General features: G+C 39.0%; 7 protein-coding genes across 10 annotated transcripts; 2 read left to right on the forward strand and 5 right to left on the reverse strand.

Annotated features, from left to right (window-relative positions):
* Nucleotides 1-5509: 5509 nt before the first annotated feature.
* On the forward strand, nt 5510-16562 carry LOC115927447 (bifunctional arginine demethylase and lysyl-hydroxylase JMJD6-like). Its single transcript, XM_030993346.1, has 8 exons — nt 5510-5690; nt 7601-7815; nt 8753-8905; nt 9925-10121; nt 11132-11279; nt 12006-12194; nt 13589-13773; nt 15072-16562. The coding sequence occupies exons 1-8, from the start codon at nt 5636-5638 to the stop codon at nt 15157-15159; spliced, it is 1230 nt and encodes a 409-aa protein (XP_030849206.1). The 5' UTR covers nt 5510-5635; the 3' UTR covers nt 15160-16562.
* A 5481-nt stretch (nt 16563-22043) lies between these two features.
* Nucleotides 22044-27711, reverse strand: LOC756421 (integrator complex subunit 12). Of its 3 annotated transcripts, none has more exons than XM_030993348.1 (5): nt 27669-27711; nt 26668-26828; nt 24856-24948; nt 23954-24103; nt 22045-22782 (listed from the first exon to the last, which is right to left on the reverse strand). In XM_030993348.1, exons 1-5 carry the CDS (start codon nt 27691-27693, stop codon nt 22369-22371), a joined length of 843 nt encoding a protein of 280 aa, XP_030849208.1. In that variant the 5' UTR covers nt 27694-27711; the 3' UTR covers nt 22045-22368. The 3 variants fall into 3 exon arrangements, with proteins under 3 accessions (XP_030849209.1, XP_030849208.1, XP_030849207.1); XM_030993347.1 differs by lacking the exon at nt 27669-27711 and adding an exon at nt 27508-27553 and having other exon boundaries at nt 22046-22782; XM_030993349.1 differs by lacking the exons at nt 26668-26828; nt 27669-27711 and adding an exon at nt 26491-26593 and having other exon boundaries at nt 22044-22782.
* Nucleotides 27712-35304: 7593 nt separating this feature from the next.
* LOC582619 (splicing regulatory glutamine/lysine-rich protein 1) lies at nt 35305-42682 on the reverse strand. 2 transcript variants are annotated; one of them, XM_782563.5, is made up of 7 exons: nt 42554-42682; nt 40508-40565; nt 40175-40278; nt 38887-38975; nt 38069-38169; nt 37491-37633; nt 35305-37012 (listed from the first exon to the last, which is right to left on the reverse strand). In XM_782563.5, the coding sequence occupies exons 1-7, from the start codon at nt 42593-42595 to the stop codon at nt 36041-36043; spliced, it is 1509 nt and encodes a 502-aa protein (XP_787656.4). In that variant the 5' UTR covers nt 42596-42682; the 3' UTR covers nt 35305-36040. The 2 variants fall into 2 exon arrangements, with proteins under 2 accessions (XP_787656.4, XP_011666386.2); XM_011668084.2 differs by lacking the exons at nt 38887-38975; nt 40175-40278; nt 40508-40565; nt 42554-42682 and adding an exon at nt 38534-38831.
* Nucleotides 42683-50393: 7711 nt separating this feature from the next.
* Nucleotides 50394-70303, reverse strand: LOC582652 (protein phosphatase inhibitor 2). Its single transcript, XM_030993350.1, has 4 exons — nt 70122-70303; nt 54716-54910; nt 53819-53916; nt 50394-50822 (listed from the first exon to the last, which is right to left on the reverse strand). The coding sequence occupies exons 1-4, from the start codon at nt 70202-70204 to the stop codon at nt 50605-50607; spliced, it is 594 nt and encodes a 197-aa protein (XP_030849210.1). The 5' UTR covers nt 70205-70303; the 3' UTR covers nt 50394-50604.
* Nucleotides 70304-74451: 4148 nt separating this feature from the next.
* Nucleotides 74452-110053, forward strand: LOC752042 (deubiquitinating protein VCIP135). The gene is made up of 16 exons (XM_030993351.1): nt 74452-74589; nt 77502-78389; nt 78893-79021; nt 80662-80792; nt 88336-88447; nt 89957-90184; nt 91180-91267; nt 92503-92646; nt 93608-93797; nt 95414-95534; nt 95988-96124; nt 97034-97327; nt 105025-105235; nt 106063-106191; nt 107428-107615; nt 108361-110053. Exons 2-16 carry the CDS (start codon nt 77531-77533, stop codon nt 109486-109488), a joined length of 4089 nt encoding a protein of 1362 aa, XP_030849211.1. The 5' UTR covers nt 74452-74589; nt 77502-77530; the 3' UTR covers nt 109489-110053.
* A 7323-nt stretch (nt 110054-117376) lies between these two features.
* On the reverse strand, nt 117377-118767 carry LOC765098 (UDP-GalNAc:beta-1,3-N-acetylgalactosaminyltransferase 1-like). Its single transcript, XM_001202201.4, has one exon. It carries the CDS (start codon nt 118549-118551, stop codon nt 117640-117642), a length of 912 nt encoding a protein of 303 aa, XP_001202201.3. The 5' UTR covers nt 118552-118767; the 3' UTR covers nt 117377-117639.
* On the reverse strand, nt 118623-119792 carry LOC105445985 (beta-1,3-galactosyltransferase 5-like). The gene is made up of 2 exons (XM_011682227.2): nt 118684-119792; nt 118623-118646 (listed from the first exon to the last, which is right to left on the reverse strand). Exons 1-2 carry the CDS (start codon nt 119623-119625, stop codon nt 118623-118625), a joined length of 966 nt encoding a protein of 321 aa, XP_011680529.2. The 5' UTR covers nt 119626-119792.
* Between the last annotated feature and the right edge of the window lie 20482 nt (nt 119793-140274).

Genomic DNA, 140274 nt, shown 5'->3' on the forward strand with positions numbered 1-140274 from the left:
GCCCACAAAATATTACAATAAGAGATATGTGGTAAAATTAGTATTATATTCTGTCAGAAACAAAACATTTTATTCTAATACAGTACGCCAATATTTCTGGAGATTGGTGTAACAATGTGTTTTACAAGGTCGCTCCAGTCACGTTTTTCATTCATATAGACACCAAGGAACTTTGTGCATGTCTTTCTCTCTAAAGAAATATCATCTAGTTAATTTATCTACTTATATGATTAGATTGCAGGCACAAACCTAGTTATAGAATCATCTCCCAAGACGAAAATCCAATTGAATCCCCATTGAATGTCCCCATTGAATCCAATTTGGAGTAAATGGAAAGTGAAACAATGGGTACCCATTGAAACCAATGGGGACCAATTGCCAATTGTTTTCAATAGGTACCCATTGTTTCACTTTCCATTTACTCCAAATTGGGGACCAATTGCCAATTGGTTCCAATGGGGACCAATTGCCAATCGGTTTCAATGGGTACCCATTGTTTCACTTTCCATTTACTCCAAATTGCCAATTGGTATTGAATTGGGATTCAATGGGGAAATTCAATGGGTATCCAATTGGTAAATCGATCCAGTTAGAAGAACCAGTGATAAATTATTGATACTTCATATTCGAAATTGGCAACTGTCCACCAATTAGGTATATTCCAATCTCATTTGCATTAACTTCATCACAAAGATCATTTGAAGTGAATTCAAGAGTTTCATTTATGGTGACATTGGCTCATACAAATATATATACTAAATATGTATATTGTTTCTTGGTTAGTAATCATATAATCAATATATAAATCAATATATCTATTGCTAAAACGTGAATGTAATTGTTCCATGATCAGACAAAATAATCTATTGGTTAATAATTGCTGAAGGAAATAAAGAAATCACAAAATTGATGTGCATTGTCATAATTTGCTTAACAAATCATGATAAATTTATTTTTCTGTGGCACGTGTAAAGTGATAATGAATATTCATGAGATGCCTAGATTTGTTGGTTTCAATTGGTCAATTGGTTTCAATGGGACCAATTGAAGTCCAAATTAAGGCCAATTGGTCCAATTGAAACCAATTGGGGACCCATTAAAGTCTAATGGGGCCTAGGCCAATGGGGCCAATGGGTCCAATTTGTCCAATGGGGCCAATCCGGACCAATTGAAACCAATTGGGGACCCATTAAAGTCTAATGGGGCCTAAGCCAATGGGGCCAATGGGGCCAATTTGTCCAATGGGGCCAATCCGGACCAATTGAAACCAATTGGGGACCCATTAAAGTCTAATGGGGCCTAGGCCAATGGGGCCAATGGGGCCAATTTGTCCAATGGGGCCAATCTGGACCAATTGAAAACATCTGAGGTCCCATTGAAACCTGTTAAAATCTATTGAGACCAATTGAAACCAATTGAAACCAATTGAAATTTCAATTGGTGTTCAATTGGTTTCAATTGGATTTTCGTCTTGGGCTAGAATCATTATAGAATTAGATTGCAGGCACAAACCTTTTTTCAATCAAAGCACCCCCAAAAGTGTCTAAAATACGAGATGGTCTTTGCCAACCCGGCGGTCTAACTGCACAATAAATATAGTCTTAGCTGACACGGCTAGACCAGGGCATGTAAAGTCTCACCTCCCTGGCTAGACCTAAGATATAAGTTTTGTGCAGAGCCTATAGGCCTATAGGCTCTGCACAAAACTTATGGAATTGTTTGTTATTATTATGTCAACTACGTAAGTCTGTGTTTGCAAACTACACGACTTGGTAGAGATGCACGCTCAAAAATAAGACGGCTTTGATCATAAAAGAAACAGTGTAAACGCTAAATAAAGTCTCAAACAACCTACACCATTATATACACTTCACTTGAAGCTCACTCACACATGATATATTGCGAAACTTCCAAGGCTATATATAGTATTTCAAGTTCATGTATATATATATTATATACAAAGTAACGGCTACTTAAATCATTGGTCTGGAATCAATTATTTGCCCATTTTCACAAACGATGAATATACATTGTAATGCAATTGTCAAGTTTAATTATTAGGTTTATTTAGGAGAATAGAAATTTGATGTTGTCAAGTTGTTCGATAACATCAATCAGTTTGATTTGATTGATATAGCTCATCATAAATAAAAGAGTGTCTCAAACAAACCTACACCATTACCAGGGGCGGATCCAGGAATTTCTTGCCGGAAGGGGGGGGGTGCACACGGGGGGGGGGAGGAGGCACACGGTGGGAAAGAGAACATAATAAAAAAAAAAATCTAGTCCCAAACAAAATTCGCAACAACTTAAGAGGACACTTTTTTTTCTCTTTTTTTTTTGGTCACGAAATTTTTAAATTTGACATTTTGCTCCGTTGGGGGGGGGGGGGGGGGGTAAGGTCACCCTTTTCAAATTTCAAACATTTAAGTGATAAGATCAATTAAATAAAATCACCAAATATTAGGAGTGTCACAGAAATAATAAATATAATCCATTCATTTTTATATTTGTGAGCGAATTAATCGTCCATTTTGAATGTACACTGGACCAATAAATGATAAGCTGGGTGATGATTTTTGTATTTTGGCCTAGTTTAGGTCTACTCGTTGCAAAAAATAGATATTTAAAATGAAACTAATAATAATCAATTATTATAAATAAATCTAATAATGATCATACATAAATGGTATTCATCTATAAGCAAATATGGGTCGTAATATCATTTGTTTTTGGAAAATTAAACTATTAAAGTGAAACAGATAACTAGAAACATACTTCTACCTCAAAAATATTATTTTCCATGAGTGACGGTAGAAAATAACAATAATTGTATACGAACATAATTTTCACAAACAGACCGCTAGGGTACAGACCGGGGGGGGGGGGGTGTACTCACGTATATCGGGTATAGGGGATGTGCTGCTCGTAAGGGTGACTTTTATAGGAAAGATCCTTAGACATGGGTCGACGATATCCCCTTTTCATTAAGAAAAATCCTTAGACATGGGTCCCATTAAAAAAAAAAACTGGGTCCCCTTTTCCATTTATTCCTTTTCCCTCTTTTCTCCCTTATTTTCACCAGGATTTTGGGATTTGCTCCTGAAATACTCATGAACTTCGAACCTTGAACTTCGTGTTAAATCATAGAAGTTCAATGCAGGGGCGGCCGAGCCACTTCCAAAGTGGGGGGGGGGGGCACCAAGAAAAAGGGGCACTTTTTGGAAAAAAGGGCACCTACAAAGGGAAATCTAAAAGCGAAAATATACAATCTTTTAGACATAGGTATATATCCCTATATTGTGATTACATTATCAGGGATGATTTCAATATTTGTTTTACTTTATACACCATACAAGATTGCTCAAGCATCATGCTTTGCAGTCGGGTGTGATGGTCTGAAAAATGATTTGCGAACGAGCGAAGCGAGCAAGGAATTCTTTTTAATATTTTTGAGATCGCAGTTCGAAAAGTTACATCTTATAAAGAGGAAAACCCCAATCCTGATGGGGTTATAAGCACATTCTTATAACGGAAGACTGAATAGACCTTTTTTTTTTTGGGGGGGGGGGGTCCCAAAAAAAAAATCGAGGACACTTTTTTTTTTTTGGGGGGGGGGGGGGTATCGGAATTTGAAAATTTGACATTTTGCTCCGCTGGGGGGGGGGGGGTAAGGTCATCTTTTTGAGGTCAGCCATGGGATTATTATTATTATTATTTTTTTTTTTTAATAGAAAAAAAAAAAAATCCAAAAGGGGGGGGGTTTAGGGGAATTTAGGGGGGGGGGTTTACACACAAAAAATACCAAAGGAGGGGGGGGTTAAACCCCCCCCCCAACCCCCCCCCCCCCCCCCCCCCCCCCCCCCCCCCCCCCTGTGTACGCGCCTGGTGGTACTGGACAGGACCAATTGGTATATACGTCTATATCATCTTTAGATGCGTGCGAGCATAGCGAGCGAGCTTCGGGAGTAATTTCTCATAGTCGCTTGAAATTTGGGGCGTGTTAAATGATAAAAGGAAAAGGGGACACTTATCTGAAAAGAAAAGGAGCATTTTGTCAAATTACAAAGAGTAATTATCAGAGGTGAAAATGGGGCACTTCTTACACCTTCAAAAAGAGGCTCTCAACCAGGGATGAAACAAAGTCAGTCATGAAAATAGGAGATGGACATTAATTTTGTCGACGGAAAGGGGGCCCCCGTCGGATTTCGATAGGGGCATTTATAGGAGGTGAAGGGGGGGGGGGGGGACAGGTCCCTCATTAGAAAGGAAAAGGGGCACGTATCATTGTTAAATGGGAAATTATCAGAGGTGAAAGGAGGAAATTATCGCATTTGAAAAGGGACAATGACCTGATATGAAAAGGGGCACTTACAATAAAAGAAAATGTGCATTAGTTGAAAGAAAATTGGCACCGATCAGATTTTAAAGGGGCATTTATCGGAGGCTATCGGGGCATTTATCGGAAGTTATCGAGGCATTTATCGGAAGTTATCGGGGCAGTTATCTGAAGTGAAAATGAGTATTTTCTCTTACCTGAAAAGGGTCATTTACCACAGAAGGGGCACTTATGGGAGGGGGCTCTTTTTAATGGGGCACTTGTCATTAGGAAAAGGGGAACTTATTAGAAAGGAAAAGGGGCATTGGTTGAAAGAAAATAGACATAGATCAGATTTTAAAGGGGCATTTAATATGTGAAAATATAAGGTGCGCTTATCCGAGTTAAAATGGGGTAGTTATTAAAAGGGGTAGGGGCACTTATTACAAAGGAAAAGGGGCACCTTTCAGATTTGAATAGGGCAATTATCAGAGGTGAAGGGGGCACTTATCAAAATTGAAAAGAGGCACTTTCTCGTACCTGAAAAGGGGAACTTCTAGAGATTGAAAAGAGCACTTATGAGAATGGAAATTGGACACTTATTGCAAAGAAAGGAAAAAGGGAACTTGTCGAAGGAAAAGGGGCACGTGTCCAAATAAAAGGGGCACTTATCAGAGTTGAAAAGGGGAAGAGGCACTTTTAAAAATTAATATGGGAGCTTGTCAAAGTAAAAGGGGCACTTTTCCAATGTAAAAAAGGGAACTTTTCGGGTGCTTGAGAAAGTCCCCCCCCCCCCCCCCTTCCCCACCGGGAGGGCCGCCTCTGGTTCAATGGTTATAAACCAACCTGAGGTATGAACGATCAACGACTGTCACATCATTTTATTTTCAGTTTCTGAAAAAAACGCTTTTGAGAATTGAAGTGCGCCATCTGCGAAAGTACTTTGCCAAATTACAGGGATGCTGCTCCTATGTTTTTTTGATGTCCATAAATGATATTAAACATAATAGAAGTAGAAAGATTTGTTTTAAAATTAGTGATAAAAATACAAAACGTAGTTTTATTATTCTTTATCAATGTATTTCACTATGATTTTGTGTATGAACTGATTATTGAATGCTCTAATAGGTGGTACAAGGTCTATTGTAATTGCATGGATGATATTATAGAGAGAACACCCCTTAAATTAAAAAAAGAAATCGATGATTTGTTTTTCCCTTCTGCTGGAGAAATTTGAAGTATCTACGTCCAAATTGACAAAAATATTGCCTTTTGAGACCGAGCGTAGTGAAAACCCAACATTAACGTCTTCGGGAGATGGATAAGAGAACACGCAGGACTGTCTGGGAAGCTAAAAAGGCTGCTAGACCAGGTAAATTTTGTATTTTAGTTCAATTTCTTCCATCTTTTTTTCGGCGCTGTTTCCTAGTTTTCCGTTTGCATTGTTCTGCAGTGTGCATCATACCGTCACGCACTGTCCGCGCCCAGAAGCTTCAAGCGCAGCGGAAGCGGGGAAAGTGTCGTCCCCAGAAGTAGCGGCACGCCGAGCATACTAATTTGGGTGGCAGATCTCGGAACCGCGGCAGCGGCCGCGTCAAAATTGAACGACATGATAATTAAGAATATAATTATAAAGATCTAGATCTAGACTCTATATTCAACTTAGTCGTGTTAGTCGACATTTTGCTTTGAAAATTAGAAAGATTAGACAATGTGAGGTTCCACTTGGTGTCAAAACTAAAATAAATCTCGAGACAAGACAAGTCCTGACTTTGTTCTTTATTCTTTATTTTAGACATCTATGATATGAGTTAATTATGACATGATTGGTTGATCTTGATATTGATTGAATAATTAATAACCAGATTAACCGCACACCGCGCCGGAGCCACTACTCTAGGGGCGCTGGTCCAAGAATGAGGATCGTCCTCATAAACAAGGATATCCTCATAAACGAGGACAAAATGCGTCCTCAAAAATAAGGGTTGTCTGCATTTTTGAGGACGTTTTTTTTCATTGGCGCTCTGGGGATTTCATGTTACAGAACGGCCTGCTGGCGATGCCAAAAATGGATGGGAAAATAACCCTAGTTCACCGTCTACTTTTATGGGTTGTCCGTCTTCCCAAGGATTTATTGCTTATAATGTGAAAGCCTCTGTACAGTGTCAATGTAAAATGCATCAAGAAAATCATTGCAGAATCCGTTTTTTGCATCGCCAATGCACCGATCAAAAATATGAAACGTCTGCAAAAATGCAGACGGTCCTTATTTTTGAGGACGCATCGGTCTGTGTTTACGAAGACGATCCTCGTTTATGAAGATGATCCTTATTCTCGGACCAGCGCCCCTACTGATCTAGACCGAATTTTCCGTCTCTTTCGTTCGTTAGCCTCTTATTGGGGTAGGGTCGGCCGGCTCTCTCTTTAGAGACGGAAACCGTCTATACACATTCCCTTGATAACGCCACGGCCATTTCAGGTCGTAGCGTTTTGCCCCCAAAATCCCCCAAAATGTCATTTTACCTCGTGCATATCCACATGTAAATTAGGCCTAGAGTCTAGGCTATAATAAATCAGTTCCACTTACCAACTTGACTGAAATAATCAGTTTAATAGTCCCTTTTTAGGAAATTATGGGTCAAAATCGAAATCCATTTTGAAAATCTTTTTCAACATGGATTTCGATTTTGACCCATAAATTCCTAAAAAGAGACTATTAAACTGATTATTTCAGTCAAGTTGGTAAGTGGAACTGATTTATTATAGCCTAGGCCTAATTTACAATATAAAATGCACGAGGTAAAATGACATTTTGGGGGATTTTGGGGGCAAAACGCTACGACCTGAAATGGCCGTTGCGTTATCAAGGGAATGTGTATAGACGGTTTCCGTCTCTAAAGAGAGAGCCGACCCTACCCCAATAAGAGGCTAACGAACGAAAGAGACGGAAAATTCGGTCTACTACTGATCTAGATCTAGATCTTGACCATGATTTCCTCAGAATGAGGATGAGAATGAGGATCATCCGCATATTAACGAGGATGTCCAATGTAAACGCGGAACAAATGCATCCTAAAAAGTAAGGATGGTCTGCGACGATGTGCAAAAACAGATTCCAAAAAAATACCCCTGGTTCACTGTCTACTTTTATGGGTTGTCCGTGTCCCGAGGATTTATCACTCTTTACAACGTGAAGTAAATTTGTATCAAGAAAATCATCGCGGAATCCATTTTTCGCATTGCCAATTATCATTATCAATTATTTGTCTTCTTGACATCCAGAACTCCGAGATCTTGGAGATTGGGAGCGGTTTCAATTCTGTGCCAATTTCCAGCCTCACATCGAAGCCGTACGAGCCAAAGACAACTGCCACAGAGTCGACGTGAACGCAGTGACGACCGATGAGTTCATTGAACTATTTGAGAAACCCGGACGACCATGTGTCATCGTGAAGGATCAAGATACGTGGCTGGCGCAAAAGAAATGGACAGTGCGGGTGAGTACACCGGGAGTGCATCAGTGCAACCGTGCAACCTCAACCTGCATGCAAAGCTGGGGGGTGTTTCACAAAGATCCTAAGTTGAACTTATCTCTAAGTTGGACTTAACAATTATGGAAAGCTGTTAGCATCTTTGAAATATATTTTGTAAACATTATTTTATGAGGAATAAGATGTTGAATAATTTATATTTTCTATTATCAAGGATACTTGAAATGTTGCAATAAAATATATTTTATTTTATGGCTACAAGTGGCTCTCCATAATGTTTAAGTCCAACTTAGAGTTAAGTTCGACTTAGGAGTGAAACACGCCCTAAACAAATGTTTTGTGTTCCTTGGTAAAAACTATTCCATTACTTTAATCAATGGCATAAATATTCATAATTTAATGATACATGCCTAAAAACTAAAACAACAACCAATGGCATTTTGTTGGTCCGTACAGTGAAGGGACACTGGCATTGGGGGGGGGGGGGGGCCTGCTTTTGTTGAATGTTTAAAGGTATAGACCAGTTTTCGTCATGCGATTGCTTTGTGAAAGAAACGTTGTGGTATCGATCAGAAAAGGTTGATCATCCAGCATATAAGTATTGGTGTGTACTGCAAGATTCTGGAATCATCAAAATGATAAGAAATTTGGCCCAGTCTTGGTAAATTACAAGCACTGTACACAGAAAGATGTATAGGACTACCCTATATCTATCTATTCCGGATAGATACAATAATTTTCCAAATATATCATTTAGTAGGCGGTTTACCAGCAAAATTTGTATCATCACGTTTTAGTCAAAACATTCTTTCACATGATTGGTAATAAGAGCTTCCATTCCATTTTTTGAGAGAGGGGGAGTTTCCAAAACTGATCTTTACCTTTAACATGGACTTGCCCACTGGTAAAATTGTAATTTTGTTGTTGTTGATCTACTTTTCAGAGGCTGGCCAAGAAATACCGCAATCAGCGCTTCAAGTGCGGCGAAGATGACGAAGGCTACTCAGTGAAGATGAAGATGAAATATTACGTGCAATACATGCAGAACAACAGAGATGATAGCCCGCTCTATATCTTTGACAGCAGCTTTGCAGACGTAAGTTCAGGGGGGTGTTTCACAACGTTCCTAAGTAGAACTTAACTCTAAGTTGGACTTAAAAATTATGGACAGCCATTGGAGTCTTAAAATGAAATATATTCAAAAGCAGAAATTCAAGTATTTTAGACTTTTTATAAATTCAACATCCAGAACATGAAATCTCCCGTGATAATAGAAAATACGAATGATTTAAATCAACATTTTATGCCTTTTAAAATAATTTTTACAAAATATTTTCAAAGATGCTAATGGCTTTCCATAATTTTTAAGTCCAACTTAGTGTTAAGTTCTACTTAGGATCTTTGTGAAACACCCCCCAGGAATCACAGTTTTACTATCCAAAGTCAGGAAGACCTCAGTCTAGCAAACAGAAAAGTATTTTGTCACAGACAAAAGCTCTTGCTTGATTGATGACACCATTGCAGGGAGGCATTTCACAAAACTTGTCATCAGTGACAAATGGCAGTTTTTGTTATAAGCTACTGAAATCCTTGCTTCTGATTGGTTGTCAACAGATTTGTCACTGATTTTTGTCATTCGTCATTGAGAAAAGGCCTTGTGAAACGGGTCCCAGAAGTGAGTATAGGAATGTTAGATGTAAGAAACATTACAGATTGTAGCCCATCTTTTGAACCTTTGATAGGAGCCACACATTGTATGCAGACTACGTTGCAAGAAAGGCTATAGAAAGACTGAAGCTCATTTTTAAATCTTTGATGCTCTGCAGACATAAGTTGATAAAATGTATGAAAGAAAGAATAGACAATGAAGCTCTGTTTATATATACATGTATCATCAATTGCAGCTTTGCAGATGTTAGGTGAGGAAATGTTATAGCTGTGCAAGAAAAAGAGATTAATGCAGTCCTTTTTGTAGCTTTGCAGAGGAAAGTTGTCAAAAAACAATCTGCACATAAGCAAGGGTCTGGCTTAGACTTTGGCAGGTTTCAATAATTTGAGCCTAAAGGAAGAATAACCTTTCGGTTTTATCCTGGTACTTTTTTTTTTCCCCCTTAGCATCCGAAGCGCAAGAAGCTGCTTGAAGACTACGTCGTACCGCACTTCTTTCAAGATGATCTCTTTCAGTTTGCTGGGGATGAAAAGCGGCCCCCGTATCGCTGGTTTGTGATGGGCCCAGGGCGGTCAGGGACCGGGATTCATATCGACCCGTTAGGCACTAGCGCTTGGAACGCTCTAGTCAAAGGTCATAAAAGGTAAGTCGTTTTATGTTTGTTATAAGATGGCGAAGCGGATCCTAATCAAATGATTGGTTGAAAGCGTACACGTGACCAGGCACTTATTTTGCCTTATACGTAATTTTACTAATGACCGGTCATAAGTAAATGCTTATGACTAGTCATTAGTCATTAGTAAAACATCATTTTATGAAACAAATAAAATATAATCTTATGAAACAAATAATACACATCATTTCGTTCGGGCATTAGTAAAATTACCCACACTTGGTACCTCCGAAACAGTCCATACACCCTCGGCTATCGCCTCAGCGTGTTAGACTGTTCCAAAAGTCTGTGTGATATTTGTATACTATCTATCATCATTGGTAGCGATAAAGCTAGTCATATGGTCATTTGAAGGTATCAATGAGCTGATCAGTGTTTGGTCAGAGATATTGGAATTCACATTAAACATCATCACTTGGAACGTTCTAGTCCGACGTCCGAAAAGGTTGTTTTGATTTGCTTCCATCATGGGATTTTTAAAAGAGATAAATATGGTGTGAGGTTGTAAATATATTTTCTCGTTCTTGTTCTTGACTCTTGAGAGGCAAATGTATTGTAATTATAAATCTAAATTAGGACAAGTCTCTAGTTAAGATCGACATATCGCTGGTTCAATGATTGATTGATTGATTGATTCATTTATTCTTTTACACAAGATAAATCTTGGCTTGTAAATCTATTTTTTCATTCTCGTTCTTGAGAGGCAAATGTGTGTTGTCAGTCATTATGAATCTAAATTAGGAAAAGTCTCAAGTTAAGACCGACATAAACGCTGGTTGATTGATTATTATTATTATTTTATTTGGCAAATCAAGTCACATAATACAACAATATAACAAACATGAATTGAGATTAAAAAATCAATAGAAAGCATATATAAATATTGCAATAGCAGGTGCATCCAGGTATGGAAAAAGTTAACTGTGATCCCTAGACCTTCCTCCCCACGATTTAACCATTTATTCTTGTTTTACTTGTAGATGGTGCATGTTCCCAACTCAGACGCCCAAGGAGCTGGTGAAACCGTCCATTAACGATGGAGGCAAGCAGAGGGACGAGGCAATCATGTGGTTCTCACACGTCTACCCTCGCACTCAAGACCCATCATGGCCACAGGAATTCAAACCAGTAAGATGCTCGCTCCTAATCAAATCAAAATATGCCTCTTAAAGCCCACTGCACTATTTATAGCTACTTGCTCCCTCTATATAGCAAACAATGCGTAATCGGTGCCTGTTGATCCTCCATGATCCTCTTTTGCTTATATTAATTGAGAGCTGATTTGATGAGATAACCACTTGTCAGTGACCTTGCAGGGAGGTCTAATCCACCTGGCCAAACTAGTGCAGATGGGCTTTAATGTGTCTTTGTGTTTGTTGGCCAAAAGAGAGGTAGATGTATGTTGAAGGTACACAACTAGATAAGGCGATTAAAAACGGATGTGTTATTTACGTATATCCTCTTACCCAAGTCCCTCACTACCACATCGTTTTGAACCTTGATTCAATCATTGCAATCACTCTTGTTCTAACTTCTCTCATTCTTTTTCCTCTTTGGCCTCTGTCTGTCTGTTTAGATTGATATTCTTCAAGGCCCTGGTGAAACCGTGTACGTTCCGGGAGGCTGGTGGCACGTCGTTCTGAACCTTAGTACAACCATTGCCGTCACTCAGAACTTTTCTCATTCTTGTTCTTCCTTTTCCTCTTTCTCTCTGTTTAGATTGAGATTCTTCAAGGCCCTGGTGAAACCGTCTACATTCCGGGAGGCTGGTGGCTCGTCGTACTGAACCTTGACACAACCATTGCTGTCTCTCAGAACTTTTCTCATTCTTTTCCTCTTTCTCTCTCTGTTTAGATTGAGATTCTTCAAGGACCTGGAGAAACTGTGTACGTTCCGGGAGGCTGGTGGCACGTTGTTCTGAACCTTGACACTACCATAGCTGTCACCCAGAACTTCTGCAGCAGGACAAACTTTCCTGTAGTCTGGCATAAGACCGTTAGAGGGCGCCCTAAACTCTCCAAGAAATGGTTCAAGTCCCTTCAGGTAAAATTCTGTTTTCTTTGCTCAACTTTAGTTGTCTTTGTCTCTTTGTGCTAGCCTCTTACACACACTCTCTCTCTCTCTCTCTCTCTCTTCCTCTCTCTCTCTCTCTCTCACTCTCTCTCTCTCTCTCTCTCTCTCACTCTCTCACTCTCTCACTCTCTCTCTCTCTCTCTCTCTCTTTCACTTTCCCAAATTCCCTTAGGTTCTTTACACTATCTCTTTCTCAATGTTGTCCCCCATCTCTTTCACCTTGTTCCTCAAGCAATCTTCTCTATCACATCAGTGGAGTATTTCACAAAGACTAAGATCGACTTAAAGTTTGACTAACTATGGCAGGCTATTCATGCCACTAGTTCCTCTAACCATTCCTGGCATTGGTTTCTCAAGGGACGTACAAATCATGGTCGCAAATCTACATAATTTACCTGTTTTAGTAGTTCAATATTGAAGGGAAAAATATTATCTAAAGATCATAATTGAGAGACCAATGGTGAGAGCAACTAGTGGCATGAATGGCCTGTCACAGTTAAGTCCAACCTAAAGTCGATCTCAGTCTTTGTGAAACACCCCCCTATACAGGGGCCCTGTATTGATTTTTTTACTTTGTTTTTACAAATATTTGTTCGTTTTATCCTTTTTGTCCCTTTTTTTTTCTTCCCAAGTCTCTTTAAATCTTATTTATTTCGCTCTCTCTGGCCTGGCCAGCAAATGAAAAATGGCAGTCCAGGCTTTCAAGCCATAGCGAGTTCAGAGTCAATACTCAAGTTACTTACCGCACGATTGCTTGTATGCCTCAAGTGCAATTTTGCACAAAACAATGGGCACCAATTGCCCAAAAATATTACTTTGTGCAACAAAAATGATTTGCAAAATTACACATTTCAAACTGGATCACCAGAGTTTACATCTGTTATATAAAAGCCTTGTTTCTGTTATGACGTAAAGTGTACTATGCTTAAAGATAAAGTCCAGTTATGGTCATGCGATTGCATTGTGAAAGAAACGTTGTGGAATCGATCAGAAAAGGTTGATCATCTAACATATAAGTATCGGTGTGTACTGCAAAATTCTGGAATCATCAAAATGATAAGAAATTAAGCCCAGTCTTGGTAAAGTTACAAGCACTGTACACAGAAACATATATATGGGACTATGCGACACGTGCGTTATATCTATCAGGTCCAAATAGATATAATAATGTACCAAATACATCAATAGTAGGCGGTTTCTCGGCTAAATTTGTATCATCATGTATTTAATAGTCAAAACATATTCTTTCACATGATTGGTAATAAGAGCTTCCATTTCATTTTTTGAGAGGGGGGCATTTCCAAAACTGGTCTTTACCTTTAAGTTTTACCATTCTCCCTATGTCAATCATTTTGTTGTTGCAGAGAGAATGGCCAGAGATAGCAGCTATGGCTGACCACGTGGATCTCTCCAAGCCCAGCGGTCTGCAGTCTGATAGCTCCTCGGATAGCTCCAGCTCTAGCTCCAGCGATGACAGCGCTTGCTCCTCGTGCGAAAGCAGCGGGAACGAATCCGAGGCTGAGAAACGTCACGATAAAAGAACTAAAAGGTAAATAGGAACCTTGAAAGGATGAGGAGGGGGAGGGGGGGGGGGGGGGGGAGGTAGATCCCAATTTTTTCTCTACAGTTTCAGTGGTGGTAGCGCTTGTTCCTCGTGCGAAAGCAGCGGTAACGAATCTGAGACTGAGAAACGTCATGATAACAGAACTCAAAGGTAAATAGGTACCTTGAAAGGATGAGGGGGGGGGGGGGGGAGGAGGGGGCGTGGGGAAGTTAGATCCCATGTTTTCCTCTACAGTGTCAGTGGTGGTAGCTCTTGCTCCTCGTGCAAAAGCAGGGGGAACGAATCCAAGGCTGAAAAACGTCATGATAAAAGAACTAAAAGGTATAATAATAATAATAATAAAAAGGTTACTTATAAAGCGCTTACCACCGAAGTCTCTAAGCGCTATACACACAAAATATACTGATATACAATTACATCTTATACAAAACTAAAAATGAAAATAAACATGCAAATTACAATACATATGGAATACACATCATGGTATATAGGTACCTTGAAAGTAGAAGTGTCGTAGTCGGGTGGCTTAAGCACTTGACTTGCAATTCAAAGGTCGTGGTTTGATCCCCGATATGGCACTAATGTCCTTGGCAAGGCAGTAATCTTCATTTGCCACCCAATACCCAAGAGAGAAATGGGTACCTGGTGCGATGAAGAAAGCATTTGTGAAAGTAATTACCTATCCCCCCACGGTATGGACCATATGGAAGAAATACTCCCCAGGCAGTGGAAATGTTGCAGATTGTGCATGAATGAATCTGATGACCGGGGTAATAACACAGTCAAACCTGCTTTAGTGACCACCTGTCTACAAAGGCCACTTTTTGTGTTTCCCTTGGGCGGTCGCTATAGACAGGTTTGACTGTATTTTTAAAGTGCTTAGAAACGCTATATCGTATTTAGCGCTATATAAATCCCAATTATTATCATTATTGAAAGGATTGGGGGAGAGTGCGGTGAGGGGGGGGGGGATAGGAGTGGAAGGCAGATCTCCATTGTGAGGTGAGGTAGTCCAGTGGTTTAATCACTTGACTGAAATGCAAAGGTTGTGGGTTCAAATGTACATGAAGTAATGCACTGTTGGCTTCAACAGACAATATAGTCTACCCGCTCCCACACATACTGAGTTAATAAGTAAACCAGTCTCTTTATTTATTCTTATCCATAATGTATTATGTGATGGTATTTACAATTATAGTCCCTATTAACATATAACATGAATCCTACAGAACCCATTAATAATTATGTCTTGAATCAATTTTCTTTTCTATTTATCTCAAAAGGCGCAAGGTTGGGAGTGAAGGTGGCACGGATATACAGGAAAACGTGACACACTATGACCCCAGAACGCACATGACGTACACCAGATGACACGGCCAATCAGCTTCAAGCATTCATCCAGGGGCATCCTGGGATAGATTGTAATATTACTGAGTGCTAGCCAGGAGGGTTGCGGACGCAAGGTGTTGCCATATTTTGAAACTGCTTCGTTTTGGAAGCTGAAGTTGTAATACTACTATTCGCTATTCAGAGGATGTATTGTACAGGTATAATATAAACCAAGAAGCATTTGCATATTGCCATAATGACATCCATTTTAAAGCCCCACTGTACTACTTGTAGCTACTTGCTCCCTCTATATAGTAAACAATGCCTAAGCAGTGACCATTGGTGCCCCATGATCATCGTTTTCTAATGTTAATTGAGAGCTGAGTTGATGAGATGGCCACCTGTCAGCGACCATGCTGGGTGGTGTAATCCCTCCTGGCCAGGCTAGTACAGACAGGCTTTAAGGCAAGTAACTTCCGTGTATTGCAAATAAAAATTCAGTGGTGTGTCAATTGTGATTTAATTCTTCTGCAGCATAAAACTTTTGTACAAATCTGAACAATATTTGCAAACATTTCACGATCTTAAAAGTCTCCGGTTTTACTACAGTCTGAGAAGAAATGAAATCTTTAAGATGCAATTTTCTTGAATCAACATCCGTTGTCGGCACATCATTTTGTGCTTTTGTACCAGACATAAAAGTGATTTCCTGTAAGGGGAAGACCAACCTGATATTAAGTTAGTTTTAATAGTAACAGAAAAATTAGAGGAACATGGTGAAAGTTTGAGCAAAATCTGATTAAGAATAAGAAAGTTATTTCTAGTTGAAGTTGTGATCAATCATACACAAATTGGCAACTCTGTGACATAACTTGCGAGTTCCCCTCCCATTTGCTCTGTACTTAAAGTGACTTTTTAATCATGTCAGTGAAAATAGCTTAATTCTTCTCCTGTAACAACAAATCTTGCTAAAACTTGAAAACAAAAAAAATGTTCAAAGTGTCAGTCTCCCGAGAAACTCAATTGACAGATATTTCATTTTTAATATGATTGTAAATTTTGGTATTACAGATATTTTGATTTGTTGTCATTACCAAACAAAATATTCTTTTGAAAAGGAATATTGAGAGAGCATACCAGCTCAGAGTATTATTGATTACTCACCCATCCTTGTGCCATATCCTGTAGAGTGTATACTGATCTTTATTTTCTTCTTTCCTCCTATATTTTCCTTAAAATTTGAGTCCAAGATGTTCAGATAAGAATAAACAAAATTATTTCGCTGCATGAATTCATTAGATACAATTCACTCTGTTTAAAGATGTGCTATTGTGAGAGGAAATTGACAAGTCACTGTTGTACAATGCAAATGCATCTGCGTGCATCAAGGGATTCATTCTTGTAAATAAACTCATGTTATTAAAATAAAAACAAGTATTAGACAATATGACATAATTATGTTATGTTGAAATGTTAAAAGGTGCACTCTTAGTTTATTGTAAATATGAGGAAGGAGCGTTTGAAATAGTTCCAGGGGGGTGTTTCACAGAGACCCCAAGTCGAACTTAACTCTAAGTTGGACTAGATATTATGGAGAGCCATTTGTAGCCTTATAATAAAATATATTCAAAAGCAGAAATTCAAGTATTTTACACTTTTGATAAATTCCACATCAAGAACATGAAATCTCCTTGATAATAGACGATATGAATGATTTAATTGAATCAACATTTTATGCCTTTTAAAATAACGTTTAAAAAATATTTTCAATGATGCTAACGGCTTTCCATAATTATTGCAAAGTCCAACTTACAGATAAGTTCAACCTAGGATCTTTGTGAAACACCCCCGGTATCATGCAGCATTCATTCACATTGCGATCGACTGCACATGTTCTGTGTGTACTGCAGTATGCACGGTGCATTGTGTATTAACTATACTGGCAGGCATGGTGTTTTTTGTTTGTTTTATTTTATTTTGTTCCTGTTCACCACATGATTGACGTCCCTCTGTAATGTAGACAGGCATTAGAGGTTCAGTTAACTCTGCATAAACTCAGAGATGCACAAGTCAAATTTTGCCCAAGTCAAAGCATTGTTTTAGACCAAACTATGCCAAATTTGTGTTATTTATGGACAGTTAACTGTACTTCATGAAAAGCCTTTGTTTTACGATTTGTAAAGAAAAATACTGAAAAAGCAGTTATTTTCACAAATTTTGTTAATCACTCTTTGAGGAGGAGGAGGAGGAAGAAGAAAGGAAAAAAAAGAAGAAGAAAACAAAGGAGGAGGGAGGGGGAGGAGAAAGGGAAGAAGAAGAAGAGAGAAGAAGAAGGAGGAGAAGAAGAAGAAAAAGAAGAAGAAGAAGAAGAAGAAGAAGAAGAAGAAGAAGGGAGAAGAAGAAGGAGAAGAGGCTTTTGTAAGATAGCAACAGACTGAATTAAAAAATTCTTGAGCAGGACTTCACGCTGGCAGCATAGGAGGGATCAAAGCAGTGGCGAAACTAAATGCATATTTTTGTTACCATATTTTGTTACAAGTGACTGTGACGTGCTGAAATGTTGTTAATATACAACCTGTATCATGATTTGCATCTGCATTAAAATGGCAATGTTAAACTTGTGAGAGGATGAATAGACTTGTAAAGTCATTAGTTGATATTTATAAGTATGCCAGTGATGTGATCGCAACTACTCTTTAACAAAGATCCTAAGTTGGACTTCACAATTATGGAAAGCCATTAGCATCTATGAAACTAGTTTGTAAAAGTTATTTTAAAAGGCATAAAATGTTGATTCAAATCGTACATAGGAGATTATCAAGGAGATTTCATGTTCTTGATGTAGAATTTATTAAAATTCAATTTTTGCTTTTGAATATGCCTTGTTTGAAGGCTACAAATGGTTCTCCATAGCTTTTAAGTCCAACTTAAGAGTCAAGTTTGAATTGGGATCCCCCCCCCCCCCCCCCCCCCCCCCCCCCCCCCCCCCCCCCCGATATGATTATCTAGTGCTGCAGTATCCTTTTTTGTGTTTGATCATTTATTAGCTGACAATTTTATTTAAGGAATTAGGACTGCTATTCTACATGCAAATCACTCTGTAACGATGTATCACAATCATTAACGTATTATTCAGCTACTTGCGCTCAGATCGATTCCTATAATTAATTTATTATTAAACAATTAGGAATTGAACTGCTATCGTCACGTAAACCTGTTGAATAAGTCACTACTCATCCTCTTTCCAATAGCTGTCCATCAAGTTACTTGATAATGACATTTTTATTTTCGGTTATTGATTTTGATTGCATCATTATTAGTATTATTGGGTGGTATTCGGGTAGCGCGTACTAGTTAGTCCACACTTTTATGGAGTGCCTATTGCCAACTCATTTACCCTGTACAGATTATTTTAATCCTTGAATGAAAAGTGTCTTAAGAAATTAATTTTGCAATGAAATGGGAAGAAAAAGATAATATGAGTATGAAACAAATTTCAACAAAGTCTTTGGTAGATTATCTTTGTCATGAACATTGAAGGAGGAAGATGAAAGCTAGCATTCCATAGAAGTGTGAACTAAAATTCTTGTTTAGTCTGGACTTAGTCCCGGCTTAACTTATGAGAATACCACCCATTTATTATTATCTTTATTATTATCATTATTATTGTCTTTATTATCATTATTATCATTTTTATTGTCTTTATTATCAATATTATTATTTTTACCATTATCACAATTGTTATCTGACATTACCATTATTATTTATATTCTTATTATTCATTATTTAACATGGGTACTTGGTGTTGTTCATCTTGATTGGAGGGGGGGGGGGGGGTGGGGGGCATATGCTGTTTGCCCACAGAATTGCTTTCTGTCTAATCTATTCATTTATTCAAGCTGAACATGAATATTCATATTTGCATATATTATGTATGACCTCGTATAAGCCTTTTGCAGCCAAGTTAATGCATGTGCACCATTGTTCTGTTATCATTGTATTTTTGTTTATTTCAAATTTGCAATAGAATGCAACATGAATGAAATTTGCCTTTTTCTTCTCATCATTTGGAAAGATTCTCGAGTTAGAGATTGAGAGAAAGATGGGAATGGGGCTAGTGAGTTTGAAAATGAGAGTGTGAAGAGAAAAAAATGGTGGGATACTTTTCCTTTTTTATTGTTGAAAAGAAATGTATGAAACAAGGACATTCAGTTAAAGGGGCATGTTCCCCATATTCCAGAGGGCGCTCAAAATACATACGTGCTGGCGGACGGTGCTATAGCTGCATATTGACACCAACAGAATACGGCTCTTATGCATGTTCCGATAACTACACAAGCGGGAACGTGCCCCTTTAAAGTCACATAGAAGTCAGCTCTCATGGGGAATTCGACACCGTTCGGGTGTTTACCCAAATAACAGGTGTTGTCAATCACCAGGGTTAGCCTCGAGTTTTATGACCATTATACCTTATGTAATGCTTTGCTTTTCCTTCGCCCGAATAATCTCCGAGCATGCTCCGAGAGACTAGGGGGTAATTCTTGACGGGCCAACGGGTTTGCTGTGTGCAGATTTGTACTCCCATCAATGGTATTTCCACCAAGTCTGGTGTCAGCGAATTATAGCCTTCTGCACATGGAAACTGACTACCCACTCCCTTTAACTCTGCATACGGTAACTAAAAAAAGGCGGACAAGTCAAATTTTTGAGGTCAAGTAATTTGTCTGTACTGTACCAAACTATGCAAACCATATCATTTAATTTTCCGAGTTGAAGTTTTGCACATTTTTGCCGTCCCAACATGATTGCTTTATGCAGAGTTAACCGTTTGTCTAGATGACTGATAAAGATAGAGAGAAAGACGAGGGATAGAGAGGGATATACTTGAGGGGAGATGAAAAGATGAAATTGAGAGAGCACATAGATCAAGGCTGAAATAAACATGGTTATTGAGAGAACAGAGAGGGGGGGGGGGGATGTTTCACAAAACTTGTCATCAGTGACAAATGACAGTTTTTGTTATAAGCTAGTGAAATCCTTGCTTCTGATTGGTTATCAGCAGACTTGTCACTGATTTTGTCATTTGTCATTGAAAAAAAAAAGGCTTTGTGAAACACCAACCAGGGATTCAGGAAGAAATTGAAACACTAGTACAAGATTGGGAGGGAGAGAGAAAGAGAGGGGGGGGGGGGGGGAGAGAAAGGGATTGAGGCAAGGAGAGAGGGAAAGGAAGAATTGGAACAAAGGGCGAGGAAGAGAAAGAGATTAAGATTATAATATATGAAAACGATTGCCTTGAAACACAGAAATAAGATTGGGAGAGAGAGAGAGATGGAGGAAAAGAAAGGGATTGAGGGAAGGAGAGAGAGGAATGGAGAGGAGTGAAAGAAAGAGTTGGAAACAAGAGAGAGGAAGAGGAAGGGGAGGAGAAAGAGATTAAGATTATAATATATGAAAACGATCGCCCTTAAAACACAGAAATAAGATTAGGAGAGAGAGAGGTTGAGGAAAAGAAAGGGATTGAGGGAAGGAGAGAGAGGAATGGAGAGGAGTGAAAGAAAGAGTTTGAAACAAGGGAGAGGAAGGGGAAGAAAGAGATTAAGATTATAATATATGAAAACGATTGCCCTTGAAACACAGAAATAAGATTGGGAGAGAGAGAGGTTGAGGAAAAGAAAGGGATTGAGGGAAGGAGAGAGAGAAAGGAAGGGAGAGCAGTGAAAGAAAGAGTTGGAAAAAAGAGAGGAAGTGAAAGAGAAAAAAAATAAGATTATACCTGTATATATGAAAATGATCAACAGAGAGAGTGTATGGGAGGGAGAGAAGTGAGAGAAATAGGGGATAAAAAAAGGGGTAAAGAGACCAATAATATAAAATATATGAAAACGATCGAGAGAGGGAGAGTGGGAGGAAGAGACAAAGATTAAGTTATGTGGTAAGGGTTTACAGACAGAGAGAAATTCATTAATTAGTCTTGTGGGTGGCGGTAACATCGAATTTGAATTATCAATATCCCGACTCAACTATTATCTCTGTCCCCTTTCTCAATAAGCTGAATATCTGAGGATTCTGTCCACTGATCCCTATTGCCCAGATGCAACGTGGGTTGCAATTTTTATCGCTAACCCGTTGACTACTGAGTACTCTAATCCCCATAGGCTTAATGCTCCCCAGGGAGTGGAAAATGTGCACACATTGTGTGCGGGTAAGCCTGAATCCGATGACCGGGGTAATAATATATCTGTAAAGCGCTTAGGCACATCATTGGATCGGTGTATTGAGCGCTATATAAAAAACGGTTTATTATTATTATTATTATACTATTATACATAGAACATCCGGTTCCAGTAGGCAATGGGCTAAAGGAGTCGAGGTGGAAACATATTTCCATGAAACAGCAAGGAATATGCAGGAGTGATAGTCAGTACCAAAAAAAAAATAGGTTTTTATTTTTTCCCCCAACCACGCCCCCCTTGAGTAAAAAAAGAAAAAAGAAGAGGATTCGGGGGGAAAAATGGCATCTAACAACATTTCCACCCTTTTGAGTAAGAAAAATTGGGGAATAATAGGGAAAAATAAGGAAAAATAACGAAAATAAGGGAAAGATCAGGGAAATCGGGAGTGAATCGGGAAGAAAAAAAAGGAAGAAAACAAATCGGGTAAAAAAAGATATTTAAAAAACTTGAAAATCAGGAAAAAATATCGGGAAGGAAAACAAAACCGGGGAAAAAATGGGAAAAAATAAAAAAATTGGGAAACCGAATTTAAACTGGGCTTTTATCAGGCCTGAATATGTTGGTCTAAAAGCTTTATCACTCTCTTTGCACGCGTAGTGAATCTGGCGGAAAATGAAAGTGAGAAATAAGAGCAAAGAGCCACTATCTATAACATAAAAAATCACACCACAGAAATATCAGAACTAGAAATCCTGGTACATGGATTATATTTGTAGTATTTTATTTTATGATAACATAATTCTTGTAGCATTTTCACATTTTTTTTCACCCAGGTCAAAATTCCAGTTGATACCACTTGAAACCTGTAAGGATTTCCAACTGGTATCTACTGGTTTGAACTGGTCGCAACAACAGCCGACACGTTCATCGCTTTGAAGCTTTCTTTGCCATCACACAGTTGTCTATACTATAGTGACACATTATCGTCACCCAGGTCGAAAATCCAGTTAAAACCAGTAAGGATTTTCAACTGGTATCTACCGGTTTGAACTGGTCGCAACAACAGCCAACACGTTCATCGCTTTGAAGCTTTCTTTTTCATCATATGAAGTCTCTTCATGGCAGAGGCTGTACTTGTCTGCGGCAGTGCCTTCCCCGATGCCGAGCTGCTCGACATTGCCTTCGCCGGGGCCGATGAAGCGGAGGGCGCGTTCGGCCATTTGCCCGACTGCGACACGGACGTCGACCGCTGCACGCTCTGCGGCTTCAGGGCCTTCCCACTCATCGTCGTTGACGTGCCCGAGGTGCTGGAGCTGCGACTGGTGATGGAAGAGGGCGCTATTTTGGCTCCAGTGCTGGTTATGATACGACTGGTGCCAGAGGAGGAGGATTTGGAGGACGAGGAATGCTGTCGATTGGTCAGATTAGCGGCGTAGCTGGCTAGACCCCCAAATGGCTGCTGGGCACTGCTGGTGGATGTTGGTGAAGGCTGGACATCGGGAGAAATAAAATGATAACAAATGGTCTTATCAAGACAGGCTAGCTTTATTGATATTAATACTGCTCTTTCTGTGGGACCTGCAATATCTTTATTACGGGAAATCCAACCTGGGAAGATTTTCTTTTGCGACAGCCAAACAAATTGAAGAAAAAAATATCGATACAGCTTAGAATGATATATCTAATGATATGATGATATATAAAACATAATAATAATAATAATAATAATGGGTTCTTGTATAGCGCTAATGTCAGTCAGATTTGACCCTCCTGGCGCTCCTGATTATTACCCTGGATTTAGCACGGCTGCCATACAGTGCTCTAGCATTTCAAGGAATAAAAATTCCTACCAGGTACCCATGATAAAATAGGGGTAGGGTTATATTTAAGGTGGCTGTCGCAAAAGGAAATCTTTCCTCCAACCTCAACAGAGAACCATTTTGAGCAACAGCAGACAAATAGGGCAATTAGATCCAATCAATTGATTCTGACTGAAAATTTGGCCTGATTTTAGACAACAAATCAATAGAAATGGTCATGTTTGACCAAAAGGTGACCAAAATGACCATATTGTTATTGATGGGGCTCAATGTGACCACATTCTCTAGCATCAGAGAGTTTTTTTTACATAGAAAGGTAGCATCTAATATCCTTTGCTGATAATAACGATTGAATATATATAACCCTTGATCAAAAGTGACTGTAATGGTCAGCTTGTCGTGAGTAGGGTCAATAATTTCTTTAATCAGTGCAATTTTTTCTCGATTGAGCTATTCAAATCATCCCCCGAAAAAAGTATGATTAACATTCCCTTGTCTCCTGGGCCAAGGTATATAACAAGCCTAGCCACAGCTGATACGATGTTGACTTTTTCCCATGATGCATTACATGAATTCAACAGAACACTGGTGTCGCTAGATGCCACTGTGAATTCCACCTTACTGAATATTGAAGCCTATCTGCACTAGTTTGGCCAGGTGGAAATTAGACCTCCCTGCGTGGTCACTGACAGCTGGTTATCTCATCAAATCAGCTCTCATTTAACATAAGAAAAAGGGGACCACGGGGGATCAATGGTCACCGATTAGGCATTGTTTGCTACATGTATATAGAAGGTGCAAGTAGCTATAAGTAGTGCATTGGGCTTTCAGTAAAATCACCTTAGGATCAGCTCTCCTGAATAGGTTCATGGGAGACGTCTGATCCTGGTTTTTCTCCTGGTCTTTCGCCGACGATGATGACGATGAGGAGGAGGATGAGGAACCGGTCGTGATCACCGTCTCCGGAAGGTTGGCCGGTTTCTTTGCAACCTGAAAGAAGGAGATCAAGGATAATTGATTTGTAATGTTTTGTTGGAAACATAAATAAATTGAAATTGAATTGAATTGAGAGATATCTATTTATTGTATTTAAAGTGGTTTATCGATGAGAAATCATTCATGGCCAGATAGCCAAACTGCACATTCTTTTACAATCATAATATAGTTAAAATGGATATATAAGTTAACAATAATTAATTAATATCAGTGAAAATGCAAGACTTTTGAAGAAAAAAAAACATGACCCAGGGCATCAATAAAGGTTCACTATGATAAAGATGCATGTAGTAGGCTTTACTAAGGTTCTACTACATGCATCATTGCATCCTCATCATAACAAACATCAGGATATCAAACCCTAGATTCTGAGGAGAAGGAGAAAGAGGAGGAGAGAGAGAGCGAGAGAAGGAGAAAGAGAAAGAGGAGAAGGAGAGAGCAAGAGGAGAAGAAGAAAGAGCAAGAGGAGAAGGAGAAAGAGAAGGAGAAAAGGAGAAGGAGAGAGTAAGAGGAGGAGAAGAAGGAGAGAGCGAGAGGGGGAGAAGGAGAAAGAGGAGAAGGAGGAGGAGAGAGCAAGAGGAGAAGGAGAGAGCGAGAGGAGAAAAAGGAGAGAGTGAGAGGATGAGAAGAAGAGAGCGAGAGGAGAAGGAGAATAACTCATAAAGGAAAAGCTAAAAGGAGAGATGAAACATTGTCTATCAGATTGCAAGGAAATTTTGATGAAACGTAAGTGGGACTGTTCTTACCATTTTCTTCATGTTGCGTTTACATTGGGCACAGTACCAGACCAGTCTGGGATCATTGGGGTCTGTGTCGGTTACAGGAGGGGTGTGGCATTTCTGCAAAATTACACAAATATCAACAAATAAACAAATACACCAATAAATAAATAAATTAACAAGATAGTAACTGCAATAGATTCAATAAACAAAATAAAGAAATATATAAAATACATACATGTAAATACAAAAATATGTATTATACAAACATACGTAAAAAAACTAACATACAAAATTACATAAACGAATAATAAATCATTAAAAGGGTAATGAAAATGTTCATTATCATCATTTATCTGTATCAAATTTAGTCTCAAAGTTGCTAATATAGTCACTGTAGTAATTATTTACTTGATAATTATTTGTCAACATTGTCATCGTAATAAAGTTAATAAACATATGCTTTCTTATCACCATCGTCATCACCATCAACTTCAAGAAGAACATAATCACCACCATCAGCATGGTTATCATCAACATCATAAACATCTTCTTTGCCATCATCAACATCTACATGATGTTCATCAGGAACAGAGTTATCAGCATCATCACTATCATCATCTTTACCATCACCACAACCACTATCTCCACCACAATCACCACCATCATCATCAGTATCATCGTCATGACTACTTACTTGATGATATAGATTATGGCATTAATATTCCTGGCATTCAATCAGAGTGTTTCCAGCTGATATTTTGAAATCCTTACAGACGACACAAGCTAGGCCCAACCACATCTCATCATCATCATCATCATCACCATCATCACCATCTTCACCATCATCATCATCATCATCATCACCACCACCATCACCATCATCACCATCATCATTATCATCACCCCAACCATCATCATCATCATCATCATCATCATCATTATCATCACCACCACCACCACCACCACCATCATCAGCACCACCACCACCACCACCACCACCATCATCACCACCACCACCACCACCATCATCACCACCACCACCACAACCACCATCATCATCACCACCACCACCACCACCACCACCACCATCACCACCACCACCACCACCACCATCATCATCATCATCATCACCACCACCACCACCACCATCATCATCATCATCATTATCATCATCATCACCACCACCACCACCACCACCACCACCACCATCATCATCATCATCATCATCATCATCACCACCACCATCACCATCATCATCATCATCATCATCATCATCATCACCACCACCACCACCACCACCACCACCACCACCACCATCATCATCATCATCTCCACCACCACCACCACCACCACCATCATCATCATCATCATCATCATCATCATCATCTTCATCATCATCGTCGTCGTGATCATCATCACCATCGATCATCATCATCACCACCATCACCAGTATTGTTGTCATGACTACTAACCTGATGTTATAGATTACGGCATTCCTGGCCTTCAATCAGTGTGTTTCCAGCAGATATTTCCAAATCTTTACAGACGACACAAGCTAGACCTAACCACATCTCATCATCATATCATATCATCATCATCATCACCATCACCATCATCATCATCACCACCATCACCAGTATCGTCGTCATGACTACTAACCTGATGATATAGATTATGGCATTCCTGGCATTCAATCAGTGTGTTTCCAGCAGATATTTCCAAATCTTTACAGACGACACAAGCTAGACATAACCACATCTCATCATCATCATCATCATCATCATCATCATCATCATCACCACCACCATCACCGGTATCATCGTCATGACTACTAACCTGATGATATAGATTATGGCACTCCTGGCATTCAATCAGCGTGTTTCCAGCAGATATTTCCAAATCTTTACAGACGACACAAGCTAGACCTAACCACATCTCATCATCATCTGCCGCGGCTCCTGGCTTCTCTTCCTCCTTCCCAAACTCTGGCTCATCGTCTGAAAGGAGAAGGAAATCCAAGTTGAATTGTTCACCCGCAACTATGTCACTGATCAATAAACTTCCAACAACATGTACATGTGAAACCTGTCTATAAAGATCACCCAAGGGAGACAAGAAAAGTGGTCTTTATAGGCAGGTGGTCTTTAAATACAGGTTCATTTAGAATGTTTTAGAAACCATTTTCAAGGGAAACCATTTTTGACCAGGTGGTCACTAAAGCAGGTTCGACTGTAGTATTACAAATGATTTCACTTCATGCCTTCTCTTCTTCATTCCTTCTTTCTTGACTCTCTCATCACTGCTCTGACTTGTCTGCTCTTGCTCCTCTTCCTTCTCTTCTCTCCTTCTTTCCTACCTTCCTCCTACCTTCCTCTCAACTCCTTCAAGTATCTATTACCCAACCACTTATTTTTCTCTTTCCTCCTTATTTCTCTCCTTTAATTCCCTCCTCTGTACTGACTTGCATTCTATTTCTTCTCTTCCCTCTGTGTCTCTCTCCTTCTTTCATACCTTCGTCCCTGCTGCTCTGGCTCATCTTCTCTTCTTTCTCCTCTCTCTGTTCATCTTCTTTATCATCATCATCCCCCTCCACAACCTTTTTCTCCTTTCCCTCCACTGTACTAACTTGCATTCTATTTCTTCTCCTCTCTCTGTTTCTCTCTCCTTCTTTGTTACCTTCTTCCCCGCTGCTCTCACTCATCTTCTCTTCTTTCTCCTCTCGTCTTCTTTATCATCATCCCCCTCCACAACCTTTCTCTCCTTTCCCTCCACTGTAGGCCTACTAACTTGCATTCTATTTCTTCTCTTCTCTCTGTGTCTCTCTCCTTCTTTCTTACCTTCTTCCCCGCTGCTCTCGCTCATCTTCTCTTCTTTCTCCTCTGTCTGCTCTTCTTCTGTATCATCATCATCCTCCTCCTCACCCTGATCATCGTCGTCGTCATCATCATCATCATCGTCGTCATCGATGACAGGTTTTCGTGGTTGAATTCTCGACTGACGGACCTCTGGTTCTATCTTTGGTTTCTTGGCGGCAATGCCTGAATCCCCAGTGGACAGAGCCGCTCCAAAACTGGACTGTAATAATATACAGAAGTGATGATAATCATGGTAATTATTATTCTTTCATATATCAACAAGGCTCATCATACACAGGGGCAGAGGGCGATTTGCCCCTGTGAGCTTCATAATTGTAAAATCAAAAATCGGCCCATGGAATTATAAAATAAAGATTATCTTTTCTGTTATAACTTTCACACAATATTGAGCTTCAACTTTCAAACATTAAACCAATGAAATGGAACTATGGAAATTACGTTAGCGTGCAGTATTTCTCGCTCAAATTTTTCGGTGTCTAGAGGCTGCCATATTGTAAACAAATGAACGTTTTTTGGCCGCAAGATTGCGCTATATCTCCCAGTATAACAGATACAAACAACGGGAGTTCACAGACCGAGGCCGTCAGCACTGGCTATACTAGCTGCGCTGGTAGTATACTGGTGTGCATGCTGCTGCCCCATATCTGCTGGAGCTAGATAGAGGTGATCCTGGAGAAGTTTTTTTGTTGTGAAAGTTTAGTAAAAGGAAACCAGTCGGCAAGGAGGCGACTGTTAGCTGCATGTTATAACGTGTAAAGTTGTAAGTGGGAAATAATGCCGATAATGATGAAATAGCAAAGAATTTAGGAGTATCATAGGTACCACCAATTCAATGGAAATTTGTATTAAAAAAAGAGCACCTTTTTTTTGGAAGAGCCCCCATGGACAAAAAATAATTTGAGCCCTGTATATCAACCATACATGTAGCTATTTAAAGCCCTACTGCACTACTTATAGCTACTTGCTCCCTCTATACAGCTAACAATGCCTAAGCGATGCCTGTTGGTCCCCCAGGATCCCTCTTTTCTTATGTTAATTGAGAACTGATTTGATGAGATAACCACCTGCCACTGACCTTGCAGGGAGGTCTAATCCCTCCATGTCAAACTAGTGCGGATGGGCTTTAAAACTAATAATGGTTTGCATATGACATCAGTTGTGGGTTGTCAATATCAGTGACGGGATATTATCTTTATCACAATCATCATCATTCATCACCACCATCATCACCATCACCCTCACCATCACCATCATCACCACATTTATTAGTATCATCACCTTCATCATCATCATCACCACCACCATTATTAGTCTCATCGTCATCTTCTTTATCACCATCACCACCACCACCATCATCATCATCAGTACCACCACCACCACCACCACCACCATCACCACCACCACCACCACCACCACCACCACCACCACCATCATTACCACCACCACTACCACCACCATCATCACCATCATCATCATCTCCACCATCATTACCACCACCATCATCACCATCATCATCATCACCACCATCATTACCACCACCACCACGATTATCACCACCACCACCACCACCACCACCACCACCATTATTATTACCTTTTCAGCAGGTCTCTTGACAGTAGTCTTCTTGGCTGGTACCTCAGGCCTTGATGCAGGCACAGATGGAGACGCAGGCTTACTGCTCAGCTACATGAACATATATATACAAACAGAAAAAAATGAAATCTCTACAAATTATCTCAGGACAGATTCTCAAAATCCTTGCAAGCTTTTGTTTGTGAACGTCTCATTCAAATGCATGGATGTTAATTCTATAAACTTGTGTTTTTTGGGGACATCCAAGACCTTAAGACCTTAAGACTTACAACAGTTTCTAGAAATGGGCCCCAGAATTAAAATGCTCAAAAGTCTTCATCTTCAAGTTCATGTAAAAGTTCAATACCTATGTCGTATGTTAAGCCTCGGTCACAAATGCCATTACGAACTGCTACGAACGCCGTACGAACGATTTTCAGACAATGGAAATTCGGGAAGACAATGGAAAAACGGAGATTCGTACGAAATTATCGTTTGTACGAACCTTTTTGACCGTAGCATAAAATATGACAGCATTACAGCAAAGTTCTACAGGGTACGTACAGTACATAAAAATCAGCTGATTACAGATGAAATCTCAAGCCAATGGAGTAACCCAGGGGCCCCGTTTCATAAAACTTGTTATCTATATCAAACAAATGCTAAATTTCTATGACAAATTTGCTCTCAGCCAATCAGATGCCATGATTTCAGTAGCTTATACAGTAGCTTGTAACTTGTTATTGATTGCAAGTTTGATGAAACAGGGCCCAGATCTTGCAATAATTGCACCAATCAGTTACGTTCTGGGGGACAGGGTGGGAGGGGGGGGGGGGTTGACAATGAGCACAGTACATCATCAAAGCAAATCACTTTCTGAAAAGCAACCTCAACAAGGACCAAAGTCTAGGGTAGTTTTGATACCATCTACATAGGAACCATCTAACAGCTCCCTTTTTTGTGTGTGTACACGGATGATGCACAGACCTTGATGAGACACACGCCCCTTGGGGTCACTCCAGCAAAGCAAAGAGAGTCAATGCGTATTGACCTCTAGCACTGCATACTTGCTATGAGGCAGGTATTATTAGATCTATACAAAAATACACACACCACACAATATTGCATAGACTGCACACAATCATGCCGATGCGGCTGTAAGCAAAGTTTGACAGTAGACTTATAATTTAAAGTTTTAAATTATTCTTTTTAACTTCAGTAAGTTGAAAAAAATTATTTTACTGCTATTTAGGTGTCATCAATTGTCACTAAAGTACCGATTTTGAGTGAAATCAGTTGAGTTTTGTACAGTGGTGTTTGAAATGTTGAGAATCAAAAGCACAGCTTTTACTACACAGCCAGGATAGTGATGCTCCTATGTGTGCTCGGGGTCACATTACCTTTCCAGTGGTCTTGCCAAGGACATCATCCAGCATCTGTTTCAGCAGGTCCGTTGAGTCTTTACTCTTAGACCGCAGAAGGGCCAGGGCCTTCATGAACAGCGGGTCCAGTTCTATACTCGCCATTTCCTTCGGATCTAACCAGAGACTGGCAGAGAGTGAAAGAGAAATACACTAAATTATACATTCCAGTGAAAAAATACATGGGGGCTCGTGGCAAATTAGCCCCCAAAATGCCCAAAAGAGCCCCTGAAAGTCATAAAAGACATAAAAGAGTTTAATGCAAAACAAATTAAAGAGTGTTATTTTCATGCAAGCAAGCTTGAAAAGTAGCCCCCGAAATTTTTAAAGTATTTTTTACCTGATTTATTCCCTTACCATGTTTTGTAATTTTTTAAGTATGTGAACAATCAATTTGTCTCAATTTATGTTTCTTGAGAATGTGAAGTAGTAAAGCTTACATCTAAAAGTATTCAACGAAAGCCCTAATTCAACCAATCCATCTTCTTTCTTGAGTTATGAAAAAAACAAAAAGCATCAAATTTACAAGGGGTAGGCCTATTTAGTTTGTTTTAAAGTGTAAATGCTAAATTACAAGGAGAAGAGAGTAAAAGAGAAATAATTATCTCTAGTCAAACTAAGAAAAAGACAGAAAGAAATAAGATTAAAGAAGAGTGGGCTTCGGATCATAAATTACCCGATCTCATGTGATGCCATGTCAAGCCCAATCGGCAAGCAACGGCAAGTGTGTCATGTGTTGTGATATTTTGAGCATGACCAGAGTTGGTGAAAATGGTGGATGTGAAATAGTTTATCCACTTCCTGACATCTCCGTAGCTAGGAGGTGGCCGAAAAAGTGTGCAGTTGGTTCCATCAAATTCATGAAACGACACCCTGGCGCGGCGCACACCCCCAGGGCCCCGTTCCTAGAAACCGTCATAAGTCTAACTTCTTGACTATCCCATTGAAACGCATTTTAATTCTATAACACACGTTTCAATGGGATAGTCAAGAAGTTAGACTTACAACGGTTTCTAGGAACGGGCCCCTGCAGATCTAGATACTAGGGCCTATTCAGTTTTCTTTCATCTTTGGCCTTAGTTTCAGTTTTACTCTTTGGCTTTGCTTTGCTTTGCGCCTAATCCTCCGTTAGAACTCTAACGCATGGCATAGATCTAGGCATAACGCGCGCCAGTCCGAGATTGCCCGCCCGCCCGTGTTGGCATTGCATTGGCTAGCGAGCTAGCTAGCGATCGCCTAGACCGAAAGCTTCAGTCTCTATAAATCGTCGGTTGTTCCACTGAGACTACGTCTGGCTCCACTAGACCTCCGGTTATAGAGACTGAACGGTCGCCTATACCATCGTATGTTGAAGATATCACGGCTAGATTTTAGCGACATCGACATCCATGTTGAAAAAACTGTGCGCCATCTACACGTTCGTAATGGCGTTATCACAATTTTTCCTTCATAATCATTTTGCCTTCCGCGTAGACTAGAAGGGATGAGATTGACGGCAGCGAGAGTTTAACACGGCTTGCAAGATTTTCAACATGGATGTCGATTTTGACCCATAATTTCCTTAAATTAAAAGGGACCATTAAACGGATTAGGCCTAGACTCTATTTCAATCAAGTTAGTAAGTGGAACCAATGTATTATAGCCTAGACTAGGCCTAATTAAAATTGGATATAGATCTAGTCTACACGAGGTAAAATGACATTTTGGGGGATTTTGGGGGCATAACCATAACAATATGGCCGTGGCAAGTTTGTCATGTTTGTGGGAGGGGCCTAACACTACAGCTAAAATCTAGCCGTGATATCTTCAACATACGATGGTATAGGCGATCGTTCAGTCTCTATAACCGGAGGTCTAGTGGAGCCAGACGTAGTCTCAGTGGAACAACCGACGATTATAGAGACTGAAGCTTTCGGTCTAGCGATCGCCTTGCGCTTGCCGCGGTGCAGTAGCACTATCAATCGAACTATACGTAGCTTAGTACGTGTACGGTACACAATTTTAAACTAACGGGACTGTACATCAAATAAAGGATAAAAACAACCGGGTGTAGATCTAGAGGTCTACAGTGAATCCTCTCGTAGAAACTTGAGGATAAAATAATGGTTTATTCTGAAAATTAGCAAATATGTCATACGTACCAAGAAAAAGATGCTAAGCAATATATAACCAGCTTTTATTCCCAAGAAAAAGAGAAACTTAAACTTCATCTGCGGATGAATCTAGACAACACTTTGGTACTTAGCGTGCAAAAATAAAGGGGCTTCAAATAGGCAAATAATAAACGAAAGTATATCAAAGATCCTTGGTTTTCCATTTCAAAATCTGTTCTAGTCTTGGTACCTCTTTTAAGGAGGATTGAAGTGAAAGAGAAAGAAGAGAGGAATATTATATAGCAGGGGGTGGGGGAAACTAGATCGAGAGAAAGAGAGAGAGAGAGAGAGAGAGAGAGATTGAGAGAGAGGGAGAGAGAGAGAGAGAGAGAGAGAGATAGGGGTTATGGAGATAAACCTATAAAGCCTCATGTCTGTATAATTTGTAATCCCAAATGGGCGAACACACGTACATTCTCTCACTTCCTCTCTCTCTGTCTCTCTCTCTCACCACATTTTCCAACCTCCTCCCCTCACACACACATGCATATACGCACACAAACACAAACACATCAACAAGCAAGCCAACACGGCCTCTCATTTCCTTATTAATGGATGTACATGTTCAAACATGGAAACTCATTATAACCAAAGAAATTACCTTGTTATATCAGGAATCTTGTTATATCGGCGTAAAAAAAACATAAGAATATAAAGAGCTGGGACCAGCAAAATCACCTTGTTATATTGGAGCTCTTAATACTGAGGTTCCGTTGTTAAAACCCTTACCTCTTCTCTGCTCTGTTTACTATAATGGCAACAATAATATTTTTCATTCATTACTACATTGTTATGATGAAATAATAAATTGTAATGCATCTATATAAAGCATTATCTGAGTAGGATCTTTGTCAAAAAGTTTAAAATACATGTATTGCCAATTTTTTATAGAAAAGGATATTTTGTTGTTGTTGAACTGGTAAAGATTTAAATTCCTGGCATCAAACTCAATATGGTCATGCAAGAAATAGGGATGCAGGGGTGGAAAATGTCTTTTTTTACTCCTGGGGGGTGTTTCACAAAGATCCTAAGTTGAACTTATCTCTAAGTTGGACTTAAAAGTTATGGAAAGCCATTAATTAGCATCATTGAAAATATTTTGTAAAAGTTATTTTAAAAGGCATAACATGTTGATTCAAATCATTCATATTTTCTATTATCATGAAAGATTTCACGTTCTGGATGTGGAATTTATAAAAAGTAGAAAATACTTGAATTTCTGCTTTTGAATGTATTTCATTTTAAGGCTCCAATGGCTGTCCATAATTTTTAAGTCCAACTTAGTGTTAAGTTCTACTTAGGATCTTTGTGAAACACCCCCCTGTTTTGTTACTCATCTAATATATTTTAGGGCTCTGAATCAACAGGTATTTAGCGGAACCTCAAAATGTTGAATGATACTGATTATATGCTACTAGTTTCATTGCACCAGAATCCCAGTTTTCCTCATTATCTTTAACAGAGTCTCTGTGAATTATCATAACTTTGTTTCACCAATCTAGTTTCACCTTGTTTTCTTGGGATTGTAACATAATTGTTCTGCTTTACTGACAAAATTCTACCTTATTTTGTTATATTCTAAATGAAATTCTTTGAGTGGAATTGAACATTGTGTAATGTTATGATGATTGCCTCATCAAGCGATTCTTTTGAGTAGAAATGTTAACATCTTTGCAGCTTCCGATTATATTCTACCTTTTATCCAATTACGGAGAGACATAAATAAATTATTTAAAGGCAGAGCAGAATTCCATCTGCACCATTAAATAAATGTCAAGATTATAGAGGTTACAATCTTTTTCATTAGCATACTTAAGTTGAGTATGCACATATTTTTTCTCCAGTACTGTATTATAATCTGGATTTATATTGCGCCTAACACAAAAATACAGTCACCGAGCACTTTCCAGATACTAATATCCCTGTTATCATTCATGCACAATGAGCACCATCTCCACTCCCTGAGGAATATTTCTACCATAGGTCACTGTGGGCAATTACTAACACAGAGGCCCAAATTCACAAAGGAGGTTTGTCGATAAACCTAGGTTTATGTGCGTCATATGACTCGTTTTGACAAACCAGGTTTGTAAAAAACGTGTGTCGGAGCTCGTCATATGACGCACATAACCCTAGGTTTGTCGACAACCCTCCCTTGTGAACTCGGGCCAAAGGCTTTCACCATCCTACCAGGTCCCCATTTCTATCCTGGGCATGGAGTGGCAAATGTAGATGAATGCCTTGTCAAAGGACATTACTGTATTATGTAGACATGGAGATGTATCCTTTTCCTACATCCTTTTCTCCCTTTCCCTCCCCCTATCCTCCCTCTTCAAAAGCAATTACTGCAAAGACTGCAATATCAAAAACACATAAAAACATTTGTATGAATACATTGACACACCACATTAAGCTTGTTATAATAAACAAAAAATACAATTGAAATTGAAATTGAATTGAAATTAAGCATTTTATTATCATTTTTTTTATATTTTAAGGTGGACATTTACAAATCAATTTACAGAGAGGATATGGTGATAGTAACACTTAGTCATAACAGCTTTAATGGGGTAGATTACACAATATCAGCTTTGTATGACAAGGATGCCTACAGAGCGAGAGAATGGAAGAGGACCAAATGTAGGCAGGTATAATAAAGGTACAATAATAATAACAATAATAATACAACAAATAATAATATTGTTATTATTGGATATTGTCATAAATGTAGCGCACATATCCATTCCACCATGCAAGGTGCTCACAGCATTCAAGCAATTCCTTCCTACTGGTACGCATATAACAACCGGGTGGAGAGTGGCAAATGTAGATTAATCATTAATGTCTGGCTAAAGGACTTTAGTGCCGTTGAAGAACTCCAACTCCTGACCATTTGATCCCCAGTCTGCAGATGTATCCACAACAATTTAATGACATTTCTCCCAGAAGTTCAATTACATGCATGTATCAAAACTTTTAAAGTTGCTCATTCGTGGGTATACAGAGGGCAGCACACGGACATTCGCACCGGAGCGTAATACCTGTTGGCTCAGTGTTACATGTATGTAGTGATCGCCAAGTCGCCTACCTCACGTATGACTATATAACCAAGCATAGACATCTTTAAAGTCACTGCTTTGAGAGCGGAAACATTTTATTTTGCTTGGAAACAAAGGGATATACCTTATCATCTATCACAAGATGACTCCTTCCTTGAATCTTTCATTCTAACATTCTTTCTATCGCTTCTTTCCCCATCTCTTTCCTTCCTGCTGTGATGCTTATGGTAACCATCATCTCTGTCATTTTCTACTTCTTCTTTTTCACTTCTCCTCTTCTGTCTATCATAATCTCTTCTCTCAATCAGTGAGTCATTATGATCTGTTCTTTGGTGCCTTTTCTCATTTACATCACTTTCTTCGCTGCTACTTCTTCTCCGCTTATCGCTGTCTCTTCTCTTCTTCTTCCTTGAATCTTCCATTCCGTTATCTTTCCTTCTATCTGAACTTTCTTTCCCTGCCTTGGGATGACGATATTCATCCCTGCTGCTTCTTTCCTTCTGTCTATCAAAGGTCCTTTCCTTTTCACTATTCCTCCTTCCGATTACATGAGTCCTACTCTCATGTTTCCTATCCTCTCTGCTTCGATGATGGGGAGTATCATCATCACTGCTTCCATGTTGATGTCTCCTCTTCTCTCTATCACTTTCCCTTTTCTCCTTTGAAGAATCTTTCTTTCTATCTTCTCTGCTTCTATGATGGGGAGCATCCGCATCACTGCTTCCATGTTGATGCCTCCTCTTCTCTCTATCACTTTCCCTTTTCTCCTTTGAAGAATCTTTCATTCTTCTATCCTTGCTTTTTTCTCTCTCTACTTTGCTTCTTGAACGCTTCTTGCTTTTCTTAGAGTTCTCATAGCTATCATCACTATCACTGTCTGATGAGGGGGTATCCCTTCTCTCCCTCTTCTTTTTCTTCTTATCCTTCTTTCTCTTTCGCTTCCTACGTTCCTCTGCACTGCTTTCCTCATCCAAGCTCTCACTTGCTGAAGATGAGATCTTCTTCTTATGTTTCTTCTTTTTCGCTTTCTCCTCCCTTCCTCGTCGACCCCTCTGGTCATCGGAATTAGAATCATCAGTAGAGGAAACCCTTTTGATTTTCTATCGAGAAAAGAAAAATTAGATATCTGTTTAATCTGCTATACGCTTCAACTCCATTCCAAAAAATAAAAAAATGACCTTCTTATTATGGTGGAAATTTGTTATTATCAAGGAAATGAAACTTTGTTACATCATGGCTTTAAAAAAAGGAATACAAAGAAATAGAACCAGCTAAATTGCCTGATCACAAATATTTGTTAAGATTTTTTTTTTATCACATTTACATTATACATTCTACTAAATATATAGTGATATCAAAATAGAACTAAGGTCATTTTTGGTTTTGGTATTAAGATGTAATTGTGTATTAAGATGTAATTGTGTTGTAAAATCTTCTTGATTCTTCATGAATGGTAACAACATTGTAATGTCAAATTCCTGAACACATGCTACTTCTTAAAGTGGAAACTTCCAATCTTATCTTTTAACTTAACCCACTTGTCATTGACAATGAAACACTAAAAATACCTTGAATTACCTTTTTCTTTTTCTTTTGTTTGTGACCCTTTTCCTTGGACTGAGTCATATCTTGCTTGTGTGATAGCATGCTTACATCGATGTCCGGTATAAGGTCGTACGTCTTCTCGCCAGGGGAGTAGAAACAATCTTTGGAGAGGTGACCTGTAATAAGATGTTCAATCACAGCAGGGGTTCATTTCACAAAACTTGTCATGAGTGATGAATGACAGTTTTTGTTATAAGCTACTGAAATCCTTGCTTCTGATTGGTTACCAGCAGATTTGTCACTTAATTTTGTCATTAGTCATTGGAAAAAGGTTTTGTGAAACAGGGCCCAGGGGTTCATCTGGGGGGCGTTTCACAAACCTTGTCGTGAGTGATGAATGACAGTTTTTTTGTTATAAGCTACTGAAATCCTTGCTTCTGATTGGTTATCAGCAGATTTTTTTTTTATTTTATTTTTTTATTTAGGGCGAAAAAGAGGGGTGCGGTTAATACACGAGGGCGGTTTATACGTTAATTACGGTATGCATTAAATTTGGTTACATTACAAAAATAGCCTATTGGGGACAGTAAGAACACCCACTACTAGCTTACCTACTGTACCGCATTTCCTGCAAGTGGTGTTAAGAACAGCTCCAAGTTCTATCTTTGGTTTGGGAACGTAGCTTCCTTTCTTTCTCCTCTGTTCCTCTTGTCTGGTATAAAAAAGAATAAAAGATTGGAATTCAATCAAAATACAGTTAACTCTGCATAAGACAAATCTGTTGGGTCTGCAAAAAATAGTTCACCAAATGCAAAATTTGACTTCGGAAGTGTAAAGAACAAAGGACTACGCGATATCTATCCAGCAGGCCTGATCGATTTGATAATTTACTAAATTTATCAATTTGTGAAGAATAGTGTTTCCCGGCAAAATTCATATTATCACGTATTAGTAAAAACATATTCTGTCACATGATTGGTAATAAGAGGTATATGAGGTGGTACTTACTTTGTCTGGACCATGTTTGGAATACTGTACATAGATCTAGGACCAACGACTGTAGAGGTGGTACTTACTTTGTCTGGACCATGTTTGGAATACTGGACATATATCTAGGACCAAAGACTGTACAGGTGGTACTTACTCTGTCTGGACCATGTTTGGAATACTGGACATATATCAAGGACCACAGACTGTAGAGGGGGTACTTACTTTGTCTGGACCATGTTTGGAATACTGGACATATATCTAGGACCAAAGACTGTACAGGTGGTACTTACTCTGTCTGGACCATGTTTGGAATACTGGACATATATCTAGGACCAAAGACTGTACAGGTGGTACTTACTCTGTCTGGACCATGTTTGAAATACTGGACAGTGGACATATATCTAGGACCAAAGACTGTAGAGGTGGTAGGCCTACTTACTTTGTCTGGACCATGTTTGGATCCAAGTCTTGTCCGTTATCCTGGTTGACGACCTTCATGGACAATGAGATCTTCATCTCTTCATCCTCCTAAAAACAAAACGGGAGTAATAATAAATCTTTAATGAATGGCAGTCTGTTCTATTGAAAGGAGCAGAAACACAGATATCAATAAAGAATATGGAAAATCAAATCACAACAATTGAAAATTGGTTGGTTGGGGGGGTGTTTCACAAAACTAGTTATCAGTGACAAATGACAGTTTTTGTTATAAGCTACAGAAATCCTTGCTTCTGATTGGTCAACAGCAGATTTGTCATTCATTTTTGTCATTTGTCATTGAAAAAAGGCTATGTGAAACGCCCCCCAGGAGAATGATGAGAATGACATATATGAAAAGTAACAGAGAAATTCTGCGAATGGCAGGGCTTAAACAACATATTCTGAGAGGAATGGTTAAAGAAAGAAAGGCAAAGTACTTTCGCCACATTAAAAGACATCAGAGTCTCTTGAAAGATATTTGGAAGGGAAAAATAGAAGTTACCAGACCAGAAGGGAAACCAAGGACTAGTAGTAACATGGAGGGGCACATTAAGACTTGGGGGGGGGGGGGTGATTCACAAAGATCCTTAGTTGAACTTAACTCTAAGTTGGACTTAAAAATTATGGAGAGCCATTTGTAGCCTTAAAATAAAATATATTCAAAAGCAAAAATTCAAGTATTTTAGACTTGTTATAAATTCCACGTCAAGAACATGAAATCTCCTTGATAAAGTTGATACTAGAAAATATGGCGCTAGTTCAGAAGTCTATCCAAACTTTGACCTGTAACTCCAAAGTGGAGATACCCTACTAAAACATACCCAAAATGAGGTAAATATTCATCAAAAGTCCAAATAAAGGTTATGATTTAAAAATCAATATGTTTGCTACCTGTTTCGTGTCAATTTTCTTATCTTTTTCAGAGTATTTTTCCTAAAAACAAAGACTTGGACTTTAATAGAGTCTAGATCTAGACTATGCACTTTCTCACAGGATTCACGGCATACTGCAGCACAATACAATTGCATACCGTGAGGTGCGGGCGCGCACATGTTTTCAGTTAGCGACCGTAAACTAAGATTACAGTCGCTAACTTAACACACGCGTGCGCCCGAATCCACATTTTATGCCTTTTAAAATAACTTTTACAAAATATTTTCATATATGCCAGCAGCTTTCCATAATTGTAAAGTCCAACTTAGAGATAAGTTCAACTTAGGATCTTTGTGAAAGATCAATGAACTCACCCCCAGAGATATGACCTTTGACCAGACGATGTCACCCACGGAGAGAACCTCAGAGACGTCCTCCACGCGCTTGGTCCGAGAGATCTGACTCTTGTGAACAAGGCCTGACAAAAAGAAGGCAAATTAAACAAATTTAGAGAAAGAGAAAGAAGTAGGGGGAGAGGACGGTGGGCAGAATCTTCAAGATAATGGGCCTCTGTCTACCCCTTAATTTAATAGTGATCCCCCCCCCCCTTTAATAAAGGAGGACAGGTTACCTCAATATTCATCAACAACAAACCCGACACAAAGTTGCAGTGTAAGAATAACCTGCGTAAGAAGATTACAACTCACCATTTTTCTTGTAGCCATCTAGTTTCACAAAAGCGCCATATGACTGTATCGAAGCTACCTATAGTATATGAAGAAAAAAAAGTAATAAAATAAATACTGACTTATGATAGGGAATTGCATAAAATTGTTAATTTTAATAGTGTATTAAAAGGTACTACAAAAACACTCAGAAGATTGTCATTTACCCGGTATTGTAAAAGTCTGCTATGAACAAAAGTTTGTCATACCTGTAGGCTGTACATGTTTTGAAAGCGTGTTACATGTATATCCTGGATTGTTTGGTATGAACAGGAGGCATTGCTTGCAAGAGTCAGACCTCGAGAAAGATACATAGTCTAGTCTTGTCAGTGTACCAGTAGGGTGTCTGATCGCGCACCCAATGTTGTGTTCTAAAATTCTTCCCATAGAGATTGCACGAATCCCTATGCAGTCTATGTGCATTGCGCGACCATGCAAAATTGGTCAATTTTTTTTTTTTCAAATCGAGATTCAAACCTTTATTCTTTGTGATCCTGAAGGTCATACTCAATAAATGAGGTGTCAAATGAAAGAGCAGGTGAATCCCCATATTTCCAAAAGGGGTTGCATCTTGGAATTCTAAAAATATATTTGTCAAAACAGCGATTTAAACATTGTGTCCTGGCTAACTCTGAGGTTTGACACTTTTGAGATATGCAGGCCCGATCGATAAGTAGTCCCAGTCCTAAGGAACATATCTATGCGCTTATTTTTTCGCTAGCCCCCAGGGATCACAAAGGATTAGTTTAAAAATACCCTTCCCCCTATTTGTTGGATCAGCTAATTAGGGAGGCGTGCGCTCCGCTCAGTCCAAACCATGGTTACATCGCGTAACACATCTCCGCGTACGAACGAAACCCATATTATAGTGAATGAAAGTATGGCTAGCCGTTCGCACAACGCTGTCTCCGCGATATTGCCATTGACTTATAACGTGTGTTCACTTCCGGAATTATTGTGTGAAAGGCTAGCCATATAGTCAATGCGGTGACAATGTGGCTCTAGATGCAAGTTGCACATAACATGCGTATGCTATGTATACGCTTGCATATCGCGCAATACAGCTGTTTGGCTAAATTTAGCAAAACAACATAACTCTGCGTGTACGTCTTTTTCGTTGATTCTGAGCAAAGCCGTATGAATATTGCCACGTTTTTGGAGGGGCTGTATCTTTTGATAGAAACATCGATGAGACTTGAAATTTGAAATATATTATTCTGATTACATTTTTTATTCAAATAGGTCTAGACTATCAAACTAAAATGGTGAAAAACGATCCCAAATTGAAAATTGAAATCGTTCAGACACCAGTACCAGTTGGGCCGGGCGCTGGTCCAAAAACAAGGATTGTCCGCATTTTCGCAGACGAATTTTATTTCTAATCTGCACGTTGGCGGTGCAAAAAAAATATTCTGTGATGATTTTTTTTAACGCATTTCACGTTGACTTTGTACAGAGACTTACGTTATGAGCGCCAAATCCTCGAGAAGACGGGGCAACCCATTACGCGGAATCCGTTTTCCACATTGCCTGCGCGCAGATAAAAGAACCCGAAAACCCACAGAGCGCTGAAGAAAGAAAACGTCCACAAAAATGTGGACGACCATTAATTTTTATTAAGGAAGGGATTTGTTCACGTTTACCAGGATATCGTCGTTTCATGCAGATGATCCTCATTCTCGGACCAGCGCCCCTACCGGTTAGGTCTACACCCTTATTAATAAAGGCTTAAGCAGATAAGGATAACTGAGCTCGATGACCACGAATGTACATGTGCGACGCCGACGGCGAGGGCAACGCCTAGCTACGCACGGCCAACATCGCATCGCATCGCGTCGGCGACCGACACGTTGGACTGCGGCCGTTTATACGGACACTGCTCCGCTCTCACTCCGCTCAGCTCGGCTCAGCTCGGCTCAGCTCAGCTGCTCAAATTCGATGACAAACGGCAAGCTATAAGACGGTTGGCCTCAAATGTAGAATTTAAATGACATCGAAAATTTGAAAATATGATTGACTGCCACTTACCTCCCCTTTGTAAATATTGTACAATGCTGGGAACGCTGCCATTTCGCTGGATTCTTCTTGAATTACAAGAGTTTAATTCACGCTTAAGCCAAACCTCAACATAAGAGGTGATGGTGTCTTCGAACTAGAAATAAAAAATGCAAAATAGGTTTGCTCACTCATCACCCAGGGTGTGTGTGGCGTGGGGGAGTAGAGGTGGCCGGTTGGACGTTAAGGAGAGGATGTTTTTATTGGCATTTATTGCCTTCTATGATTAATAAACGTCATGGCCGCACATTAAGTCTGTGCAGAATCGGAGGGTCCAGATAGATGGGGCAAGAAGTGTTTAAAAGTGTACCTATCATCAACACCAAAAATGGTGTGTTAATGTGATACATAGATCTATAATGTTTTATCTCCTAACACGTGATATATTCTCTTTCAGTTTCAGGGTCTACATTTAATACTATTCTGCTCTCTCTCTCTCTCTCTCTCTCTCTCTCTCTCTCTCTCTCTCTATATATATATCTGTTTATTCGACCCCCCCCCCCCCACTCTCTCTCTCTCTATAAAGATATAAATGTATATATAATCCTTTCTTCAACACCCCCCTCTCTCTCTCTCTCTCTCTCTCTCTCTCTCTTTCTATCTCTCTCATCTCTAACCAGGTTCAACAACCAATTTTTGATTTATTATTCATCTGCTTTAAAAAAAGGTTTCTCTATAACAAAACTATAAAATTAAACAAATCCAATTATTTTGTTTTCTTTCTTTTTGCAACTGCCTTCAATGAAGTTGCTAATGCAAGACAAACTAATTCAACATTTGTATACAAATATTTCGTTATAATGAAGCTTTATTTCATTCTCGATATCCACACAATTTTTGTCATCAACACTTTGACAATCTCATCTGCTACGTGATCATTATCCTGTAACATATAGACATAGTTTATATATAAAACATACAAGCACAACAAAATAGACAGAAATAAAATTATACAACATGTCATGCTTCATGAATGCAATCATTCTTTCATCTCTAAATATTTCTCAAGATTTCTCAAAACATAGGCATGACTCTTTTTCAAACAAATGTGCTTTTAGAAGATACAAGCAGAAATTATAAAAAGAAAATGTAGTCTTGTTACGTGTACCATATCTATGCAATATGCATTGATAGGATAATGTACATACGATTCATATTTTGTTTCTTAGAATGTCCAGTTGTGCAGTATATTGCAATGTAAAATTGTGATATTGCTTGCGTACGTCAAGAAAGCAAAGAGACTACCATAGTCAAAAATTTGAAGGAAACAGAACGGGAATAGTTTCAATTTCCCATGGGATGTTATTCATATGGCATTGAATCCTTGCCGAAGGTTTTTACTATGGATAACTGAGACAACCATTGCCAATTACATTTAGCAAAGCAAAAAGACATTGTGAGGAGTTAATTAAAGACATACAGTTAACAATTGAATCATTCATAGCCTGCTTAACAAGTTTTGCAATTTTTTAAATACTGTTTGAAACAAATTTGATTAGTTCTGATTTATGTTTCTTAAAAATGTGACTTATTAAAGCTTACATCTATAAGTACCTATAAAAAGGCCCTAATTCAACCAGTCCACTTTTTTATTCTTGAGATACAAAAAATATCAATTTTACGAGGAGTATGAATAATTCAATTGATAACCATAGATCTACAGTTTGAAAACAGATAATGACTGATTTGTTGCCAGATCATTATAGTTTGTAATGAGCAACATTGTAGAATTGAAATATTGGGGAAATAAATACTGCATGCATTCAACCCCGCCCCCCCCCCAAAAAAAAAGCCTTTCTTTTCAAAATTTCAACTTTTGCCTCACTTTGATTGTCAGCTTTTTCAGATACTTCAATCACGATATAAGTAAACAACAGATAGATAACAATCTAACAATTAACATTATTGAAAATTTAAACAAATAAATAAGTAAATGCAATGTTTAACATTGATTGCAACCCTGTCCAATGCCAATTTGTCTAGTATCCATAACTTTTATCTAACCCTATTTCATCTATAACTTGTCTAATCTATTCCTTGTCAAATTTTTTCTGCACCAAATTGGACAATTAGCCACTTCAGATATACTATATGCACATGGGCAGATAAAGGTCATTTCATTTGTAGTTGTACAATACTGTAAAAACCAAAGTTATGTGGTTATTAATTCATTTATGCACCCACAGTACATTCAAAGATACACATATGAAAGTATTCTATTCAGGAGAGAGAAAGCTTACTGAAACACGAATGCAAGATAACACAAATTCAATTGTGTGCACCGAAATTGGTAGCTTAGCAGACTTCAGCAGAGTAATGTTCAGCGCTTTGGGCACCTTGCGCCATAGATATGTGCGCTGTAAAATATCCAACATTATTATTGTTATTATTATTATTACGATTGTTATGATTACTATTATTAATATTATAATTATTGGTAGAAGCAGTAGTAGTACGAGGAGTAGTATATTCAGGGTATAAAGAACAAACGATAAACTTCATTAATTCTAACTATTGAAATCAATGCATCTTTAGACTTATTTTCAATATAACCTCTATTTATACCCATCATAATAGAAAACTGCAAATGATTAACAAAAAGTAAATGGAAAGTCAAAATGAATACAGATTATTAATTCAGTCATTCAAACATTCCTTTGTTTCTTTATAAAGTAAAAATGATGAAACTATAAAACTTCACACTAACAAAAAAGAATATTGAGTTGCTAAAAAGGGATGGTTCATAAATAAGTCTAATTCAATCAATCGGATAATGCAGCTATTCATGGTTACTTCACATAACTCTAAACTGAAGCCTCGATTTCATCACAACTATTCAGGGCGATATGTGAACAGAGCATATATCCCTTGTTTTACACATGTCGTTTTTTATTCTGTATCTGTTCAGGAGCAGGTCAAGTCCATGTATGAACACTCCTTAAATGATAATACTCCTCAAGTGGAAACACTCATTATATGAAACGCCCATTATATGCAGGGCCAAGTGTGAACAGAGCACTTATCACTTGTTTTACACATGTTATTTTTTATTCTGTATCTGTTCAGGAGCAGGTCAAGTCCATGTATGAACACTCCTTCTATGATAATACTCCTCAAGTGGAAACACTCATTGTATGGCAAGTTCATTGATGAAAAAACAAAAGAAAAATGAACAAGAAATAGAAAAAAATTGAACCAATACCCGTTTATAAGCTATTAGTTATCTAACAGCTACACAGAAAACCAATGCTCGACCATCACTTGGGAGTGTGAACACACATTTACAGACTAGTGCAAAGCTTTTAAATTTATCTGTTAATGTGAAGACACTTACAAACATCCACAAATATCCTTCATATTTCCTTCATATATCTGACCCTTTACATACATATCGTACAATATCTCTGTTTTACAAAGATTAATAGCTTTTTATAATTCAACTGAATTGTTATCATTATTTTAAGTGTATTCACATTATTCTTCACAAACATTGAAACCACAAGCTCCCGGCAAGATGGAAGATGGATCAGAAATTTGGCGCACCTGGAGGGCATTTCACAAAACTTGTCATCAGTGATAAATGACAGTTTTTGTTATAAGCTACTGAAATCCTTGGTTCTGATTGGTTGTCAACAGATTTGTCACTGAATTTTGTCATTTGTCATTGAAAAAAGGCTTTGTGAAACGGGTCCCTGATAATCAATCTCAATATAGCTATCCCAGTTTTAACACAAACAGGAGACCTATTAACATAACAAAACTTACAAATTTGCATCGTCAAAAATTCCAAATTGAAGCAACCTAATTTGCAAGAAAGAACAAAGACAGTTGTTTTGCCCAAATAATTGTCAGACAATCTTCATAGAACGATAAAATTCAATCACACGTAAGGGACTATTTTTTTATTTTGAGCAATCCACTCATTTAGTCATAGCAAATTAGTGTCACCTTTTAGTGAAGTTTTGTTTAGATCTTTTGATTCAGAATGCTCTGAATTACAAATCATAATATATCTTTATATGTAAAAAAGTTAAGTTACAATTTATTTCGAGCGATTCACTCGTTTAGCCATAGCAATTTGGTTTCACTTTTTAGTGACGTTTTATTTCGATCTTTTGATCCAGAATGCTCTGAATTACAAATGGTATATGAGCAGAGAAATAAATCACTGGAAAATTAGAGTCTATTTGTGGTGCAGGGCATTTTGCTGTTCATTAATTAGAGCAACTTATATCTCTAATTTCTCACTGAAGTCTATTAATTGGCAATGCAATTTAAAATATCTAGTCACTATTTTTGTGAACAAATCAGCAGTTTTGGGGTTAAATGTTTTGCAACTTATTTTCACAATGGTTCATTTAATAAACATTGTTTTTTTTCAGACTATGAAGGAGTGGAAAATAAGATTAATTGATGCCAATTTGAGGAGGGAAAACTGATCAATGCAGAAATAAGAAAACTCTGAAATACAATAAAGGTGAGTTCTGGTAAAAAAATAAAAAATAAAAAAATTCTCACAGAATCAAACGAAACTAATACACTGAATGTTCAAGATTACAAATAATTGTCATTTGCCAAACAATCTTGGTGGAAAATGTATACTGGCTGAGTAATGAGCATAGAAAGATTAGGAAATCAAGGTTGGTAACTCCCGACACCTTTTATGTAGTCCCATATACATCTTTCTGTATACAGTGCTTGTTATTTTACCAAGACTGGGCCAAATTTATTATGATTTTGATGACTCCAGAACTTTGCAGTACACACCAATACTTACATGCTACATGATCAAATTTTTCTGATCCATTCCACAACGTTTCTTTCACAATGGAATCGCATGACCAGAACTCACCTTTATCTTTAAGCAAGATCTAAAGCAGCATTTTGTATTCATCCTTACTGTTAAAATTCAAGCTAATTTGAGTTTGGCATGATATGTCCATCTCTTTACCCCTCTACACTGCATATGAGCGTTTTTACACAAGCAGAAAGTAAACGTGTAAGAAGCATACATTTCATTGTATGTACAGATGACCATGAGCCATCCATCTTGTACATGCAGTGTTGCTATGTCAGGTAAACTTGCGGTAAACATTAAGGTGGTCAAGATAAAATTTAAATGCGTCGACTCGTAAATTCTGTCATCCCCATGGGTTAACTATATAAACAGCAATGACAAGAATGTATTGGGAAGCAGGGGAAAATTTGAATACCAGTACATCAGGTTCCCTCTTATAAAGAGTTGATATTAAAAGCATCTTATTTGCGATGGATATCAATCACAACTATGTGGGGAGGAAGGTCTGCGGATCACAGTTATTTGGTTAACTTTTTCCATACCCGGGCAGCTCCACCGGATGCACCTGCTATTGCAATATTTATATACCGGTTTGCTTTCTATTGATTTTATCTCAATTCATGTTTTTTATATTGTTGTATTATGTGACTTGATTTGCCAAATAAAATAATAATAATAATAATAATAATAATGTACATAAGACATAGGGGACTGTAAATTTGCCATTGATTAGAAGACGATTGTTTGGATCAATCGCAACTCTTTATAAGACGGGGCCAAGAAGTATTTAACTACAGTCAAACTTGTCTTAGCTGACACCTCTCTATAAGGGCCACCTCTCTGTATTGGCCACCTTTATCTTTCCCTCTAGAAAGAAATGCATGTTGAAGAACCTGTCTAGAAAGGACAGCTGTCTGTATAGAAGCCAGTTTTCCTGTCTCCCTTGGGTGACCTTTATAGACAGGTCTGATGGTACAGTGAAAACTTGTATAACGAGGTCCTTGGGACCAAGGAAATTACCTTGTTATCACCTTGTTTTTTTCACCTTGTTCTAATCTTGAAAATGAACCCTGAAAAATGTTGGGGTGTACACTGTAATTTCTGGCATGATTCAAGAAGCAAATCAAATGTGCTGATAATGGAAAGAAAAAAAAAGGGGGGGGGGGCTTTCAAATTTCATGATTCATTGCTGGAACTTACAAGCCTTGAAGGGAAAAATACATTAGGAAAGAAGAAATTGTGAAAATATTTCCCAAATCATTAGAAAGGCAGTGATGAAATTGTTCATATTAATCAATATTTGGTCTTACTTTACACATCTTTGGCTTTATTTCTTTTTCAATTTCATGAAGAAAAAATTGAATAAAAGTCACTTAAAGCATTAATCACTGATAGATTTGCTTAGGTGGATTTAAAAATATATATATATGTATACATGTAATGTATATTGACTGAATATTGCAATTGTTATTTCTAATGCATCATCATGACATCTACAATGTATACCTTTGACTTAATATATATGTTCATCTTGATATTTCTTTATTCCTCATCCCACTTTTAAAATGGGTTTATTAAGATGGGGAAAGGAGGGGGAGGGGGGCGCTGTCTGTTAATCCTGGATAATTTTATTGAAGTTAAATTGACAACGTATTGTTGTTCTTCAAATTGGCAATAGTGATCTTATTTCATTGCTAATAATGTCTCTAAAAAAGTATATACATCAAGAGTGTGATGTCCAAAGTTTAAAAGAACAACCATTTTTTAATTTTTAAAAAAATGATTTGAATCCCTAAATGTGTTGCCAATTTAAGGATCAAACCTTATTTTTTTATTTTATTTTTTTTATTCCTGGCATTGAATGCAGCTTAGTCATGAAACAATCATCGGTGCAGTGTGGGATGTGGGACATATTTCATTAGGTCTCTGAATCAAAAGTTGTTGAGCCACACTGCAAAATGTGGAATGATTGTCGGAAAATGGGTTGTGCACATTATCGTGCATCTAGGAATCTCTGCCCTATGTGTCCCATACGACACGTGCCTTCTCTTAAGTTACGTCTTCCAAAAATAAAAATTCCTTGATATAATCAATACCTAGTGTTTCTTTCTGGCATCACCTAATCCCTCCACACGTTGTACAATCTGACTACAATCCAATTTTGGAAGAATCTTCAATGGCCTTTGATATGAACATCGATACATGCATGACCCTTGACCCGAATAGTCTAGTCATATGATTAATGATATCTACATTTCAAGGAATTTCCAGCTTTCTTGTCACAGTGTCTTCCTGGTAATTTACATAACAACATAAAATCCATTCTGCCTGATGAAATGCACTTCATTAACCTCCGACCTTTCAACCTAAAAGTCATAGGTTAATCCGAAATAGCTAAACATGGTCCCACAGTTTAAAACAAACATGTAAGCATTCATTAACAATCCTATATATATATTTGTTTGGCTCCAGCAGATCAAACAATGTAATATCATGGTTCAAAATTTTGAAAAAAGAAAATAATTATTGCTTTTTAATGCTCTTGGTACATGAAACTTCCCATCTTGGAACAGGATGACCTTTCACACTTCAGCTCTGTGTACTTATGACAAAGTTCAAAGGTCAATCCGAAATAACCAAGCATGGCCTCTGGAAACCTATAACAAACCAAACAGCGCTCAGAAACAATCCTATATAATGCTTGGATCAATATCATGAGATATCGAGGTCTAACATCCTGAAAAATAAATATCTGCTTTTAATGCTTTCAAAGAGCAATCCAACCTTTATAATAATTTCAAAACATTTTTTTTGACCTCGTTTACGCAGTATTTGCCTCGAGAGACCACCGGAGAGGAAATATTACAACTTAAGCTTAGTGTGTGTCACACTTCTCCATATATAACACACATATATAGCACGCGTAGGGGACTTCGCTGTGCGCAGCTCATTTGAACAAAAATCTCCCTCTCAAATCCTTTTCAGTCACGTGAAATGATTCTGGTTAACCATGTCTTTTTTTTTTTACAGCTGGTTCACTGTGTAACGTCTAAACAAGGCTTATACAGTACATGATTATGCAGCACCTAAAAGACCATACTTACTATTCACTCATGATGAAAGTAATACTTAACATACAGCAATCTGCTATCACACATCATAGTGTCTCTGTGTGTGACCTTTGACCTGAGGAGGTCGAAGGTCACAAGTGTCCATAGGAGCTGGTTCAATCACCCGTTTGCATGGCGATACCATTATCAACCGACGCCCCCTCTGTTGGCTGATTGCAACCATCTTGAGATGTCAAAGTTTCTCTTCTTCGTTCCTCCTCTTCCTCCTCCTCTGCCTCGCGTAGCTCTTGCTCGATCAGCTGCTTTGCCAATTTGATGTTGTACGCCTCATCGTAATGATGTTTCCTCTTGCTGCAAAACTCTTTCTTTTTTTCTGGAATTAGACAAGGATATTTAACTTGAAAGATTATAGAGAAGATGATAAGATTTTAAGACATTGTTTTAAAGGCAGGCTTTACTACTTCAGCCAGAAGGGATTAGGCCACCCAGCGAGCCAGCCACTGTGACAGGTGGCTATCTCATTAACTCAGCTCTCATTTAACATAAGAAAAAGAGGATCATGGGGGACCAAAAGGCACCGATTGGGGAAGTTTTCTATATAGAGAGAGCAAGTAGCTACAAGTAGGACAGTGTGCCTTTAATGAGCATTAAAGTCTTTTTATATACCACACTGTATTTATCATGGGATAGATCAACTATAGGTTTAAAGGTGAAATTCATAGAAAATCACAAATATGTCAACTTATTTTTCAATTCAATTCAATTCAATTTTATTTCATTCAGTTAAAAAGACAACATTTCAAATAACAACCAGCTATACAACATAAAATACACATTAAGAACATATTTGACATTTGGACAACAAATAAACTGAATAGGTTGCAACCTGAAAGGAAAAAAATAATCCTTATATAAAGGTTGACCCTTTTTTTATAATAAAAACAAATGAAATATATCCGTTACTAAACATTATACTATACACAAATCAAGACAACAAACATACATACAACATCAAATAAAATATGTCTTGAATTTAAATGATTATTGCAGTTTATCTAAAAGAAATTTCTTATACCTACGTTTAAAAACATTTACACTAACAGAATTATGAATATAATGGGGAAGAGTTTATTTATCACAATAAAATGGTAAGCTAACAGATGGCCATCGTACAAGTTTTAGGTCAACTACATATTGGGTGATTTATAAAAGTACAAATACAACCACCTCCATAGCAGCTGGGATATATGAGAGATTCGCCGGAAAAATAACAATGTTTTAATGACATCACTATATGGACCAACACTGCCCAAGCAGACGACATCCCATAAAAAATGAACATAATAGCAAAGCTATTATTTGTCAAATTATAATGAGCTTAGTGTATATAAATGTAATGGCATGTCAAACCATTCAAAAGGGGATATGACCCGATTTTGATAACAAAAATCTTTTGCTTGTAAATACACAGAATAGGGGTTAATTAAGAATCAAAGAAACCAGACTTTCAAATTGAAAACCCCCCGGAATGAAATTAAGGACGGCATTTGTTCCCTCTTGAAACGCCGAACATACCGCGGTGTGTGCAGCTGAATATACAATGGCGTCTCATTTTTTTTACAAGCGACAGATTCCTTTATTTTTGTATCGCTGTATTTGTCATCAAAATAAAAACATGCGCGGGGTTTAGAGTAAGGCTGTGAAGGGTAGTCGAAATGTCCAGGCCGACGCTTACCCGTGCCTGGGTGAGCGGCGGCCGCTGGCATGGTGCCGTCGGTAAAAATGTTTCCCAACTCAAGCACTGTCAAACTCACCACTCAGAAACTGGGACCAAATGTCTGGATTTCTGCTTGGACTTGGAGGAAAATGGATTATTCTGCCATCTTTGGTTTTTAAAACAGCATTGTTCACTGTTATTATTATTATTATATCGGCGCCTTCAAATGCAACTCAAAGTAAAATTGCATGCGTTTTCGGCGACAGAACTGGGATACTGCTCCAGTGGTATGTATGGTGGTGGCAAAAAAATCAACAAAAAAAAAACAAACAAAAACAAAAAAAACATGGCGTCCGAATACTCGAGTATTCGCTTGTAAGCATGGGAGTGTACTCGGGTACCTCATTACACTGTTGTGCACAGCCTTAGTTTAGAGTGAGGCAATAGATTATACATTTAGCTTGACAGTAGTGAAGAGAAAGAACTCAAGAGAAGATGAAAACAGAGGCACTGAAAATGTGTGAGATGTCATGGGACATCATCTGCTTGTGCAAATCATGTCCATACTGTGATCTCACACATCTTAGCAGCGTTCAGAGAGCTATTCAGGTGCTATGCCGGGGCTGTATTTAAGCATTTTATAATTTTTAATAATCATTACTTAGAATGTTTCCAAGCATTGAATTTTGATAACCTTGTCGAATCAAAGTTTCAACTTTGCAATAATGAAAATAAAGTTAGTTTTTAAAATCACTAAATATCTACTTTAACTATTTCCAGTGCAACATTAAAGCCCCACTGTACTACTTGTAGCTACTTGCTCCCTCTTTATAGAAAACAATGCCTGAGCGGTGCCTGTTGGTCCCCCATGATCCTCTTTTTCTTATGTTAATTGAGAGCTGAGTTGATGAGTTGCCACCTGTCAGTGACCACGCTAATCCCTCTAATCCCTCCTGGCCACACTAGTGCAGAGGGGCTTTAATCTATACCTGTGTCGAAAAGGTTGTAGTAGAGCGAATCAAGTCTGGACATGCATAATTTTGCAACGCCATTGTGATGCACAAAGCAATCCTTCCATCAATTAGTGCCTTTAGTTTTTTGGAAAATTTACACATGTGGCAAAATGACCTGGAGGTCAAAAAGTGTATTCTTCAATCCCAAAAGTTGTATTCTTAAAAATTAACACGGACTGTTACGCAGATCAATGCCTCTTACCCTTCCTGCATACAGGAAGAAATTTTTCAACGGATCAATGGTTAAATATACATGATTTCCTCACGACTGTTGTGTTCGATGAACCAATGAACATCCCCAAATTGCCGATGTGAGATGCATGAAGGATACTTTACAGGACAGAATGGGCATTTTGCCATTGAAATTTTTTTTTTTTGAAAATCTTATTTTATTAAGGAAAATCGTACTGTCGTATTTGCTTCTAAAAATTGTACGAAATACGACTAAATCGTACTGGTTGGCAGGTCTGGTGTAGTAGTAGTAGTAATAGTGTAGTAGTAGTAGTAGTAGCAGTGACAGCAGCAACAGCAGTGTCGGACGTAGTAGACGTAGTAGTAATAATAGTAGTAGTAATGGTGCAGTTGCAGTAGTAGTAGTAGACATGTTAACTAATTAATACAACATAAAATTCCACTCACTTTTCTCTTCCTCTGTGAGTCCCTCCTCGTCATCCTCTTCACTTGATTCCTGCAGATTCTCCTCTTCCCACCAGCCCTTCTTAGACGGCCCTTCTAATCTGTAAAATGATACAATCATTCACCAAAACAAATCTGCACATCTCATGCTTAGGAGGGATCTCATGTTGCATTTAAGATGACAAAATGTGTCTGACAAAAGGAAATATGACAACAGCAGTAACATCAACATCAACAAAACAACAAAGAGCAATATAAGTATGAAATTTCAAGCACATTTATGAAGTCAAAGGCCATTGTAAAATATTACAATGCACATTCTCACAGAAAGAAGTACAACTGAGAGAGCTTTGTCTGTCAAATCTGAGTGGAGGGGTGGGGGGTGGGGGGGGGGCATAAATGTTATACTAATAAAAACGGTGCTTATAAAGCGCTTACCACCGAAGTCTCTAAGCGCTATAACGAACAAAATACCATGAAAAACAGTTACATATTATAGCCTGTCTGTACTAGTTTGGCCAGGGGATTAGACCTCCATGCAAGGTCACTGACAGGTGGTTACTTTATCAAATCAGCTCTTGATTAACATAAGAAAAAGGGGATCATGTCGTGCCACGGACCAACATGCACTGATTAGGCATTGTTTGCTATTTGTATTAAGCGCTATATAAAAATTAAATATTATATTATTATTATTATTATTTAGAGGGCGCAAGTAGCTAGAAGTGGTCCAGTGGAGCTTTGAACAAAACAAAAAATTCCAAAAACCTAAAAATTACAATACATATGAAGTATACATCAATGAGAACGGAGTTAGTTAATCATCAAAAGCAATTTTGTATAAATGCGTCTTACGACAAGTCTCAAGGAGAACAAATTAGAATTTCATGGAGGACTCACTTCTTGTTGAGTTCAGTTGCGTTGAGCGTAGCAGCAGCGATCTCATTTTGACCGTCGTGTTCATCGTCGACATCCTCCGCCTCGTTGTATTCATTGTACGGCGTGTCGGGCTCGTCCACCTTCATATGGCCATAGTCTTTGTCAGCAGGATGATACGTGGCTAGGATGTTCATCTCATCCCAGGTGATGCCATCCCTGGTGGCGAGATAAGAGAGAGAAACGGTTGGGTTCGAGTTCAAATTAAAATTCATAATTCAAATTTAAGTCAAATCAAAATAAAATTCAAATTCAAATTCAAATTCAAATTCAAATTCAAATTCAAATTCAAATTCACATTCAAATGTAAGTCAAATTAGAATGAAAATTAAATTTCATTTTCAAAATTAAAACTCAATTTCAATTTCAATTTCAAATCCAAATTCACCCCAAATTTAAATCTCATCCCATTTGATTTTGTTGCCATCTATGTATGTCGCGCACACAGAAAATCAGGACTTTTTTCATGTTTGTGATACGAACCAATATTGGTTTGATGGTTTGTTTTATCTGAGTGCTAAGAAAGCATGTGTTTGCTTGTAAGTATTAGCAACCAGGGGACCGACGGCTTTAAAGGTAATACAAAGTTTTGGTATGGGGTCATGAATTTGGTACAAATGAACATATTGGTAGCATATGCGATCCTATGATATTCAGCGATCGTTGTCGCGTTTGAAATCGAATCTAGAGTTATGAAATTGTAAATAATATACTCTTTATGTTGTATAGCTCTATCTCAAGGTCAAGATCTTAATTAAGCTATTAAACAATGTTCCTTCACCAAATCGACCGATTACCTATTCCCGTTTGGAAATTATATATCACATCTACATATTCTGAGATTTTGATGGTCGCAGCCACTATATTTTGACGGTCGTAGGCGCTATTTGAAATTTATCAAAATTTACCGGGAGCACCGGTAAATTTTTGTATTTAATTTTTCTCGAAAGCAGAAGTGTTTTAGGGGCTAAATTTTCTAGTGCTTATAATACATCGACAGATGAAGCTGCAAGTCGCGCATTGGCTTAGCAACATGCGTACTATATGCATACGCTTGCATATCGCGCGATACAGCTGCTTGTCTGAATTTAGCAAAACAACATCACTCTGCGTGGACGTCTTTTTCGTCGATTTTGACCAAAATGATATGAATATACCAGCGTTTTGGAGGGGCTGTAACTTTTGATAGAAACATCGGTGAGACTTGAAATTTGAAATGTATTATTCCGATAACATTTTTTATTCAAATATCAAACAAAAATGGTGAAAAAAGATCCCAAATTGAAAATTGAAAAATCGTTCAGACACCCTAATTATACGGCGGCGTCGACGTTTTCCTTAAAAGAGGGCGTTTTTCAAGCACTGATCGCACAAAAACCAAAAAAAGGGTACCTTTTCAGATTCACAGGTTCGGCAGCTTCTACGTTTTCCTTAAAAAGGAGGTGTTTTTCAAGCACTGATCGCACAACACAAAGCCCCCAAGAAGGGTACTTTTCCAGGATCACAGGTTTTTGACATTTTCTTTTTAACGAAAAGGGTCATTTCAGAAAAGGTGCGATATGCCATTGATGGACACGGGTGGATAGCATATGTGTATGAGAGTGACCCCCCTGGGAGTTTAGTACAGTGACGTTTGAAATGTTGAGAATCAATAGCACAGCTTTTAAAATTTAATACACAACTAGGGAGGCCAATGCCCAAATCTAACTTTTTAATTACTAATTTGTTTATACTAAAACTAAGATTAAAAGAAAGCATTTACTTTCACTAAGAAAATCCACCCATCTGCCGACTCCATAGGTTCCATCAAATAGGAGATATCCAGCTGGTTTGTAGCCATTTCCTTCTACGCCTTTCCGTACGTAAGAGCCTTGAAACAATTATATTTCATGTCGCAGAGTTACGTTCATAATTAGACAGGCCCGAGGGACAAAGTTCATGATGAAGTTTAAAACTTCGCGCGAAAGTGCAATCACTCAACAGCGGCTAGCCTTGAATCGGTCGCACACGTACACACCTTCTTCTTCTTAGTTGATCCCTCCACCGACACAGGCAAGCCCCGATGCATGCAGGCTGAAGTCCAGCCATCAATGTGCGAACGATTACATCTTCTACTACTACGAGCCGAAGACGATGGTTCAAAAAAGGAAAGAAATATATATAATTCATTGATATTTACCTTAGATGTGTATTCCAATAATTTGATTTCCTCATGAGTATTCCTTATTATCAACGATCGAGAAGTTACGAGGTCCAATTAAAATCCATCTTGCAGCGAACACAATCATAGCGCACATCCATGCATGCAACGTACGTGTACTAATATTTCTCTCACTCTCTCTCTCTCTCTCCCTTTCGCTATACGTAACATACACACTCACTAACCATGTATCATACAACACACACCTTCAAATCATGGCTTTCATTTCAATTCTCAATTGGAGTATAGACTGCTCACGTAGACTTTTTTTTTTTACTGAAATATCTTTTTTAACACTTCTCATACATAACTGCACGACACTCGTATCTAGTGCTGTGAGAATAAGGTACTAGGGTCTATAAATAAGACTACGCTTTGCGCACGATCTGACCGGAGCTCAGATTATGTCGCAATACCCTTTATTTTTGGCGCGAACAATGACGTCACTGTTCACTGTTTTCCTTCTCATTTTGAGATGGATGTAGCTATAGGGCTCAAACCAACGCAAGATTGACAGAAACATCGTACTCTATCTACTTTCGAATGTTCAGTTTGTAAAAATCTGTATTTAAAAAGATATAATCTTTTTTCTTTATATTTTCTAGTTGTTAGAAGTGGCAATTGTGAACATCTGAAATGTTGATCTCTATCAAAAGTTCTTTACTCAAAACGGATCCCATATTTTTAGGGTCTACCTTCTGCCAATGAGAAGGTTTTTAGTGAGCAAACCTCTACGCCCTCTAGGATTTTCTTAGTCGGTGGTGCGAGTGCGTCAAGGTCGTCTGCAACCACAATTATTGGATTAAAAAACGTCAAAATCTGCAAGATTGTCAACAAATGGTGAAAGACTGTTACAGATCCGTGATTATAGGTATGTTGTGAAATGTATAATTGTATTTTCTTTTCATATTTTCTTCAATTTTTATTTTTACATCATTTTTTTCCCTTTGCTAATTTTTTGAAGTGGGCGACGAGCGCACAAATCGTAGGTGTAGAAGCCTTACGCCCGGGCATTGGCCTCCCTAACACAACCGGTAGCCTCTAATCGGGCACATCTACAAGGAGGTCAATGAATATGCATATCAGTGACGTCGTGTCAATTCATGAATACTCTAATCGGGCACATCTACAAGGAGGTCAATGAATATGCATATCAGTGACGTCGTGTCAATTCATGAATATTGATGTTCTTGACTGCGCGCGTACGATCGTACGTACGTACGTGCAGAATTGGGGTCATGACTGTTCAATGAAGGTGATACGTGCAACACAAATCAGGGCAAAATCTTACCATTATACATTTGTATTGTCCGTGATTATGAGGTAGAAGTGTTTGAGTGTTAAGTAAATTTATTTAGTGTGGATTTTGATACATTTTTGATACAGTTTATACAAAATTGGCGATTCTTTTGGTCGTTTTTTAACTCCAAAAAACAAGTGACCAACTCGGTCGTCGGCCTAAACCACCTAGCCCTGCCTGTAGATGTGCCCGCCTACCTCTACATGAGCCCGATCGAGATAGGGATCGAGTTAGTGTAATGAAATAGTATTCTATATTCAATATCCGAGAGTTCACGGATGTAACATTAAAGCTCCCTTATATATGAGTTTCACAAATATCAATTTATCTTCTTTTCATGGATTTTCTTTGGATTCTACGTGTTTTACGTTGTCAAACAACCACCTCCCTGTAGATGTGCCCGCCTCCCGCTACATGTGCCCGAGATAGGGGATGTATATTGAATTTCCGACATGTCATGAATATAATAAAGCTTCCTAAGATACAAATGAGTTTCATAAATATCAATTTATCTTCTTTTCATTGATTTTCGTTGGATTTTACGTGTTTTAAGTTATCAAAACATGCACCTCCCTGTAGATGTGCCCGCCTCCCGCTACATGTGCCCGAGATAGGGGAAATGTAGTGAGGCATACAACTAGTGTTGTATATTGAATTTCCGTCATGTCATGGATATAATAAAGCTTCCTAAGATACAATTGAGTTTCACAAATATCAATTTATCTTCTTTTCATGGATTTTCTTTGGATTCTACGTGTTTTACGTTGTCAAACAACCACCTCCCTGTAGATGTGCCCGTCTCCCGCTACATGTGCCCGAGATAGGGGATGTATATTGAATTTCCGACATGTCATGAATATAATAAAGCTTCCTAAGATACAAATGAGTTTCATAAATATCAATTTATCTTCTTTTCATTGATTTTCGTTGGATGTTACGTGTTTTAAGTTATCAAAACATGCACCTCCCTGTAGATGTGCCCGCCTCCCGCTACATGTGCCCGAGATAGGGGAAATGTAGTGGCATACAACTAGTGTTGTATATTGAATTTCCGTCATGTCATGGATATAATAAAGCTTCCTAAGATACAATTGAGTTTCACAAATATCAATTTATCTTCTTTTCATGGATTTTCTTCGGATTCTACGTGTTTTACGTTGTCAAACAACCACCTCCCTGTAGATGTGCCCGCCTCCCGCTACATGTGCCCGAGATAATGGTGTAGCCAGACATTATAATATAATCTATGCGTATCTTTCTTGCTCCCTCGACGTGGCGACTCCACCAAACATACCCCCTCTTTCTTACTCACCCCCTTTCTCTCAGGCTCTTACCCCCCCCTCTCCCTCTCTCTCTCTTTCATCCCCTGTTTCTTTTGTTTTCTTTTCTCTTTTTTTTTCTTCTTTTGCTCCTTTTCTTCCTTTTCTTTCTTTTCCTTTCTTTCCTATCCTTCCTCTTTTTCTCTTCTTCTTTTTCTTTCTTTTCCTTTCTTTCCTATCCTTCCTCTTTTTCTCTTTCTTCCTCCTTTTCCGGACAATATCCTGACAGGCGGGGGTGTCGCACCCCCACACCCCATTTGGGGACGCCCCTGGTTGTAGGGAGTTAGATTATATACAATATTCAAACTTTTCGTAAATATATTTTCCTCCTCATAATAATGTAAGGAAGTGATATTTTCTAGATTTTAAGTCAAATAAGATACGATTTTGCGATCGTAAGGCATTAAGCAAACGGTAGTGTCCCCTATATTGTGTCTTTTTAAAAGTAGGCCTTTATTTTCTTTTAGCTTTGATAATTATATAAAAACATCCCCATAATCTATAGCTAATATATTTCCCCCGCTCCAGTGGTGACAAAAAAGGGAAACATAACACACACGTAATCCTATCGTAATTTGTCCCCCTTGTGTGAAATATCCCCCCCCCCCCCTTAACTGATTGGCTAATCTTTGGTGACAAGACGATATATTTTACAAGGAAACCACCTCGACCGAAAAAAAAGACAGATTTAGAACGTGACAGTAAGTCAATATATATATGCTTTATGATTGCCAACCTCTCCTACGAGATGACCCCGACAATAAGACACTATTTCAAACTCGTGGGAGACAGTGAGCATATAGGATGACAATATATAATGCTTTTTCACAAAAACAAAACAAAAAACACAACAATATATTCCTGTTCTCAATGTGTATGATGAATTGACAGGTGATATGTATATTATGATGTGTTTGTTCTATAATTATCTATCTTGTTTCATGACAACTTACATCAGCCTTAATTTTCGTTCTATGTGTTCCCTTTGTTGTATTTTCTTTCTTTTTATTATGGTTTGGTTATTGAAATTAATTGATTATCTATATTTCGTGTGTGAACCTTTAAGCATGTATATATCGACTCGAATAACTATTACATTTATTTTCTGTGTTTGCTTTGAATTTACCATGTCTCGAATGAATTAATCAATGATTATTTTTTATTGAACCTGCATTCAAATTTATGTTTACATTCCGTATTTTTCATGTGTTTGTTCTGTGTTTATCATTATATCAGACCCCCTTGTTGCTACGAGGGCTAGATATCCCACCCCAAAATAAAAACGAAGACAAATTTCTCACGGCATTTTTTACTTTAATTGTGATGCAATAAAAAGACCTTATCAGACCTCCTTACCCATCACCATCACCCTCACCCCAACAAAAAAGACAATAAATGTTTGATTCATATTTGGATTGCATTATCTCTTTGTACGACATGACGCGAAAACCGTCAAGGTCCGAAAGTGTTCAAGCCCCCTATCCCCCAAAGTCTCAAACAAATCACAATTCCGAAGTGCCCCCCCCCCCCCACCTCTCACCCCTCTCCGGACAGTAAGTAGGCTCGTGTTCCGGCCCAACCCCGCGTGTCTTTCTTGCTCCCTCGACGAGACAACTCCACCCAACAACCCCCTCTCTCGTTTACTCCCACCTCTCCTCTATCTGTTTCCCTTTTCTCTTTTTGTTTTCTTCTTCCTTTTTCCTTTTTTTTTCTTTTCTTTCTTTTCCTTTCTTTCCTCTCCTCCCTCTTTTTCTCTCTCCTTTCTTTTCCCTTTTTTTCCTTTCTTTTCCTTTCTTTCCTTTCTTTTCCTTTTCCTATTTTCTTTTCTTTTCTTTCCCTCTCTTTCTTCCCCTCCCCCTTATCTCTTTTTTCCCGACGGCAGCGCAATTTTACCGACAATATCCTGACAGGTGTGGGGGGGGGGGGGGGGTTGTCGCACCCCCACACTCCCCTCTTTGGAGACGCCCCTGCTCGTATGCACTGTTTCGTTCTTGAAACACTGTTATATTATATTTACACAAACAAATTATCTTACAGAAAACATTAACATACCCAAAGAAAGTAGTCCGTCAAATGAATCATTATCAAACAAATAAATTACTCAAAAGTATACTGAGTAATAATCAACAATCATATTAAAGGATACTGATTTTAAATACAGGCCTCTACACTGTTAAACAAAGTTAAAAGGTAGGTGTTACCAAGCGCGGATCAAGGGAGGGCCGAGCCCCCCAGCCAAAAAAAAAAAAAAGGAGAGAGCGAGAAGGAAAAGAAGGGAAAGGGAAAGAGAGAAAAGGAAAAAAGAAGAGGAAGAAGAAAAGAAAAGAGGGAAGAAGGAGATTGGGGGGGGGGGAATTGCCTTCCAGGCTGTTGCCCCCCCCCCCTAATCAAAAAATAAAAGAGAAGGAAGGAAAGGGAAAGAAAAAAGGAAAAGAGGAGATAAAGGGAAGGAACAAAGAGGAAGAAGAAGAAAAAAGATATCAGTTGCAATTTTCCCGCCAACAAGTTGTGGATAGGGGGAAGGCCCTTGCCCCCCCCACCCCCCGTCCCTGCTAAAAAAAAAGAGAAAAGGAATGAAAAGGAAAAGAGGAAAAGGAAAAGGGAACAAAAAAGAGGAAGAAGAAAGGGAGAAAAGAAGGGGAGATCAGTTGCGGTTAATCCCGCCAACAATGTGTGGAGCGGGTGGGGTCAAAATGACCTTGCCCCCCACCCCCAGCAAATCTAAAAGAGAGAGAGGGAAGGAAGGGAAGGGAAAGGGAAAGAGGAGAGAAAGAAAAAGAAGAAAAAAAGAGAATGAAGAAAGGTAAGGAATATCAGTTGCAATTCCAACAAGGTGTAGATCGGGGGGGGGGGGGGGGGGGGGGGGGGCTTTGGGGAAATAAAATTCAAACGTGGTTTATTTCTAATTCCATAACGGTTGTTTACAAAATGATGGTGAAATGACATCCTTTACATTCATGTCGGAAATTTACAACAGTAGTTGTATGCCTATTTTCTACACTCCCCCTATATCGGGCACATGTAGCGGGAGGCGGGCACATCTACAGGGAGGTGGTTATTTGACAACGTAAAACACGTAGAATCCAAAGAAAATCCATGAAAAGAAGAGATATTTGTGAAACTCAATTGTATCTTAGGAAGCTTTATTATATCCATGACACGACGGAAATTCAATATACAACACTAGTTGTATGCCTCACTTCAGGCCCTATCTCGGGCACATAGCGGGAGGCGGGCACATCTACAGGGAGGTGCATGTTTTGATAACTTAAAACACGTAAAATCCAACGAAAATCAATGAAAAGAAGATAAATTGATATTTATGAAACTCATTTGTATCTTAGGAAGCTTTATTATATTCATGACATGTCGGAAATTCAATATACATCCCTTATCTCGGGCACATGTAGCGGGAGGCGGGCACATCTACAGGGAGGTGGTTGTTTGACAACGTAAAACACGTAGAATCCAAAGAAAATCCATGAAAAGAAGATAAATTGATATTTGTGAAACTCATATATAAGGGAGCTTTAATGTTACATCCGTGAACTCTCGGATATTGAATATATTGAAGTAGACTTGGGAGCTACTTTATAGACACCATAACCAGACATGAAATACTCACTGGAAATGTATCAGGCAATCAGGCTTGACATCCTTAACTTCCAGTAAAGGTACGTCTGTTCGGTTGAGGTGTCGGTTGCATGAGAGAGAGAGTTCAGGTTGACTCTATTCCAGGGAAGCTTCCAATAGGAATAGCGCCCTCTAGTGGTGAGGGTGGCTATTATAGACTGCTATGCTCTGCTACACTCGTAGTCTGCTAATGCAGTCTGCTTCGTGCTTGTAGTCTATATCATAAACTACTACATTCCCCCCCGTTTCAAAGAACTCATCCCAGGGAGAACCTAAACCCCTCAAAAAAAAACTTGGGTGCCACAATCAGTGGCTGAAACCCGCTAAGACCGGCTTTTGTAACAGCCAGGTCCATCAATCACAACATACAAAAATTTAAACAAAACAATGTTGTCCTCCGGAAAAAAACTGTTTTCCTTTCCTTTCCTTGAACAAAACCCTCCTCCCTTTGCCAACTACAAAGGGCAACCCCATTATACATCCCATTATAAAAACATCACGCCCTCAAAGGGCAATTTCATTATAAACACAATATAATAGAAAACATCATGCCGATCCCCTTTCTTTGTACTGAAAAAAACAAACAAGGGTGATCCAAACAGTATAGTTTTTGTTTCTAAAAAAGGAAAATCGGAAGCAAACGAAATCAAAGGGTGACACGAGTGCCAGCAATGTGCAATTGATTTAAACCGATGTAGTTCAAATCAAATGGCCTCGATGAAACCATACCCAGCTTGCTAAATTTAAACAAATCATCAAAATATCCCAATAATCACAAACCGGGGTCACTAACCCCGACATCCCAGAGGGAATTGTTCAAGGAATACCCTGAAAGCCGAAAGAGAGGTCGCTTACCCCTACTTCCCAATGGGAGCTGGTCAAGGAATACCTTGATAGCTAGAAAATGTGGAGTATACATCAACACCCCACTTAAAACATTACAGGGGTCAGTCACATCGACACCCCTCTCAAATACTTGCAGGGGTCTATCACATTGACACCCAACTCAAAACATTGCAGGGATACTTATCGTCATCCCCCTTAAGTCACTTGAAGAACGAGGAAACCATGAACACAGGCATAAATATGGACCGTGCTAGATTTCTACAACAAGCAGCAGTGCTACATGTATACAGGGATAAGGACATGGAGCAGGAGGCTAACTTACAGCCAACTTTGACATGTCTATGGCAAAGTCCTTACTTTGCTATCCCAAGGAAAAGACTACTACAAGAAAGCTGCATGAGAAACTCTCCACAGAAAACTACCCTAATTACAAAAATGCCTGCCAAAAGGATGTATACTAAAACATAGAGTAAAACGCATACTCCAAATAAACTCATTCACCCCTTTGTCAAGATGATTACCGTAATGAATATGACCCGACGTGATTAGCATGTAGGATAGGTTTCACTCCAACGGAGAGATCCACATACATGTAAGCATTTTGACAAATTGTACTAATTCCACAAAACTAGGATTAAACTAATATACATCCATACATTCTGAAGTACATGAAGATCATATCTCCAGTATGCATGGACTAAGGGAATGTTTATGTGCTTTCATGTAGATAACTTAGAAGTGGACATGGTAGCCATAAGAAGATATTTTTGTCTTAATCCTCTTACTAGATCACATAAATATCACAGGATTCCCAACTATCCTGGAAATCATGGAAAAATCCATACCATACCCCCACCATGTATAACAGATGGTACCAAGAACGATAAATTACTTTATCAGCTCGAAGATGAAATCACCCATAAGGTAATCCAGTATCCAAGAAGAAGTTTACACGGTGAGAGGGAATTACGGAACAGGAAAAAGCAACTACAGAATTAATATTGAGAAACTTGTCGTCATTAGCCTTTCCCTGAAATAGCAGGGAGGACCTCATCCATCCCTAACTCGTCAGACTTTACTACATCTGCTCCTCGACCAGGTACCTCTCGTCCGACCCTCGTCCGACCCACTGGGTCTTTGGCGGCAGGGTCTGTGAAATCCCTCGCGCCCCACCTAGAGCCTTGGCAATCTTCTCCAGGTTTTTCTCCAAACCGGATATCCGGATATCCAAACTGGTAGACAAACCAGATATCTGGCTATCCAAACTTTTCACCAAACCAGACATCCGGTTATCAAAGCTCTTCGCTAAATCGGATATTCGCTTATCCGATCGTCCCTCCAACTCTGACATCCGGGTCTCAAGTCTGGAAGGGGAAGGGGTGGAAGGAGTGCCCTGCGCCGGTCGCGGGGCAATGTCCACCCTTCGCACCTCGGGCCCTCTGACCTCGCCCGATTCGGTCGCCATCACTTTGGCCTGCCAGGTACGGCCGTACATGACCGTATGCGCGTGCTGGAACCAGCGGATTGCCTCCACTGCTTCCCCAACGTTAGAGAGGCGCTGATTAAGGGCATGACACCCAGCATCGCTGTCGATGCAGCCCTGACATAAACGCAATACCAGTTGCCGCTGCACGTAAGTATCTGGGACCCCGGGAAATGCCCGGGATGCAAGCCGATGCAATTTGTCTGCCCATTCAGACAAGGATTCCGTAAGACCCTGCTTAGCAGTGTTAAATTCAAGCAGGGTTGCCTCCGGAGGCTCCCGGTATCCAAACCGGCCCTCCAGCTGGCGTACTACCCCGAAATAACCCATATCGGGGTCCCGCTCCTGAATCCTATCGAAAAACTCGCTTGCCTGGCCGTCCAGACACCAGCACAACTGGTTTAGGCGCTGTGGATAATCCCACTCGCAGGCATCCGCAAATGCGGAGATTTTTCGGAAGAACGCGCGCCAATTCCCACGCCCGTCGAATCCGATCGATTTGGGGAGTGGCTGATAAGAAGCCCTCCCTCGGTTGCGTCCCCAATCTCCCTCCCCTCTAGACAAAGACGGTCGGGGGAATGCATCGCCCATTTCCGGGGGCAGGGTTGGAAAAGTCCGGGCCGGCCCTGGTAGGAAAGTATCTTCCCCACCTTCATATCTCCACGAATTCGCGCGGGAAAACCCGCCCGACTCTCTCACCGGGGGAGGATAACCGTCATGGGGATAAACTTGTGCCCCAATACTTCTTCCTCCGGATTCTCCGGATCCTCTCCCCCGGAGCGTGCTACTCCAAAAATCGCCCGTTTGGAATATTGCCCTAGATGGCATTCTGGGGGACTCTCCCCCATAATCCAAACGCGATCGGAAGTCAAACCAGCCTTGCAGATTGCCTACATCCGCAAACATAGCAGAGGACTCCAACAGCTCAGGAGTAATCCCCCCATGCTTTTCCCGGAGTTCTAAAATACGCCCCGCTCGAACAGGACTTACCCCGGGCATGGCCAGCAACTCCTCAAACGTACAACTATTAATAGGGACCTTCTCCATATCCCCACAGTGCTAGGTTAAATCCTTCAACAATAGGACAAAACCTACAACAATAAAATAAATCCCAGAATATTAATTGATCTATTCAGCAATTATAAACACCCTACAACCGCAGGTGAATAATTGAAGTTATTGAACAGAACAATATACCAGGATATATAACCACCAATAGAATAAATCCCAAAATAGTAATTAAACTACCCAACAATTATTAATACCCATACAAGCACAGGTAAATAATTGGATAGAATACACTAGGATATTTTAGCACCAATAAAATATATCCCAGAAGATTAATTAAACTACCCAACAATTATTAATACCCATACAACCACAGGTAAATAATTGGATAGAACACACTTGGATATTTTAGCACAATTGCAATCACAATCACAATCAAAACAAAGGAAACACAGACCCCTACTGCCCTAGATCAATTCACCGAACCGATATAAAATATCGACAAAGAGCCTACTTCACTCAAGAATGAGCTATTACTCCCCCGCCTGAGAGGTTCGATGAAATAAAAAGAAGGAGCTACACCCCTCCTTGCGCCCTAACCAATACACCAGAGACAGGGCAAGATATACCCACCCCGGCACTGACTGTAATAAACCCAATGTCCTACTAAATTTAATCCCTAATACTAGTATTAAACTCTAAGTCTATAATTATTCTTATATTCTAAAACAATTCCTAAATATGAGAAATAACAGATACTATAATTGTATCTGTATAATGCAATAGATGCCCTAATCCTCCAACACCACAACTGCCCCACCTCCGCACCGCCAAGATTCACGACTACCCTGGGATAAAACTCCCCGAGCCAAGTCCTCACCCACGGTCACAAAAGTGCTATCTATTTATCTGGTATCTTCTGTTTCCCGGAAAACACCCCTACAACGGAGTTAAAACCGAACAGTCAACCAAGATAAACAAACAATCGAAAGCAATTCCAGTTATAGATTCACCAGAACATCACAATTAATACAGATTCCAACCAAAGCAAGTTATGTAATAAAATACAAGTAACCTAACCTATAGTAGAGGTCTAGAGTCTAGGCTCTAGGTTCTATTCAATTCGCGAAGGGAATTATAAATACAACTCCCTCCACCAACTAAACAAACAAACCAACAAATCTGAAATATTTGCCCTAAATTAACCTAAGGAGTAAGGATTGCTAAGAACTATTTAATAATTGGAAATTATTTACACCCTACAATTTGATTAAGTTATTTTATATAATAATTAATAGAATCAACCTAACCAATCCTGCGAAGGAGACTAGAATCCCCTTCACAAGAGCAGGACTCCTGGGAGCAGCTAGCTAGCAGAACCCCCACGATATCCACTCAATCTATATTTATTCTCAATAAGCTTTACGCCTCTGAAAACAAATTAAACAAATCCAAAAAGCTTATGTTCAACAAATAATCACTAGCTTTATTTGTCTCCTATTCCCCCTTTTTTTTTAATTATTTAATAATTGGCTAAAACACAGCCCCTGGCCCCTACCACCAAGCGGATAGGTGGGCCTAGACGGAACTGCTGGTAACACGAGCACTCACACACGGATATACCAGTCCACGTATCAAAAAATAAACGTAGGAAAAGCCCGACAAAATCGGGATAAAGGAGAAAAAGCAATGATTAAAAGGCAAAAGCAACGGATTTCCTACCTTACGATCCCCGAGAATCCCACCTCTCACAACTCCAAAAGTACTTGTAAGTTGAAGGAGTTTACGATTTTGCAGGAGCAAGACTTTTGTTTGTTGTTGACAGTCGAGTCAATAAAATAGATCGCAACGCTCACGCACCCAGATATCCTCCACTAGCTGTTTCCGAGAAATCTCAAACTCTCGCACGTGTTCAGAAATTGAAACTTCTCAACACGTGAGCGAATGGGGACGTACTCCGGAGGATCTGGGTGGGCGAAATTCCGCCGCCCTGATTGGTCTATCCCCTCCAGCGATCGTGTGCGAATCTTGAATTCCATTCTCCTCAAGATTCACGCTCGGGGGGATATGAATGGAAAAACATAACCCAGCCTGGGGATATATATACAACCATCCCCCCTCGGTTATTCCTGGAATGTTTCCCACATCCATTATCCATTGTTCTACACATCACATTAATTCACGCCATTCAATAACAATGCTTCCATAAACATTCAACGTGGCTGACCATCTCATCCTGTTTAAGCCAACAGGTTGATAATGATATACCATCATTCCATCACACCCAACATTAATAATACATAAAACAGGACATTCACCACACTTATATTAAAACTAGCCACAAATAACATAACACATCCACTCCCGGGATATAAAACACCGTATTTCACTGCAGCCATCCGGCCATGGGCCTACCCAGCCCCCACCGAACCTGTCAGCCCTTCACGGCGCTCGCTCCCGTAAAGGCACAGAAAGTTTAAAATTCACCATTTTAAAACAAATGGTCGGCCGGAACTACGGGCAGGCAACGCCCACCACCCCCAACCGGAAAATTTGTTTCCACTAGGAAACTAGCGAGCATTACCCCGCACAGCTCCAAAGCGCAACTCGGCAAATTTAGGTCCACGCCCCGTTTTGACAAAATAAATTGACAAAACAACACAACAAGTTACCCCAAAACGGTGCATTTCGAGGTCCTAAAAGTCCGTGACGCCAATGAAGTAGACTTGGGAGCTACTTTATAGACACCATAACCAGACATGAAATACTCACTGGAAATGTATCAGGCAATCAGGCTTGACATCCTTAACTTCCAGTAAAGGTACGTCTGTTCGGTTGAGGTGTCGGTTGCATGAGAGAGAGAGTTCAGGTTGACTCTATTCCAGGGAAGCTTCCAATAGGAATAGCGCCCTCTAGTGGTGAGGGTGGCTATTATAGACTGCTATGCTCTGCTACACTCGTAGTCTGCTAATGCAGTCTGCTTCGTGCTTGTAGTCTATATCATAAACTACTACAATATACTATTTCATTACACTAACTCGATCCCTATCTCGATCGGGCTCATGTAGAGGTAGGCGGGCACATCTACAGGCAGGGCTAGGTGGTTTAGGCCGACGACCGAGTTGGTCACTTGTTTTTTGGAGTTAAAAAACGACCAAAAGAATCGCCAATTTTGTATAAACTGTATCAAAAATGTATCAAAATCCACACTAAATAAATTTACTTAACACTCAAACACTTCTACCTCATAATCACGGACAATACAAATGTATAATGGTAAGATTTTGCCCTGATTTGTGTTGCACGTATCACCTTCATTGAACAGTCATGACCCCAATTCTGCACGTACGTACGTACGATCGTACGCGCGCAGTCAAGAACATCAATATTCATGAATTGACACGACGTCACTGATATGCATATTCATTGACCTCCTTGTAGATGTGCCCGATTAGAGGCTACCAACACAACCAGGTAAAGCAGCTGTGTGTAGATTACAAAGACTCAAGAAAGAGTACGTGGGACTAGGCCTACATAAATTGGTCTTGTCTTGTATTTGATTGAAGGGAACTGTTACTTACTCAGGTCTATTAGCAGGGTCTTCAAAGTGCCTTGAAGGTTTCAAAATACTTTTCTTAGGTTGATTTTCTAGCTTTTCTGCCATGTCCGCTTTGCAGGATGGATTTTCGTTGCGTCGTCTAATTTTGCCTGTGCACCTAAAATAAAAATTGAGATTGATGAACTCTTGAGTCTTTCGGTGACCTTTGTATTTGACACACAAGTTTTCAGTGATTTTATTATCTTTATTTTAATCTGAAAATACCTAAATAATATAAATATTCAATCAATAGTCAAATGTGTATTAAGTAAAGACTTATATATATATTTTTTTAATTGAAAAGAAAATATAGATCTAGACGATCCTCAGACCATTTGGCAAGGATTTTTTTAAAGTGGGCTAGCTTCAGTCAGTGGCGGATCCAGGAAGAGGTGGGGGAGTTTGCCCGGGCCTCCTCCCCTGGGAAAGCAACCGGGTAAAAACATGTTAATTTTACCTTAATTTGTTGTAAAAAGAAGATGGGCCCCCTCCCCTGGTGCAAGGGGGGGGGGGTGCGATTTTTTTTTTTTTTTTTTGGGGGGGGGGGCAAAAACAAATCTCTCCCCCCCCCCCCCCCGCCCCCTCCTCCGCTTATTCACCAGCTGGCTGTTTTGCCGCTAAATATTTTCTCACGATTTGGACCTCCTCTTTGGCCCCCTCCCCTACGTCACCGGCTGGATCCACCCCTGGCTTCAGTTATATACTGGCCGACTGCAACAGCTAGTATGATGGATCAGACCCCGTGAGACTGGCCGGGGGGATAGATATTTCGCCAACCCCCCCCCCCCCCCTTCCCGATTCTACAAACCTACTTGCGAGCAAGAAAAATACATTATATAGACATGATTTTCACGCGCTTCATGAATATATATGCGGATAATTCATCCTGTCAACTGGGAATAAAACGAGCGAGCGAGCAAAATGGAAACAAATTAAATTATGACATAATGATTATTCCACATGCAGGCTTCATAATTCACTTAAAGCCACGCTGTCCTATTTATAGCTACTTAATTGCTCCCTCTATATAGAAAACTTCCCCAATCGTTGCGTGTTGGTCCCCCATGATCCTCTTTTTCTTATGTTAGTTGAGAGCTGAGTTAATGAGAAAGCCACCTGTCAGTGACCTGACCTTGATGTATAGTCTAATCCCCTCTGGCCCAGTAGTGATGACGGTCTTTAAGCTAGTTATAGGTTAGAGATATAAAAATAGGAACGAGATTAATATATCGGGCAACCCAAATTAAACTTGAGATAACGATTTTCGAGCATGTAACGCATAGCTTATTTACCCAAATATGGCGTGATGGTCACTTTACTATATAATTATCTACTCTAAAAAATGTCGATCGGGGAACCCCCAGCGCCTTTTTCCTCACCCCACCGGATATTAGGTTTAATAATTTACCAAATATATCAATTATTAGTATAGGCGGTTTCCCGGCAAAATTTGTATCATCACGTCAGGGGCGGCGATTTCTTTTCATGACCAGGGGGACGAAATGCGAGGGACGATGGAGCAGTGGCGTAATGAGCAAAAACGCTGGGGGGGGGGGGGTGCAGAAAAAATCTGCATCATACCCGCTCTTACATGTTACATGCAGCCCCCGCGGACTGTTTTTTAAAGTGTTTGTGTGTTGGGGGTGGGGTCTAGAAAGTGGAACTTAAGTTGGTGTAGGGTCCAGGGGCAAAGACCCGGCAGAGGTCAAGGGGCGAAGCCGCGAAGCTCAGGGGGTTTTAGGCATTTAATAACGGTCAGATGAGCATCCAGTGGCTGCCTTTGGTGGGGTCCAGTCGGGCAGAGCCCCCGGAAGCTCAGGGTTTTTAGACATTTAATTACGGTCAGATGAGCAACCATGGGCCCGCCTTAGGGCCCTTGGTGGGGTCCAGAAGGCAGAGCCCCTGGAAGCTAAGGGAAATACCATGCCATTTCAGCAACATATGTTGTAAATCACTGGTATCGAATCAGAAATAAACCACGTTTGAATTTGTTAGGGGGCAACTGCCCCAGCCCCCCTTCATTAAGCCAGTGCGAGGGAGCATAGTGAACGAGAGGGGTGAAGGTGACGGAAGTGACTACCCCCTCGCATATTTTTGAAGTTTTGTGGTATTACATTTTTTTCTCAAACTTCACTTTTCTACAATATTATTTTATTCGTACACTGTGAAGGATATTATGCGAGGGAACGAGAATATCTTTACATTTCATTTTTCTAAGCGCCGCTCTCTTGGGCCTTCCATAGCCTAAAGTTTTATGCAGTCTTTAGTCAGTATATTTGCTATACCCTTTGTAATATGTTATCCTTGTAAGAAATTCCATTGATTTAATTTGGACAAAAACAATTGAATTGAATATTATTTTAGGATCGTGAATTTCTTAATTTCCCCCTGGCTTTTGAGTTCTTCTGTTTTTGGCACTCCATTTTCACCCACTGGTGACGGTGCCGCCTGGGACACATGCCCCTGGCCCTCTCCTCAGATACGCCACTCCAGACGCCCTTCGATCACCCTCAATAATGATAAAGAATTATAGGTGAAACAAGGAAGAGAGGAACGAGAGGAATGTGATTGAGAGAGAGAGTGTGTGTGTGCGCGCGCGCGCGCGCGCGTGTGTGTGTGTGTGTGTGCGATAGAGAGAGAGAGAGAGAGAGAGAGAGAGAGAGAGGGGAGGGTAATTAGCCTATCAGTCTGAGAGAGAATTAATAGTACTAAAGAGAAAGAGATGAGAGAGAGAGAGAGAGAGAGAGAGATAGGGGGGGGGTGTAATTAGCCTATCAGTCTGAGAGAGAATTGAGATATAAGAGAGAGAGAGAGAGTAAGAGTGACAGAGAGAGAGATAGGGGGGGGGGGGGGTAATTAGCCTATCAGTCTGAGAGAGAATTAATAGTACTAAAGAGAAAGAGATGAGAGAGAGAGAGAGAGAGAGAGAGAGTAATAGTGACAGAGAGAGAGAGAGAGATAGGGGAGGGGGGGGGGGGGTAATTAGCATATCAGTCTGAGAGAAAATTAATAGTACTAAAGAGAAAGAGATGAGAGAGAGAGAGAGAGAGAGAGAGAGTAAGAGTGACATAGAGATATGGGGGGGGGGGGGGTAATTAGCCTATCAGTCTGAGAGAGAATTAATAGTACTAAAGAGAAAGAGATGAGAGAGAGAGAGAGAGAGAGAGAGAGAGAGTTAAAGAGTGACAGAGAGAGATATAGGGGGAGGGGGGGGGGGTAATTAGCCTATCAGTCTGAGAGAGAATTAATAGTACTAAAGAGAAAGAGATGAGAGAGAGAGAGAGAGTATAAAGAGTGACAGAGAGAGATATAGGGGGGGGGGTAATTAGCCTATCAGTCTGAGAGAGAATTAATAGTACTAAAGAGAAAGAGATGAGAGAGAGAGAGAGAGAGAGAGTAAGAGTGACAGAGAGAGAGAGAGAGTAAGAGTGACAGAGAGAGAGAGAGAGAGAGGGGGGGGGGGGCTGATAAAAGATACATTATCTTCAATAGGCTCTATCTTGTTTTTCATGTTCTTAAATGTTTATAATTATGTTGTTGTTATTGTTGTTGTTCTCAGTTTTATTCTTCTTTTGCTTCTATTATTCTCTTCTTTTTCTTCTTAATTCTTCCTATATTGTTCTTCTATTTTTCTACGGAGAACATACTGTGTATGATCGAATCTCTTTGCCCCCCCCCCCCACTCAGTGTTATTTAGGGTACGCGTATGCATGTTCCTTTGAAAGCATGCACCCCCCCCCCCCTTAAATCTCAGGGCTGTCAACATTTCTTTCGCGTGCTTTTCCTGCATTGGAGACCCCCTTAAATCCGGAACACTGCTCAATGTAACCTATCTATGATATTCAAGATATTTTATAATCCCCTTAATTTCTCAGGAGTCCGATGAGAGAGAGAGAGAGAGAGAGAGAGAGAGAGAGAGAGAGAGAGAGAGAGAGAGAGAGAGAGAGAGAATTAACACCCTCTATTTAATTGGTACCCCCTTTTTAAATTTCTTTGGAATCCAAAGAGGGAGAGAGAGAGAGAGAGAGAGAACACCCCCTTTTAAAGAAATATCCGGGTGAAAAGTCAAATACATCGCCTTTTTTAAAAACAATTCTTGGACCGGACTTTGTCGCGCTAAAAGTACCCTTTTATCGGAGATTTGGGGAACACGAAAGACAACATTACATTATACATGTGCACAGTGGCCGTTGGGATGTAGAAAATCACTATACAGCATCTATTTCGGCAATGCATGGTAGAGCTGCTTCAGAAATGACCTGCAGTTTTTATCATTTGTTTATTCATTCGATCGCGCGCTAGTGCATTGCACATGCAATACACACATAGATAATACGCACTTTGTCAACATTCGGCTTGAGCTCGGGGTATCGTCAGCTCTCAGAAGTCAGATGCTTTTGAATGAAAATGCTCTTAGGGACTGCGAATGTTTTGAATTGATTGAAAATAAGGTAATGAACATATTGCAGTAATAAATGTGTTTAATGACTAAATATAGATTTGAAGAGTAGAAAAAGGGTAGCCTAGAGGATCTACCCAAACATTTCCGGGCGCAGGTTTTTTTTCAGGCAGCTCAGGCAGCTCAACAAGATCATAATATTAATAAGATGTATGATGTTGCAATTGCAGTTTTTTTTGGGCCGCATTTTCCTGTGAAAGTAAAGTGTGCAATGTCATATGTCGGGACTTCCCCTATTGTTACAAGTACTAGTATTAAGCTAGTAATGTTACATTGATATTAATTCACAAGTAGATTCTAAGTTGTACTGTATGAAGGGGTGACCAAAGTTCGCAGACATTTTAGAACATATTACAAAATGTGATATTCGATCTATGATTTCTCACTTTCTACACAACTTTATTTATTTCAATTATTACCAAATGGACGGCAAAGTTTTTTACTACAGATTGGTTCAACTAGAAAAATTTACCGTCGAAGGATTTCGGAGATATCGCGATCTAAAAATTCGATGTCCAATCGTGCGTGTGCGCTGCATCTAAAAAAGTCATAAAAACAATGAGACCTAACTTCACGCACGGTGGTTTACAGTTGATTTATCAAAAAATGCGTTCCATCAAAAATAAGGTAATATCATAATTTGCAAGGCAAGATATCGTACAATCAGTTAGTACCTCTCTTTACTTACAATTTTGAGGATTTCTGATCTCAAAATGAAGATTTCCAGACCCTTATCGGTAAGTTGATCATTTTTCGGAACGGACGCAAATAACTGAAAAATTTGCCGATCTTTTGTCAATATTTTCACAATTTCGCACCCAATTCTAAAGAAAATTTCGTTTCTGGGTAATTTTATGACTAGATCTAGGGTGTCTGATCGCGCACCCAATGTTGTGTGCTAAAACCCTTCCCATAGAGATTGTACGCTTCCCTATGTGGTCTACGTGCATTGCGCGACCATCCAAAATTGGTCAATGATTTTATGAAAAAATTTGAAATTCAAACCTTTATAACAAATGATCCTGAAGGTGAAACTCAATAAATGAGGTGTCATATGAAAGAGCAGGTTTTTCTCCATATTCCCCATAGGGGGCCACCCCCAGAATTCTAAAAATATCTTGGTCAAAACAGCGATTGAAATGTTGTTTGCATCCTAGCTCCAAAATTTGCCACTTTCCTGAGCTGCGCCCCCGCGGCTTAAGCAGGGCTAGACGTAAGGATAATATCCAGATGCTTTTTTTTCTCGCTAGCCCCAAGGGATCATTTGTTATAACAGTTTGAAAATACCCTTCCCACATTTTTGGAATCAGCTAATTAGGGAGGCGTGAGCTCCGCTCAGTCCAAACCATGGTTACATCGTAACATGTGCACTTATAGTGAATGAAAGTATGGGTGGCCGATTCTCGCCATAGAACCCGGAAGTGAATACACGTTGTAGTCAATGGCAATATCGCGGAGACAACGTTGTCTCCGCGATATTGCCATTGACTACAACGTGTATTCACTTCCGGGTTCTATGGCGGGAACGGCCACCCATACTAGTCAATGGCACATATCGCGGAGACAGCGTGGCTCAAGCTTGCAAGTCGCGCATTGGCTGAGCAACTTGCGTACGATATGCATACGCTTGCATATCGCGCGATACAGCTGTTTGGCTAAATTTAGCAAAACAACATAACTCTGCGTGTACGTCTTTTTCGTCGATTCTGAGCAAAATGCTATGAATATTTCAGCGTTTCGAAGGGGCTGTATCTTTTGATAGAAACATCGGCGAGACTTGAAATTTGAAATTTATTATTCTGATTACATTTTTAATTCAAATATCAAACAAAAATGGTGAAAAACGATCCCAAATTGAAAATTGAAAAATCGTTCAGACACCCTATTATGACCGTCTTTCCATTGGTGATATCAGATTTTCGAAATCTTACCGATTTTTTGAGAAAGCGAACTTTGGTCACGCGTGAACTTTGGTCACACCGCCATACTCTGTAGGCCGCTAGGCTATTCAATTTCAAGCTAGAATCTACTCTCGGTCAGATCAGTCCGTGATTGTGAATGAAGATAGTCTAACTTCATCTGAATGTCAACGAGAGGCAAATAAGTTTTTAACTTTAAATGCCTACTTCCAAGGTATAACTTCATCTTTTTTTCAGTCATTTTGATGATCATAAATGAATGATTGATCTCGCACTCGACAAAGTCAAGAGAAAGAAACAACTAGAGAGTGCTGGTCCGAGAATGAGGATCGTCCGCATAAACGAGGATATCCTCGTAAACGGGAACAAAATGGGCCTAAAACTAAAAATGAGGATCGGCAGCATTCCAACGGATTCCGCAAGTATTTCCTTGGACAGAGACTTTCACGTTATGAGCGATGAATCCTTGGGAAGACGGACAACCCATAAAAGTAGACGGTGAACTGGGGTTATTTTATTACTCAGAATTCTGTTTTTTGCATCGCCAGCTCGCGGTTCAGGAACCCGAAACCCGCAGAGCGCTGATGAAAAACATGTCTGCAAAAATTTGGACGATCTTTATTTTTTAGTATGCAATTTGTTCGTGTTTACGAGGATATCCTCGTTTATGCGGACGATTCTCAATCTCCGACCAGGGCCTCTAATGCATACTGCTAAGTAAGAAGTAGATTTCTAAATTTAGTTTACTAACTAACTTATTGATCCTCGTAATCAAAATAATTATTTTAAAGCAAACCACTGGCACTAGAAGAATAGTAATGCATTTGAGGCAAACTTTTACACATACATGAACATGTACATGTAGATCTAGACTCTTTTTTATCTAGGACTAAATTATTTTTGTCCTTCGTTTGTTTCCTCTATTGTGTCTAACATTCTGTTTATGATTTAGGGTAACAGAAACATTGTTCCTTGTTCATTTCAGGCCTATTCATTGGGGCTGCCTTCGGAAGGATGTCCAAGATGAACAAGCAATCGGTGGAGGGTCACTGTTTCCTGTCTGGCGTATGCCCAGACGAGCATTGTCAGACCAAACTCTACTTTCCCTCCTACGACACCAGTGTCGAGTGCACCAACTGCGGCCAGAGGCATCCCCGCCAGGCACTGCGCTCCGTCGCGGAAGTCACAGATCCCGATGTTGCTCTCCACAACATGGTCCGTACCATCCTCATGGGAAACTTCGCGCCGAAGAAGACGACAGACTCAGTCAAGGTCCTCGGGTTGTCAAACTACCACTGCAAGCTCCTCAGCCCTCTGTTGACTAACTTTGGCATGGACAAGCAAGGCAAGGCGCAACCGCTGCAAACCCTGACGCAAAGCAATGTCTTTGAATGCTCGAACCTAGGTGGACGTGCCTTTCTGATCCAACCGGAGCATATCGACATCATGGGGTACGGGCGCGACCAGACCGGAAGTGCTCACTACCTACGTAACACTCTGGAGCAGATCAAGCAGGTCAATGGGAATGAGGAAGTCCTAATACCAATACACGCAGACGGGGACGGACACTGCCTCGTTCATGGCATCTCGAGGGCGCTCGTCGGTCGAGAACTCTTCTGGCACGCCCTGCGGACAAGCCTCAAGATCCACTTTGAGCGGGACTTGGACCGCTATAAGAACCTGTTCCGGGACTTTGTGGATAGCGACGAATGGCCTCAGATCATCGCGGAGAGCGATCCGGACTACCTTCCCGGACCCAATGAAGCCATGGGGCTGCAGAACATTCATATCTTTGGATTAGCTAACATCCTACGGAGACCTATCGTTCTTCTGGATTCACTGAGTGGACTGGAAAGCTTTGGGGATTATTCAGGTCTGTAGCATCTTGTTCTTCTCCTGCTTCTTCTTCTCCTTCTTATTTTTCTTCTTTCTCTTATTCTTCTTCATCATCATCTTTTCCTATTTATTTACTTCTTATCCATCTTGTTGTCTTTGTTGTTGTTATTGTGTTTTTAATTTTATTCTTCTAATTCTTCTTCTAATTCTTCTTTTTCTTCTATTCTCTTCTTCTTCTTCTTCTCCTTCTTCTGTTCCTCCTCCTCCTCCTCCTCCTCCTCCTCCTCCTCCCCCTCCTCCTTCTACCTCCTCCTTCCTCCTCCTTTTCTTCTTCTTCCTGACAAGCGTGGCTACATGATACACCTGAATATTTGAAATAAGTGTTTTAAGAGCTAGCAGGGCATTTGAAAACTCTGTCTAAATGGATATGAGTTATAAATCACCCTGGTGGCTCTTAACCAATGATAATTGCATCGTGTGAACACGCCCTAATATGTAACTACAGTACTTCATCACTATATTGTTTTCCAACCACTGTAGGGGTGTTTCTGCCTGTGCTTCACACGCCTGATGATTGTCGGGGGAAGGATGGCAAACTGAACAAGCCTCTCTGTGTAGCTTGGAGTAGCTCAGGCAGAAATCACTTCATAGCTCTTGTAGGAGTCAAAGGTATGTATAGTGTATACGGTGGAACCTGTATACATAGACCATTCAAAGGAAAAGAGAATTAACAGGTGGTCTTAAAGCTTATCAACACTAGTGTGGCTAGGAGGGATTAGACCACACAGCAAGGTCACTGACAGGTGGCTATCTCATCAACTCAACTCAGTTCTCAAATAACATAGAGGATCATGGGGGACCAACAGGCACCGATTGGGGAAGTTTTCTATATAGAGGGAGCAAGTAGCTAAAAGTAGGACAGTGGGGCTTTAATGAGTATGTGTAGATACCTTTCATACAGATATCAATTACCTTTCATACAGATATCAATTAGAAACTCTGCTCGAGGGAAATAATAAAAGTTGTCTTTGCAGACAGGTTTCCTTTCTCTACATTAAAGGTCGCTAAAGCCGATTGGACCATCAAATGTATATATGCAATGAAACCTGTATATAAAGACCACTCAATGGAGAAAAGAATGAGTAGTTGGTCTTAATTAGTACATATCAATTAGAAACTCTGCTCAAGGGAAACAAAAAAGTGGTCTGTACTGACAGGTGATCTTTCTGTACATGTGGTCGCTAAAGCAGGTTCGACTGCATCTTTTTTCTAGCTCTGATGATTAGGGTACTGTATGTCATACAAAAAAAGGGCCATGAATTTAGGTCCAAAAAAAGTATCACACACCCTACCAGTCGGTATCCGTACATTTATACCAGATCCAAAAAGAAAGCATGTAGACCAATTTGTTTACCACATATCTACTGTATGCAGAGATATTTGCTGGAATATATTTAGTCTACACTCTCGACCCCCCACCCACCCATTGACAACATGTACACCTCTGGGCCATATTTCATAAAACTTATCAAATGCAAGGATTTCAGTAGCTTATAACAATTGTAATAGCTTGTTATTGAAAAACAAGTTGAAAATGCAGTAAACCTGTCTATTAAAGGTACTATGTCCCTTTTGCAGCCAACCTCAAATTCTGTAGAACTTTGCAGGAATTATGAATATGTCATGTACGTCCTATCTGTGAAATTTAAACGTATAGCAGTGTCCTCATATTCAAATTATGCAAGGAAACCCGTTTACTTGCTAGACTTCACTGTCAGACACTATTGACTGACTGACTGGCTTTTTTTTCTTCTTTGGTAATAACAAACATGAAAAGAATTGTAAAGGGTACATGAGCATTTGTCTACATCAATAACCCACTTCTTGTGATGGCCAAGATTAAACTGATTGCATCTTTGCGCAGCATAAAATGGATGACCATTCGGTACAATTGTCTAAAAATCAAGACTATTACTTTTGGGCTCTATAGCCCTAAAGTCGATTTGACAACTAATAGTCGTTATTTTCCCACTTGAAGACATTTTCAAGCCCCACCTTTTTTAGGGAAGTTCTAAATTAGTATTATCTTTCAAATGCAGTTGGAATTTAACCTTTTCATTTTTTTGGCCTGCAAATGGGACATAGTACCTTTAAGGCCACCCAAGAGAAATGCGAAAAAAGTGTCCACTGTAAACAGGTGGCATTTATAGTGAGGTTGTCACTAAGACAGGTTCAACTGTATCCTCATCTTGTAGTAGTTGACAAATAAATCATGTTCTGTATGACCTTTGCTCTTTTATTCCTACCAGGTCGTCCGTTGCCAAGGTTACCAAGATGGATGCTGTCCAAGGCCTGGGGAACGTCCCAGGAAGCAGTCAATAGTTACATTGAGTTTGATGGTGACGGCATGTGTACCGTAGGAGGGGACAGAGCACTTACAGTGAGTTTTAGTCGTGTCTTTCGTAATCTGTAATGGAGGGAGTGAATAGTTACATTGAGTTTGATGGTGACGGCATGTGTACCGCAGGAGGGGACAGAGCACTCACAGTGAGTTTGAGTCATGTCTTTCGTAATCTGTAATGGAGGGAGTGAATAGTTACATTGAGTTTGATGGTGACGGCATGTGTACCGTAGGAGGGGACAGAGCACTTACAGTGAGTTTTAGTCGTGTCTTTCGTAATCTGTAATGGAGGGAGTGAAAAGTTACATTGAGTTTGATGGTGACGCCATGTGTACCGTAGGAGGGGTTTGAGTCGCGTCTTTCGTAATCTGTAATGGAGGGAGTGAATAGTTACATTGAGGTTGAATGAGAATTGGAGGAGGGGGTGGGATTGGGGGGATGCTCATTCTCCCTCCCTATTTCACTCCCTCCCCCTATCAGAGCAGAGAATACAGAATACCTGTAATTCCAGGCCTTAAATTAATCGACGGCCATCGACGGCCAGGCCGTCGATGCCCCTATGACTGGCCGCGGTGCCCTCCCAAAAAAAGATAAATTCACGGCCAAAAAGGCTGTGCCCTTTTTTTCAAACTGGCCGACGTGCCTTTTTTTCCAACTGGACGTGCCCTTTTTTTTTTAAATTTGCGCACATAAAACCACCAATTGCGCCCATAATCATCTAAAACTAGACGGCAAGGCGCAAGTGTTTTCCGTGAAAATGCGCCCATAAATTATTAGAACAGTAAAAATACACGAATCACGAACAGTTTGCCGCCCACGAGCTCTCTTCTAGCTTCGTATTTAGTGCTTTAATAAGGCGCAAGTGCCGTGAAAATGCGCCCTTTGTTATTATATAGGCAATGCGCTAGCGCACGTACGTACGTACGTACGTTCATGCGATCGCATAATATGCATATGGTGCATGCATGCTGTTGACGCACGCACGTACGTACGTGCAAATCGAAGGCCAGGATCAAGAAAACAAATCGTCAAATGGAGAAATAAACAAGCATTCAAATAGTCATTAGAGATCTGTCGAGGTTTGTTTGTAGGTCTAGTTTATTATTTTATCTCAAATAGAATTTAGAATTATCTTATTAATAAGTTAAGAACACCTACGATGTTCTCGATCGTAGTTACTCTCATTTTGCCACCAGCCGACCTCGCTTCAAAAAGCTACCCCGCCAGCTTCCCAAGACGAACGTTTCGAGTCCCGGTAAAATTACGCGCTGCTAATCTCCGAGGGTGCATCGGTTTCGCTGGCAAACTTCCAGCCCGACAGCTTCCCACCAAAAGTGGCGAGAGTGTGTGTGCGAGGAACGATTTTGGTTTCGTGAATGCACGTTGCGCAACTGAGCTGAGCGTGTCACTTTCAGCTGTCGAATGTCTATAAGGACATTTTTACATCTTATTTCATTAGTTAGGCCTATCTAGACCTTCCTATACAACAGTTAAAAAGATAATTTCTTCAAATTTGCTCCTACTACCGAGAGAGTGGCGGAAGGTTTGTGTGTGAGGTGCGATTTTGATTTGGGATACCCGGCCCGGTAAACTTGCCAAGTCCTTCTGACTTTCGATGTTTGTGAAATTGACAATTTATTTATTCATTTGCTCATCAATATTTTTAGTTACTTTAAAATACTGTTTAATGTGCAAGTTTGATGTTCTTAATCAATCTTTCCTGTTCATATTGTTAAGATTAAAAAGTTATTAAATTGATCGTTCGATCTATTCACATTATGAAATTAACATTTGTAGACTCTCTTTGAACTTATGATTAGATAAGGGGCCTATCTGTTTTTGGAAAATTGCCCCTTGCTCTGGTAAATTCCCGTGGCAAAGGGCAACTTAAAAAAAAAAATTGCCCCTTGCTCCTGGCTGCTAAATGTAAGGCTTGCGGGCCGCCGCCTTGTTTGTATGTACCGTAGACCTCTATACATTCTGTGAAGAAGCTGGTGCTAAAAGTTGTGGGAAATTGATCCCGCACAAGTTTCATAAAATACACATGACATCTAACAAAAATAGAATCAATTTTTTTGGCCTCATACTCGATGCCCTTTTTGTAAAATATTTTGGCCTCGATGCCCTTTTTGTAAAAATATTTTGGCCTTGGTGCCCTTAAAAATATGAGGTACTCAAGGCCAAACTGGCCTTGCCCTAAAAATGACGAAATTTAAGGCCTGTAATTCCATTGAGTATGATGTATGCAGTATGAATGTTCAATTCAATTCAGCTCAATTAAAAAATGATTAATAAGACATGTTTTGCAGCAATATGCTGATTTGGACATGTATTTGCATTCTGAAAATGATGTTCATTCATGCAAGTGATATTATAGTATTAATGACTGCTTTGAGAGAAATAGCCCAATTGTAACCTTCCCGAGAGCGTATAAAAACAATTATATACCTCACTTAAGAAATCCAGCCATCTGATTGGTCGAAATGGTAACCCGACACATGCTCCGCCGACGATTGCTCCGCCGACATTTACTCCGCAAAACGCGACAATTGCTCCGCGACATTTGCTCCGCGACATTTGCTCCGACGTCAAATGCTCCGCCGACAGTTGCTCCGCCGACAGTTGCTCCGCCGACAGTTGCTCCGCCGACAGTTGCTCCGCCGACAATTGCTCCGCCGACAGATGCTCCGCCGACAATTGCTCCGCCGACAATTGCTCCGCCGACAATTGCTCCGCCGTCAATTGCTCCGCAAAACGCGACAATTGCTCCGCCGACATTTGCTCCGCCGACATTTGCTCCGCCTGAAGCGACACTTGCTCCGCCGACATTTGCTCCGCCGACAATTGCTCCGCCGACAATTGCTCCGCCTGAAGCGACAATTGCTCCGCCGACATTTGCTCCGCCTGAAGCGACAATTGCTCCGCCGACATTTGCTCCGCCGACAATTGCTCCGCCGACAATTGCTCCGCCTGAAGCGACAATTGCTCCGCCGACATTTGCTCCGCCGACATTTGCTCCACCGACATTTGCTCCGCCGACAATTGCTCCGCCTGAAGCGACAATTGCTCCGCCGACATTTGCTCCGACGACATTTGCTCCGCCCATAGAGTGTCCCATAAACTACAAATGTTACTAGTACTACGACAAATGCTTCGCCGACAATATTTTCTTTACACCTATTTTTTTCGTTTCTTTTTTTCTTCTTCATTTTCTGAATGCATTTCTTGAAATAATGTAGATGAAATGAAATGAATGAATGTTGATGAAGTGGGAGGAAAAAGGAGTTACCTAAAAGTCATTTCGAATATACTGAAATAACTTTCCATCTATCACTGTACGTCCCATATAATGTATACTAAACACTCATTACATGTCGTGGGAAGTTTTTAAAAAAAAGTAGAGCAGCAAGCCACATTCCCCAATACGCGCATACCTCCTAGTTAATTTCAAGTAGCTCATCAATATGTAATACCTGAAATTACCTCGATCAATGCATCTTACTAGGTAAAGCATTATACAATGTAATAGGTCATCATGGAAGTTTAGAAAATAAGTAAGGGGGATTTACCAAGTGTTGATCTTTTTAAGAGTTTTATAAAGAAACAAAAAGATATTGAATATTTCTCAGCGAAAAAAAGGAACAAGCTTGTTTCGCATTTTAAGAAATGGCGATTTGACTTATGATACTCATGTTGATTTAACTTTTATTCCTGTGCCCCCTCACTCCCCTTTATGCACTGGAGTTCAAACTATGATTTATATGTGTACAGTGTATTTTTTTTTTTTACTATAATGTTTTTTTTTTATAACTTTCTTGTCCTTTCATTATTGTTAGTTGTTCTTATACATATTGGTTTTTTTGTTTGTCTAATTATTACCAATGACTTGTAAATATGTAATTTTTATATGATTGAAAATTTAATAAACACACAAATATAAAAAAAAAAGTTTAGAAAATAAGGGCACTTATATACGTAAGGAAGAGAACCCATTCAGACGGGAAAATGAGATGGCAGCCTTTCTGCTTATTCACATTTATACAAATCATTTTGTTGCAGTTTGATGTTAGTTCTTCATGATAAGCCAATTGCTCTTCTTCCGGTGGCTTCGTGAGTCCCTTAAATTATTTAGTGAAAACAAAGTACTCGAATGAAACGGAGTGTTTTGCACACTAACATATATATATATTAAAGCTACATACACTTAACTAAAGGAAAGAAACCTTTAGAAAATGGACTGGATATTATTGAAAATATTATTCTAAACAAGAATGTACTACATGATTGTATTACTTTACGTTTCAATTTCACGAGAGAAATAGAACTCGAGAGGGGGAGCAGAGAAGAAGTGATGGAAATGAAAGAAGACTAATAGCATGAGAGGAAAGAAAAGAGCAAAGAAGACAAGAAAACGGTGTAAACAGGAAAAGGAGGAGCATGGGAGAGAGAGAAAGAGAGAGAGAGAGAGAGAGATAGCCTTGAGCTTTGGATCAGCTAATGAGTAATACATGAAACAGATTTTGAGCGGAGTAATTATCTTTCGCCGGAGAACTTGCGTAAGGAGCTATAATTTTATTTTTTATTTTTTTAAATCAAACATTATGGGGAATAGCAAAAAACGGTTGTCTTTTTTGCTCTTTTCTTTCCTCTCATGTTATTAGTCTTCTTTCATTGAGGTAATTTCAGGTCTTACATATTGATGAGCTGTTTGAAATTAACTAGGAGGTATGCGCGTATTGGGGAATGTGGCTTGCTGCTCTACTTTAAAAAAAAAACTTCCCATGACATGTAATGAGTGTTTAGTGTACATTATGTGGGACGTACAGAGATAGATGGAAAGTTATTTCAGTATATTCGAAATGACTTTTAGGCAACTGCTTTTTCCTCCCACATTATCAACATTCATTCATTTCATTTCATTTACATAATGTCATGAAATTCATTCAAAAAATGAAGAAAAAAAGAAAGAAAGAAACAAAAACAACCCGTGAAAAAAAAATATTGTCGGCGAAGCATTTGTCGTAGTACTAGTAGCATTTGTATTTAATGGGACACTTTTTGGGCGGAGCAAATGTCGTCGGAGCAAATGTCACCGGAGCAAGTGTCGCTTCATGCGGAGCAAATGTCGTCGGAGCAATTGTCGGCGGAGCAAATGTCACCGGAGCAATTGTCGCTTCAGGCGGAGCAATTGTCGGCGGAGCAATTGTCGACGGAGCAATTGTCGGCGGAGCAATTGTCGGCGGAGCAAATGTCGTCGGAGCAATTGTCGGCGGAGCATATGTCACCGGAGCAATTGTCGCTTCAGGCGGAGCAATTGTCGGCGGAGCAATTGACGGCGGAGCAAATGTCGGCGGAGCAAATGTCGGCGGAGCAAGTGTCGCTTCAGGCGGAGCAAATGTCGGCGGAGCAAATGTCGGCGGAGCAATTGTCGCGTTTTGCGGAGCAATTGACGGCGGAGCAATTGTCGGCGGAGCAATTGTCGGAGGAGCAATTGTCGGCGGAGCATCTGTCGGCGGAGCAATTGTCGGCGGAGCAACTGTCGGCGGAGCAACTGTCGGCGGAGCACCTGTCGGCGGAGCATTTGACGTCGGAGCAAATGTCGCGGAGCAAATGTCGCGGAGCAATTGTCGCGTTTTGCGGAGTAAATGTCGGCGGAGCAATCGTCGGCGGAGCATGTGTCATGGAACCGTCGAAATTGCATTCATAAACTTCAACTATTTCTGTAAAATTCCCAGTAACCATGGTTAAAACAGTTCTATAACCCCAGTAACCATGGTTATTGGGAAAATAGTTCAGTCTCCATGGTTAACCCATAGGTTTACATGTTAAAAAATGGTCTGAACGATCGAGGATACCGTACGTGTGCGAAGAATTGGTCGGTAATTTCAATACAATTGAATCTTGATCGATCTTACCGACAATTTTATCTTGCATTGTTGACATGAAGACGAAAATAAACTTCCAAAAACAAAAAAACAACATCTGCCGATAGATCTTGATCTAAATTCGTGCCAATATGCAAAAGTAAAAGAAGGGCCTGTTTAATGGAGCAGCCGCGAAGCATCCACCACGCGAAGCCGTTTTCAATCCATTTTAATGTATATATAAGAAAAAACTGCTTTGTATGGTAACAGAGCGCGATAGCCGAGCGGTTTAAGGCGGTAATTTTAGTTACATCACCTTTTGTACGCAAGAGATCGAATCCCATCTTCGACAAAAGTTTTTTTTTTTTCTTTTTTTTTCTTTTTTTTTGGCATATAAAAGTATTAATGACTGCTTTAATATTCAAGAAATAGTTGTTTTTATACGCTCTCGGGAAGGTTACAATTGGGCTATTGCCCTCGGCACACCTCGGGTAATAGCACAATTCTAACCTTCCCTTGAGCGTATAAAAACAACTATTTCTCTCAAAGCAGTCATTAATACTATACTATTTCTCTAATATTAAAGCAGTCATTAATACTTTTATATGCCAAAAAAAATAAAAAATAAAAAAAACTTTTGCCGAAGATGGGATTCGATCTCTTGCGTACAAAAGGTGATGTAACTAAAATCCCCGCCTTAAACCGCTCGGCCATCGCGCTCTGTTACCTTACTGAGCAGTTTTCTCTAATATATACATTAAAATGGATTGAAAATGGCTTTGCATGGTGGATGCTTCGCGGCTGCTCCATTAAACGGGCCCTTCTTTTACTTTTGCAATGCATATTGGCACGAACTTAGATCAAGATCTATCGGCAGATGTTTTTTTTTTTTTTTTTTGAAGTTTATTTTCGTCTTCATGTCAGGGCAGGTCCAAGCTATTTGGATTGTGACGTACGGGACATTTAGAGACTTTTAACAAGAAATAACAACAGATGAAATTATTTATATGGCTATCTTTTGGTATGAGTTTGTGGCTATTATGGGCTAGTTCATTTGTGGAAAGTTTTAGTTCTGACCAATTTTTTAATTAATTTTAAATGTAATTAATGTGCTGCGTGACGTACGGGACGCTGTGGTCCCGTACGTCACGCAGCACATTAATTACATTTAAAATTAATTAAAAAATTGGTCAGAACTAAAACTTTCCACAAATGAACTAGCCCATAATAGCCACAAACTCATACCAAAAGATAGCCATATAAATAATTTCATCTGTTGTTATTTCTTGTTTAAAGTCTCTAAATGTCCCGTACGTCACAATCCAAATAGCTTGGCCCTGCCCGTCAACAATGCAAGATAAAAATTGTCGGTAAGATCGATCGAGATTCAATTGTATTGAAATTACCGACCAATTCTTCGCATACGTAAGGTATCCTCGATCACTCAGACCATTTTTTAACATGTAAACCTATGGGTATTTTAACAAGACTGAACCATTTTACCGGGAATTTTACAGGAATAGTTATAGTTTATGCATGCAATTTCGACCAATCAGATGGCTGGATTCCTTAAGTGAGGTATATAAAGGAATATAGTTAATTAGTACAAATGTTGTCTAATTATAACTATTCCTAGCTACAGATTAAATACATTATTACAGGTGGTCACTAAAGCAGGTTTGAATGTTTTAAATATTATTATTATTTTTTTTTTAAAGGAGAATTATGTTCAGCGTCTCGCTACGGCCATGGAAGATCTGTTCCACAACAAGCATGGCGTTCATCCTTCCTTGGTGTCCGATGTCTACAACTTTATATACAAGAGAACAGGTATCAATCAAGTTTACCAATCATCTTATACCCCATTCACAGTGGCCTCAAACACCGCGACAGCAGCGGGACTGTCCCGCTGCTGTCGCGGTGTTGTCTTCAGTGTGAAGGCTCGGACCCGTTATAAACTATCGCGGGATAACACCGCCTCGCGATAACGCCGCGACAAACTATCGCTAGGTTCGCCTAGCTACAGCAGCGGGACAGTCCCGCTGCTGTCGCGGTGTTTACTCAGTGTGAAGGCTCTCCGCGATAACACCGCGACAAACACGTGTGATTTGTTTACTTACCTATCACTGACCTCTTTTCTCCAGCAATGGGGAACATAAAGTGAAATAGAAATAAAGTAACCAGTGGATTCAAATTGATTTTATTATTATGTAGATATTATAATTATCCAAATAAAAATATTTCACACTTCAAAAAATTAAAATATTCTGACTGGAAAGCGACAGCAATACGTAAAAGTATAGATAGATCCATAGCTAAATCGAGCTAGCTACATGAGGAAGAGTGTGTAAAGTACAGCTAGCGCGCGCAATTTCAAGCAATCGAAAACCCCGCGCTGAAGTATTTCCGGTCATATCGGGGTCACTCGCGGGTCATGAGCCATGCATACACGTGTTTGTTACGGAGGTAATAAAAATCACCCGCTGCAGCGTGAATGGGTACATGATATTTATCCCGCTGCTGCAGCGGGAAAACTTTTCTACTGTGAATGCATTTGTAGCGGTGTTATGGCGGTGTCGCCGCTCCGCTACAACGCCGCTACAAATTTCAAAACCACTGTGAATGGGGTACAATAGAATCATTCGAAGTAACCTGGTTCCCTCTGTCCAAAACACATACTTTGTATATGTCCATGAACTGGTGATTATGGTGTTACCAAAACCATGGACCTATTACGGATGGACATTCATCATTTTCTTAACGAATTCATTGTGATTGTTTCCGTCAATGTCGTCTCAATAACATTCCGTACGTGTTTCTTCACTTTGATCTCATGATGGTCACCGTCAAAAGCCGGGACAGAATCAAGATAGTGATTTTACACATGCACAGAAGATATTAACTCGCTTAAATCATGGGAAATCGATGTGCAGTTATGGTTTATAATCGGAATTGTTGTTCTGTGTACTTTTGAAAAACATGTTGATATTACCAGGTAGAGGTTATGTTTGGATTGGTTGTGATTTAAAATCCTGTTTCCCCCAAATTTCCACATAATATTCCAGAGTTACAATGCACAGGGCTTATAAAGATCATGGCCTTCTAATTGTTTTATAGGGATATTTTGCAAACTAGCCTAAGATATTTTGGGATGATTATCTCGACCAAATATCCCGCTAGTTGCATCTGCGGGCTGATGAAAACGCATATTAGCTGGATAATTTGCGATCAGGATAGTTCAAATAGCGGGTTATGTGGCAATCTCGAGCTAATGAGGACAGGCCTATTGTTTCATTCTTTTCTTTCATCTTAATCGTCTGTAACTCTGTATCCCCTCAGGTATTGTTGGTGTCCATCAGAAAGTGATCATTGAGCACACCAGGGCGTCGGTCCAGGACCACCAGCTATACCGGTGTCTGATCTGTTCCGCCGTGTCCCAGGTTCCCTACCCCCAGGGGTACAGCGGTGCACCCCCTGGTCTCAAGGCAGGTGGGGAGCTCTACCTGGTAGCCAATCAGGTGCATGGGGCGCTCCAGGAAGGGCGTGCCTACGACTTCCCTGCCCAAGGTATTAACTGACATTATTAGGTTATGCAGACCTGCTAACCAGTACGATTTAATCATATTTCGTACGAATTTTAGAAGTTAATACGACAGTAAGATTTTCTTCAACAAAATACGATTTTCAGAAACAAAACAAAAACAATTTTTTTTTTTTTTTTTTTTTTTTTTTTTAATAATTTTTTGTAATATTTTTTTTTTAATAAAAAAATGATTTATATACATTTTATTTTGTGTGTGTGTGTGTGTGTCATTTTCAATGACAAAATGCCTATTCTGTCCCGTAAAGTAGCGTACATGCACCTCATATGGGCAATTTGGGGTTGTTCATTGGTTCATCGAACACACCAATCATGACGAAATCATGCATATTCAACCAATGATCCATAACAAAAAAATTCTTCTTTTATGGAGCATTGATCCACGCTTTAAAAAAGTAATACAACTTTTGTCAGTAAAATATAACTTTCGGGACTAAAGAATACAGTTTTTGTACTCAAGAGGTTGGCAGGTCTGGGTTATGTTGAAGAGCTTTAAAGAGAAGATTGAGTTCTGGGGAAGGTTATGAGCTGATACAGGAAGCTTTCATTGGTTGGAGTAATCATAACATGTATTATCTAAACTGTAAAGGGGGTGTAGCATGGCAAATACTGGTTAACACCATCTACAACTTCTTTTGGACAACTGCAAGTAAATTACATGCATGTGAACACTGTGGTCGCGTCGTTTGTACAGTATTATACCCAATTTGCCCTGAATCAGGCCACGGGAAATACACATAGTTTTGTCATGCTACACCCCCTTTAAGCTTTCATCCGCTCCTGTCGACTTTCTCGACATTTGGCTTATATTGAAGCTATTATTGTTTTTTCTGTAAGTGTATGCCATCTCTCAATCTCTCTTCGTTTCCTCTGTTATCTAGACATTCAGTGTACTTCCAATTTCTTATCCAATGAATTCCTACCTTCTCTCAATCCCTTTCTTGAATTCATGTTCATGCAGATATCCAGTGTACATATGATGCTGCTTCCGATGAGCTCATACCAGATCATACCTTCAAACAAGATGTGACATGCCCATGGTGTCAAGGGTAAGTGTCAACAAAGGTCGTAGGGGATCACAAAGATCATGGGGTCACAAGGGTCATAGGGGGACACAAAGGACATGGGGTATCAAAAGTTCATGGGGGTCACAAAGGACATGGGGTATCAAAAGTTTATGGGGGTCACAAAGGTCATGGGGTCTCAAAAGTTTACGAGGGTTATAAAGGTCATAGGGGTCACCAAAGATCATAGGGATACAAAAGTGTCATGAGGCTCTTAACAATAAATAAGGGTCACAAAAGCCATAGAGTGTTCATTAATTTATTACATTTTTATTAATTTGGCAACATACATCAAGATAAAAAAGTATTCATATTCATAAGAGAAGAAAAGAAAAATGATTGGAAAGGCTGGCTGCGCTAGTGTGGTTGCTTGAGGGTTCTTTTTGTGTTAAGTTGTTTACAGTAAGCAGCTTCCTTGTGTAAAGACCAATGCAAAAAGCTACAAAAAGCATTTGATGTATTTACGTATTTGGGGCCTGTCACCACGAAATGAGTCCAGTTGGTCAAAAATTTTATTCCTGTTTTTAAGTATTATATGAATCTACATTAAGTAAGCTTTAAATTAAGGGGTCACACATTAAAATTGATAAATTATATCCAGAAATATTAACAAAAACCTAATTGGACTTTATAACAATGGGATTACCCAGTTTTTAGATAATTAGGTGTAAAGTTAATGATGCGTAACATATTATAGTCTGGTCAACAACAACATAGCAACAACACACTTCCCATCATTCAATTTCAATGAAACTTTCAACAAACAAAGAAATAATAAGTCGATTTTTGGAAAAATCTTAAATGTGGTAGGTGGGTAAATTTTCAGTACATACACACTATACATCGCTATTACTACGATTGAGCCTAATGCGACACTGGACTCATTTCGTGGTGACTGGCCCCATTTCTATTTTGTTGTGTTTTCAGTCAACAGCTATGTCGATTGAAGACCAATGGGAACATTGTGAACATTAAGACATATCATACTAGTGCAGCCTCTAGTTGTACGTCTTACATACACAGTCAAACCTGTCTATAGTGACCGCCTGAGGGAAACACAAAAAGTGGTCTTTGTAGACAGGTTCCTTTAGTACATGTTTCAACGAGAAACCATTTTCAAAGGAAATGATGTAGACAGGTGGTCACTAAAGCAGGTTCGGCTGTATTAGCTACTCAAAGCATTCATGTATTAACATATTTCTATTTGGGTGTGTTTTCAGTAAACAGCTTCGTCGAGTGAAGACTGACGGGAGCATCGTGTACATGAATGGAGATCGCACCAGTGCAGCGTCTAGTTCCACTATGTGTAACTGCGGCCATAAACACTTCTGGGACGGTGTGGAATATGACAATTCACCCAAAATGTAAGAAAAATATCATTTTCATTGTTTCATTCTTCTTTTGTAATGACAATATTTAACTCTCTCACTGCTGAAGACTTTCAAAAAATGTTTCTTGAGGAAAAATTTGTATATGCCTTGGTCACACAGCTAAGCTTTTGTCTTTGGTTTCTCTCTCTCTCTCACCCACTCGCCTTTATCTCTATCTGCCTCTCTCTCTCTCCATCTCTGCTTTCGCCTTCCTTCACTCTTCCTCTCCCCATCTCTGCCCCTCTTTTCTCCAACCCTCTCTCTCTCTCTCTCTCGCAGCACGAATTTCCTCCATGTGTGGATGACTAAATAATAGAAAAAGACCTCTTCTCCCCTCTCTTGTTTCTCTCTAACTCTCTCACCCTTTCTCTCACTGGGGAAACCCCCTATGGTTTTAGCGCCATCTATAGCTCAGATTATATCTGAAAGATTTTGTTTTTTCCCCCATCAAATTTGTTCACCATATATGGAAATTATGCATTTTTTGTTTTGTTTTTTGTTTGTTTGGGGGGAGGGGGGGCAATGTCTCCTGGTTGCCATGGCAATGGAAATGCTGGGAATTGCATGGCTCATTAAAAGTACTTAATTAAGTGACTTTCAAAAAGAATTTGTGTATTTTCTCTTTATATCATGAAAATAGGCTATTCCTTAATGTAAAAAAACAAAAAGGTATAAATAATTGTTTAAGCTATATTAATTACCTACTTTCATCCTTAAATGATGTTGAACTTGAACTGTTTTGTATACCTCTTTTATTTTTCTCTCTTTCTTTGCTCTCATTGTTTCAAAGTTTTTTTAATATGGAAGGGTAAGAAAGAAAAAGAGAGAAAAAAATATGGAAGAGAGCTTTTTCGTTCTATACCTTTATTTAATCTCATTTTTTCTCCTTCTATCTTTCTCTTAAGTCTCTTTAGTCAATATGTTAATTTTCTCTCTTTTCTTTCCTCTGTTATAGTTTCAAGGTTCCCCTCATCTGGAAGGGGAAGACGATCGAAGAAGACGTTGTTTGGTTTCAGAACGAGCTTGACCCAACCCTCAACAGCAATGCCTTCAAGATGGCGGAATCTCTCGTCAACCGGCATTATCCCGGAGAATTTGGCAACGAGCAACTCGTTCAGAAGGTGGTTGAAACTATACTACAGAATGTAAGAAAATAATGGTCTCACTACTCTAATTATCCTATTGTATCAGAGCTGCCAACTAGTACGGATTTCCCATAAATTAACGACCAGTACAGAATGTTGTCTCAAATTACGGATTTAAAAAAAAAAAAAAAAAAATTGTTTTGATTTTTTTTGTTTTTTGTTTTGTTGTTGTTGTTGTTTATTTTAACCATAAATATGATTTATCGTAGCGAGTACTGTGCAGTATGGCGATAAAAACCAATTTTTCATGAAAAGTGATGTGTTGTGATGACCTGAAAATCAATATTTAGCAAATTTGTGTAGGCAAACCGCCAGAAATTTCAGATGATAATGCATGCATGCGTCTGCGCAGTGTTGGCATGCCGTTGTTTTTAGATACATAGCGCCGCCTAGGAAATTACTGATTTATTCCCCAAATTACTGGTTTTGAGCCTTGTGATTACTCATTTTCTGTTCTGGAGGTTGGCAGCTCTGTTGTATGCTGTTTCATTTATTTAAAGTCTTGTCGATCGGAAAAGAAGACATTTGGGTCAAAGTCACATAGTAAATTCTTTTCCAGCATCTGGGTGACTCTCTTTGAACTCTTGATTTTTTGTTTGTCGAATAACCAATAATAAAAATAATGATAATGATAATGATAATAATAATAATGATAATGATGACAATGATGATGCCGATGATGATGATGATACTAGTACTAAATTTCCCATTTCCGGCCTTCATGACAACCATTTTTAATACCAGTATTAGATCTTGCCATAAAAATGGTTAAGTGATCTTGAAACCTTTAGAATTTCTATCGAATGATTATAAAAAAAAGATAATGATAATAATAATAATGATAATGATGACAATGATGATGCCGATGATGATGACGACCTATTTCCGGCCATTATCACAACCATTTTTAATACCGGTATTAGATCTTGCCCTAGAAATGGTTAAGTAATCTTGAAACCTTTAAAATGTCTATCCCATGATTATTATACTGTGGCACAAGGAGATTAGTTGTGTGGCATATGAAGAGTTAAAGGGATAGTTGAGTTCTGTTGCAGAGGGGGCTACACAAAATATTTTTTTTGTGAGATAATGAAAAACTTAGTGTCAAATTTGAAAGAACGTAATATTTAAATGTCAAAATCATCTTTGTTTGATCAAAATCGGTTCAGAGACGGCTGAAATATAATGATTTCTAATACTTGTGTACCACCACAAATATTAGATTTTTTGAAAAATTTAAAAAAACTGTTGAAAAAAGGCAATAACGCCTTTTACGTCGTATTTCAGCCAATGCCGATGTTGGCTTTTTTGTTGGCATTCTCGTATTGCTTATATTACCCACAATTAGCCGGCTCATGTATTGTTATTTTTAATTAAATAATTAACGGTCACTGCGCTTTTTTTAAAGTGGAGGTGAATTGGTATGATCGTATTGGCTAAATTTCACACATTTTAGGGGTCTAAAATTACTTTCATAGCAATTTTAGAGTCTAAAAGGGCAATAGAAATGTCATAAATAACAATAAGAGCAATTACCATGCACTTTGAAGGCATTTGCAGTCTGTAAACAGAACTCAACTATCCCTTTAATATTTCTGTAATTTGATTTCGTGCAGACGGCCAGCAAGGAAGCAGCATCCTTTCAGCCACCATCGTTGACAGACATGCCTTGTTCAAGCACATCAGCATCAGCATCAACATCACACCATGAAGGTGCCACCCCTATGGACAAGCCAGGTATAAATAAGAGTGAGGAGATCAGGGGGGTGTTTCACAAAACTTGTCATCAGTGACAAATGACAGTTGTTACTACAAGCTACTGAAATGCTTGCTTCTGATTGGTTATCAGCAGATTTGTCACTGATATTTGGCATTGTCATTGAAAAAAGGCTTTGTGAAACGGGTCCCAGATGTATAAAAGAAGTGAAGTTGACAAAGATTTCAAAGTTTGAACAAGTATCCAAGTATTTCAGACTTTTTATAAATTCCGCAGCAAGAACAAGAAATCTCCTTGATAAAAGAGAATATGAATGATTGGAATCAACATTTTATGCCTTATAAAATAACTTTTACAAAATAGTTTCATAGATGCTAACGGCTTTCCATAATTGTAAAGTCCAACTTAGAGATAAGTTCAACTTAGGATCTTTGTGAAACACCCCCCTGTATTGTATTGTATTCTCTATGCAGAAGGCATGGAGAGTCTGCAGAGTGAGGGGAGAGAGTCTCCCCGGAAGCAACCCAGGGCAAAGTCTAAGGAGGGTTCCCCCGCGAGGAATCCAACACTGGATATGCAGCCACCCTCTAAGATCATACTCACTGGCGGGGTTAGTTAATTATTTTATTTCCACTCATCTTTCTTTCTCTCTTCCTCTGTACCATTTGTCCTTTCTCTGTGTTCTCCCTCTCTCTTTCTCTCTTTCTCTCTCTTTTGCATCTACCCCCTCTCCCCCTCTCTATCTACGTCCTCTTTTACAATGTGTGCATCATTAATACAAATAATTTCTTTGAGTCATCAGTTTCACAGTGCATTCTATAAATATACCTCTCTTAGAAATCTAGCCATTTGATTGGTCGAAATAGGAGTCGTGATGTGACGTGATGGTTATTTTACCTGACTGCTAAGAAAGCATAAATGCTTGTAAGTAAGCAACCAGACGGCTTTATCACGCCTCCTCATGATTTAAGCCATTCCCATAAAGAAAAGAACAATGCCAGTTCATGAGTTAGATTCCCGCAAGATTCTGGGTACCAGGAAAACTAGTTAAATTTTGCTGCGATCCCCTTTGGTTTACATGTGAAAATTGTCTTTGTGCAAACGTGGATACCATACATTGCTTTTTGTTTGCGATTCCCAAATGATTGTAGCATCCAATCATCTTTCCATGGAAGATTAACAGACAGTGTCTCAGATTTTCTGTGATGTTTTAACCAATCTTTACTCAAGAAAAGGATAAGCTAAGAATTCTTGGTAAATTTATGTGTCTATTCGGTATATAAAAGACATATCGATTGCTTTAATATTCGAGGCCTGGCTGTTGGCTCTTGGGGATGTGCACATCCTGCTATGACCCCTCGGCGCGCTGCCAACTTAGGCGCACCTCGGGGTCATGGCAGGATGTGCACGTCCCCTTGAGCCTTTAACAGCCAGGCCTCTAATGGCAGTCGATATCTCTATACTATTGCCTGTGTGCTTATCTCACTTCAGTCTGTTCTTCATTGTATTTTCCTCTCAGTCTAAATTCCTACACAAGGAGGAGCTCACAATGAGTGAAACAGAGAAAGCACTCGGAAGGAGGATATCTGAGAACGCTCCTCAAAATCAGCAACAGAAATCCAAGGAGGAAAGAGCGCAGAAGTTGCAAACGGACAGGTCTACACAATCGTCATCATCATCATCATCATCTTCAGGAGTTGGTCAGATGAAGTTTGTTGCTATGGAGACAGTGTCATCATCGTCATCATCATCAATGACAATCGAGCCGCCTAGTAATATACGGATCAAGCTGAGTTCACCTGATGGAAAGCATGTGAGTTATGGGCTAAAGTTTAGGTTGAGTTCTGGGGAGTGTTCCACGAAGACTAAGATCAACTTTAAGTTGGACTTAACTATGGCAAGCCATTCTTGCCACTGGTTGCTCTCACCATTGGTCTCTCAATTATGATCTTTATACACTATTTTTTCCTTTAATGGTGAACTATCAAAAAAGCGAAATTCTGTAGATTTGTGACCATGATTTGTACGTCCCTTGAAAGACCATTGCCAATAAATGGTGAGAGCAAGCAGTGGCATGAACGGCCTGCCATAGTTAAGTTCAACTTAAAGTCGATCTTAGTCTTTGTGAAACACTCCCCAGTTAAAGTTGAAGTCAAGTCTACGTTTTTTTTTTATTACCACATGCAATTTTTTACTTCAATTCAATCAAATCCTATTGGTCTTCCAGAGAGCTCTTGTTCCTTGCAGTTTAAAAGTGCCGCATACATTGCTGAATATGCTTTGAACTGTAGCTGAAAATGACATCGTACAAGAAGTCCTGGGACCTGTTTCACAAAGCCTTTTTTTCAATGACAAATGACTCAAATCAGTGACAAATCTGCTGATGACTTATCAGAAGCAAGGATTTCAGTAGCTTATAAGGGGAGCCTTCCAAAGTTGCGACTGTGTCGCGACGCGTCGGGGCGCAGAGCAGGATATGAGAACAAAGGAGGCGCCTTAATGCGCCCATTAGCGCCTTTTTGCGTCGGATAGGAGAGGACTTCAGTTGGTTGCCAGCTCATTAAAATCTGGCTATTGTTTGGAGTCTCATTGTTACGAAATTACCCCGCCGGGGCGCGCCCCGGTGAAGCACTTGACATTTGTGAATGGGAGCTTAAACTTTGAATAGCTTTCGCGCCCGGTCCGGCGCATTAGTTATTCATGTAGTGCCCGCTTGTGTGTCGCTCTCGTCTTGCGAGATTTGACTATGAAAAGCATTACTTTGGCTACTGATTTGTTTTAATATTATTTTACGTACATGACATTGGTTACAATGTTTGTTCTGATTGTTTATTTTCCTCTCAAAATCGGAGTTCTGTAGGCGTTAACGTTGGCATGATTGTTCATTTTTTCATCTCCTCCTGTTCTGTTCATGATTGTGTTCAATATACTGAATCAATTTTAATACAAATTGATTTGTTCACGAAAAAAACAAATTTATTTTTATACTTACCCCAATCTCACTGACATTGTTTTCCTCGTGCATGTTTTGACACTTTAATTGTAATTTTATATTTCCTTATAGCGATGTTAAATTAGAGAACGTATTTTAAAATCCTTGATGTTGAAAATGATACTTAATCAAGAATGTCTTGGTTTCTCCTTGAATTGGATTTAAAAAGCGTTCTATCTGTATTACGATTTTTTTTTAATGCAAATGATATCCGTATTGTCGGGAACATCATCAATATGTTTCGTTAGAAGGAAGACGCTCATTTTCAGAATGCTTTTTCTTTGCAAAACACTAATATTACGAAGAAAATTAAATACACTGTACCCGTATCATCGGGGATATCGCAAAACTCCCAGGGAGATTATCAATTGCAAATCAACATAGTAAATTATGCCTAAATCGTAAGAATAGAGCATGCATTAAAAAAGAAGAGAGTTACCAGGAAATGATGTTTGAAATTTCACCCCAAACATATCTCAAGAAGAAATTAGTTTATCATTCTGTGTCAAAGAATTTTATCGAATATTTCTTTGCGACGAAGGGGGGGGGGGGGGTTACATCCGCGGCCAGTTTTAGATCTAGGTCATTGTTAAGAATAACTAAAATACGTATATATAGTGCTGAATAGGGGCCACGTGTTATCGAAAGAGCGTAGTGCGTTCTAGAACATATACAAGCCATGGCAATTCGTTGAATTGCTTCTCGTAACAGAACTGTCTCACTGTCTAAATAAGGATCCATCCGGGGGATCCATCATGCACGTGTTGGTATCAAGTAGTAAACGGAATTAATAATGATTGCGTTGTTTTGGGACATTTTTTTTTCGGGGGGGGGGGGCAGGGTAGCCCTTATTCTTCTTCTACTGGGTCATCAAGAAACACAAATAAAGTTGAAATTTTCCGCAATCCCTTTAGCGCCGAGGGTAGAAAAGCCTTTAGAAAAGTCAGCTGGACAATAGCAATTTAATGTTGGTCAAACAATCAGCGAGAAATACTGGGCAAACAGATATTAGCCCACGTCTTCAATATAACCAGTGAATCCCGATATAACTAAGCACATGCTCACAATAATCTGGCTATTGTTTGGAGACTCATTGTTACTGTCTGGTAAAGGGGTAATTTTCACGCACCAAAGTCCGGCTCGTCTAGTACACACAAATCTGGCCCGTATTGACTTTACACACCGGACTTAGGGGACTGTTTTCAAAAGGAGGGAAAATGCATATGCGTACCCTACATAACACTCATTCGGGGTGGGGGGGGGGGGGGGAGGGTGCGCTTAAAGGCGAAGCGCTTTTTGTGAATTGTGAATTTGTGAATTTGAAAAGCTTTCGCGCCCGTTCCTACGCATTAGTTATTAATGTAATCCCCGCGTGTGTGTCCGCTCTCGTCTAGAAAGATTTGACTCTAAAATTTTCACTTTGGCTACTGATATGTTTTATTATTATTTTACGTACAAGACATTGATTTAGATTGTTGTTCTGATTGTTATTTTCCTCCCAAATATCGAAGTTGTGTAGGCGTTGACGTTGTTATGATTGTTCATTTCTGTTCATTAATGTGTTCAATACTTGTATTATATTAATTTCTACACGAACAAAACAAAAACGATATGTATAATTGTATTCCTTCTGTATGTTTTGACACATTATTTGTTTCATATTACATTTATTTTGTTCTGTCATCCGATCAAAATAAGTCATATATCTATATCATCACTCTGTTCTTTCTCATGCAAGATCGATTTAAAGAATAGAAACGTAGGTTCTCTAAATCTTCGCAAAATCAGCTATTGTATTTAAATACCCGTGATTTAAAAATGATACTTATACTCAAAGAGATTGAAAGATTCTGCTTGAAATGAGATTATAGGGCGTTTATAAATATGTCATACAAAACAAACAAACATCTGCAAATTAAAGATATTACAAAAATGATAGTCGTATTGTCGGGAGCCTGCATCATCAAAACGTTTCGGTAGATGGAACAATTCGAAATCGCCTATCTGTTCCAAACATGAAATTCGATCGAATATTTCTTCGCGAAGAAACTTTATTGGTGGTGTCATTTGTCTTAACAATTTGTTATCTTCAATGTTCGTGACGTTTTGACGTTTCATATTTGTTAGCTAGCGCTAGTAAAGTCTTTTGTTTTAACGTGCACTGTATATAGTTATAAGGCCTGAACACGTCATGTTCACATTGGGTGTTATATAGCATACGGATATTAAAGTACATGTAACTTTTAAAAGCACTTTGTTTTTGCAACGCAATGACAAAAGACAGCTCTTTGAGCAGCTAATAGTTGTTGCGCCCATTGTTCCGCTCATAGGCGGCTATTCCCAATTACCGGGCATTATTTGTTATTGCATCATTAGTTAAGTTTATTAATCTATTCATGTTTTCTATTTATTTATTTAGTTTTGGGGAGGGGGGATGTCGTACGAATTCATGACCCTTATACATAATGACCATGTTCTCAAATTACGAATAGCGGTCTTCATGAATAGTTGTCCAATGAATTAGCGGTCCTTATAACTAGCGAGCGGAGCCCTCCTAATTGACCTCTGCCATTTTGGTCCGGCCGTTCACTTCGCCGCCCCCCCCTCTCTCTCTCACACACACACATAATACGCAACCTTAATGTGTAGCTAAACAAGAATCTATAGCAAGTCGGACAATTATAGCGATCAAACAATAGTCTTGCTCGGCCGCGTGAAATCCTACCACGGCATTCTATGTTTTTACCTTTAGAGCGAACTTTTCTTTTGTATTCGCTCCATAGAACTCTACTTTATCTTACAGCGAGGTGAAATGAAAAGAGCGTCATCATGAGTAGATCTATTGTTTGATGTTATCCTTCTTCTCCCTAGTTAAGCCAAACCTTCAATTTAGGCCTATCCATAAAAGGTAGCTTCCTGTACCGTTCGTTTTTTTTTCCTGACTGCTATATGAAGCATGTGGATGCTCTGAATTAGGCAAACAGGGGACCGGCGGGTTTAAGATCCTCTCCGAACGAAATGTAATGTTGAGTTATGCCTTACAATAGCATATCGACTTGGTTTCTAACCAGGGAGCTCCCGGTTACGAGCTGCTCTGCTCTACCACTGGGCTATAGCGCCTCCCTCCTTTTAAAAAGATCGTTTGAAATTTGCCGGTTTTTTTTTTTTAGAATAAGAATCAAAACATGTTTGGTATGTTTTTTGTATCTGTGCATTAAGATTTCAAAATTTCACTTTCGCCACTTAATTATAAAAATCTACGAATAAATGATTCGAATGTTGTGTCGAATGATTAATTATCATCATGAACTGATTAATGTTTTGTATTGCATTTCCAATTGCCAATCAGGCTACACTTTATTGTTTACATCTTCATGACACACATGTTTTATAATCTCGATATAGTTCCCGGACTCTTTTTTCTATTTATTCCACTTTTAAAAAGAGCTATGGAATTATTATGATTTAAAACGCCTTTTGGACGGGCAATTTTCGAAGGCAAATCTCGGGCGTGAAATCCTGCCACGGCATTTTATGTTTTTTTTTCCCTGAGGCCACTTAACAAAATATACATGTTTAGCGTCCCCGCCTGCTTCCTTTTTGGGGGGTCGCCTCCTATTTTTTATTTTTGGGGAAATAATATGAAAAACAATACTAAAATGGATCTATTACTGATTTGTTTAAAAAGTTAAAAGATGTCGGCGGCCATTTTGAAAAATAGCCCGACTGTCAGGGAAAATGTACCGAGCGGGCATTTTGAGCGGCCATTTTGAAAGAAAAAGAAAAGAAAAGAGAGGGCCTCCTCCTTCCTAGTTTTCGAAAAAAACAGGACACTAATAAAACATTTTTTTATTTGGCCTTAGAGCGAACTTTTCTTTTGTATTCGCTCCGTAAAACTCTACTTTATCAAACAGCAAGGTGAAATGAAAAGAGCGTCATCTTGAGTAAATCGTTTGTTTGATGTTATCCTTCTTAGCCCTAATAAGCAAACCTTCAATTTATTAGAACCAAGTCATGGGAGGAGAAAAAAAAGGATTTGACTGACAAAATATAAATTCTTCCAAGCTCAGGCTGTGGCGATGTGCAACGCGTAGCGTGAATATGAATGACGGGAGAGAAAGATAATTCCTTTGTCCATTATACAACGCTAGAATCATATCGCGATGTGGGAATTATACAAATATGTTGATAATCATTCAAATTACAAACATACACAAGCGACCCAAATAGTGATCAATTTGCCGACTATAACCGCATACATGTAGTCATTCACATCATTCGTCTTTTATTTTTTGTTGTTGGGGACAATTAAGCTCGCAATTAAACAACCATTAATCGTACATAGTCATCTTTATTTCACATTTCATACAGTCGTCACAAAAATTAAAAGGAGGCGTATTAAACCCAACAAAAATAAATCATAATGTATTCTGATCAAGATGAACCAGTGTGTTGATTGCCCCCCAAAACAAAGACGATCCCACCAGAGAAGTTCATGCTGTGCTGTAGTAATGTACATCGCAAAGCTTCGCCACAATGATTGGAAAGGTAATACCCCGCCCGTTACGATGCAAAACGGCGCGAGAAGAATAGATCGCGACGCGAGAAGAATACATCTTTTTTTTTTACAAACAATGGAAAGTTTATCAGAACGAAAACCGGAGGAGGGGAAGACAGGCTTTGGCCGACAAATACTTTCTGTATATCAAGTTTAAGCTGTACCGCGCATCACGAGCGAGAACAATGACGGGAGAGATAATCTTCCATCGCCTGGTGGGGCGCAAAAGGGCGCAAGAAGAATAGAGCGGGTTTATACTAACAATAGACGGTTTCTTTTCATATGCAAGAATCAGGTGAGGGTGTCTATTGCGCCCCTTCGCGCCCCTTTGCGCCTCAATGCGTCTCTTGGGACGCGACTGTTCTATTCATCGCGCCCCGACGCGTCCGGGCACAGTCGCAACTTTGGAAGGCTCCCCTAACAAAAAACTGTCATTTGTCACTGATGACAAGTTTTGTGAAACGCTCCCCTGGTTTTGATCTTTGCTTGATGCTTACTTCCTTGGAGTCTTCAAGCTAATTTAGTCTTGCTCATTCTATTTTTCAGACCACACTTACATGTAATCTTTGTTGCCTCTACTACAAAGTCTATCGTTCCAGACCCTGATTTGAATTTAAGCTCTAAATGGTTTCATTGGAAAAAAAGAAATGTGATGTCTTTCAGCCTGCTTTAGTCCTGGATGCCTTCACTATCTTTTCTTGCCTCCCTCGTTAAATGAAAGTGTCAGTATTGAGCGTCTAAGCTATTCTCTTTTTTCAAACCACCTTGGTCTTGGATGTCTTCACTTTCTGTTCATTGAATCAAAGTATCAATATTGAGCGTCTTTGCTATTCTCTTTTTCGAACCACCTTGGTCTTGGGTGTCTTCACTATCTGTTCATTGAATCAAAGTATCAATATTGAGCGACTTTGCTATTCTCCTTTTCAGACCACGTGTCTTCACTATCTGTTCATTGAATCAAAGTATCAATATTGAGCGACTTTGCTATTCTCTTTTTCAGACCACGTGTCTTCACTATCTATTCATTGAATCAAAGTATCAATATTGAACGTCTTTGCTATTCTCCTTTTCAGACCACGTGTCTTCACTATCTATTCATTGAATCAAAGTATCAATATTGAGCGTCTTTGCTATTCTCCTTTTCAGACCACGTGTCTTCACTATCTATTCATTGAATCAAAGTATCAATATTGAGCGTCTTTGCTATTCTCCTTTTCAGACCACGTGTCTTCACTATCTATTCATTGAATCAAAGTATCAATATTGAGCGTCTTTGCTATTCTCCTTTTCAGACCACGTGTCTTCACTATCTATTCATTGAATCAAAGTATCAATATTGAGCGTCTTTGCTATTCTCTTTTTCAGACCACGTGTCTTCACTATCTATTCATTGAATCAAAGTATCAATATTGAGCGTCTTTGCTATTCTCTTTTTCAGACCACGTGTCTTCACTATCTATTCATTGAATCAAAGTATCAATATTGAGCGTCTTTGCTATTCTCCTTTTCAGACCACCTTGGTCTTGGGTGTCTTCACTATCTGTTCATTGAATCAAAGTATCAATATTGAGCGTCTTTGCTATTCTCTTTTTCAGACCACGTGTCTTCACCATCTGTTCATTGAACCAAAGTATCAATATTGAGCGTCTTTGCTATTCTCTTTTTCAGACCACGTGTCTTCACCATCTGTTCATTGAATCAAAGTGTCAATATTGAGCGTCTTTGCTATTCTCCTTTTCAGACCACGTGTCTTCACTATCTATTCATTGAATCAAAGTATCAATATTGAGCATCTTTGCTATTCTCCTTTTCAGACCACGTGTCTTCACTATCTATTCATTGAATCAAAGTATCAATATTGAGCGTCTTTGCTATTCTCTTTTTCAGACCACGTGTCTTCACCATCTGTTCATTGAATCAAAGTGTCAATATTGAGCGTCTTTGCTATTCTCTTTTTCAGACCACCTTGGTTTTGGATGCATCCACTACCTATTCTCAGCTCCAGACCCTGATAGAATGCAAGCTTCACATTCCTCCGGCCAAGCAGCGAATCAAGTATGGCTTCCCACCCAAAGAGCTGAGAGCGCCCCCTGCTGATGAGGACGGCACAGCCCTGCCGCTTAGGAATGGAGACAAGGTCACCGTAGAGGTCGTGCAGGATAGAAATAGAGGTATACATGTGAAGAGTTTTATACCGAAAGGAGCTAAATCTGTTTTTGTAAATTGAGAGATTTTTTTTTATAAACCAGATTTCGTACAGGCGTCTATGGAAAAGTCATATTAGAATGTTCCTTTTTTTCGTAATAGCTCCCAAAATTTAGGTAAATACATTTGTTGAAAGACAGGCACTGAAGTAAACAATGTTCTGATATCAATAACTCAATTTTCATCAAAAGGGGATTTAGCTCATTTTGGAATCAAACCCCTTTTGGAATCAAACTCCTTTTGGAATCAAACTCTTCATATATTGATTTTTCTTTCATAGTAATACATTTGAGACTTGTTCTTGTGGTGAAACGTTATAGTAGAAACAATACTAAATTTGAATCATGGCAAGAAAGGTCATGCCAGATACAAATGTGATTCAGATATACCTCTCTATGAAGGAATATAACAAAGTTAGAAAAGTGGGGTATATGAGCATTGGTCTGACTGTATTCACAGGTTCCTTTATTAAATGTTTCAATGGAACTTAAAAAGCAATGTTTATAGACGAGTAGCCTTTTTATGGTATACAGGTGATTTTTTAATACTGTATTTTGAGACTAATGGCTTTGTAGAGCCTTCAGCCAGATGGTATGTGTACTTGCCCCACAGATGGGAAGGTTGCAGGTTCAAGATCTAGCACAGTATATACAGGGTGTTGGCCAATGCGTAAAATGTCCCATATTTCAATCAGTTGATTATTTTTCATGTAAACAGGAAAAATTTCCACATCTTATCGACAAAAAAAAATCCTAGTTAACATTGAATATTGTGTGACTCTCATTTCATTTAGCTGATCCCCATTATATGACGGCAGGGATAGCATCTAACAGGCAGAAGAGGATCAGCGAACCAGGCATGAACCAGGGCGCACTTCTTAAGGAATTCAAGAAAGACATTGATAATATTAAAGACAGTCAAGGTAACCCTTATGGAGGTTTACATCAGCTCGGTCGTTTAAATTGGCAACATTTTAATATGTATCCTGTTACATTGTCTACTATATAATCAGCTATAAAACTCAATGAATGACCTGAAACCATTAGCACTCTTTGAATTTGCAAGATAGTACAGTTAATTCTGCATAATTAACAGCCGCACAATTCAAATTTTTCTTATATCAAATATTTTTCTTAATGAAACCAAAGTATGCAAAAGATGTGTTATTTAATCTTCCCTAGTCGAACTGTGCATCATTCAAACTATTTTGGGGTGTCCCTAAAGATTTGACCTATGCAGAGTTAACTATGTTTTTCTTACTTTTGCATTTTTCTGACATGAAATCTGCAATGAAACTCTGTAAATAAGAAGCTGAATGCATTAGTTTAGTCTTCTAATTGACTGATATCGCTAGTTGCTGTTAAAGGCATCGTTTAACATTGTTAAATCGGAGATGCATGGCCCTACATGTTATCAGTGTCTGATTTATGGTGTAATTTTGAAGCCCTAAAAATATTGCGCTTCAAAATGGTCATGAAGTGCCTCAAAAAAGTAAGAATCTTTGAGTGACCGGTTTTACCTTACTCATTTTCCTTAATAGACTAGTGTTATAAAAACCATTAGGAAAACATATCCTGAAATTTCTAATTCCAATCATAGATATCTTAAAGGCACACTGTCCTACTTGTAGCTACTTGCTCCCTCTTTATAGAAAACTTCCCAAATCGGTGCCTGTTGGTCCCCCATGATCCTCTTTTTCTTATGTTAAATGAGAGCTGAGTTAATGAGATAGCCACCTGTCACAATGACCTCGATGGCTCACTGGGTGGTCTAATCCCTTCTAGCTGAAGTAGTAAAGCCTCTCTTTAATAACCAGACAGGTGATTGACTAGTAAAAGTCATGGGATGCATATACGACCTAAAGGGTTATAATTATGATTGCAGCATGAGCTAAATCTAGGATTTTATTTTAGAATCTGAGGAAAAGTTATGAGGCAAAGTTACCCAATCCCTTTAATTAGGGTAACATTGGATTTCAGTGCCTGTCTAAACTTCAGTAAAAGCATGAGCATTAAAATATTTAACAAAATGATGCAACTGAATATGGACATTAGCTATTACAAGCATAATGTAAGACTCTTATACATGTAAAATACTAACAATTCTCTCCAAAGTTTTGAATCGAATATCATCCCTCCTTCCATTGACACCCCTACAGAGAGCAATCTAGAGGTCCAGCTCACATCCCACACCTTGATGGCTGCACTGAGTGGATTAGACCTGTGGAACTACTCCAAGGGGAAGCCTGAACTATTCTCGAGAGGGGGATTATTCTACAACATTGTGGAGAGGGACTTGGGTCTTGAAGATAGCAAACATTGTATGCTGCCCTCTATACCCAAGAAGGTAAAAACATTTTTATGTATATGCTTTTTGCTTTTTGCTTTTTGCTTTTTTTTTTTTTTTTAAAGCGTCAATCATACATAATGATGATAAGGTTTCACAATGAACTAGAGAACTTTTAATCATCTATTATATATTCATTTATTTGTTACCGAGAAATTGGGAGAATGATTCGATCATTACAAGAACTTATAATTCCAGTTAATCAAAGAAGTTTTGTTCTTTTTTTCCCCCTCTATTTAGGCAATAGTTTCATTCAATCACTTTTTTAAACAACACTATGATACTGTATTTTTGTTTCAATGGCAGCACCAATGAAGCCTTTGGCTTTGCTAGCTGTCTCCACAATCATATGGCATTATTGTTGCTATTGTATTCTATTTTAAATGTTTTGTATACTGTGTTTTGTACTTGATTTGTTTTGATGACGAATGAAATAAAGATCAATTAAAAAAATAGAAAAAAAAATATGCTTAATAATAAAACTTAGTAAAATGGAAGTCCACCCTGATATCAAGTTGGTTTTAATGGAAGCAGAAAAAATGAGAAATTTGTTTTAAAAATCTATTTAAAATAAGAAAGTTATGAAGTTTTGATTTTTTTTTTTTTTTTTTTAAACCGACGGTAGGTTTCAAGATTTTTGGGTCAGTCGCAAAGGGCAATACAACATCTTTTTTATTTAGGCCTGACCAATAAAATGCCTCTATTCCTTCTCTCTGATGTACTATGAGTATGATTTCATTCACAGCGGTTCCGTTTCTCCAAGCCCAACGATCGTCTAGAGCTGTGCCTGGAACCCCTCGGTCACTTTCCTGTATCCCCAGATGTGGATGACCTTGAAAAATTGAAGGACGTTGCCCTGGGTCAGAGGTCACTGGAAATGAGTGAAGGTGACCTTGAGGTGGATCATCAGGCTTCATCCAGCGGGTATGTTGCATTCGCTGGGAGGGGGCACTCTCTCGGTGTGGACGAAGGGGCTAGGGCTGTACATAAGGAAGAGGTTCATGGCAAGTTGCCACAATCAAAGAAATACCAGAAATTTGGTGGCGACTGCGATGGAGGAGGAGAGAGTTCTGATAGTGGTTTGGAAGCAGCGAAGGGTGCAATACAGGGTTTTGGAACAGCTAAGGACCAAGTGCAATATGACGAGAGCCACATTCCAGGTGAATCAAAACACCCCTATCCTGACATGGAAGAGGAGATGGGGAACCAGGGGCAGTGTGTGGAAATGGAACATTCCAAAGTCGGAGCTCACATTGAGAGGGGTGTAGGTGACGGCATGGATGGAGGGACTGTTGATGAAGTTGTTTCTGTGGATGTGGACTGCGCTACTAATGAGGATAGGGGAGGAAGCATACAGAGGGATATTCAAATGGATATTGAGGAACAGACAGTGGAAATAAGTAAGCCCCTCACAGATAAGAGTCCACCCCTGCCAATGGAAGTGGACTCTGCAGATGAAGGCATGGTGGTACCGGAATCTAATATCAGCTTCAGCCAACCACAGGCGGCTTCTAATGTAGGCATAGTTGCTGAACTACGCAGGTTTAATACAGAGCCTGTGATTGGTGCAATGAACCAAGAGGTAGCACCAAACAGAGTAGCCTCTGATCCCAGTTTGCTGCTCCAACCAAACAGTCCTGGTATCACAGCCGAGCTGCCTCCTAGCAGCTCCTCACAGGGAGCAGCAAATGAAACAAACCCTATGGCAGGGCAAGCTCAGTCTGAAGTCAACAGCAATCCATCCAACTCTGTGATTGGCTCTGAGGGGAAAGAAACCACAGAAGTGACCAATGAGGAGACTGCTTATGTTTCTAGGAGACTAGGCCCTGGTTACACTGTGCTTGTAAAGAGAGAGGAAGAAGAGAGGTCATAACAAAGAAGAGACATGGAAAACATATCATGTTCTCTATGTCCCATAAGAAAACCTTATATTGAGAGAAAACCTTATATAAGAGAACCTTATATAAGAAAACCTTATATAAGAAAACCTTATATTGAGAGATTAACAAACGAATGTATTTGCAATACTGTATATTAGACAAGGTTGTGATACCGGGTAGACCATTTTTCGTAGTGTGATCAAATTTATTGCACAATTATTGGTTAAGTGCCTTGTTACAAATTATTTCATTTACCCGTTACGACTAATTGTATTTCAATGATACAAATAATAGTATTTCAATACGGAGTGCATACATTAGTTTATGTTAGGGAGGACAAACACGCCTTGTCCTACCTAAAAACACATTATATATGCAGTTTGCATTCTGACTATTGAAATAAATTATTCTGAACAGGTGAATTAAATACTTGGTATCGAGGCATTTCACACAGACATATGCATTAAAGGTACTATGTCTCATTTGCAGGCCCAAAAAATGAAAAGATTAAATTCCAACGGCATTTGAAAGATGATACTAATTTAGAACTTTCCTAAAGAAAGGGGGGTTTGAGAATGTCTTTAAGTGGGAAAATAACAACTATTAGTTGTCAAATCGACTCAAGGGCTATAGAGCCCGTAAGTAATAGTCTGATTTTCAGACCATTGTACCAAATGGTCGTACATTTTAAGCTGCGCAAAGATTAAATCAGTTTAATTTTGGCCATTACAAGAAGTGAATTATTGATGTAGACAAATGTGCATGTACCCTTTACAGCTCATTTAATGTATGTTATTACCAAAGAAGAAAAAAGCCAGTCAGTCACTCAATAGTGTCTGACTGTAAAGTCTAGCAAGTAAACAGGTTTCCTTGCATAATTTGAATATTAGGACACTGCTAACGTTTAATTTCACAGATAGGACATACATGACATATTCATAATTCCTGCAAGGTTCTACAAAATTTGATATTGGCTGCAAAAGGGACATAGTATCTTTAAATTTGGTTACATTACGAAAATAGTCTATTAGCCACAGATCTTTGGAAGATGGAGTAGTCTCGCTTTGTCCTTGCCAGAAAGATCACCCCTTTCCTGCTAGTGATAGACACTATGAATATGACGGACAAAGAAAGGGGACAAAATACACAGTTCCTCATTCTACCCTCAACAATTGCTGTGGTAGACAAAAGAACATCCCTTCACTGCTATTATGTAAAAATGTGTAGAACAGGTGAATATGCATGTGACACCTGTTCTACAGATCTTTACATAATAGCAGTGAAGGGATGTTCCTTTGTCTACCACTCTAATGTTGAGGGTTGAATGAGGAACTGTATATTTTGTCCTCTTTCTTTGTCCGTCATGTTCATAGTGAGAGGTGGTGAATGAACAACAGTGTTTCTTCTGTTTAAAAGAATATCTTCATCCGTGTATTGTGAATTGGTCAATTTGTGCATAAATATTGATCACACAACTTTCATGAGCATGTATCCAGTATTCTCGGCAGGTTTCACAATGTAGTACAAATAATCTTCATCTCGTACTGGTTTAACAATGTCATATGTTTGAGCATGGTTATTCCATGTCTGCCATACATGTAGCTCTTGGGCTGTAGGAATTTTGAACGAAACCAAATTTTGTTGTGTAGCTGGCAGAAAGGTTCTAGCACATTGCACTGTTCTGCTAAATGCACACACACAATAGGGACTTTTAGATTCTGCACGACGAGAACGTGGACTGCCCTTTTAAGGCAATGTGACATCCTTTTAAGGCACTGGCAGTGACGTCACATTGCCTTAAAAGGGCAGTCCGCGTTCTCGTCGTGCAGAATCTAAAAGTCCCTTTTATGGAGTTCAGCAGAAAGTCATTAGCCCTTGAAATGCCTGTAACTTCAAAGCTGTGCACTTATTTGATAAGATACTACTCAAATTAGGTAGTTGCATTCTATGTTCTCTTCTACTATTATTCAATAAACCAGCAAAAAAAAATACACTGGGCTCGGGGCGATTAAGCCCCCGAAAGTCATAAAAGAGCCCCCAAAATTTGCGTAGAGTTCACTGCAAAAGAAATTAGAGAGCGTTACTTTCATGCAAGCAAGCTCGGAAAGTAGCCCCCAAAATTTTTAAAGTATTTTTTTCCCTGCAATAAACAGAGACATCCCTGTCATTAATAAAAAAAGAATATGTAGCATATATAGAGCAATCCAACCCTAAAAATGTGTTATCATAGTGCTTTATGACATGCGCTTATTTGATATGAACTACTCAAATTAGGTAGTTGCAACCCATGTTCTCTTCTTTTATTATTCAATAAAAGAGAGAAATCCCTGTCAAAATATAATAAATATATCTAACATGTATGTTACAGTCAGAACCCTAGAAGTGTGTGACCAGAACTTTGCTTTAAAGCTCCACTGCACTATTTATAGCTACTTGCGCCCTCTATACAGCCAGCAATGCCTAAGCAGCACCTGTTGATCCCCCACAATGCCCTTTTTCTTATGTTAATTGAGAGCTGATTTGATGAGATAACCACCTGCCAGTGACCTTGCAGGGAGGTCTAATCCCTCCATGCCAAACTAGTGCAGAGGGGCTTTAATGCATGTGCGCATGCTAACAAACTTCTGCCAGCGACACAACATTTTATGTATTGCTACCCATACAGAATTGTTCTATTAATCGTCCTATGAATAGTATCATATTTTTTAATGAGTTTAGTTGCCCCTAATTATTCAATTTGTCTGCATTTCTATGTTTGAATATGGAAAGAACGTTATTTTTGCATCACCATTAGTGGTATGCCCATGAGCTATTACGAGGAGACCATATTCAGTGAAGCAAGGAACTGCTTCTTGTTTTAATGCTAATTGACCCATATTCTATGAAAACTTAACCAGATCCTCGTTAAGGCTTTTGCTCACAATTGGGTTTAATGAAGGAAGTTCATCTGAGGTCAAAGTTTTCCTTTATGGAATGTGATTTTAGACTTGGTATTATTCTGGTTAAGTAGAATGCAGGCCTTTGTCTATTTAATGTTACTTCCATCAAATGTCTTGAAATTCTTTTGAATTTATATATGGAAAGAGATGAACAGATTTTATAACTGAAATCAATGTAAAAGCAAAGATATCAAATATATTAAAGCTTGGTTTATGAAATATAAGATAATTTTTCTTTTTACAATTATATCTATTTTTTTCTTTTCTCTCTGTATAACCTGCTCATAGAATTTTTTTTTTTTGATGAATCGTCGTATTTAACCTCAAATGAGAAACGTTTCACCCCCCCCCCCCTACAAAAGAAAAAATATATATCAAGTAGCGCATGACTAAAGATATGATTTAGGTCGATACATTTCTAGAAATACTGAGGTATCGGAACTTTATTGAAGTAAACTTGTACCTGTTAAGGAGAATGGAACTGAAAAACAAATCATTATCTTATTGATTTTTCCAAAATGTGTGTGTGGGTAATTGGGTTTTTACAGACGTGCATGTGATTATTTGTGATTATTTACTTCTGGGGACCGACCTTTAACGTCACCATCCAAAATGTGTAACACAGGACTCACTTTTTATGTCATTAGTTTCTTGCTATTTTTATGTCAATTTAGCATAAGGTCATGATAGAACTTACACCCTCCTTTCTTGTGTTATCCTAATCCAATATCAGGGGAGTGTTTCACAAAGACTAAGATCGACTTTAAGTTGGACTTAACTATGGCAGGCAGTTCATGCCACTGTTTGCTCTCACCATTATGATCTTTAGATAATATCTTTTCCTTTAATGATGAATTATCAAAAAATGTGAGTTCTGTAGATTTGCATGACCATGATTGTGTACGTTCCTTGAGAGACCAATGCCAGTAAATGGTGAGAGCAAACAGTGGCATGGATGGCCTGCCAAAGTTAAGTCCAACTTAAAGTTGATCTTATTCTTCTTGAGACATCCCCCAATTATCCAAGGGAAATGAAACAGATACAAAAAAAACTTGATTGGATAATGCATTTATTGCCAATTGATGAAACATTTATTCTTGGAATTTTTTCATGCAGATTTGTTGCTTCTAACACTTTTGTCACTATTGACTGTTAATTGAACAAAATCCTTACTCCATGAATTGTCATATGCATAAATGTTTGTTACTTATTATATTGTCCGACATACGTCTTCAAAGCTTTGCATGTTAACTTCTTTGAATTACTGTTTAGATAGCCAACCTGTCCGGGCACACAATATGGAGGCATAATATCTTCTAAGCCAACAATACTCACTTACATATATTTTTGCAGATGACTATTTAACAGATATTCTATCATTTTGCAGATGACTAGACTTAAAAGTTAACATATATTCTATCATTTTTGCAGATGACTAGTTAACAGATATTATATAGCACTGGTATTTTCCTGACCCTTTAACAACTCACACAAAGTTAAACTCTTGTGAAAATAAGGCCTTTTAGTCTGTTACAATAGCATAAGTACAATCTGACGATGAACAGATCACACTGTTCAAAATCTGTTGACACAGAAGAAGAAGAATGCTGTAGTTTAGAAAATATTTTGAGAACTACTCCACAGAGGAATACCAACAATTCTTTTAAGAATTACACTTTTCTTTTTGTTCCCCCTTCAACTTTTGTAATCTGCTCACAACCTTCTCAATCTCGATCCCTCCTTTGCCTTCTCTTCCCTCCTTTCTGTTCACCTAATTTTCGGTGTCCACAACACCGAAAACGAAAACCACAATAGTCTTCTGTAAGCGTTTCATAAAACTGCATTCCATTATCATCTCTTCCTTGCTTTCCTGTTTCTCTATACTTATTCCTTAATTCCTCTTAATACCTAACACATAAGCGGTTACTTTGAAGAAAGAATATATCAATAGCCTTTTCAGTAAGACTACCCCATGGTGTTACGGAGAAGCCTGCACCTCGTTTTAGTTTTTTGGATAGAAATTTGGTGCCATATCAGTGCTGTGAATCATCACTAAACATTTAAATATGGAAATTGTTTGGCCTACTCTCCTGAAATTTGTTTATACATGTTCCTTTATGTTGATCATCTTTTATTGGTCAGGACAAAACCATGAATACGTAGGTTGAACAATTAACATGCATGTGTATTGCAATAATGTCCCTTCTTTGTCATGCTTGAGTAAAAGTTCAAAAAATGTTCTAGGAATCCTTCTTTGATTTCTATCATTCTTCTCTTAATGGAGATAGCCATGTAAGATATCAGTGCAAAAAGTTAGACAACATGGTATGCAGATAGTTTCAGGATGTTTTGAGTTAAATAAATGATTTGAAATATGTTATCATTTCAATCGAGGTACTTGGTTTTCGTGTTTTGTATTGGTATTGTGGGTGGAGAAATTTATGTGTTATCTAGACAGGTGTTTTTTTAAGGGAGCAGAGAAATCGGGAGAAACAACTCAGAGGAGGTTTCAACAAAATTGGACAAATAGAAAATATTTTATGAGAAAGGTTAGGTTCTGTTCAAGCGATTACATTGTGAAAAAAACTTAAAGCAATTAGGAAGAGTCATTAGTAGGTGTTTACATGTGATACATGTACGCATCTATGAAGAATTCAATTCAAAATCATGCTCCATACAGAAAATTAGTAAAATGATTTCTCTAATAATTTGAGGAACCTAGTTGTCTGTGAAGATTGATTAATTTTTACCCTATTACCCTGCAGTATTGATTCTCATTTGCAATCAATAATGTGAAATGGTGGAAATTTGAAACGACATTTATCTCATAACTTATGGGTGCAACATAATTTGAAACAATTTTGTCCTTGTATGAGCAATGTGTAAGCATATAGTAAATTATTGCAGTCGAAACAAGTTATGTGCGTGTGTGGGTGTGATGAGACATAAGTGTGTGTTTGTGAGAGAGAGTTTGATGGGTTGTGAGTGGGGATGTGGGATGAAATGAGACATAAATGTGTGTTTGTGTGGGGTGGCTTGGTTGTGGGTGGCCGGGTTGTGAGTGGGGGTGTGGGTGTGTAATGTGGGATGAAATGAGACATAAATGTGAGTTTGTGTGGGGTGGCTGGGTGTGGGTGTGGGTGGCCAGGCTGTGAGTGGGGTGGGTGTGTAATGTACGATGAGATGGGACATAAGTGTGTGTTTGTGTGGGGTGGCTGGGTTATGGGTGTGGGTTGCCGGGTTGTAAGTGGGGGCGTGGGTGTGTAATGTGGGATGGAATGAGACAAAAGTGTGTTCGTGTGAGGGGGTTGGATGGGATGTGGGTGGCCAGGTTATCAGTGGGGTGTGCGTGTGTAATGTGGGATGGAATGAGACATAAATGTGAGTTTGTGTGGGATGGCTGAGGCGTGGGTGTGTAATGTGGGATGGAATGAGACAAAAGTGTGTTCGTGTGAGGGGGTTGGATGGGATGTGGGTGGCCGGGTTGTAAGTGGGGTGTGGGTGTGTAATGTGGGATGGAATGAGACAAAAGTGTGTTCGAGTGAGGGGGTTGGATGGGATGTGGGTGGCCGGGTTGTAAGTGGGGTGTGGGTGTGTAATGTGGGATGGAATGAGACAAAAGTGTGTTCGAGTGAGGGGGTTGGATGGGATGTGGGTGGCCGGGTTGTAAGTGGGGTGTGGGTGTGTAATGTGGGATGGAATGAGACAAAAGTGTGTTCGAGTGAGGGGGTTGGATGGGATGTGGGTGGCCGGGTTGTAAGTGGGGTGTGGGTGTGTAATGTGGGATGGAATGAGACATAAGTTTGTGATTGTGTGAGGGGGATAGATGGGTTGTTGGTGTGGGTGGCCTGGTTGTCAGTGGGGTGTGGGATGGAGTGAGATATAAATGTGAGTTTGTATGGGGTGGCTGGGTTGTGGGTGTGGATGACCGGGTTTTCAGTGGGGTGTGGGTGTGTAATGTAGGATGGAATGAGACATAAATGTGAGTTTGTGTGGGGTGGCTGGGTTGTGGGTGTGGGTGGCTGGGGTGTCCGTGGGATGCGGGTGTGTAATGTAGGATGATATGGGACATAAATTTGATTTTGTGTGGGATGGCTGGCCGGGTTGTCAGTGGGTGGCTTGTGTTGTGGTTGTGGGTGTAAGTGTGTAAAGTAGAGATGGGACATGAGTGTATTTTTGTGTCAGGGGGTGGCTGGGTAGTGGGTGTGGGTGGCCGGGTTGTCAGTGGGGTGTGGTGTGTAATATGGGATGAGATGAGACAGAAATGTGAGTTTGTGTGGGTTGGCTGGGTTCTGAGTGGGATGTGGGTGTTTGTGTGTGATGTGGGATGGGAAGATACATAAGCGTGAATTTACGTGGAGGTGTGTGGCCGCGTTGTGGGTGTGTGTGTATGTGGGTGTGTGATATATAAGTGCGTTTGTGGGAAGGCTGGATTGTGTGTGTGGGTACCCTTATAGAAAGAGGGTGCGGGCGCACCTGCAAAACCTAGCCATATGTATCTGAAATGGAGGGTGCAAAAACCAAAACGAGAGTTGTACTGTTCACTAACTGGGTTCACTTATCCCTGTTTTTCGATGTCAACCCCAATACTGTATGCTCTCATTCCCAAGTTTTATTGTAGAGGCCACTTTAAATGCTCCTGTAGGCCACGTGATAAGAGAGCTTGAATTATAAAAGCGGCACATTACAGTATGTCACCAATTACAGTACTACATTATGTCTGAAATCGAAATAACCAAACATCGCTGTAAAACAACTGTTATTCCTAAATCAGCAGATATGTCACTGATTTTGTTATTTGTCACTAAAGGGCTTTTTGAAACGCCCCCCTGATACCTCGAACTACTTTAAGTGCATTTACATATACATGTACGTTATGCGTGTGAATAAGTCGAACACAAATGATCTCAATGATTATGTCAATTTAAGTAATTTACAAATATACCGGTACTCTCCTGCACTTAATACAAAGTATCTAATTATTACCCCGGATGTAGCTGAACCTCCCATGATAAGGAAATATTTTCCTTCTGTGTACGCTGGGTGGAGAGTGGCAAAAGTAGCTTAATGACTTGCCAATCGGTTATAGGTGCCACAGTGAGACTCGAACCATGAACCATTTGATCCACAGTCCGCTTTTGTATCAACTATAGGTCCCAACACGTCTACATTAACCTTGTCAACGCACTTCTGGCTCCAAATAGACTAACACTGCACATCGGTTTTCACGAAATTCCTCCAAATCTTTAAAAGTGCCTCGAAATTATCGTGAACATGCATCACCATGAAACTCTTGTCCCTCAAGGAACATGTATCAGTTGGTCCCATGGTGTAGAGAAAACCTTCATTGTAGACCAGAGGCACCTGTAGCTTCTTCATGAGGATACCAACGAAGACATCATCCCTTGAAGACAGCATTGGTGTCCGCAGTGCTTCCTGCAGAACGTGGACTACCAGGTCCACGGAAAGCACGTAGCCTCCACCCACGCAGTATTGCGGGAAGACCCTGCCGCTGTATTCTTCAGACGACACATGGTATTTGCTATTCTGATCCCTGTTGCGGTATTCCCTTCCTCCATCTCCTAGGTACAGTTTACGAAGACCCCTGCCATGGCTGTTCATCTCCTGCAGGAGGTTGATGATGTTTTCCAGATTTGCAAAGACATCGTCATCACCCTTCAAGAAATACTTTGCATTGCTGCAGTGATCTGCCGTCCAGGTCAAACCGAACATGTGTTTCAAGGTGAGGTTCTTGAACGTGTCGAGGAAATTCCCCTCTAGGAGATCTCGGTTCTGATCGTGCTCTTCGTCCAAGGTTAATCTTAGCGCAGGATTCAATGGATCGGGTTGTCCAATGAGAAAGAACACCTTGACCTTCTTTGAGAGAGAACCCAAGAAGTCCTTGTTGGCCCAGGTTCCACGTATAGTGTCCCGGGAATGTTTACGTGCTGGATGGGATGAGATAAGCACTATCATGAACAAATCTTGCTCCACACAGCTGACCTCGGAACTTTCTCTAACAGTTTTCAAGACCGTTTTGAAATACCTGGCATTATCTGCAACTTTTCCCGCGTAGATTACATCCAGATCTGGGTTATCACACTCCTTCATGTACATCCTATCATGTAGCTGTTCCCAGATTGTAGGAATGTTATAAAAGATAGGGGATATTGCTGTGAACCGAGAACTCAAGGGACAGGCATCATTCGGTCCTATAAGTTCCAGAGAGAAAGCGTGGCTATGTTTTACCTTCCAGCCATACGCCTCAGCACTAAGTCCAATCAGGGCATCAGCAAAAGGCACCAATGTTGGTGTTGACCAAGTGTATTTGTAGTGTTTCACCGTCAGGGCAAAGGGCATGATAATACCTGCTTGCAGGGAGCAGTAAACTGGGTAAAATTCACGATTCAATACGGCATTACCGACGTAGAACTCGCTCGAGGCGTCATGAACAACTCTGGAAGAGTTGGACCGGGCCCCAAGAATGAACTTTGAGTTCTTTTCCTTTTTAAAGGTCCGTAGTAGCTTCGGCAGTTTGTCCAACCACATGAATGTTTTGTCGCTGGCCTCGATTACGTAATCTATTCGAGAACAAAATGCGATAGTCCATCGAAGCCCAAGTAGAGATTTCATTGTGGTTGCTCTGACAGTATCAGTGAAATTCCCGACTAAAACATCGCCGTGTTTCGCTTCCTCTTCCTTAAGCAGTTCAACCTCGTCCTGACTGGCTGGGCCACCCATTACAAACCTTACAAGAACACCATGTTTCCGACATTCCTCAGGGCTAGCCCATGTCTCTCGTATTTTACCTCGGAGTGCCACTCTCGATGGGGAAGAATGCAGAAGAATAATAACGCTTGTTGAACGCAGACCCTTTTTAGTACCATCAGCGTCACGTAGATGGCATTCACTAGAAAACCCAAACAGATCTACAAGTGCTTCAGAAAAATACTTCCTGTGTCTGCCCTTATAGCTCAAAGTCTTTGCCTTATCAACTCGTTCTTTATTCGGAGGCGTTATCCATGTCATCCTGTGCAAGAATCCAACCACTCCTCCAGAACCTTGAAAATTCGCAACAGTCTTGTGGTCTCTTTCGAATGTTTCGATTAGTATGATGAGAAGGATGACAACTATTCCTACCCCAATCAGTTTGACCAATATCTTCCGGGTGGAACGATTCAAAAATGCCATGGTTAAAACGCTTTGATTGAGACTGTTTCAAACGAGCCCCAGTCCCATTGTTCCAAAGCACTTAATTTCTCCACAAAATCTATTATTATCCTTTATCGGTAATTCCAGTGCCAACATATGCTGCAGTCAGTACAGATCATGTAAACGATACAAGTCTTTATAGGACTCTCAAGCTATTACACTTAGAGATGATACCCTATACACAGACGTTTAACAAAATCCAGTATGCATATTTTATACAAAATAAAATCCAACGCATTTCGATTTCATTTGTATGGAGAATAGCTTCAACATTGAATGAATCTATATTCAACGTAGAACATTCACACAGGCGCACTTTGTTTCAAAGATTATGAACCAAGTGTCCAATCGTGTATTACTTTTTCTGCTTAATATTCTAGTTTCTACTCAATATACTACACCAATACGCAATACAGAGGACGCCATACGTACAGAGGCTGAAGGTAATGGGAACAATCTCGCAACCGTGCCTCAATTATCGCCTGCTATAATGCAGTATTGAGAAGGCGTTAAATATGACACTGGGCGTTTCGAACAGCTAGAGAGTAATTCCTTTGTACAATTGAAATCAGCAAAAAGACTAACAGATGTTGGAACTATCCATTGTTTAGTGGTCTAGTAGTAATCAGTTTTAGTAGGCCTACACAAATAACCATTCAAACGAGGAAGTATGCTCTAGTAATAGGGACGTTTAGATTCGCACGAAGACAATGGGGATTGTTACGATCGACCTCCTTTTAATGCACTACCTTGAATGGACGTCACACGTATCAGTCCCCGCAAATCTAAAAGTCCCTAATATTAAAATTTAGCTCATTCAAGAGGACGATTCCCTTTAATCTACATCTTGATAGTGTTACTTATCAAAAGAGATAATTTCTCCGTCTCAATTTCCATGTTCCTTCTCTCACATGCGTTTTCCCCCTTGTTATCTCTACCCCTCTTACTTAAGTTCTACCACTATATCGTTCTCTCGTATATTCTTCATTTAAAAATCTCCTACCACTATTTAAAAAATATTTTTGGTAAAGAATTTTCTGCTTAATTGTACCCAGTAAATAAAGATCGCGCGCTCGATTTTGAAATAAAAAACAAGTCTGAAAAGGTCTTGAAATCGGCGGGATTAAAAGCTGCGGGATTCAAAGCTTTCCACCAGCGTAAAGATATATCACAGACCCGTAAAAAATGCATTTGAATTGCAAATATCATATCTAGTAAATGAAAATTTATATTAGGAAACAATAATACTGAATCCATAATCGTACAATATTTCAAAATAATAATACGGAATACTGGAAACATAGAATAAAATACTAAGTTAAATATGTAATAAAATATAGCCAAGGTAAGATAGATGGGGGTAAACACGAAAGGCAACAGGCTGGGGTATACACATTTAAATCAATATTCACTATAAGCCATGTGAAATATATCAATACAACCATATTTATTAGTATAAGAACAAATGAAGTAACATGTGGATATTGATGAAATTGGACTTTCTCTTTTACCTCTTTCCATTTTCTCTCTTTACTATATTACTCATTCCCTCCTTCTGTTATTCCTTCTCTCACTAACTTCTTTTTCTATCTTTTCCCCTCTCCCCCTTTCTCCCTCTCCCACTTCATCAACACATTATTATGTGTACATCTGCCTATGCATTTTTATCGCCTACTTCCTCGTTTCCAACATTCTACAAAATATGTTTTATATGAAAAAAATAGCCTATCTTTATTTATTATTGGAATCTGTAAAGTGTATAATTCATCTAATTTCACTAACTGTATGTAGTATTTTAAGCATACAACCTTTTGAATGATTGATCGTATTTTATTTCACAATATTCCCATATCAATATGTAATCGTTGTACCTGGTTCTGCTCTGTCATCTGACGATGAAGCATTCAAAAACACATACCTTAAAGCCTTATATCTGGTTTTTGTCACTCCTGATTCTTAGTTTTTCTCTTATGGTATATTCTCTTCCAACATTAGTTCTTCCTCTTTTTTCATTTTCTTTCTTAATAATAATAATAATAGTGGCTACTTGTATAGCGCACAGGTCCACCTTTCGGTGCTCATGGCGCTTAGAGAAAAGGACATGTAACAGACATAAGAGAGAAAAAAAAATAAACCGAAAAACAAAATTCGAAATTCTCCTAGACATGGTAAATTAAAATATTACAATATTTACAACGAAAGAAACAAATAAGTTTTCAGTTGTAATTTGAATGTTTCTGTTGACGACAGTTGGCGTATCCGTAGAGGGAGCTTATTCCAGAGTTTTGGACCCATTGCAGAAAAAGCCCGATCGCCCCAAGCAAGTTTTATTCCGGGTGTATTAAGCAATAGCGTGTCTGATCAGGAGCGAAGACTTCGTGTGGGTTGTTTTTAAACAGAGTTGCTCAGGTATGTAGGGGAAGAAAGAGAGTAAACTGAATGATGAACTAGTAACATAATTTTAAAAATAATCCATTTCCCCTTATGTTCAACCTCTCTCTTGTAATCTTGCTATCATTATCGCTGCTTGAGATAGTCTTCTGTCACGTACGTACAATTACTACTTTTTTATCCTGTCTCTTTCTCCCTCTCTCGCTCTATCTATCTTCATCTCTCTCTCTCTCTCTCTCTCCACTCTCTCGTTCCCAAACTCCCTCCTTCTTTCCCTATCTTCCTCTTTCCTTCTTCCTCTTTCTCCCTCCACCTTTTCTTTGACCCCCACCTTCACATTTTTTCTCTCTCCCTTCTTGATTTTTTTATTTATGGAAGCAGGATATAAGAGGAACTGGCCAGTGGAATTCTGACCAAAATCCGATTAAAAATATGAAAGTTATGAACTGTTTAAGTTGCAATCAATCGAACACAAATTGGCAACTCTGTGACGTATCTTGTAAGCTCCCTCCCATTTGCTTTCTACCAAAATATCATAAATGCTCCCTAAATTTGATTGTTGGAAGTACGTTTTTTTTATGAAACCCATTTATGAAACAATTTTTTTCCGTCATCAATAACTAGGAAAATAACAGTTTATGAAAATTTCTTTACAGAGCAAATTGGAGAGGAGCTCGCAAGATTAGTCACGATATGTCCGGTGAAGATGCACAAAAGTTAAATAGTGTTATCATTATAGCTTGTTTGTAAGTGCAGTCGTCTCTCAAACTAATTGAAAACGTACACAGTTCAGTTCAGTTTAGTTTCTTTTATTTCACATGATAAAAATGCAATACATTTACAAAACATAGCATATTTACAAAATTGATATTCGTGAACAATAAGGACATCTACATAGTATAAGTCTGTATGGCATTTACACTAAATAATTTCGAAATTACATGTGAAAAAAGGGACTCAATAAAAAGGATATAGCTTGTAGAATTTAAATTCCTCAAAATAATTTTGACACAGTGTCATTCATAATAAGGTAAAAGTATAACAATTGAAAAGCAAATTATACAGACAAAAAATAATGAAATGATATGGATGATGGGTGTAAGAAAGACGAAAAATAGAGAGAGAAGGTCAAGAATGGGGGTCAGAAGAAGAATGAGGAGAGAGAGAAAAGGAAGTTTTTAGAATAGAATGTTCAAGGTCGGTAGTCATAGTCGGGGAAAAAAATAATATAGTTGTGCATTACATGTACGAATTAAATTATAACAATTTGATATGTTTTATAAGGCTGCCACAGTTTTTAAGCTGTTTGAGTTTCGGATCAATGGTGCCCCAGTAGTTTGGTCCTGTGTATGAAACAGTTTTTGGGGCGAAAACTGTCCTGGTTAAAGGAAGATGATAGTTTGCACGTGTTGCATGTCGTGTTTTGTATGTGTGTATAGTGTCATTGTTGTGAAGATTTCAATTATGGCTGATGGGGGTTCTTGGCGAGACACAACGAGGACAAAGTGAGAAGAAAAAATACAGCATCCTTTGCATGTGTTTGACGATTTACGTGTACGTGTATTTATAAACAAAACGTAAATGTCATTATAAACATAAAATACTCACAACTCGTATACATTCCTCTAATTATCAATCACATATTTGTTATGAAACGCATACCAACAATGTATCAAATAATTAAATTGAGTTTCGTATCCAGTTCTAAATATCAAGATAACGGAATACTGAAATACAAAAGCAATTACTATTATACACAAGTACTTGATCTTCCAACACATATATGCATCTTTTGTATGAACTTCGTGAATTCCTTCGTCACACAAACCTATTTACAAAACAATAAATAGTGCTATTATAGTTAGTAACAATCGAAGGTATAGTTGTCGGAATAATGAATGATATAATGTGTGTGTATTTATATATATATATACATAAACAACATGGTTCATAGTACAGAAACGTACATTTCTACAACAAGTAAATTAATTAGCTACATGCATTCCATTGAACTCATTAAGTATAATATCTCAAGTCATAATGGTGATGTGAAGTACTGACGTAAATCGCATTTTGCTCAATATAAATGTTCCAAAAATATAATGATCAATATCAAACGTAATACATGGCCATTTACAAATCAATCACTGTTTAAAGATTTTACCCTAGTTGACTAAAACCTAATAAAATGAGACAAATGAACAATTATAGGTATTGCAATAAACGAACCAAAATACTTAACAGATATAATATTGTACTGTGTTATACCGTAGCCCCTCCGGGCCGATGACTTCCGTCTCTCGCGTATTCACCCTTGCTACATGTAATCTCATTCCACCTTCTTTATTATTGATATATTCTATTCTGAAATAAAGTTTAATTCGGTATGATAAAGTATATTTTGGAAAATAACACACTAGGTCATAATGATTCAGATGAAAGGAGGTCGTTTCAATAAAAGTGGGAAGGGATGTTTTGTAGTAAGAATTAAAGTGATTAGAATAGGACATAATTATACAGCAGATGATTAAATAATAAACTGGATACACTTGGGTATTCTCTACCAATGGCACTTGCGTACTGGTGGGGGGGGGGGGCGCCATTGAACCATGAATTATTTTCAATTTCATATACAAGTGATGTTTAAATATTCGTGATATCATATGATTTTCAACAAAATGCGCGTTTCTCCATTTATGTTGCAAACTGACAAATTCCTAAAAGGCCAGGAAGATCATATGTTTTTTTATAGTCACTAAGGGGCAGTGGCCACTAACAGTAACACTAGTAAAAGAAATCCTTTCCAGAAGCAACTGTGACAAGCACTGCCAGGCGTTCCATACTTACATCATGTAAAACTGCACATGTATCGTTAAGGGGCCCAGTGGGGAAATTGAATTCAGACAAGATTATGAGTAGTGAATGCGGTACAACGAATCGTCTTCTTTCTCTAATAATTTAATAAAAAGGCAAAGCTTCCGCGCTTCGGGGGGGGGGGGCAACTGAATTCAGACTAAGATTTAGAGTCGAGAACGGTACAACGAATCGTCTTCCTTCTTTAATAATTTAATGAAGTGTCAAAGCTTCCGCGCTTTGCGCGGGAGGGGGGGGGAACTGAATTCAGACAAGAACACGATACAACAAATCGTCTTCTTTCTCTGATAATGTAATGAAGCTTCCGCGCTTCGCGCGGGATGGGCGAATATGAATTCAGACAAGGATTAAGAGTAATAGTTTAATGAAACGTGAGAGTTTCCGCGTTTCACGCGGGAGGGAGAGACTGAAAAATAACTTAGTTCCTGGCCCCAGGTTTATAGGGTTAAATTTGTAGACATTTGGACATGGGCATTAATATATTTGTCGGTAATTGGTTGCTCGTTTTGTCGGTAATCGGTGGCCTCTACACCCTCCCCACTCCCCCACTGACAAAGATCTAGCGATGCCTCTGATAACGACACAATTACACTCGAGAACATTTTTGCAAGTACTACTGATGAAGTACCAGACCACCGTCTTTGTGCATTGTGCGGCATCAAAGCATATACAACGTCTCAAGACGTGACAGATCACTTTTCTCTAACTTCTAACCAATCAGAAGGCCTCGTTTTTTCCAGGAAGTGCCGGTGGACATTAATGCTCCAAATGTGGTTCTCAAATTGCAAAAGATCCCTACTCTTGGAAGGGATAGGAAAACGCAATTTTACGTCATATTACTCCAGGAGGTGCCTGCAAATGCGTCTAATTTGGTTCTAACATTGCAAATGCTTCTTACTATGGGAGGGGGCCAGAATCCCCTCCCAGACCCACCCCCACTTGGTCGCTCCGCTCCCTCGCCGCTAAAGCCTCCTTCTATCGCTTCATCGTTTTACATATATTTAACCCCATGCCATTTCGTGCCCCCCCCCCGGTAAGAATTTTCTGGAACCGCCACTGATGCCCATACCCCTTGAGCTTCGGGGGCTCCGCCCCTTGACCCCCGCCGGTGCTTTGCCCCTAGACCCCACCTTGCGAAACGTTCAGCGGGGCCGGCATGTTAGAGTGGGGTGCTGCGGATTTTTTTTGGTCAGCCCCCCCCCCCCCAAAAAAAAAAAAAAAAAAAAAAAAAAAAGGTTTTTGCTCATTACATTGAGTCTATTGGATCAGCATTTTCAACCTTCCTCTGGTTGTCAACGCACCTTTTTATGTGAGTTAAACATTTTTTCGTCACCCAATCCAAAATTATATTTGTTTTATATCTCTCGTACTGATAGGCGTATGGGCACGTATTTGCGTGAAAACTGGAAGGGCCTGTTTACCTGAAAAGATACTACATGTATTATTTTTGTTTCCTTTTCCTTCATCTCCCCCCCCCCCCAACCGAATTTTGGGGGGGGGGGGGGGGTACTCAGCGTTGAGGGCTTGTAAAATAACATATATTTAAAGATCCACAATAGCTATAAGCATGTATTTCTGCAGTATTTCGTCATCAAAAGGCATCCCATTTAAAGGTATCGTTTTTTTTCAAAGATTACGGAAATAGTCCTAAACCCATATTCAACTTTGGAAACAACCCAAATTCGTATGTTTCCAAAAATTCTCACAACATTTCCTAAACAGCTGGATTTTTTATGAATCTACATCGTCGATCATCATTACACTTGATGTATAAAAAGTGCAAACAACACATTTGTACATAAGTGTTTCTATATCTTAATGTAAAAGTACATGCTGCTTAGATAATTTAAAAGGAATGAAATTATTCCAAGTACAATGATGAAAATGAGGCATGAGTTAAATTCAAGAACAAAATTTAATAACGCGGACAATGCATAAAGCTAGTTAGCAGGGGCCTACATTATCTAAACATGAATATGAAATAAATTTAACTTCATTTTTCATTGAAGTTAACACGTTGACTACTGATTTAACATATTCCTCATAGGTTTAATACAAAAATAACCCGGTTCCAGAAGGAAATGGGTTAATAAATACCAGAAAGTAGATCAGGTATATATCAGGTATGAGACAATGCAGCATGTCAACTTGACCTCGTAGTGTGTAGTCATCACTGGAACTCATCCAATGTGAGAAAAAAACATGATGTCAGGTAAAAGGCAATGCACTTTAACAGCTGCAGCTGTACTGTGGTTCAATCAGTGTGGGTAATGTTGTACGTCTGACTCTCAAGAAAATTCTGAACGAGAAAACATAATGCAATTGCGATAAGAATAATAATATCCAACGACATAGAAGTGTATTGTTTACATATTCACTGGATTGTACATATAAATGATGATACTTTTTTTTACCTCAGGGTTATGATAATAACAAAAGTTAAATGTCTTTATACCGATGGTTGTTCCACTAGCCTCCTTGATAAATATCAGTTTTATCTAAAAAATCCTGATTCTGTTTCCCATTCGTGTCTAGGTAAAGATGTATATTATTTTAAATCTTTCCCCAATGCATCATAGATATTACATATAAATGATGAAATATTCTTTGTACCTCTGGCAAGGGTGTCGATTTGTATCCGTGGTTTTTTTTTTTGGGGGGGGGATGATAGTTGCCAAAAATGTTTTCGGCAATGGATCAAAGCAACCAAGAGGTAGAAGCGTGTGGCAGGTTGCACCCAACCCCCAAGCGCTCAGCCAGGATTTAATTTTAGGGGGTGGTAGTAAGCAACCGAAGCGCGGTCCCTAGGGGTTGGTGGGTGTGGGAGGGGGGATTCCCCCTCCTCCGCGAAGCGCGGGAGCTTTGACGTTTCATTAAATTATTAGAGAAAGAAGACGATTTGTTGGACCGTTCTCGACTCTTAATCCTTGTTTGAATCAAATTCCCCTTCCTCCGTGCGTAGCGCGGAAGCTCTGACGTTTCCATCGATTATTAAAGAAAGAAGACGATTCGATGTGCCATTCTCGACTCTTAATCCTTGTCTGAATGCAGTTTTTCCCTCTCGCGCGAAGCGCGGAAGCTTTGACGTTTCATTAAATTATTAGAGAAAGAAGACGATTCGTTGTATCGTGTCCTTGTCTGAGTGCAATTCGCCCCCGCCCTCCCGCGCGAAGCGCGGAAGCTTTGACGTTTTAATGAATTATTACTCTTAATCCTTTTCTGTATTCATTTTCGCCCATCCAGCGCCAAGCGCGGAATCTTTACCGTTTCATTAAATTATTAGAGAAGGAAGACGATTTTTTGTATCTTGTCTTTGTCTGAATTCAGTTTTCCCCCTCCCGCGCGAAGCGCGGAAGCTTTGAAGTTTCATTTGATTACTTCTCTTAATTTTCGTCCGAAATCATTTTCGCCCATCTCGCGCGTAGCGCGGAAGCTTTCACTTTTGATTAAATTATTAGAAAGAGAAGATAATACGTTGTATCGTGTACTTTGACGTTTCTTCTAATTATAACTCTTAATCCTAGACTGAATTCAGTTGCCCCCCTCCCGCACAAAGCGCGGAATCTTTGCCGTTTCACTTAATTATTAGAGAAAGAAGACGATTCGTTGTACTGTTCTCTATTTTAATCGTTGTTTAAGTTCAGTTTCCTCACATGATGTATGTATGGAACGTTCGTCCGCAAATATTTGCATGCAAAGCCCAAGACAGTGGTGGGTAGCATCTCTTGGCAGTGCTTGTCGCAATAGCTTCTGGAAAGGATTTGTAAACTACTGCTAGTGTTAATGGCCACTAATTTGGCCCATCCAAAATATATGCTTTTCCTGGCTATTTGGGAATGTGTCAGTTTGCAACAGAAAGGGAGAAACGCGAATTTTGTAGAAAATCATGAGATATCACGAACATTTATAAATCACTTGTATGAAATTGAGAATAATTCATGGTTTGATTTTATTGGGGGGGGGGGGGGGGGGGGGTTGAACCAACCAGTACGCCAGTGACATAGGCCTACATCAGCTTTTCAATAAAACAAAAATAAGTTGTGACATAAAAATCTTTCTCCAAAAATAAAAAAATGTTTTAGGAAATATCAGGAAATAAAATAAAAATAAAGATACAATGACGTGAATTTTAAAAAGGGTGAACGGAAACAACATAACAACTAGTGAACTATCTTATAAGTCATACTAATGTCTGAAAATCTTTCTCTGATCTCATCACGAATTCGTCACAGAGTTCATCTATGTTTACATTGTCCAGGATTGTCTGATGTTGCAGATTGCTACTTTTGCGCTTCGTGCTTAACATTTAGCTCGTTGCTTTTTAACGCTGCGTCTTTGCATTTGGCGCACTGCATTTCTATGATATACTGTCGATTTAACAAATTGAATTAATTCATCAATTCCTGATGAAGCCGTATGATCGAGAATTCAATTTATTCTTGTCTCATATACGGATACTTCGTATATGTATGTATTATGAAAATGAGATAGCAAAATGTGTATATTGATGGCCATCTTGCGAGTGATAACCATTAACTACTCTCATCAGGCTCTCATCATTAATTTTTTTTTATTTTTTTTTAGGGTGAATTATTGGGGGGGATGATTGTACAGGCCATCCCCCCCACCTGAAATATTGGGGGGATATCCCCCCCCCATCCCCCCCCCCCGGGATCGACACCCATGACCCCTGGTTTATGATAAGACCAAGTGCTTTAGTCTCTTTATATTCTTATCTCAAAGATGTCGCACTGGGACTACGCCTAATTCCATTGTTCGCATTGAGCAAATGTCAGTTTTGTTGATTAATTCCTGTTTCTGGTTCCTATTTTAATCTAGGTAATGATGTATATTATTGTAAAATATCAGGAATGCTATCCCAAAAGGCATCATTGAATTCAATAATCCTCCAGCTGGGTACTGTTGAATAAAGATGAATCGAAAAAGGGTGTTATGGGGTACCTCCTTTCCAGGTTATCATGATTTGTTTCATTTGCTATACGTAATTCATAATAGCCCGATAGTAGGAGTGCTGTTACAGAAAGTAGAAAATGACTTATGAGCTATGTGGAACCCAAATTATGTTGTTATCCGCATAAATCATAACACTTAACTGGGTAACATCATTCTGAAAAGAAAGAAAACAATGCTCAGGCGTCATTACATCAACAAATTAGCAAATTTACTTTTTCAAATCCCGTATTTCATAATGATAATTGTTAATAAAGACAGATCTATATGTTTAGTATAAGTTAGCATTATATGACACCACACGGCATCCAATGACGTATAGCATAGGTGTAGGCACTGATAGTGGCATTATTATTATTATTTTTGTTTGGGGGGCGGGGGGGTCACACCACTCTCACTAGATGGATGAAATACAATTAACAAAGACAATTTTGAATAGGGCAGGGGAGGGAATATTCTTCTTTTTCATCATCATCATTATCATCATCTTCTTTATCTTCTTCCTTCTCCGTTACACTCTTATTTCTTTATATTGCCTTCTCTCTCTCTCTCTCTCTCTGTCTGTCTCGCTCTCTCTATCTTGCTTTCTAGTATTCACGTACTTGCCCCATTGGCCCCAATAGCTACGCCACTGCTTTACCTAACAAATGATAATAGAAAAAATTGTTTTATTCAACAATGATTAAATATAATGTTTTATAACTTATTGTATTGTAACATAATCGAGGACACCCATACAACAGGAAGACTAAAAAAAGAAGCGGCGCAAGACGGACCAAATTATTGTAATGTCATCTAAAGAACCTGTAGAAGCAAAGCCAAAAATGGAAATGGGTATGAAACAAAGCAGGAGCAGTGGGGCGTCTTCCAAAGTAAAGGGGAAGGGGGGAGGGCACTAACAGAAAAGAAGTCAATTTAGGGTAAGGAGGGGCACCTGCAAAACTTAAATTAAAGCGATAAAATACAAGATTTAGGCATTGCAATATTATACCACTACAATGGTATTATTACATTGTCAGGGATGGTTTTCTCTTTAGTCGGTCAAAGAAACTGCTATATGTTGCAGTTGTGCGTGCGACCGATTATTTCTCATAAGATTAAATGACCAATCCTCATGGGGTTTCAAACATAATCTTACAATGAAAGAATGAATAAGACCCTTGATCCGTTACTTAATGAAAGATAAACTGTTATTTTTTTTTTGGAAAATTTTAAACTAAAACTTGCTCTCAGTTGCTTGAAATGAGGGGCACATTTTAAGGAAGCGTTGCATTGAGTTTTAAAGCTTCTCCCTTTTCTAAATATACTTTTCCCTTCAATATAGTGCAATTGATAGCCTAGGCAGTCTATGAAGCGCAAATTCATGGGGTTCAAATGATAGTAAGTTTGAAGATGCCAAGTAATGGTAGTTTATAAGGGCAATTATTTTAGTGTGAAAGGGCACACTTAAACAAAACGGCACAGTTCTTATGAAATTCGGGGCATTATGCCCCAATCCTGTCACTGGCTCTACTGCCTTGCATTGCGGTGATAGAAATAGGGCACTCGATAAGATACAACACACTGCTCACATTCGTTAATAATAATAATAATAATACATTTATAGAGCGCAGAAACTATCCAACATTAAGTATATATTCTACTGCGCTACAAGAGCTCCTGAAATGCTTAGATTTACAGTTAATTAAAAAGATGTTAAAACCAAATATGGTTCTTTCGATGAAGACAAAAGGGTAAACTTTGTATTAAAAGCGACAGTAAAAAATGTAATTAAAAAGGGGACTTTTCAAAAGGAAGTTATTAGAAAGGAAAAGGGACAGTTATCAAAAGTAAGATAGGGACCTTATCATATATGAAGTAAACACATAATTAGAAGTGAAAACAACATTCATAAGAAGGGAAAGGAGCATTTAGAAAGGAAAAAGAGAACACTTGTCAGAAGGAAAAATGGCACATATTAGGTAGGAATAGGGATCATCCAATCTCTACGTATACATGTATATTGAACGTTACGACAGCATCCCTGAAGGAGCTCTGTTGACCGTATATACTTCGTCCATACGCAATGCACTAGAATGATGTACTCCCGTGTGGCATGCCATAACATAACAATTATTACAGTATCTGGTGGGATTGATAAATTTCCATTTGATGTAACTAATATTGTTAGCAGTCTTTAAATATACCCTGCGAAACAAATCTCTTTTAATGTCGATAGAAATGGATAAGATTGTATTTAATACATGTGTTTATCTTACAATATTTCTACATCTCACCCTCAATGGTCACACTTGTAGCGCTTAATACAACATTTATAATCGCTTATTCACTGTAATTATTATTAGCCCGGTCATTGTATTCAATTGCTCATCCGCACATGAAAGTGCACACAGGCATAGCTTTATACCGGTATGCCTGGGTGGCGACATTTGTAAACCTAACCTAGCTATCCTACCGCTTCATATTAATATTTGTAGATATGAATATTTGCGTTGGTGAGGTGTGGTAGAGATCAAAATTAAGTTAGTCAGATTCTGGACTAACCAGTTAGTGGCAATGATTATGGACAAGTTTCGACCTGGGTAGTCATTCGTTTACGGTTAGCCTCCCTTTTTTCTCGCGATGTCATTTATTTTAAGTAAACATTGCTTTGCACTTTTAATTTTTGTAATGAAATCTCATTATTTGATGAATTATCGCATCAGATTATGTGTGCGTGAGTATCATTAACATTAATGAGTAGCGCATGACTTATAGGTTTTTTGCAGCGGTAGGATGGTAAGGTTAGGTAACAAAAAGTCGTGACCTGGTACCAAAACACCTGGGTGGATAGTGACAAATGTAAATTACTGCGGGACTCGAACCGCGAACCATGTGATCCAAAGTCCGTTGCCGTATCCATGGGTGTCGATTTGTATCCGTGGTTGGGGGGATGATAGGTGCCAAAATATTTTCGGCAATGGATCAAAGCATCCAAGAGGTAGAAGCGTGCGGCAGGTTGCGCCCCCTCCCTTCCAAGTTATTACATTTTTCAAGTCACCCTCAATAAAGATAACATTTCAGAGAATACAAGGGTGGTACTAAAATTAATAACATGCTTACTGTTAGTCCCGACTCTTGCCTGCAATGTAGACCTACATGTACCAGACTGACATCATCTATTTTTAAACGAAATTTAGACATTACCAACAAAAATCCAATGGTGAGGGATATCAACTTGTGAAAGTATTATGTTACCAGTGGGCAAATGCATTAATAAGCAACCAGGAAAGGTTCACGTAGACAGAAAATTCTTTATTTCCTGGTGATAGAAACATACATTTTATGAATATTGATGTCTCCAAACAACATTCATCGTGCAAAACCCATTTCAATATTCTGTGTAAGAAGATCACAAAAAAACATAGTTCTCATTAGTAAATGAAAATAATTTTGTTTTTAGTTCTTCATTTGACACTCAACCAACAACCAACTTAATCCTCTCTGCGGGATACTCGATTCAATTTAAAAGAATATCGCTGATGCACAATTTGGTTCTCAAAATGACAGAAAATGTCCACTCTCGATCTCATACAAACTGTCTGTTTCATAAAAACATAACATAAACTTACGTTCCAACTACCAAACAACAAACTTCCATTATCTCCTTTTTCACCCACATATCAAGCGCGTAGCCAGGATTTTATTTTAGGGAGCGGTAGTGAGCACGCGAATCATTTACAGAGCGCGCTCCCTAGGGGGGTCCAGGAAGACAGAGTTTTCACCCCTCCCTTGCGAATCATGGAAGCTCTGACGTTTCATTAAATTATTAAAGAAAGAAGACGATTCGTTGAACCATTCTCGACTCTTAGTCCTCGTCTGAATTCAGTTTCCCCCCTCCCGCGCGAAGCGCGGAAGCTTTGACTTTTTATCAAATTATTATAGAAAGAAGACGATTCGTTGTACCGTTCTCGACTCTTAATCCTTATCTGAATTCAGTTCCCCCCCCCCCTCCCGCGCGAAGCGCGGAAGCTTTGACGTTTCAGTAAATTATTAGAGAAGGAACACAATTCGTTGTATCGTTCTCAACTCTTTAATCCTGTTTCTTCCTACGTCCACTTCTTTTCTTCTTTCTCTTTTTTTTTTTTTTTGGCCGGCGTTTTTTCCCCCACGGCCCCCCTGGCTACGTGCCTGCCAGACAGGCGCGAACGCAGGGGGGGGGGGGGGGGGGATGTTTGGGGGGTTAAACCCCCCCTTGGTATTTGTATGTATGTAAACCCCCCTAAAAAAAACCTAAAACCCCCCCCTCCCCCCTTTTTTTTTTGTATTATTAAAAAAAAAAAAAAAAAAAATTCACATGGCCGACCTAAAAAAGGTGACCTTACCCCCCCCCCCCCCCCCCGCTTATTCAGCGGTCTCAGCGGTCGGCTGAGTCGTTGCAATTTTTGGGGGACCAACAAAAAAAAACAAAACAAAAAAAAAGTGTCCTCTTACACACCCCCCCCCCCCCCCCCCCCACTTTTTCAGCGGCTGGCTGAGTCGTTGCGAAAGTTTTGGACCGATTTAGCAATGTTTAAACCCCCCCCCCTTGAAAAAATCCTGTGTACGCGCCTGCTGTCAGATATACTTGTCATACCAGATACGGTCTAAAATATAAGCATAATATTCCCCTAAGGCCCTCACCAAAGCACTATTTTTTTCCAAAAACTATAAACAGTCTTAGAAGGTGCATTTTTATTGGAACGGTGTTATAAACAAAACTTCAAACTTAATATCATTCTAACCTTCAAAATCACCCTAACTTTTTGATGCCTGTTACGTTTGAATACGATACATAGGCCTACATCAGCTTTTCAATAAAACAAAAATAAGTTGAGACAAAATAATCCTTCTCCAAAATATCGAACTGGAGTATTCTGTTGTATTGCTCGTTTATGTACATACAAAGAGCTTATTTTCAAGAGGCACTAGATCCATGTGTGTAACTTACGAAAGAACTCTTTTTTTACCCGATTTTGTTCAGGTGTCTTTGGAAAATTGTTATTAAAAGATGCATGTGTTCATAATTTCTCTCGTAATTTAGTTTAATAATTTGTTTCAAGGTAAATAGAGGAAAATGTATATCATTATCTCCAAATGCTATTAAAAGATTTGCTCTTTTCGGAAAATAGCTCTTCAAATGTTTTACATGTAGAGATATAAATTATACAAAGAAATGGATGAAATCGATAAAACAAAATAGATACCGAGTATGAATCAGGGAACAAACTGAAAGTTTCGTCTCCTACATGCTGCCGTCTTTTTCTTCAATGATACAATATTTTATTACTTTACTTGCATTATGAAAAAACGCTATTACTCTCTCTGTCTCTCATTATCTCTCTCTCCCACTCTCTACTACTTTTTTGCACTTTTGCGCTTCGCGCTTAACATGTAGCTCGCTGCTTTTTAACGCTGCGGCTTTGCTTTTGGCGCACTGCATTTCTATGATGCTGTTGATTGAATAAATTGAATAAATTCATCAATTCCTGATGAAGCCGTATGAGCGAGAATTCAATTTATTCTCGTCTCAAATACGGTTGTCTCATTTACTTCGTTTACATATTTACATATGTATGTATTATGAAAATGAGAAAGCAAAATGTGTATATTGATGGTCATTTTGCGAGTAATAACCATTAACTACTCTCATCGGACTCTCATCATTAATTTTTCTCTTCATTATTATTTTTTTTATGGTGAATTATTGGGGGGGATGATTGTACAGGCCACCCCCCCCCCCCCCACTTGAAATATTTTGGGGGATATATCCCCCCATCCCCCCCCCCCGGGATCGACACCCATGGCCGTATCGATGAGACCGCTTCAACTCTCCTCTTTCTCCATTTCGCTTCTCTCTGCATGGAAGATTCCTGAACTCCGATGATCCTATATGAATTGTCATGGTCGAAAAATGTATAACTTAACGTAATGTTTTAAAAAAGTCGTCCGATTTTAATTCATTTACGGGGTTTTAGTGATTTTCAGACGGTTGCGCAATTGTTGCAGAGGATTATAACACATATTTTGTAACAGCTGCTCAATACTGTCTGTAAAAGTAAAGATGAAGTAGTTATATGAGTTGCAGTCGAATCGTATCGCAGAAATACATCATGTCCCCAATCTTTCTTACTTCTAACTTTTCTCAACCCCTTCCCTTTCTTCCCTCCCCCATCTCGCTCACCCTCTCTCTTCCCCTCTATTTCCCTTTTATTTCTATACCTCTTACTTTTCCTCTGTATCCTTCTAAATCTCATCATATTCCTCTGCTAGTTTTCTCCTCCCCTGTCCCCTTTCTGTTTTTCCTCTCCTCCTCCCCTCCTTCTCCCCATTTATCTTCTTAACTCTAATTCAATGTTACATTACTTGAACAATTCATATTACATTGATGTATCTTGTTTATATATTCTTTGTACGTAGCAAAATTATGAATGAATAATAACATAGCAAACTATTTAATCCTATGATAAACCAATAATTTTTTTTCTCTCTCTCTCTCGCTCGCTCCAGATTTATCTCCCTTGTCGCTTTCTCCTTTGTCTCATTCTATTCCTTTGCTTGTTTCCCTCTTTCCGCTTCTAACATTCCTGTTCTTCCTTCACCCTATTATGTTCATTTCATTCCTATTTAGTATTCAAGAACTGTTACAATACCTCGCCTGTTATATACATTATATTCCGTGTAAAGACAGATATGTAATGTATAACAGCTATGACCAATGAATTAATCTATAGTGTGCATACCCTCTCCTATCAACCCTCTTCTACCTCTCTTGCTCTCCAACTCTTTTCCTTTCTCGGTCGCTCTGCTTAGCTCTCTTCTCCTCTTTGCCTTTCGCTTCTTCTCTTTCTCATTAATGATGAATAATTTACATGGTCTATATAATCCTTTTGACAATTTGAAACATTTGTTTGTTAACACGTGCATGATTGTAAGTGTTATCCATGTCAAGGTAGTTATATGATTAATATCATGGAATGTTCTCAATAAGTCATTCATTCAGTTGTAAAAAAAGGCATACATCAGAAATGAAAATGGGCAGTTATAAAAACGGGAAAGGGGAATTCATAAAAAAGGAAAAGGTTCATTTGTCAAAGTAAAAGGCACCTTGCAAATTTGATGCGGGGACATAATAAAAGAGGAAGGGACAATTATTAAAAAGGAACAGCGGCACAATAAAAATGAACACTTTTCTTGAAAAAAGAGAGGGGCATTGTGCCCCCTCCCCATGAGCACCGACTCGGATGCAGATAAAGAACGCCCCAAATAGAGAGAAAGAGACAAACGGAGAGCAGTATGGCGGAGGGGGCAATATTCAAAAGCATACAACATTAAACACAGAAATAACCAGTGGTACAATTAAGAAATGGTTTAAGAGTAGTAGCACAACTGAAAATAACAATTAAATGGGAAAAACGTAAAAATTAAAATGAACAAAAACAAAGCAAATTAAGATCAAGTGAATGAGCTTATGGCATAACGATAGTAGCACCCCCCCCCCCCCCCCCTCCCCCGAACAAAAAGAGCCAGCAATGAAGTGATTAAAGAAATAACCTTCTCAATTTCATGCAAGGAATAAAGATTTAAAAATCATACTAAAAATCGTGCCATCGAAACAACACCGAAAACAACAAAAATATTTGATGAAATATTTGATAATATTTGATAAAATGTTGAAGTGCAAATCTAGACATAAGAAACAAAGTGAAGTACGTGTAAAAAAAAAATAGGAACACATGGGAGAGAAGAAATATGAATTATGTCATTTAGCAACGTTTCGATATTCTGTTGAGCATTTGGTGTCTAGGAAATGGGATAACAATCATCAACAACAATTAAGACAGAGACCCGGGACAGAGACAGAAGAGTCTAATACGAGAACACAAAAGAAAAAGAAAAAGTTTGAAAAACTTATGAAGCAGAAGGAAATAATTTTGCAGAACAAAATATAACAGAAATGAAATGTTAACAAATGAAATGGGCCTAAACATGCAATTATATTTATAAATTAGATATCGAAAACGACAATACAGAACAATATTAGCATTATAGCGGTTGTTATACAGATGAAAATGAGAAATAATGAAAGTGTACAGCGCATACAATATGGAGCAATACTTACATGGCAAAGACACACATAGAGGCTGCCTATTGGTGATGCTTGTTTAAAACCTTTGAGATGGGATTCCAGTCTGCCGCCCTTTATAGTTCCACACCTAATTAACCTATGTTCAGAAAACAGAGTGATGGGGGTGAGGCGCGTTGGATGTTAAAGTAAAGAGAAAGAATCAGAAAGATAATGAGAGAGAGAGAGAGAGAGAGAGTGAGAGAGAGAATTAGTGATTTTTAAAAAAAGGGGGGGGGGGTAGATAGAGGAAAATATATAGTAGAGAGACATACAAAGAACAAAGAAATTAAGAAATAGAAACAGTATACTATTAGTATTTCCATGTTGGGATTCATACTGTGCGTCCCAGAAAAAACGAAACCGAGAATTATCGATGTTTTATCAGAACTTCGTTGACGATCAGCCATGCATGAAGTCTTTCGTCTTATTTGTGCATGGCTGATCGTCAATGAAACGGAGTTAAGTCTTTTATCAAATCTGTTTATTGCTACGGCAGGCAGCCAGTGAAAACGAACTCGTTTAATCAAATTATGGAAATGCAAGCATTACTTTAAACAAACAGAACTTTGTTATTCCTGGCTCATTTTTTCCTGATGGAAGTGTCATATGAAAGGAAAGAAAATGAACTTCCCAGAAATGTGATTTTCTCTTTGAAATTCAGATACCGCCCGCCAAAAGGCTTTTTGGTTTCCTCTCTTCAAATTGTTTTCAATCACTCATGCGTGAAATATGCATTGTATGAGTTGCATCAAATGAAAGAGGAGGATCTAAGTTTTACAAATATGTGTCATTTATTAATTGTAATTTTGATTAAGTTATAATAAAACACCGATAATTATCGGTTTCATTTTTTCTGGGACGCACTGTATATCTGTTTTTTCCCCATGAACGATTTAGTTGTGTAGGTCTCATTTAATGATTAGCAACAACATACACATACTCCGGGAGGTGGAGAGGGAAGGGGATTAAAATTAATCGGATCAATTTTAAAGGCCTTAAATTGATTTTGATTTTAAGACATGTTTCATAATGATTTTTTTTTTAAAGATAGAAGCTTTAAAATATACTTCAAGATAAATTGTATCAATTATTTTTAAATTCCAGAGATGGTTCTTTTCAGGAGCAACACACTAAACGAGTTGTTCAGCTTTCCCGCTTTAATTGTAATTTTAATTTTAATTTTCTATAAAAAAAATTGTTTATATGTTTAAAAAAACGTCAAGAAATAATCCATGATATCATTAATACCTATTTCAACGTTGTTCAATTTCCTCTGTATTTTTAACATAAAATTTGTACAGGGCCTCTCAGAAAATCACATTTAATACTGAGAGAGTAACCCTGTTAAAAAGAAAACGGAAGAAAAAAATATCCTACTATTAATCCGATATGTTCAGCACTGACTTGCTTGAAAGGCGTAAATGACGGCTAACTTCACTTAGGTTATGTATCGGAAAATGGAGAATTCTGTACAAACATAATCGCCAATTAGGGACAATTAATTACCATATTTATTTATATTTGTGCCCTTATTCTATTCATATAATCTCTCTCCCACCCCCACCCCCATTAACACACAACCACACTCCCATTTCAATTCGTTTCATCCCCCCCCCCCACAAAAAAAAGGAAACTAGAAAAGAAAAAGGGAACAAAGGAATAAATGAATAAAGTAAAACTATATAAAAGCTTTGCTAGGTTATTTGAATACTCCCCATCAAACAAACACACCATCATTGAATCACATCATTTCATGATAACTACCATGCGTTAGCGTCCAATCTCATCCATTCATTCTTTTCCCCAACTCCACTTTTTCTTTTTAAATGTAAAACAGTACATTGCTTAAATAGAAAATATAATTCACACAGATTTTTCAGGCTTTAAAGTATAATCGTTTTTATTTTGCTTGAATGCACGAAAATCTACACTTTGTATATGTTGAGCAATAGCAAATTAATTCAAGGGATACAATAACAACATTTTCAATGACACAAAAGAAAGTACTGCTATTGAAGTACAGTGTCACGTGAGTGACTTTTTAAAAAATTATTTACACTGCTACCTCATCAGAAAACCACACCAGAACACAATTGTATAAGTTTAAATAAAGGTTTAATATTCAGCCAACAAATCGTGGCGTCAAAAAAAAATCAAGAGCACATAAACAATTTAATGGAACATAACTTTGTAACAGTACAGCTTCCAGCTCGTGAGTCCCTCCTGGTCCTGGTCGCTTGGCCAGT

This window comes from Strongylocentrotus purpuratus, unplaced genomic scaffold (genome assembly GCF_000002235.5).
Source record: "Strongylocentrotus purpuratus isolate Spur 01 unplaced genomic scaffold, Spur_5.0 spur5_scaffold_20, whole genome shotgun sequence".
In the NCBI taxonomy this organism is placed as follows: domain Eukaryota; kingdom Metazoa; phylum Echinodermata; class Echinoidea; order Camarodonta; family Strongylocentrotidae; genus Strongylocentrotus; species Strongylocentrotus purpuratus.

Coding starts and splice junctions, on each gene's coding strand:
- LOC115927447 (XM_030993346.1), top strand. CDS start 5,636: ATGGATAAGAGAACACGCAGGACTGTCTGGGAAGCTAAAAAGGCTGCT. Junction 8,906..9,924: donor TTGACAGCAGCTTTGCAGAC/GTAAGTTCAGGG, acceptor TTTCCCCCTTAG/CATCCGAAGCGCAAGAAGCT. Junction 13,774..15,071: donor CACGATAAAAGAACTAAAAG/GTAAATAGGAAC, acceptor TTATCTCAAAAG/GCGCAAGGTTGGGAGTGAAG.
- LOC756421 (XM_030993348.1), bottom strand. CDS start 27,693: ATGAGCGAGAGCAGCGGGGAAGAAG. Junction 24,949..26,667: donor GCCATAATCTATATCATCAG/GTTAGTAGTCAT, acceptor GTAATTTTGCAG/AAATGCCACACCCCTCCTGT. Junction 24,104..24,855: donor AACGCAACATGAAGAAAATG/GTAAGAACAGTC, acceptor TCCTTCTTTCAG/GTTGCAAAGAAACCGGCCAA.
- LOC582619 (XM_782563.5), bottom strand. CDS start 42,595: ATGGCAGCGTTCCCAGCATTGTACAATATTTACAAAGGGGAG. Junction 40,566..42,553: donor ACAATATTTACAAAGGGGAG/GTAAGTGGCAGT, acceptor CATATACTATAG/GTAGCTTCGATACAGTCATA. Junction 37,013..37,490: donor AACAAAAGAAAAAGAAAAAG/GTAATTCAAGGT, acceptor TTTTCTCGATAG/AAAATCAAAAGGGTTTCCTC.
- LOC582652 (XM_030993350.1), bottom strand. CDS start 70,204: ATGGCAGAAAAGCTAGAAAATCAACCTAAGAAAAGTATTTTGAAACCT. Junction 53,917..54,715: donor GCAACTGAACTCAACAAGAA/GTGAGTCCTCCA, acceptor ATCATTTTACAG/ATTAGAAGGGCCGTCTAAGA. Junction 50,823..53,818: donor ACTCACAGAGGAAGAGAAAA/GTGAGTGGAATT, acceptor GTCTAATTCCAG/AAAAAAAGAAAGAGTTTTGC.
- LOC752042 (XM_030993351.1), top strand. CDS start 77,531: ATGTCCAAGATGAACAAGCAATCGGTGGAGGGTCACTGTTTCCTGTCT. Junction 97,328..105,024: donor GTTCACCTGATGGAAAGCAT/GTGAGTTATGGG, acceptor TCTCTTTTTCAG/ACCACCTTGGTTTTGGATGC. Junction 107,616..108,360: donor TGCCCTCTATACCCAAGAAG/GTAAAAACATTT, acceptor TTTCATTCACAG/CGGTTCCGTTTCTCCAAGCC.
- LOC765098 (XM_001202201.4), bottom strand. CDS start 118,551: ATGTACATGAAGGAGTGTGATAACCCAGATCTGGATGTAATCTACGCG.
- LOC105445985 (XM_011682227.2), bottom strand. CDS start 119,625: ATGGCATTTTTGAATCGTTCCACCCGGAAGATATTGGTCAAACTGATT. Junction 118,647..118,683: donor CTGAGGCGTATGGCTGGAAG/GTAAAACATAGC, acceptor TGGAACTTATAG/GACCGAATGATGCCTGTCCC.